The 105,156-nt window shown below is 39.9% G+C and overlaps 5 protein-coding genes and 1 long non-coding RNA gene across 12 annotated transcripts; 3 read left to right on the top strand and 3 right to left on the bottom strand.

Moving 5' to 3' along the window:
- Positions 1-3,742: 3,742 nt before the first annotated feature.
- On the bottom strand, positions 3,743-15,714 carry rnf8 (ring finger protein 8, E3 ubiquitin protein ligase). Of its 6 annotated transcripts, none has more exons than XM_022211477.2 (9): positions 14,676-15,714; positions 14,370-14,498; positions 11,831-12,279; positions 10,061-10,268; positions 8,849-8,911; positions 8,595-8,684; positions 8,386-8,493; positions 7,114-7,318; positions 3,743-4,137 (listed from the first exon to the last, which is right to left on the bottom strand). In XM_022211477.2, the coding sequence occupies exons 1-9, from the start codon at positions 14,796-14,798 to the stop codon at positions 4,025-4,027; spliced, it is 1,488 nt and encodes a 495-aa protein (XP_022067169.1). In that variant the 5' UTR covers positions 14,799-15,714; the 3' UTR covers positions 3,743-4,024. The 6 variants fall into 6 exon arrangements, with proteins under 6 accessions (XP_022067169.1, XP_022067171.1, XP_022067172.1 ...); XM_022211479.2 differs by having other exon boundaries at positions 7,107-7,318; positions 14,676-15,713; XM_022211480.2 differs by having other exon boundaries at positions 3,743-4,134; positions 7,107-7,318; positions 14,676-15,712.
- Positions 15,715-16,964: 1,250 nt separating this feature from the next.
- Positions 16,965-30,610, top strand: aida (axin interactor, dorsalization associated). The gene is given in 12 exon segments (XM_022211489.2): positions 16,965-17,285; positions 19,011-19,077; positions 19,161-19,214; positions 20,426-20,480; positions 20,567-20,630; positions 22,481-22,523; positions 22,525-22,564; positions 22,567-22,587; positions 25,051-25,173; positions 25,390-25,512; positions 27,152-27,269; positions 27,362-30,610. Coding segments are annotated over 12 exon segments (915 nt in total). The 5' UTR covers positions 16,965-17,178; the 3' UTR covers positions 27,462-30,610.
- Positions 17,072-19,001, bottom strand: LOC127530306 (uncharacterized). The gene is made up of 2 exons (XR_007936859.1): positions 17,483-19,001; positions 17,072-17,390 (listed from the first exon to the last, which is right to left on the bottom strand). It is a non-coding gene; the product is annotated as an uncharacterized LOC127530306 (long non-coding RNA).
- Positions 30,611-33,392: 2,782 nt separating the features above from the next.
- On the bottom strand, positions 33,393-54,628 carry mia3 (MIA SH3 domain ER export factor 3). Of its 2 annotated transcripts, XM_022211495.2 has the most exons (27): positions 54,434-54,628; positions 53,138-53,271; positions 52,954-53,040; positions 50,719-52,831; positions 48,612-48,935; positions 47,989-48,119; positions 43,173-43,304; positions 42,796-42,817; positions 42,619-42,707; positions 42,452-42,529; positions 42,184-42,294; positions 42,031-42,102; positions 41,851-41,955; positions 41,635-41,757; positions 41,452-41,539; positions 41,232-41,284; positions 41,054-41,144; positions 40,771-40,909; positions 38,469-38,631; positions 38,342-38,377; positions 38,161-38,228; positions 37,923-38,008; positions 36,969-37,082; positions 36,357-36,419; positions 36,213-36,259; positions 35,197-35,542; positions 33,393-34,170 (listed from the first exon to the last, which is right to left on the bottom strand). In XM_022211495.2, the coding sequence occupies exons 1-27, from the start codon at positions 54,552-54,554 to the stop codon at positions 33,911-33,913; spliced, it is 5,196 nt and encodes a 1,731-aa protein (XP_022067187.2). In that variant the 5' UTR covers positions 54,555-54,628; the 3' UTR covers positions 33,393-33,910. The 2 variants fall into 2 exon arrangements, with proteins under 2 accessions (XP_022067187.2, XP_051792699.1); XM_051936739.1 differs by lacking the exons at positions 47,989-48,119; positions 48,612-48,935; positions 50,719-52,831; ... (1 more) ...; positions 53,138-53,271; positions 54,434-54,628 and adding an exon at positions 45,304-45,842.
- taf1a (TATA box binding protein (TBP)-associated factor, RNA polymerase I, A) lies at positions 54,088-68,755 on the top strand. The gene is made up of 12 exons (XM_022211481.2): positions 54,088-54,236; positions 57,252-57,447; positions 60,200-60,393; positions 60,529-60,692; positions 61,250-61,363; positions 61,461-61,656; positions 61,907-62,025; positions 62,519-62,677; positions 62,878-62,944; positions 64,369-64,492; positions 64,607-64,761; positions 66,150-68,755. Exons 3-12 carry the CDS (start codon positions 60,264-60,266, stop codon positions 66,200-66,202), a joined length of 1,281 nt encoding a protein of 426 aa, XP_022067173.2. The 5' UTR covers positions 54,088-54,236; positions 57,252-57,447; positions 60,200-60,263; the 3' UTR covers positions 66,203-68,755.
- A 15,971-nt stretch (positions 68,756-84,726) lies between these two features.
- Positions 84,727-98,632, top strand: dusp10 (dual specificity phosphatase 10). The gene is made up of 4 exons (XM_022211491.2): positions 84,727-84,968; positions 85,959-86,788; positions 92,985-93,353; positions 94,143-98,632. Exons 2-4 carry the CDS (start codon positions 86,005-86,007, stop codon positions 94,406-94,408), a joined length of 1,419 nt encoding a protein of 472 aa, XP_022067183.1. The 5' UTR covers positions 84,727-84,968; positions 85,959-86,004; the 3' UTR covers positions 94,409-98,632.
- The last annotated feature ends 6,524 nt before the right edge of the window (positions 98,633-105,156 follow it).

Below are 105,156 nucleotides of genomic sequence, written 5' to 3'. Positions count from 1 at the left end.
TGATTGTTTGTCTCTATGTGTAGCTCTGTGATAGACTTGTTCAGGGTGTCCCCTGACGTCACCCTAAGTCAGCTGGGATAGGCTGCAGCCTCCTGTGACCCTAATGAGGATAAAGCAGAGTATAGGTAATGGATGGATGGACATTTTCCTATGTTCACACATGGATGAAGGCAGGTACATGATGCAGTAGGTCTTACCCTGTTCTGCATTTGCTCTGGCAGAGAAAGTGTGTCAGAAAGAGCGCTTTCTGTTACTAGCATCATGAGTCTGCTCTAAGAGTAGGATGGAGGGTTGGATAGAGGAATGAGAGGGTCTAACTGTAGCCCAGAGGCTGTCCATCACTGTCATCCTCATCTAATATGGCCTGACAGACACACGCTGCCCTTGTACTCTGGCTTTAATGGACTGGCATGACATCAGACGTCCACAGCATACAAGAAAAACTCACTCTGTGCTCTGCTGTCCCACTCTGGGTAAAGCCACTATGGGGTGAATCACCACGTTGGGAATGCATGCATATTGAGCTGAAAAAATTGTGGATCTGCTTAAAACAAATCCCTCTAGAAGGCTGAAATCTCCTAATTCTGGTGTTCTGAATAGAGGCTCCAGCCATGATTACACGGAGAACAAAAACAGTGTTTGATTCATATATTTCCAATTTAATAATTTCAATTAGTTGTCGATTTACACTGCATGTCCAAAAAAAGCATACAGCGTAACAACTTCTTCATTTATATAAATTGTTGTTTCTTACATGCGAAACTTTTTAGAACAAATCAGACGTAAAATATCATCAAAGAAAGCACAGCATGTTTGTAACTGCTAAAAGACCGAAGGATTTGACAAAATGAAGAGTTTCTAAGATGAAAATGTATTTTTAAAGGTACACTTACTTCAACATTAAAGATATACATATGTAATACTGTGACACGTGAGGATCTTGTACTTTTATTTTTCAAATGTCATGATGTTTTACAGATGTGTAAATGTACCAGTGACAAACAAAAGTTTAAAATCTGTTATTCACATGGTTATTCCATGAAGAAATTCTGCAAACACAGTCATTACTTTTACATGTAAAATAAAACTGGGAAAGAACCCACACAACAGCACAAACTGGCCTTGTAGCAACCAATAACGTAATAACGGCCGATAATGTCACAAATTTGGCCTTCCTTTGTTAATTGGCCTTTTATTGTAGTGGATAGTGGAGAGAGAGACAGGAATGTGGGGAGAAGAATACAGGAAACACATGCAGTAAATAGCCTTGGATCGCAGTCGAACCCATGGCCGGTGCATTGGGAGTATAGCCCATGTTTACTGGTCATCCCCTCAAACTATTGAGCTACAGGGTCACCAAAATTTGGCCATTTTAAATGAAATAACTTGCTAATCATGTAATCAGTTATTATGTTATTGGTTGGTTATTATGTTACTGGCCTAGCATTAAAGAATCTTTTTAAAAACTCCTTTGAAAATGTAATAACTGCAGCCGGAAAGGTGAAAATACATAAATAGGACTGCATTTCTTACTAGTGAAAGATTTTTTGCTGTTTATATGCAGTTTGCTCATCAAAAATAGATCTAGTGGATGGCATAGTTGTCATATTCATTCATCAAGGATACGTCCCATGTAGCTCTCACTCTCCTTAATTTTGGTAGCGAGAGCCAATTTGAGAATTATTTGTTGTGTTGTAATTGTTTGTGTGCTTAGATGTGGGAATTCATGATTCCGTGTCAGTGTAACATCTTTTAAAAACTTTTTTCAAACAATTGTCAAGGAAAAAATGATTCAGTCCTCACATAAAACTGTATCAAAATAACTGGACTGGCACTATAATGGAACTTGACTCCAAAAAACTGAAGAGTATTAAGTATATGTTGAACTAAAGGGAAAACATCAACATAAAATTGACCTTATGTCTTCCAGTAAATGTCCTTAACTTTGTTTGTTGCTGAGAAGAATCCAGGTTTTCATCCATCGTCTGTCCTCGTCAAATAACTGTTTTATGTGTAAACTTAGACACTGCTGGTCCAACAGCCTCGTAGAACTTCATAATTCTAATGGAACAGTCATCTTTTGTCTACTCTTCTCTTCTATATAAGAGAAGAAATGCAGTCCTATTTATGCATTATTACATTTTTGGCTGCAGATATTACATTTTCAAAGGACTTTTTTAATGCTAGGCCATCAACATAATAACCAACTAATAATGTATGAACTTATTACATTTAAAATAGCCAGAATTATTACGTTATTGGCAAGTATTGCATTATTGGTCCTTATTACATTATTAGTTGCTACAGGTCACTTCAGTCTGTAATCTACAGGATGCTACTTTGGTAGATGCAGGATCATTGCAAACCCTTGAGAAGTTGATAAATGCACGCTATGACCACTAGATGGCTTACACGGATGGCAAAACGTAGTTAAAGCCTAATATAGAACTAGAAAGTATACTTTATTGAATTATTTAACACTACAGCACCAGGTCACATTCATCAGGTCACATAAGTTGACAAAATTGTAGCCTTCATACTCTCTGGGTCACAAATATGTGGAAGACATTGAGATTGACCAATAAAAAAAAAAGACAAAAAATGTCCATATGTAGACCACAGCTTATCCAGGACTGATTGACAGATTGGATGTCATTCCTTTTTTGTAGTTGCAGAGATGCATGTGGCTCGATGCATTATTTTTTTTTACAGCTTAATACTGAATACTTTCTATTATTATTACAGTTGCTTGTCTACTTTTTTTGCATTCTTGAAAGCCATCTAGTGGTCTTACTGCACATCAACTGACAATTCAATGGCTTCCTCTTCAGGGCTTTGTAATCATCCTGTATCTACTGAAGTCGAATGCTGTGGATTTCAGCCTGAAGAGGTTTGTTTGTGCCATTGTGTGGGTTGTATCCTGGCTCTATTCTAACATGTATGAAGCGTGCTATTATTTAACACCCAAATATTGACCCCTTTTTGAATAAAAAAGGACTAAAAGGTTGAACGCATTCGTCTGTTGGGCAGTCAGAGTGAGAAAAAGGCAGCACATAGTGATTCAGTTCAGATGATGCTATTGCTTCGGTATTGGTCTCTTAAATCAGTTTATACCGCTTGTACTGTAGTTCATGAAATCTGATTCAGAATCAGCTAATGCCATTCACTCTCAAATATCCTGACATTGCAGCTCAAATACAGCTGCTGAGTATCGAGGGGTAAAATGGGATCAGCACTAAACGAAAAGTACACAGGAATCATCGTTAGTTTTGCAAGGGTTAGATCATAAAAGAAAACACTGGACAAATTACTTTGGCACTTCTAAAGATGGTGCCAGAAGAAAAGTTAAAGGAGATCAAAGTTATTAGGCTTTAGCTTCTGGGGAACACTAGAGTCTATACAAAATTTATAGGATGCATGAAAGTGTACCCCCTGGTGACACTATAGAAAAAGACAAACAACTTGGGGATCACCTAAGTTACATAGATTCATCCTTTAGGGGTGTAACTGTATGTAGAAAATTCCATGTTAATTGATCCAAGTCGGTCGACCAGACAGACACTGCCTTTTACAGAGCCACATTAGCAGCATGGCTACAAAGAACTGCATTAGTATAAAGAAATGTTCTATGTCTCCCTCAAAAAAGGTCCAGTTTTCACACATTAACTTTTGAAAATCGGTAGTAGATCACATTCAAGATTCAAGATTTCTTCAGATGTGCATCACAACACAGAGGCAGGAATTACTGTGAAAATGCATAGGAAGAAACTTTATTTCCCTTTGTAGAAATTAACAAAATAACTAATCATTTACAAAAAGAAACACAAACCACAGCAAAATCTTGTTACTGGACTCATGATGAGACCATACTTTGTGTACAATATCAGAAGTATTCCAGAAATATTCCATTGAAATGCTAAACTCAACACCACGAAGTCCACTGTAGTAAAGGGCTCATCTTCAAACTCTGGAAAGGTTTTAAGCAAAGTAAACACTAGTAGTAGAACTAGAGTCCAAACGGATACTAGTCTGTGTCCACAGAGATCACAGAGCTGTGGCTGCGATCTATGGACACCGTGCTGTCATCGATGTCACTTTTGTCATCGTCGATCACAATCACCTCTGCAGTGTCAGCTGCTGGAAAATACAGACAAAGCATGTTAGTTTCTCTTAGCCGACATTTAAAAAGAGTACAGCATCCCTCTGAGTCACTTTCAAGTCCTGTAAATGACTGGTATTCTATATCTTACTTTAAACAAACCTAATGAAAAGAGGTGAGGGCTGCAGTCGGAAGCGAGATTAGTGAGTTCGGCTACCTCATGGATTCTGACTCCGATTCTTCAGATTCCAACCGTGGAGCAAACACACCTGCGGACCTGGAAGCTCAAAACAACCCAGATGCTACTACAATCTGCAGTAGCATCTGGCATACCTCCTTGACATCAGGAGCATCTTTATTGTTTTCTTGAAGAAACTCTTGAATTTGTTCCCTCGAGTCAGACTGTGCAGGCTGACTTCTACTGGAACATCCTGAGGCGTTGGAGGAAAATCATTCGCTGCAAATGGCCTGAACCGTTGCACAATGATATTTGGGTGCTCCAATTACACTGTGGGCACAGTCACAGCGAGTTGGTATGTATGGGGTTTTTGGTCAAAACAACACAATCGCAGAGTGCCCAGATAGTTCAACTGGTCTAGCAGCGACCCGTATAAACACAGCTGTCCAGCCCATGACCTTTTGCTGCAGGTCCTTCCCCCACTTTTCAGGCAAACCCCCCCCCCCAAAAAAAAATAAATAAATAAAAATTAAAAAAAAAAAAATTAAAAAAAAAACAACAACAACAAAACCCAAGAGCCCTGCTTGCAAGATTTGGTTTCCTGTAACTTCTTCCTCCTTCCCAAAATGAAATTTAAGTGGCATATGTACAGAGCAAGACTTCCAGGTGTGTCAGGAGCTCTGGGACGAGAGCATGGCTGACTACTTTGCAGAAGATGGCAGCCACAGCTAAAACAGACGCCATTTAGCTTCATATAAACACAGTGACAGAACTTTTTGATCACATCTCATACAACAAGACTATTTAAAATTCTCCAGTGACCTAATCTGGTGATTTGCTGTTCCAGGCTTGCTTATCTGAAACAAGGAAAACTCACTTTAAGAGGACAGTGATTGTACTACACAATGCAGCATTAGAACACAGGAGTGATGGTTGCTGGAAATGTTCCCCTGTACCCCTATGGAGATAAAATCATCCGTTTCCAGCTAGAATAGTCATTTACCACATTAAGAATGTCGAGACTGTATTTCTGATTCATTTAATGCCATCTTCATTGAAAGAATTATTTTCTTTTAGACAAAAGGACATTTCTAAGTGACCCCTAACTTATGAACAGTAGTGTCCATGTGGAACCAGAGGTCTCACTGACTACATACAGTGCCTTGTGAAAGTATTTGGCCCCCTTGAACTTTTCAACCTTTCGACACATTTCAGGCTTCAAACAAAGATATAAAATTGTAATTTTTGTCAAGAATCAACAACAATTGGGACACAATCGTAAAGTGGAATGAAATTTATTGGATATTTTAAACTTTTTTAACAAATAAAAAACTGAAAAGTGGGGTGTGCAATATTATTCGGCCCTTTTACTTTCAGTGCAGCAAACTCACTCCAGAAGTTCAGTGAGGATCTCTGAACGATCCAATGTTGTCCTAAATGACTGATGATGATAAATAGAATCCACCTGTGTGTAATCAAGTCTCCGTATAAATGCACCTGCTCTGTGATAGTCTCAGGGTTCTGTTTAAAGTGCAGAGAGCATCATGAAGACCAAGGAACACACCAGGCAGGTCCCAGATACTGTTGTGGAGAAGTTTAAAGCCGGATTTGGATACAAAAAGATTTCCCAAGCTTTAAACATCTCAAGGAGCACTGTGCAAGCAATCATATTGAAATGGAAGGAGTATCAGACCACTGCAAATCTACCAAGACCCGGCCGTCCCTCTAAACTTTCACCTCCAACAAGGAGAAGACTGATCAGAGATGCAGCCAAGAGGCCCATGATCACTCTGGATGAACTGCAGAGATCTACAGCTGAGGTGGGAGAGTCTGTCCATAGGACAACAATCAGTCGTACACTGCATAAATCTGGCCTTTATGGAAGAGTGGCAAGAAGAAAGCCATTTCTCAAAGATATCCATAAAAAGTCTTGTTTAAAGTTTGCCACAAGCCACTTGGGAGACACACCAAACATGTGGAAGAAGGTGCTCTGGTCAGATGAAACCAAAATCCAACTTTTTGGCCACAATGCAAAACGATATGTTTGGCGTAAAAGCAACACAGCTCATCACCCTGAACACACCATCCCCACTGTCAAACATGGTGGTGGCAGCCTCATGGTTTGGGCCTGCTTTTCTTCAGCAGGGACAGGGAAGATGGTTAAAATTGATGGGAAGATGAATGGAGTCAAATACAGGAGCATTCTGGAAGAAAACCTGTTGGAGTCTGCAAAAGACCTGAGACTGGGACGGAGATTTATCTTCCAACAGGACAATGATCCAAAACATAAAGCCAAATCTACAATGGAATGGTTCACAAATAAACGTATCCAGGTGTTAGAATGGCCAAGTCAAAGTCCAGACCTGAATCCAATCGAGAATCTGTGGGCAGAGCTGAAGACTGCTGTTCACAAACGCTCTCCATCCAACCTCACTGAGCTCGAGCTGTTTTGCAAGGAAGAATGGGCAAGAATTTCAGTCTCTCGATGTGCAAAACTGACAGAGACCTACCCCAAGCGACTTGCAGCTGTAATTGCAGCGAAAGGTGGCGCTACAAAGTATTAATGCAAGGGGGCCGAATAATATTGCACGCCCCACTTTTCAGGTTTTTATTTGTTAAAAAAAGTTTAAAATATCCAATAAATTTCGTTCCACTTCACGATTGTGTCCCAATTGTTGTTGATTCTTGACAAAAAATTAAAATTTTATATCTTTATATTTGAAGCCTGAAATGTGGCGAAAAGTTGAAAAGTTCAAGGGGGCCGAATACTTTCACAAGGCACTGTACATCTCTGACTGTATTTATTGTAAGGGAAAAATAAAGACGCACCTCTCACCTTTCCTTTCGCTGATGAGGGCCTGTCTTCTCGCCTTCATGTCCAGGCTCAGGTTTTCCACCATGCTGTCAATGCAGTTGTCCAGTGCCAGACAGCGGGTCTGAGACTGAATGACCTGTCGGCAGATTGGGCACTCGTCTTTCTTTTTACGCCACAGCTTGATACAGTAACAGCAGAAACTGTGAGCACAGTTCAGGATGACTGTCTAGAATAGAATAGAATAGATCTTTATTGTCACTGTAACAGAAAACAATGAAAATCAGTTTAGTACTGTCCATACAGCAGCATTAAAAACTACATAAGGCAATATTAACACACCCTATAAAATATATACAACTGAAATACAAAAGCAAACTGAGCCTGCAGGGGATATCAATACAGATGCCAAAAGTAGACTGGTTTCAGAGATTTTCACTCTTTGTGTCTACCTCACAAAGCAGTTCAAAGACCATGGTGTAGTTGGGTCATTCCATCTAAAATCTGATTTGTAGAAGAATTTCTACTCGACCATCTCTAATTTCCTTAAAAAATGTATAGCACAGAATATTGATATTTATAAAGATATTTTGATATTTTTAGTTTGATATATGAAACACTCAAACGCCTGTTGAACCATATTTAGCACATTTTTTGCACGCTGAAATTTTAAGTGCTTTTTTTCCCAGAATCTGCAATATTGGGCATTCCAGGCAAATTGAAATATGAAAAAAGCACAGATTAACCAAAAAAAATAATAATGCAGGAGTCAGCCGCGGACATTTTCTGAACCATAAGTACTTGCATGCTACATCAATACAAAACAAAACATTTAGATCTTTTTTTAAATATGAAATACCTCGTCATGAGAAGGGGAAGAAAGTATGTTTCATTGATCTTTCATGACGGATTAAATACACTACTGTTCAAAAGTTTGGAATCACTTCGAAATGCCCTTATTTTTGAAAGAAAAGCATTTTTTTTCAATGAAAGTAACATTAAATTAATCAGAAATACAGTCTACGTATCTATGAAAAATAACTTTCTGAGAGTGGTTCTATGGGCTGCTTTTAAAAATCTAAATATCTCAGGAAGTACTTGATATGTCAATCTAAAATTTCACAGATACCACCTTAAATATCCAATAATTAGGTTTTGCACAATTCAGCTTTGTAGTTTCACAATAGTGGAATTTTTTTAAATGGCTGTGCCCTTAAATAAGTACTTCTAATTAGGGAATAAAATATAGAAGGAAGGATGATATGATTTCCATGCTAGTCAGACTTTCAACCTCACCTCAATAAAAAGCTCTGAGCAAATGATGCACTGAAGCTCGTTCTCCAGGACTTCAGTCACTTGTGTAACAACCTCCTCTTTTTGGGCCCTTGCCTTTTCTTTCTCCTCCTGCAAAAAAAAAATAAAAATAAAGGAAAGCATAAACAATCAAAATCGATCAGCTAAGTATCAGCTAAAATTCACAAACAAGGCAATAATTTTAAGTCCACCTTTGTCGCTTCGAGCTCCTTGTTTTTGTCCGAGAGGATCTGCTCAAAGGCTTTTCGAGAGAGGGCAAGTTCATCGATCACTTTCTTTTGCTGAGGATGTTGAAAAAAAAGAATCACATGAGAACCAAATCAAAGTTTTTCTGAATTCTGGACAAACATTTGCGTTCTACTCACGTCTCTATAATACTAAAGTTTAACTGTTACAGAAAGACAATTTATTTTTGCTTCCCTATCGTACGTCACAATGTTCTTACCTCTTGTAAAGCCCCTTCCAGTTGTTTCTTCAAAACCTCCTCTTGTTGCTGTGTTTTCTGTTCCTAAATACAGAAAAAGCTACATCATGATTACGAAGAGTGTTTTAGCCTAGCAGGTGTTTATCCAAAGATAGTTTTCTGACAGATTACATTTGCATCTACTTCCTACCACTCAAACAACATTTGTGGACCAACTGCTGGCCCATTCCACAAACAGCACAGAAAGTGGAAGTCTGTGTGGTATTGAGAAAAAAGGACTGTGACTGTTGAGGCATGCAGCCTTCTTTGCAAATGCAACAGAGATTTTCTGTTAGAGAAGTCGTACATCTAGAAAGAGCTACAACTTCTGGGCCTTTATGACAAAGCAAAAGCAAACTGAACCTGTGAGAGCAAAATGAATTAAAAGAAAAAGTAATTTGCACTTCAGAACTTTTAAGGCCAATTTTTACTTTCCATGTCTACTTGTTTGTAAACGTGACAAAATTTACATCATCTACTGAAGTCTGCAGGAGTCAGTGAGGAGCCCAAAATTTGAGAATGTGCGAACTGTTAGCACTGCAAGCACATCATCCATCCATCCATCGAGTATCTATACACCGCTTAACGCTCATTAGGATCATGGGGAGCTGGAGTCTATCCCAGCTGACTTAGGGTGAAGGGAGGGGAGATCCTGGACAGGTCACCAGTCTGTCAAAGGACTACATATAGAGACACACTCACATTCACACCTACAGAAAATTTAGAGTCACCAATTAACCTCAGCATGCTTTGGACTGTGGGAGGAAGTCAGAGCACCCGGAGAAACCCCATGCATGCACAGAGAGAACATGTGAACTCCATGCAGAAAGATCCCCGGAAGGCGGGGATGTGAACCAGGGATCTTCTAACTGCAAGGTGGCAGTGCTAACCACCGAGCCACTGCTGACTGCGTAAGTAAAAGGAAAATAAAAGGTGCTCAAAGGATATGTCTGTTTAGAAGAGAGACTTCATGAAGAGATTCTCAGCCATCCATACTTTAATAATTCATCGTTAAAAGTGCTGGAATTGAAATAGTTGCTGCCGCACTTTGGAGATGCTTTAATTTATACATGCTTTCCACCGACGGAGCCCAAAAACAGTGGGGACACAACAAGGACTGAGCAAAAGAAATGCACTACGTTTTCAGCTGTTGTTAAATAGGGATCTAAGATGAAACAAGAAATACCCTCTCACCTCCAGCTGCCTCCTAGTTTCACTGAAGGACTTCTCTAATGCCGCCATCCTGTCCATTTTGGCTCTGAGCATCTGTAGCTGGCCATGCAGCTCCCTGACCTGCTCCTCTTTGAACGGGTCAGCTTGTTGGGGTTCTCCCTCTAGAGAAGCTACTTGCCTCTGAGTGGCGTCCACCTGCTCCCTCAACAGCAGAATGTTCTGGCTGTACCTGCAGGCAGCAAATAAAAATCAATATTTACACTCATAACAGAAGGGAGCATCTTTAAGTCAATGGTTGGAACAAAAAGAAGATGACAGCGTGACTTCCTGACAGTTTCTGCCTCTTCCATAGTTTCATTTTACTGGAGCCACACTAAAATCAGCTTGTACACACCAGAACAACTTGTTTTATGATCTAGTCACTGGTATTTTACATACTTAGAGCACAAATAAAAATACATGTATAGGAATGTGATGAGTCACAAGCTGCTTTTGTCTTCAGTAGGATTCAGATATTGAGTCACAGAATGGGTTAAAATGTATTTTCATTGTCAGTTAGTAGAGGAGGTTTTTTTGGTCCAAAATGGACAGAATTCAGTTCGATCCAACTTTATTCACACTGCACCAATTCACAACATACGTCATCTCATAGTACTGAACATAATAAGGTGAACACTTTAGGAATTTTAAACAGAGAAGAGAGAAACCAATAATCCAGTTTCCTTTAGATTCCCTATGAGCAAGCTTTCCCTTTAAGGTGGTGGTGGTGGTGGGTGCACGACGACGACAAACAAACCGGTTGGTGGGGTAAAGGGGGTGAGAGGGAGTGGGGGACAGCAGAGGAGTCTCTAAGATTTCTGGCAATATCTTTACAGCCAAAACAAGTTTTACTATAAGGGTGCATTCAGGGTTCAAGATCTAAATCATTCTAATTTCTACATTGAAATTATTGTTCAAGTCAGTTTTTAAAACTGACAAAACGTGCTGGTTTCGGGCTCTCAAATGCAAATATTTTCTTTTTTTGGCCATTTATGCCATCTAGTTGAATGTGTTTGTTGACAAAACAAGATTTTTAAAGCTTAAAGAAATCATATTGGACTTCTATGCAATTAAATAATCACTTGACAAAGTATTTCGTTAACTAAACTACAAGAAACATTCATACTGAGACAGCTGTATTTTGAGGTTTGACTGCAAAGAGTAAGCCTAGCTGCGCCAGACCCAGCTCTGAAGACACAAGGGTCTAGGCATGCTCGACAGGGAGGGAGGCGGGCTAAAAGGTTGTCTATCAAATCACTCTGCAGCAATTGGGTAGGTATACAACCAACCAGCGCAAAGAATAGGCTCCTAGAGCGCCGGAAATCAGAGGATGTGGTAGTTCGGTGAAGCCTTATTTATGCAGTCAATGGGTGAAGCTCAAGTATATTACAGACATGTTAACAGAAAGACTATTCAGAGTCGGTGCTAATGGAGCTCAACGACTGTTGTCGTTTTTGTTGTCGACCCTGGCAGAGAATTAAATTCGTTGCCGTGGGTTGTCTAGCGTGGCTAGGCTAGTTGTTTCCGGTTGTTTCTGTCAGAATCGTCGCGCCTCTGTCGTCACTTAGTTACGCCCGCCTTCTGACTCTACACTTCATGGTGATTCGTCCGGCCAGTTTAAGGAGCATCCAACCTCGAGCCTTATGGAGGGTAACTAGACCCACCCTGGCAGAGAATTAAATTCGTTGCCGTGGGTTGTCTAGCGCGGTTAGGCTAGCAAAGAGTTGATCTTTCAGAGAAATTGGGACTTACATCTGCAAGTCGTCCAGGTCAGAAGGAAGGCTGGTGTCATCAGAGGGCCACTCTGCCTCTTGAACTCCTCTGCTGGGTCCAGTTTCCTCTGTCCTTGTGTGACTGAGCCCCTGCTGGTGTTCTGCTGGAGACAGAGGGCAGGGCTTTGCAAAAGACTTGTCTGCAGAAGAGCAGCGGTAGAGCTTGGGGTTTGAGGTAGAGGGCTCAATTTCTTCCACAGTCAATTTCCTCTTGGGCTTCTTGGATATGTGGACTCTTTTAGCACCCTCTCTCTGCACCTTTGCCAGATAGAGTTTAATGTCTTTAAGTGGCCGCTGGACAAGGATGTAGTCAAACTCCATGTTGTATCCTTTTAAAGGAACTCCAAGCTGAATGGAGTCTCCAAGCTTGAGCTGATGGGCTTCATCAGCAGTTATACGGTTTCCATTCACCCACACTCCATTGAGACTCTGAGGAAGAAAGCAGCCTGTTGATAATACTCATATACTACTAATACAGCAGTGTCAGACAAATACAACAAAATGAATTCATCGGTTTAAGACACTTTGTTAAAAACAGAATGGACAAAATTGCACCATACGAGGGGCGTTCAATAAGTAATGCCCCTGACCCACTTCCAGTTGTCTGATCCAGCTGAAATTTTGCATGTGCAATGATTTATATCTCTACGGGTTATGTAGCAAATTACAGCAGTACACTAATTGTGGTTTCTGATTTATACATCTTTGAACTGAGTCAGGTGTGAAATTGAGCCTGTCGAGTGTCACACAGTTATCCGGTTTTTGTATTTGAAAGGACGTACACCATAGAAGACTTTTGATGAAATTAAAGAAACTTATGGTGATGATGCCCCATCATATGACCTTGTAAAACACTGGCATTGTGAATTCAAACATGGTTGGATTTCTGTGGAAACAGCTCCCAGACCTGGTCGCCCTCCTTCTGTGGGCGACCAGGGGGGCGACCAGGTCTGGGAGCTGTTTCTACAGAGTTCCAGCCATGCTTGGATTCACGATGCCAGCATTTTACAAGGTCATATGATGGGGCAAGTTTCTTTCATTTCATCAAAAGTCTTCTGTGGTGTACATCCTTTCAAATACAAAAACCGGATAACTGCACGAAACTTGATAGGCTCAATTTCACACCTGACTCAGTTCAAAGATGTATAAATCAGAAATCACAATTAGTTCACAGCTGTAATTTGCCACACCACCCATAGAGATATAAATCATTGCACATGCAAAATTTCAGCTAGATCAGACAACTGGAAGTGGGTCAGGGGCATTACTTATTGAACGCCCCTCGTAAAACTATATTTTAAATATTGCAGAAAAAGAGGTGTGCTTTTCTTGCCAAGATCCTGTATATATCTGTATGTATGTATCCTGTAAATAATATTATACAGATGAAGCTTCTGCTTCAGTTCTGTTTGCACTTGTCCATATTTGACAAGTGCAAACAACACAAACTGTGATGTTTGCACTTGTCAAATATGGGAGTCTTTACTAAGATGATTCATCTGGCATACACTACTGTTCAAAAGTTTGGGGTCACTTAAAAATGTTTTTATTTTTAAAAGAGAAGCAGTTTTTTGCAATGAAGATAACATTAAAAGAATCAGAAATACAGTCTAGACATTGGTAAGTGGTAAATGACTATTCAAGCTGGAAATTACTGTTTTTTAGACTGTGATAAGAGACGATTTGAAAAGATGCAACTGAACAGGTCAATAAAAAGGTAAAAGTAATTTGAAATTCTGAGAGCACACAAGCAGTGAGTCCAAAAAACTTCATGAAGGCTAAAGTGGCCATAAAATGTGATGAATAAAGCATACTGCACTAAAAATGTTTTAAAATCTGTCAAAACAAGATCAGCTATAATTGGTTTTGTTAAATAATCGTTTTCTTTATCTTTTTTAAAGAGCATTTTTTCAGTATTCTCAGTGTGACTTTGTATTTAGTTTTATATTAGCATTTCTTTCACTTGGAGTTTGTGTGCAGTCCATCTACTACCGTGCAAAAGTTTGGGGTCATGTAGAAATGTCATTGTTAATGTGTTAAATTACTATTCTAGCTGGAAGCAGCTGATTTTTAATGGAATATCTACATAGGGGTACAGAGGAACATTTCCAGCAACCATCACTCCTGTGTTCTAATGCTACATTGCGTTAATTGATGGTGTCAAAAGGTTAACTGATGATTAGAAAACCCTTGTTGCAATTATGTTAGCACATGAATAAAGCGTGAGTTTTCATGGAAAACATGAAATTTCCTGGGTGACACCAAACTTTTGAACAGTAGTGTAAATCTAGTGCTTGTTATATTTTGATGGTAAACAGTAGGAAGTCCTCTATGTAACTCAAATAAAATGCAAAATGAGAAGGGCATTTCTTTAAGAGAACAGTACAAACACAACACTGATCCTGTCCTGTAATTTTATAGTCTATATATTGTTTTGATATTTTAACAATTTTATACAGCAAAGTCAATACAACTTGGTTAGAAATAGTCATCATTCAGCTCATCAGAGGCCTGCTCACCTTCTTGTCTGTCACTGTCCACTGTCCATCTTCCCTTTGCTTGAAAGTACAGTGCAGTCTAGAGATCATCAGAGGACAACTTGGAGACAGCAGCTGGTAAGTTACATCCACACCTCGACCAACGGCGATCTGGGGGGTCAAAAACAAACACGCCTTTTAACTTCCACTCAGCATCTCTGTAACCCAATAAAACTTATGGACACTCTTCTACGACGACATGCTCAAGTACAAGTACAAGAGTGCTTAAGTAATCGTGGTAGTTAGTTTACATTTAGCTAGTTAGCTAACATTAGCAAAAAAATGTACCTCTGTGTTCTCGAACAGTCGAAGCCAGTCAGAGTTTCTCCCGACTCGCATCAAACAGAACACCTCTACATCAGAACCTGCTTCCTCTTCAGCCGCACAACTATCCGCCTTGGCATCATCCATCTTATCTCATTCTGTCAGCTGCAAGTTAGACACGTATTGAGTAGAGTATGTCTGCACTACGCACCCAGAGCTGGAGGCTGCACAGGGAGGACTGCACTTCCAGCTTCTTCTGGGGCCGCACGTCTGGAGCATGTTTTACAGACAGCGCCCCCTACTGGAATGGATGATCACTAAAGTGCACAACTTGCGGTTTTAAAAGATGATTTCACTCTAAAATACACTAGCAGTCAAACATTTTCACACACGTTCTCATTTAATGGTTTTTCTTTGTTTTCATGACTATTTACATTGTAATTTCTCACTGAAAGCATCAAACTATGAATGAACACATATGGAATTATGTAGCAAACAAAATTCAGCAGCAGAGGTGACTTTTGGTCTTTCTTTCCTTGGTCCTCATGTGAGTCTGTTCCATCGTAGCGCTTGATGGTTTTTGCGACTGCACTTGGAGATATCTTCAACGTTTTTGCAATTTTCCGGACCGACTGACCTTCAGTTCTTAAAGTAATGATATACTGTTGTTTCTCTTTACTGAGCTCATTGGTTCTTGCCAAAATATGGATTCTAACAGTTGTCAAATAGGGCTGTCAACTGTCAACTGGGCTGTCTACCTGACTTCTGCACAACACAACTGAAGGCAACAAATCTAGGAATGAACACAGATGGAATTATGTAGTAAACAAAAAAGTGTGAAATGAGTCTTTGTATGTTTTATATTGTAGGCTCTTCAAAATAGCTACCCTTTGCTTTCATTACTGCTTTGCACACTCTTGGCATTCTCTCGATGAGCTTCATGAGGTAGTCACCTGAAATGGTTTCCCAACAGATGTGTCTTGTCAAGGATCATTTGTGGAGTTTCTTGCCTTCTTAATCGGGTTTGGGACCATCATGTTTTATTTTGGCAATTCTTGTTGAAATAACTTCAAAGTTTCACAGAATGTATAGAAACAGATCAAGATTTTATATTTCATGCTTTATTTTTGCTCTGTTTTCAGGTTTAACCATGCCGTCACTACCAAAGAGAAATAATTTTGCATCTTGGAATACGCTGATGTTGAGGATGGTCTGGGGATCCTTCAGCCCTGCATAAGCAACCTTCCTTTTTAAACTTTTGGTACCAAGTCCAAATTTCTTTGTCAGTTGGTGACGTTTTTCCAAATTTTGCGTTGAAGTCATGCTACACAGTCTTGGGTGACTGTGTTCAAGCATATTCCAAGACGCAAAATGACTTCTCTTTGGGAATGACCATCATGGCTCAACCTGAAAACCGAACAAAAATAAAACATTAAATATAAAATCTTGATCTGTTTCTATACATCCTGTGAAAATTTGAGGTCATTTCAACAAGAATTGCAAAAACTATTGGCCTGCGAAAAGATGTCAATTTTTTTTGGGACACCATGTATTTTAAATAAAAATTATTATGCGCAGAACGTGTGTCCCACAACAACCCTGTTAGCATAACCTTTATAGCTGGTAGAAGAAGAAAACAGTGAATCACATGAAATGCTGGAATTAACATCATCAAACAATTTTCCAAGAGAATGGGTAGAGCAAAGCGATGTCCTCTCTTCTATTTTCATATTTTCATAACATTATCAGTTTTGTTTGAATGTCTCACTCTACCTCATATTGTCAGGATAGGACAAATTATTTTTTACTTTTCTTTACTGTTTTTTTCCATCAGTAAGTTTGTCCTCTTGGTCAGCAGTAACAGCTAGCTAAATATCTAGCAGGAAACTTCTGAGAAAAAGCTAGCATTAGCATGGATTAGCAACCCTGTTGCTGTGACTAGAGTAGGGTTAGCAAACAACAAATAAAACATGAAATAAAAATGGTACAACTGATGCGTAAGATCAGCCAATCAAGTCTTTGATAGTTTATTACTTATTATTTATTCATATGTAGCAGAAAATTGTTAAAAAAAAAAAGAAGGCTAATTTTTCCAAAATATTGAAAATGTCCTCCAATTCTGTAATGACCCTGAACATTGTGGTACTGTGGCAAAACAAGCAAAATGCAGCTATTTTAGACTAATAGAAATGAGTGGGTTTTCTAAATGAAATATCAGCCCACTGTGTTTTCCACAGTCTGCATACAGACTGTATTTATATACAGTCTATGGTTTTCCCGCTACACACTTACCCGGGCGAACCCGTGTCCAGAAACGCGCGCACCCCAAGCTCCAGGCGGGACTTCCTCTCTTCAGCGGATACGACACTGGGATAAGCTGGCAGAAAGGGCTCGGTCGGGGTGTCACCGGTACATCCGTGCCCCTCCATACAACAGACAACCTGGTTGACGACGCCGCTGTCGCCGAAGCCCGCTTGATGCGCCTCCTCCTCGGCTATGCTGCCCTGAGAGTCACCGCCTCGCCGAAATGTCTGATGTCAACAAGACTGTCCAGAAATGGCACGCCAGTTTTAAGAAAGGCACAGACTTTGACTCGTGGGGACAATTAGTGGAGGCTATAGATGAGTACCAAATGTAAGTTGCATTCAACATGTGTGTCCTATCTCTCCACACGGCTCGGTTGTGATGACTGCAGCGGGGGCGGCCAACTTGTTTTCCTTCCGTTTAGTCTGCTGGTCCCTAAACGTGCAGGGAGATAGCATCATGTAGGGGACGGTGCCTCCCAAGAAGTTAGCCTCTTAGCTGTCGGTCTGTAAATAAAGCCTACCCACCCCATGACGTGATGTGGGACAGTAGTTGCGGAGTGTGCATCTAGCTTCAGCCCCAGCAGCAGCTTCAGGCTAAGCTGAGGAAGAGTCCATCTGTGAGGAAGGTCCTCCAGGATCTTCATGATGTCAGGCTGTGCAGAATGAACCCTCAGAGGATTGGCAAATAGACAGCCACACCCTCTCATTGTTGTGGGTGGGTTTTTAATCAGTTTAGCAAAGAAAACTTTGGGTTTTTTTTCCAGATGAGATCATTCTCTTTGCATGTTGTTTTTTTGCAGTGTGTGGCTTGCTTTGTTGGGTATCTTTTAGTTTTACTTAAAACTGCACTAATAAATCCAATGTCTCGATCCTGATAACACATTTTCTTGACCGCAAGGGGGCGCAAGGACGCAAACAGCAGGGAGTCCCGAAAGTCTGGACACAGGAAATCTAATTAACTGTAATTTTTTGCCTCCACAGATTTAATGTCTTTATTGAAAGAAGAAAGAGTTGAACTGGTATTTCACAGTGGATATGAAGGATGGACAAAGCCATATTTAATCTGTGGAGGCAAAAATATTATAGTTAATGAGATTTCCTACGTGTCCAGACTTTAGGGACAGCCTGTATATTGGATTTAATATATATTTGATAGGAGAAAAAAAAGGATTTTTCATTGAGCTTTCATGACCGACTAAGTACACTAGTGTTCAAAAGTTTGGGGTCACTTAGAAATGTCCTTATTTTTGAAAGAAAAGCATTTTTTTTAATGAAGAGAACATTAAATTAATCAGAAATACAGTCTAGACATTTTTAATGCGGTAAATGACTATTGTAGCTGGAAACGGCTGTTTTTAATGGAATATCTCCATAGTGGTACAGAGGAACATTCCCAGCAACCATCACTCCTGTGTTCTAATGCTACATTGTGTTAGCTAATGATATTGGAAGGCTAATTGATGATTAGAAAACCCTTGTTGCAATTATGCATGAATTTGAAATTGCCTGGGTGACCCCAAACTTTTGAACAGTAGTGTGTGTTAAATATGACAGCCATATTTAAACTGTGGAGGCAAAAAATATATAGTTAAGGAGATGTCCTATAGGGCTGCACAGTGGATTGGTGATTAGCACCATTGCCTTGCAGCGAGAAGATCTTGGTTCGTGTCCCCACCCTCCCAGGATCTTTCTGCATGTTCTCCCTGTGCATGCATGGGTTTTCTCCAGTTACTCCAGCTTCCTCCCACAGTCCAACAACTTGCTCAGGTTAACTGGTGATTCTAAATTGTCCTTAGGTGTGAATGTGATTGTTTGTCTCTATATGTAACCCTGTGATAGATCTGTCCAGGGTGTCCCCTGCCTTCACCCTAAGTCAGTTGGGACAGACTCCAGCCCTGCTGCCACCCTAATGAGGATTAAGTGGTGTATAGATAATGGATGGAAGGAGATTTCCTATGTGTCCAGACTTTAGTTACACCATGTACAATGAGCCTTCAGTAGTCGTCCAGTCAGTCATTAATGCATCTCACTGTGTTCCTGTGGGTTCATTCAGTCTAGCGAGACAACTGCAAAAAGAGGTCCAGTCAACAAATTCATCAGACTTCACGGAGGAGCAAAAGGTAATGATTCCATTTCTCTGCAGCTTCTGCACTGAAAACGCTGGTGTCCTGCTTAATCTGACAAGTGTTTCTTTATTTTCAAGAAAACCTTAGGCAAGATCGCAACATGTCTGGAGATGAGGAGTGCCAGTTTGCAGGTTTGTGTTATTGTTTTCAGTCTGAATGAACATAAGAATATTACATATCCACGGTCATATTAACGATTTTAGAAATACTGAGGTCACTTGGTCAGTGTTTATTTTCTTAAAACAATATGTGACTAAAGACAAATCATATGCATCCTCCCATAAACATAATGTTCACTTCTAAAGTTTATCAGTGAGCAGCGACAAAAAAAAGGAAGGTACAGTACCGTTGAAAAGTTTGGGGTCACCCAGACAATTTCATGTTTTCCATGGAAACTCACACTTTTATTCATGTGCTAACATAATTGCAACAAGGGTTTTTTTTTAATCATCAATGAGCCTTTCAACACCATTAGCTAACACAATGTAGCATTAGAACACAGGAGTGATGGTTGCTGGAAATGTTCCTCTGTACCCCTATGTAGATATTAGATTAAAAATCTGCCATTTCCAGCGAGAATAATCACTTAGCACATTAACAATGACATTTCTAAGTGACCCCAAACTTATGAATGGTAGTGTATGTAGTACACACAAACTCCAAGTGAAAGAAATGCTAATATAAAACTAAATACAAAGTCACACTAAGAATACTGAGAGAATGCTCTGTGAAAATGATTATCAAACAAAACCAATTATAATTGTTCTTGTTTTGACAGATTTTAAAACCTTTTCAGTGCAGTATGCTTCATTCATCACATTTTATGGCCACTTTTGCCTTCATTATGTTTTTTAGACTTGCTGCTTGTGTGCTGTCAGAATTTCAAATTACTTTTATCTTTTCATTTCTCTGTTCAGTTACATCTTTTCAAATTCTCCCTTTTATCACAAAAGTCTAAATTCTGATTCAAATGCTAATTCTGGCAGAGAAAAACTAATTCCATTCATTCTGTTGAAATTGCATGCATTGTTCTTATTTTCATTGGCTGGAAGAAGCCAAACTTTAGACACGTGGAATCCAAAGAATTTCAGAAGCAGCTTTAAAACCCCAAAATGTGCAGTTTGTGTTTAGACAGAGAGGTGTTGTAAACGTACTGCAGGAACTAGTCATTAAAGTGCTAGTATATATAGGACAGAGATAGTAGCAATAAAGAAGCGGCTTTTTGTCAGATTACGGCTTACTGTGAACTTTCAGAAATTTTTCATGTACTTTCATTATCAAAACTTGATTTCCCAAAGATGATGTAGGGTATTAAACTTGTCCTTTGACTGTGCTTCCTCAGTGCACTCAGTCAAAGGAGGAGTTCAAATTAGAAGACCTCAAAAAACTGGAAACCAGTAAGTGCATGATTAATAACTCTAATAAATGACAGGGTATTTTGATGTAATGTACTGTAATCAACTTCTTTCTTTCCCTCTAACAGTAATTAAGAATATACTTTCCTACAACAAAGAATTTCCCTTTGATGTGCAGCCGGTGCCCTTAAGGTAAAATCTATCGCTGAATTTGTTATTTCTATTTTGAGCTCATATTTTACTGCATCATTTGAACATTCATGTGAAGTGATTACCCGAGGATCACTGTGTGTTGAAAATAATCTTGATATGAAACTTCAGCTTACTGTCTGTTGTAATTATGAGAACAGAGTCGTAGTTATCAATCACTTAGAGGACTGAATTGATGGAGCTACCTGACCGAATACAAGGGATATGAGCTTCAGTATCTACAGAAGTGTGTGTGTGTGTGTGTGTGTGTGTGTGTGTGGGGGGGGGGGGGGGGGGGGGGGGGGGGGGGGGGGGGGGGGGGGGGGGGGGGGGGGGGGGGGGGGGGGGGGGTTCCAGCCACCATGTATTTCGGAAAGTGTGTTACCAGTGTTCACTTTTGCAGCTAGATGTAAACTTTTAAAAGAAATGAGAAGTACAGTGTTGATGTGGATACAGTTGTGAAACGATATTTGCATACACTTGTCAAAAAAAAGTATATCATGGTAAATCATTGACTTGAACATGTCAGGAAACCCACTTGCATTTCTTACAGATCCAAAATCAAGTGTACAAACAATTGTAAGGATAAAATGTAGGGTACAGTTTGTGTCACTGCTACAGTCAGAAAGAAAACACAAACTGTCACTTGCTCCTGAGGGATAGCTGATCAGGTTGGTCAAGAATTTTTATAAAGCAGATCTGCAATAAATTAGAAGCTGCTGGATCATAAGTGTCAATGTCCACAGTCACGTTTGCCGTTGGCTGAGAGGCTGCCGTGCAAAAACGAACCCATTCCTGTAGAACCTGAACTTTAAGACTCAACTGAAGTTTGCTGCTGATCACATGGACAAAAAATGCCTTCTGGAGGATAGTTTTTGTGATCAGATGAAACAAAAGTTGAGCATTTTTGGCTACAGTGAGCAGAAATACACTACTGTTCAAAAAGTTTAGGGTCACCCAGAAATTTCATGTTTTCCTTAAATGCACACTTTCATCCATGTGCTATCATAATTGCACAAGGATTTTCTAATCATCAATTAGCCTTTCACACCATTGGCTAACACAATGTAGCATTAGAACACAGGAGTGATGGTTTCTGGAAATGTTCCTCTGTACCCCTATGGAGATATTCCATTAAAAAATCAGCTGTTTCCAGCTGGAATAGTCATTTACCACATAACCATGTCCACACTGACTTCTGATTTCTGATTCATTTATTGGTATTGTCAATTCCTTTCTTTCAAAAATAAGGGCATTTCTGAGTGACCCCAAACTTTTCAGCAATAGTGTGTTTAGAAGAGAGAAGTTGAGGCCTTTAACCCCAACAACACCAAACCTCATGGTGGTAATATTATATTCTGAGGCCGTTTTGCTGCCAATGGAATTGGTCCTACACAGCGTAAATGGCATAATGAAGGAGGATTACCTTCACATTCCTGAGGAAAACCTGAAATCATCAGCCAGAAGGTTTGGCCTTGGACACAGTTTGTCCTCACCGCAACAAAATGGGCCTTTTTAAATTAGCGTAGGAGTCACCAGCTGTAGTCAATCATAATCAACAGTTAAGAAGTTAAGGGGCCGTGTCATGAAAGAAGTTTGATTAGCAAAACTGTCTACATCACTATAACTGTATGTATAACTTTTGACCCAGCAGATTCTGTCATATTTCTAGAAAACTTATGATTGAATAACCAAAATGCATGATCGTTTTTTGTCACAAAGACGCAGTTTTATTGATTCCATTACAGAAATTTAATAGTTACAGGAGTCATTGGAAAGTCAAATCTGCTATGTTATACATGGTCTTTGCAAGTTCATGTAAAAGGAAAACCTTTTTTTTTCTTCTCTGTTAGGAAAATCCTTGCTCCAGGTGAAGAGGAGAACCTTGAGGTAGAAAGAGGAGGAGGAAGATGCTGCAGCAGGAGCAGGTTCAGCAGAAACTTTCCACCACGAGCTCCTGGTATTTCACACCATTTAATCAAAGACGTGCTGTTGAGGCTGCGTAAAGTCCTGTCTCATTTTGTCACATTGTCCTGTTTTGGAGGGCCCATTGACTGTGTTCTTTTGCCCTTTTTGTCGGTGCTGTGCATGGCTTCATCGCTCATTCCTGCCTGCCTGCTTCATTTGCAGCTTTGCAAGGTATGACAGCATCAAAATTCATCATCTGCTGCCTGATAGACTTGTTTTCTTGGCCTTGCACCACAGCTTGATATTGGATTTGCAAATTAGGATTAAAAGTGTGTCATTCTGAGTTAAATTTAAATTTAGATCATTCTTCTTAGCTTGTCGGGGAAAGTTAAAGGTTTGCTCTTTTACTGACTGAGAGCCTAAGTCCTTCCACTTACCAAGTTTCCCTGGCTTTGGTCGAACAGGCTGCTTTTTAGTGAGAGGACTTCTTTTTATTGATGTTTCTGACGTACAAAATATTCTAAACAAGAAAAGCCCTCAGAGAGCACAGCACTCTGCCAAGGATGTTCATTCCCTCATATGGCATTGTCAGAAATGCAGCATATTTTGTAAAGAAATGCAGCATTTGTTTATTAGTTATTGATGATTAGAATCACGGCAACATAGAATGTGGCCATTTAATATAGATATACCCACAACAAAGTGACCTTGCGCTGAGCACAAGCGTGTGTTATGCATGTGTGTATTATATACATATACCGAAGTGCTTGACCTAAATATGTAGCGGGCCGTGGGAACTGACCGGACTCGGAAACACCCCCCTCAATTTAATCAGTTGTTCCTTAAATAATTTTAGATGGAGAAGTCCACAGCGGTGGATTTGTAGCAGGATTGCAATCATGTGATCGTCAGCAGGCAGCTGACGTAGTGTTCACTTGTTGTCACAGTTACAGTGACGCCGTGCCGCTATCTCACACAAATCCGACAAATCCGTGGATCCAGACTATAAGCTGCATCGCTGCCAAAATCTAATCAGTTGGTCCGTGTGTCATTTCTGACCTTCCCTGAAAATTTCATCCAAATCCGTCAGTCCATTTTTGAGTAATGTGAACAAACGGACAGACAGACAAACGTACACTGACCGTCACATTGCTTAAAATAACTTAAAAGCTCAATGTTTTCCCAATTCAGTCAATAATAGCTCTGGAACTTGAAGACAAAACTGAACATCCTTGGTGTCTATGGATAAGAGACTTTTGAAACACAATAAGTGTCTCCATCACCAGGCTGAAGTGAGATTTCAAAAACCTGGGTAAAAAATGGACAATTTTACAAAAACATGTTTCAAAAATCAAATGTCTCTGCAGTTTCCTTCAGATCTGTGCAGGGTTTTAGAATCTTTCAGCTTATCTTTTTGCTTATCTTTTTGCTTTACAACTTTAATTTTCAGGTTCATTTTCACTGTTTTAAATAGACTTCATTTGCAGATACAGCAGTCAGCTGGTTTTAGCTTGGCACTAAAATGCAGGAAGACAAAGTTAGCAACTATAGTGCTGTGAAAAAGTATTTGCCCCCTTCTCAAATACTTACTTTTTTAGAATATTTCCTCCACGTAAATGTTTGAGACCATCAAACATATGTAAATATTAGACAAATATTACCAAAGTAAATACAAAATGCAGTTTTTAAATGACGATTTCATGTTTTAAGGGAAAGCAGCTGTCCAAACTTACCTGGCCCTATGTGGAAAAGTAATTACCCCCCTTGTTAAATCATGAATTAACTGTGGCTAATCACATATTTTGGAAAGTGAGTGCAGTTTCACTGACCACACACAAGACTGGTTACATCCAGACCTGTTCATCCAAGAAATTGCTTAAATACAAGCTGTCTGACAAAATGAAGTCATCAAAAAGATCTCAGAAAGCGTCAGCAAAATGCTGTGATCCAAAGAAATTCAAGAACAGATGAGAAATAAAGTAACCGACATCGATCAGTCTGGAAAGGATTTCAAAGCCATTTCTAAAGCCCACTGTAGCTGGTGAATGTGGTGGAGTATTTAGCAGCTAATGAGCTGAATATTTCCGTCTGGAGTTGCTAAACAAAGCTAAAAGAAGAGTGAATATTGGACTTGAGTCCCTCAACTAGCCAGAAACAGAACTTCAAGTGATAAAAGTGCAGTTTATGTGGTAAAACTGGCAACTGTTTAGTGAGGAGCTCAACTTAACAACGTAGTCGGTTAGTTTAAGGTCAGCATCGTGTTTCACTTTCAAGAAGACCACTAAAAGAAGTTCCCTGTGAAAACTTGATGGAACAACTTAAAGCTGTAGAACAGAAGCTAACTAGGAAGTGGAGTAACACTTAACTTCTGAAAATAAATGTGTCACGTATCACTTTCAAATTGTAACTAAGTAAGGCATGACATCAAACGGTAAAAAGCATCCTGCTGAAACACTATCTACTGGTTGTTGGTTACACTTCAGTGCTCACGTCTTCCACCTTTGTCCTCTTACAGGTACCTTGTTGCCACGGTTACCTTCAGAGCCTGGGATGACGCTACTCACAATAAAGATAGCAAAAATTGGGTTGAAGGATGCCGGGCAGTGCATTGATCCATACATGACCATTAGTGTTAAAGGTACAAATCCACTGAGCCTGCGGTGTGTGATGGATGAATGTGCGTTGAGTTTGGTGAGGCAGTGAAGAGCTTCATAGCTGCAACTTTCAGATTGTGGTCACACCCTTTCCTTACCACAGTCCCACACGGTTCTGTAGAGGAAAGCTGCTCAAATGCTTCTCCTCACATTCCCAAATCCGAAACTGAGTTTGTCATTGTCTGTTTCCCTGCCTGCAGATTTAAATGGTGTCGATTTGAACCCAGTACAGGACACCCCTGTGGCCACCAGAAAGGAAGACACCTACGTTCACTTCAGTGTTGATGTAGAGATCCAAAGACATGTGGAGAAATTGCCAAAAGGTAATGCCTGACACTAACCAGGTGAAGCTACATTTGCCAGATATCATTATACAAGGTTTCTGCAGGGCATTAAAACGCATTAATAGTCATTAAATTGATTTTGCAAAAATTAAGGCCTTAAATGGCATAAAATCACTAAATTTGATTCTCAGTGGCATTAGAAATTCTTTCTGCCATTTCAAGAAAAATATTTGATAACAATTTTATATACTTATAGACTGAGATTCATTAGATATTTGCATCTGCATAAACATGCTGAAGCATTGCGATAATTGCTACGCCCAGTTGGATACAAGTGCCAAAAATTGCATGTTTGGAAAGTGTAGGAGAACTGGGAGATGGGGAAATGCAAATTCCAGCAAAAATGGCAAGAAAACGTGGATTTCAGAGATTGACTGCAGCCCGTGGGTGGTCAGGGGTGGTTTCCGGATTCAGGAAATGAGGGGACAATTTTCATATAAAAATAATCTTTACAAAAAAATAAAACGGTGTAATTTGTTGAGTTCACGGTCATGACATTAACATTTTTACAGTATAGCATTAAAATGCATTCAATTTAACGAGCTGATTTCTGGAGAAACTCTGTTATAACTTGTAGCATATTAACATTGCATTGCAAACAACTTTGTTTGTACTCACACTTTACTGAAAAATGTTGCCATACTTTGTCATAAAGTGAGCAATAAAACACTCCGATTACACTGATTACACAATTACAGATTACAATGAAACAAGAAAAGCACTCAGAGAGCACAGTACTCCGCCAAGGCTGTTCATTCCCCGTATGGCATTGTCAGAAATGCAGCTTTTTTTTTTTTTTTCCCAAATCTATTAGTCTGTTTTTGAGTATTGTTGCTAACAGACAGACAGACAAGCCAATGCCGATCGTCACATAACTCTGCTGTGTTCCTTGGCAGAGTAAAAAGCCTTTTCTCTGCATAGAAAACAGTAATTCAGTTATGGTGTGCCATCTCACCAGGACAGCTGGGCATCTATACATACATGACTGTTCAAACGTTTGGGGTTGGACAATTTTCCATGAAAACATACACTTTTATTCATGTGCTAGCATAATTGCACAAGGGTTTTCTAATCATCAATTAGCCTTTCAGCACCATTAGCTAACACAACCTCTGTACCCCTATGTAGATATTCCATTAAAAATCAGCTAGAATAGTCATTTACCACATTAACAATGTCTAGACTGTGTTTCTGATTCATTTAATGTTATCTTCATTGGAAAAAAAACTGCTTTTCTTTCAAAAATAAGGACATTTCTAAGTGACCCCGAACTTTTGAACAGGGTGTATATTTGTATTTGAGCACTGTCAATAGTGCTAATAATGATGCTAATAGTAATTATCAGTAAAATTGTGCTTGGAGATTTGTGTCAAAATCTAACTGGAAGTTTGTCCCTTCTTTCCTTCTTCTCATGTGATGCTGAATTAATCACATCAAATAATTTAACATAACATCAACAACCTGGGGCCAAATATTAAACTAAATTCCTTACCTGTGATAATGCCACTGAGATAGTCTTACATGTCATGTGATCATCTTGTCATTGTGAAGTATGTGATGTTCAAATACTCTCTATGTCAGCTCTCACATATTCATATTCTGTTTGACATTTTTCCAGGCGCAGCTATCTTTTTTGAATTCAAGCACTACAAACCCAAAAAGAGGTTCACCAGCACAAAATGTTTTGCCTTCATGGAAATGGACGAGATCAAACCCGGACCGATTGTAATTGAACTGTGAGTCGACTAATGAGCATTTTTAGCGATGAGATTCTTTCATTATCAGGGGGGGATCGTGGCATAAATGCTATTTCTTTCTTGAATTTCAGGTACAAGAAGCCCACAGACTATAAAAGGAAGAAACTGCAGCTTCTCACAAAGAAACCACTTTATCTCCATCTTCATCAGACATTACATAAGGACAGCTAAGTCACCACCTCTAAATCTCTCTAATCCGCATCCAGCAAAATGTGGTGTACCCTCTCATCACATTCAGCAATACTAAATTAAGGCTGTGGTATTTTATTTTCCCCATACCTTAGTCGCTTTAGTTCACACTTAGATTTTTATATTCTTGATTTCATTCAAAAGTGCATTTCAAAACACCCAAAAGATTTTTTTAAAACTATTTGGATGTAATGCAGCAATAGCATGTTGAAACAGTTAAACCTCCTCATCTGTAGTCTTCCTTTGCTCACTGATTTGGGGAAACGAGGACACAAGTCACCGTAGCTGCTTAACTGGAGCTGAGGTCTTTACAGTTTGGCTCGTCATGTCTGTGCCGTAGGACTTTGGACTGTCAGGCAAAAGTCAGCAGCACGTTAACCCTTCAGCATTCAGCCCCTGCTTTCACTGCAAGAGACTGGAAGCGTTCTGTGTAGGGGACTCGGTGAAAGCAACGTGGAGCACACAGTGATGATGAAGTATGTGCCTCTACAAACGCAAAATGCTACGTGCACATGCCTATCACAAAGTACTACTTCTGTGGTATTGGTATCTTAAAAATAGTTTACGCTGTTTGAGGTTTTGTGCTTTTTAACATTGTTTGATTATTGCCGGTGCCGTTTACAATGCAGTGGCAGGTCATCTCCCCTCTTATTTTACCAGGAAAAGCAAGAATCTCTTTTCCAAGAACGTCCTGTTCAAAACAGACAGCAGCACAAAATGTGTGCCTGTGAGTGTGACCACTTTTCATGGACTTGTTAAGGAAGTAATGGGAAATTCACCAAGGCTATTCCCTACATGAACTGAATGCAAATCAGCCTCTGTTTTTTGGGGCTACAAGGAGAATTATTTGGGGGTCATTCCAGAATTGGAGGACATTTGGGCTTCAAAATTTTTGAAAAATCAACCTTCTCTTTTACAATTTTCTGCTACATATTCATCAATAGGAGGTAACAAACTATCTAAGTTTTGATTGGTTCAGCTTACACATCAATGATACCATTTTTATTCCATGTTTTATTTGTTTGCTAGCCCTACTCTAATCACAGTAGCAGGGTTGCTAATCCATGCTAATGTTAGCTTTTTCTCAGGAGTAGATTCTAGATATTTCGCTAGCTGTTACTGCTGACCAAGAGGACAAATTTACTGATGGGGAAAAAAGTAAAGTAATTAATGTTATCCTGACAATATGAGGTAGAGTGAGACATTGAATCAAGACTGACAAAGTTGTGAAATCATGAAAAAGAGGAGAAAAGACATGGCTTTGTTCTACCCATTCTTTTGGAAAACTTTCAGATGTTAATTTCAGCATTTCGCACGATTCACTGTTTTCTTCTTCTAGCAGCTAAAAGGTTTTGCTGACAGGGTTGTTGTGGGACATACGTTTCATACATAATAATTATTATTTAAAACATGTTTAATAAAACAAAGTTCCCACAATTAGAAGAGACATCAATGACAAATATAATACCAGAAAAAGGAGATGCAATTTTTATTTTAACTGTTTTATTTTAGGTTCAGTTTGGTCATCATGGGGGTGGGACGGGAGAAAAATGGCATTTTAGGGGAAACTCCAGACTTATTTGGCATTTTAAAGAACATTTTCAAACATTCTTCTCTCTTTTTTTTTTTTTTTTTTTTAAGAATTGGTCTCAAGACAAGTAACTTTAAACAACAAGTGCACGTTTTAGCATTTTGTACATGGATTATTTGAAAGTTGATGGGTAGGATGTAAAATGTCCTCCAATTCCAGAATGACCCATGGATAGTTCAGGATGGTCTACAGAGTCTCATAAACAAACTGGAAGGGCATCCTCCATCAAGGCGAATATGTTGTTTGCAGGTTTAATGAATGTGATCTGGCTCTGTGCTAGAATGAGCCACTCCACCACCAAATTTCATCAAATTCAACTTGGCAATTTTTGGAAATTCTTGCAGACACAAATCAATGGCAATGATCACACAGCCCTGCCTTGACCGAGGAATGAAGATGATCCATATAACATTTAACATTGTGAATTATAAAACTATCAAGTTCATATTGTTTGGCAGTTAATTTTTTTCTTTATTTTTGTAAAAAGGGTCTAGGAATGTAAGTTTTTCTATTCTTCTTATTACGTGCCTGTCATGTATTCCATCTCACCATTTTACATTATAGTTTGTTTTGTAACAACTTTAAAGGCAAGTCTCTTATTTAAAGGAATAGTTTTTGTACTTTCTGACTGACAGTTACAGAAGTGGATCAATGCCAAGCTCACAGTTGTGTAGTAAATGTGAAACTACCACATGAAATCTGCCCAACAGCACCTGTACAGCTCAGTTATTAACACGATGCACAGTACCGGTCAAAAGTTTGGACGCGCCTTTTGAGGGTTTTTATTTATTTTGATTATTTTCTGCATTGTAGATTAATGCTGAATACATCACAACGATGAAAGAACACATATGGAATTATGTTGAAAAATGGTTAAATGAACCAGAATAGCTTTTATGTTACAGATTCTTCAAAGGAATAACCTTTTGCTTTGATTACTGCTTGATTAGTGCTGCTTTGAAGAATCTAAAATATAAAGCATATTCTGGTTTGTTTAACACTTCTATTTTCAGCATAATTCCAGATGTCTTCAGTATTAATCTGCAATTTAGAAAATAATTACAACAAATGAAAACCATTGAATGAGAAGGTGTATCTTTTGCCTGAAAAATGAAACTGTATCCCTTTAGAAGAGCATTAGTATTGTGATGTCAAAACTAAAGAATTATGTTCAGATGCCTTTTAACGGGATCAAAAAAAAAGATTATAATACAAGTCCGGTCCTTGCAGTGGTACACTACAGACTCTAAAGTGGATTATTAATTTTAAAGATGCAGTTAACTGTTCAATCTACATTTACGTTTTAACAGAGAGTTATAATACATGTAAAGTGATAATAAAAGATAACATTTATGACGATGAAGACAGATTTAAATACATTTATTTGTGTTAACCCAGAATTAATATGACTATGAACCAAGAGGAAGTTAACCATTCAGTTGCTACACATCACTGTCACTACTGCAGTGTGGATATAACCCGAGGTGTTTAAATACTGAAGGTTTTATAAATGTATAAAGAGTAAAATGGTTGAATGCTGCGGATGTGTATTCTGTGTGAGCCTGTCTTTTCATTTGTTTTTTTTAAAGCATAAAATGCAGTGTTGAATGACACAGATTACCAGTATTTATCACCTGCCAGGAATAGGTTTTGAATCCACTGTTACTTTGCAAATCAAATGATTTATGTATTCGGTTAACTGAATGAAATGTTTGCATGGGACCGTGATGAAGAGATAAATCTTTATTGCTCTTGCAGTGACTTTGTAAGACTTTAAACTGAAAGCCCACTGCTTTTATTTTGAAATGACTGGACAAATTGATTCTTCACTATATTATCTACATTGTCATATCTGTTTTTTGATTTTCGTTTTAAAACGCGACAAAAAAAATCTGGACTTTTTAACTATAACACACTAACTGATAAATGTAACGTATGAAGCTCTGTGCCTCGACAGGACTGAGAACTGTTAAGTGTTTTAGATTTGCTGATAGACGGGGGAGATTGGATCAAAGATATACATTATTTTTTATTCTAATAAGCTACAATGAGGCATTTTATGGTATTCCACCCAGAGCATGATATGGTAAACAGACTACTGCTTCAGGGTGCATAAGTTTTGCAAATATTACACCCATGAAATACACTGCCAGGCCAAAAAAAGAAGTGTCACACACTAAGATGTCATTGGACCGCCTTTAGCTTTCATTATGGCACACATTCTCTGTGGCATCGTTTCAATAAGCTTCTGCAAAGTCACAACATTTATTTCTGTCCAGAGTTGCATTAATTTTCTACCAAGATCTTATATTGATGATGGCAGAGTTGGACCGCTTCTCCAGAACATCCCAAAGATTCTGAGTGGGGCTGAGGTCCGGACTCTGAGGAAGCCAATCCATGAGCCTCATGAATCCTGGTATCGTCATCTTGGAATATGCCATGAGGGAAGAAAAACTCCATTGACGGAAAGACCGTCATTCAGTATATTCAGGTAGTCAGCTGATCTCATTCTTTAGTAACATAACGTTGCTGAATCTGACCAACCCAGATCATAACCCTAACCCCCACAGGCTGGTAGGCACTAGGTATGATGAATGCATCGCTTTATCGGCCTTTCTTCTTACTCTGATGTTCCCATCACTTTGGAACACAATCAGTCTGGAGTCATCAGACTACATGACCTTCTTTTATTGCTCCAGAGTTCAATCTTTATGCTCCATAGCAAATTGAAGCTTTTTTTTCTGATTAGCCTCACTGATCAGTGATTTTCTTAGAGTTGCACAGCTGTTTAGTCCAAATCCTTTGAGTTTCCTTTGCATTGTGAGTGTGGAGCTGGTCTTACTTTCACTATTAAACATTGCTCTTAGTTGTACTGTTGTACAGTTACTGACCCAATTTTAGTAGTTTCAGCAATGTCGTTAGTTGTTTTCGTTGTTTGAAGCAGGCCAATAATGTGATCATCCTTTCCATGACCACAGGATATGTCTTCTGACATTCCGGTTGTTTAAGAAATGAGAAGCTCCTCACTGCATCATCCATTCTGTCTATACACCACTTTATCCTCACTAGGGTCACGGGGGGTGCTGCAGCCTATCCCAGCTGACTCGGGTGAAGGCAGGGGACACCCTGGACAGGTCTCCAGTCTGTCACAGGGCTACATATACAGACACACAATCACACTCACATTCACACCTACGGGCAATTTAGAGTAACCAATTAACCTCAGCATATTTTTGGACTGTGGGAGGAAGCCGGAGTACCTGGAGAAAACCCACGCATGCACAGGGGAGAACATGCAAACTCCATGCAGAAAGATCCTAGGCCCACCCCGGGATTCAAACGGGATCTTCTCACTGCAAGGCAAAAGTGCTAACCACTACTCCGCTGTGCAGCTCCTCACTGCATCAGCTATGGTTAAAAATGTTGTTGCGGCTGAAACATATTCATCACTGCAGTAATTATCCAATGGAAGGCTCTTACTTATTTGCTTAGTTAAATTCAGGTGGTGACATTTTTATTTTTTGGACTGGCAGTGTAAATTCTCTTATTGCTCATATCTACCTAAACCTTTCCCAATTAGACACATTCCTTTCTCAAAAAACAACAGCAGGACAGTTGAAGGTAATTTAGTTCCAGTTTCAAAGCACATCTTTTCACTGACCTCCACTTCTAATCGGTCACTTATTTTTTCCTGTTTTCCAATCAGCTTCATTTGATCGGCATACTTTTGATCAATAAATTGAATCTTGGGTTTATGAGATCCATTTTATGTCAAGGTATGTAGATGTTACTGTTTAATGCCTAAAATTACATTTTTTAAAACTCAGCACTGATGAAATTCTATTTACCATTACTGCGGTTTGATGGAGACAGAAAACCTAAAGTTCTTTTAACAAATATACAAAAACAAAACTATCTGAATGGCCAATTATGAATGCAGCAGGTAAGCCAGATGTGTTATTTTTCTTAGGGTGAAATGACACTTACAGCTTTGCATGTATGTATTAATTTGGATTTTGGGTAAATTCAAAAGCCAGTGTGTCTTAATAAACTACTAGTGTGAAAATGTTGAGTGGTCTTGCCACCTGACAATGGCAAGAAGCAGAAAAGGAGAGGTGACTTATGCTAACCTTAGAAAAGCCTGGAATGGTCACCAAAACACATCACTCCTCTTTTCTGTTCCTGCCCACACCGACAGTACAGCAAGCACAAGGTATAAATATGGAATATATCAACTTTATGGCTTTTTTTCCTTTAATAAAGGCCTCATCACACATTTCAGTGTGTATAAAGCAAATCCCATGCTGATAACATAACACCAACAGCTTTTACATTCTTTATTATTAAAACTTCTACCAACATAGTAAAATAAGTTATACATTTGGCCATCAAATTACACATTTGCTTTACAGGTCATACTAAAGCAACAGCTTTGGGAAATTATGGTAATCCTGAAATGCTAGAAACTAAAACCGACTTCCTATTCCTCCTTTTTTAAAATAATTTCCACAGGAAATGACATTTAAAAAATTGCCCTTTAAAAATCATTCTATTTATTTGCTTTAAAAGATCAACACAAACAAAAATCCTCTTAAGTATAATCGTTATTGCACAGTAAGCTGTTTAGAAAAGTGGCAACCCTCTCAACTCATGGATTTCAGACACATACTTATTGATGATTCTTTACTCTAAGCGTCTTGGTTTTAATGAACAAAGCACTTTTTTTAATAACAGAAATATGAAAACAATTATAATCAATGTTTCACTTGATCTAATTTGTTATTGTAATAGATTTGAATATGGGGGTGTTCAAGTCCTCTGATGTAGCTGGTGGCTTTTTTTAAGGCTTGACCACTGCTGGCCTTGCTGAGTCCTGAAGGGCCTCCTGCTTCACATGCACATCCTGTCCGGGGACATTGTGAGTTCCTGCTGAGTTCTGGAGGGCATTTGGTGCAGCCTGACCGTACGCATCACCTGGATGTACAGGATGCGGTTGGACACCTGGAGGCAGGTTCACCGGTGGACTGGTGTGGTCACGCGACCCTGAGAAGCGCATGTCAGGAGGGAAGGGCGGACGCAGTCCGACAGGGCCACGGATACCTGAACAGACCAATGCAAAAGGAAAATATGTATGAACTACAGTGAGACAATGTCAAAAAGACATCCCAAGAACTTAGCGGTTGGACATGCAAAAGTTTGGGGTCATGTAGAAATGCCCCTATTTTACAAAGAAAAGCATTTTTTCCCCAATCAAGATAACATTTAATGAATCAGAAATCCAGTCTAGACATTGTTAATGTGGTAAAAAACTATTGAGCGAGACGAGTGGAGCGATTTTGTGTTGGATTACCGAAGTTTTTACGTCGAAGTGCATCAACTGGAGTTTCAGGGTCCATTTGTAAAACGTTTAGCCACAACTTTAGCGTTTCCTTCTCTGAGTACGGTAGTCTGTGAAAGCTGCGCGAAATGTAGCGCACTATTCTGTTGCCACAACTCGGAAATGCACTGACGACCTATTAGTTTTACCAGGTTTAGAAAAAACTAACTGTTCTGTAATCCGACACAAAATCGCTCCACTCATCTCTCTTCACCTGAGGCAAACAGCTGTTTCCCCCACCGGTGTTTTGGAGCGAGCTATTGCGCGATTTCGGAACGAGATTTGCTTTCTAGGGTCCCGAGATTTGGATACAGACCACAACAAATAGCAATCGCCAAGTAATGTGGAGGTTTTCGTTCACTTCTCATCTCTAGTACGTTGTGGGACACTCGTTGAGACTATCCGAGCAGGTCAGTGTGGGAAAAAAAGCACGTTAGGGCGGACTTTGACGCGGGGGGGCCAGTTGCCCCATACTTTTTGCTAACTGAGCTGCTAAGCTGCCTGCCTGGCTAAATACTGGAGCAATGTCGAAAACTCATTTCTCCATCACTCACATGTACAAAAAGACATATGAAACCAGACCCTAAGTTGAAAAAAACTGAAGTTCCCCTTTAAAACGTTCCTCAATACCAGCAAATCTTCTGGTCAGTACTTGACTGAAAAGGTGATACATTTAGAGGCTTGGACCAGGTTTATATGGAGGCACGAAAACATGATGTGCTGACAAGAAAACAAAAGGCTGAACCTACCGTGTGGCGGAGGCATCGGTCCAAAGTGATGAGGTGGAGGGGGACGGAAGTGTGGTGGTAGCGGACCACGAGGATCGTGTACAGGGCCTGGTCGGGGGTGGAATGTATGTTCATTGGCCGGTCGAGGTCCAAACTCTCCTCCTACCGGCCCAGCCAACGGCATACCTGGGTGTCCATTGGCTGTCAATGGAGGCCCATGCAAAGGAGGAGGTACATTTGGAAGAGGAGGGCCAGGCGGGAGGTGGTAAAGTCCTGGTCGCGGCATTCTGTAAGGTCCAGGTGGAGCTCCTTGGACAACAGGGCCAGATGAGTCCCTGATTGGTGATGCTATAAAGGATCCGGGTACCTGAAAGCAACAACATCAGACAACCAGAAAATATAATACAGTGATTGCAATCACAATATTCCTGTGAGTATAACATGGATTGAAAGTAGAGTCATGCAGTGAAGAGATCCACAAACCACACAGTTTAGTCCCCCCCAAAAAAATGCACTTAGTCAGGGCTCAATCACATAACCAGCAACCACACACCACGATCATTTGGATGAACGATCAAACCACCTTCACAGTTTGACACACATACTTTGCAGCTGCTGCAAACCCAAATATTTCCAACACACATTTTAGTTGTAGCTGACTTGAAAAGAGCTGCTTCTGTCAGTGCTGTGAGAACAGGTCACTCATTCACTTGAAGAATTGTTAGGTAAGGCCCAGGGAAGCAAAAATGCCTTCAATGGCTTCCATTCTCCAAGTCCAGCATTAGGGAAGACGGCCTGAAGCACCTGCATCCACTGCATCCACCTTCACACAAAACACCTGGACTATACTCACTGGCTCGGGACTCTCTGTGGAGCCCTCAGCCTGACTCTTTGCTTCTATCTGTGGATCTGCTACTTCTGTCTGCTTTAGAGCAAGGACATAAGACAGCGGAAAAATGTCGGTGGGAGCTCTTGGCCTACAGATGGAAGGAACGATGGTGTAAAAATGCATCTGATCAGATAAGAAAATGACTTACAGGTGCATCCAAGTTGGCTGGAGATGAGCTACGAGGCCCCATCATGTCTGAAAGAGCAGAGAGAACACAGTATTACAAGCAAGTTAAAAGCAAACTTGAGCCTTTTTTAAATGTGAAGACTAAAAAAAAGAAAGACAGACATACCCATCCCAGAAATGTGTTTGTTTTCAGGGTAACGAGCATGTGGCTCTGATGGAGATCGAGCTCCTGAAGGCAGAGGAAAATAAGACCATGAATAGCGAAAATTCAGGGAAAACAAGGCTGCGCTCCATGAAAACTCAAAGGTGCATCACATTTTGGAGTACTGTAAATCCTCTGAAAAGTTGGTTTCAAATTCAATTCTCTTTAATTAATGTCTAGCGGAAAAAAAACAAGCTAAAAATTTGGGGTGGAGCACAAACATTCTGCTAATCTGCTTTAGGTGCAGGACTCCATCACCTACAGTGAGAAACTGATTGAGAAAATGACACAAAGAATGAAGCACATTTCAACAGCAACACAAGAAAAATCATCCACATCAGAAAGGACAGTTCTAAATGATTGAACTAAAAGGAGCAGAACAAGGGCGGGTACCAGGGAGGGGCAGGATGCAGTACACAGTAGAAAGAAATAAAGGAAAAGGCTGAGGTGACAGCTGAAAAGAAAAACAAAGTCAGACGTGAAGGAGGAGAGAGGTTTGAGGACATGAGGCTGCAGCGGAGGGATGATGAACTTCGGCCTAAATGAAGGTAGGTGAAGCAATCCTCTTTGACTCACCATACGGGTCAATTCTTCGCCCAATTGGGGCAGAAGGAGGGCGCCTGGGACCCTCTATCATTAATGGTGGGGACGGTGCACCCCCGCTTACAGGCGAGGGCCCATATGAATCACCTGTCATGATCAGACTATTAAGTTATCGAAGGAAAGGAAACAGCTGACGATACAAAGTCTGTGAATTCTGAGCTTCTCATGGCAGGTTCTCAGAGACGGTCAAATACACTGAAATTAGGGCTGCAGCTAACGAAGCCTCGAGTAATCATCTGAGCACGATACGTCCTCAAAAGCGGAAGTGAGCGCGCAATGCAACAGAGATCAGCATCCGACCGGAGCGCGGAACACGGACGGACATCGGCGCTGCACTGTCCATGTATTATGTACGCACAATACAGCACGGACATCCACAATCTATGTCAGCGTTTACTATACAGCTGTATCGCTCTAAACACGGACATCGGCGCTGCATCGTGCATACATAATATATGCACCGACGTCCGTTGGTGTTCCGCGCTCCAGTCGGATGCTGATCTCTGTTGCATTGCGCGCTCACTTCCACTTTTGAGGACGTATCGTGCTCTGACGATTACTCGAGGCTTCGTTAGCTGCAGTCCTAACTGAAATGACACATAAAGACTTTTTTTTTTTTTGCCTCCACAGATTAAATATGGCTTTGTCAAAAGATTAAATCCATCTGCTATCTTTCGATATATCCATCCTTCACATCCATTGAGAAGTACCAGTTCATATTTAATCTGTGGAGGCACAAAATATAATTAATGAGACTTTCTGTGTCCAGACTTTAGGGACACCCTGTTGTGCAACCAAAATATGATAAAACTGTGTGTGTTTTTTTTGTTTGGCAGAAACAGAACATAAGAAAAAATGCAACAGGATTCGAAAAGCGCATTATCCTCCTGCTCAAAAGCAAAGAGAAGGCAGGTTGGAAGTGCTTACCTTGGCAAGGGCCTGCAGGCTGACCAGAGTTGGGCCTGAACAGAGGAGCACGGCGCTCATTGAGCTGGGAGGTAAGTACAGCCAGTCTGTTCACAGAGGAAAAATAGGTAGCACATGTCAAGCTGTAGCTACGGACTATTTGAATCCACAGAGTTTACAGTCATATGTAAAACTGAAAAATAGCACATGCTCTCCTCTGAAGAGAAAAACTATTTTTGAATGTTCTGCTCATACTCACTTTTCCCGGAGCTTTGATGACTCGAGCTTCTCTTGATTCAGAGCTCGCTCTGCATTACGAGCATTCACCTGGAGATAACATCACAATCATTATGCAACTCCAATTTTGACTCGCCTTGTTATTAAATCTTAACAAGTTTAAACATCTGTTTCAAAATATTGCCATAATCCATGCAGCTTACCCAGTTTGAGTGAGTTTTGTTTTCCTGTTCTTTTATCTAAAAAGAACCAAACAATATTTACTCCGTGTTCAAGTTTTGGTCATTTTTGTCTTTGTTTATTAAAAAATATGAATCTCAGTGAGTCTACCTGTTCTTTATAGACTTCCTCCGTCTTTTTCATCTGTTCCTCCATTTCATTAATGCGCTGTCTTAAGACTTTAACCTGCTCCTCGGCTTCAACAGCTTTTCCTCCCACCTCAGAGAGTAGATTCTCTTTGCTGCGTCGCTCCAACTCCTCTTTTGTTAGTTTCCTGTGAAGACATAAAAGCATATTCCTTCAAACAACAGCAACAAAGTCCTGGCACTTCATTTCTATTTCAAAAGACACATTCATGAGATGCTGTTTTGCTAAAACAGTACGGCTTTTTTAGAATCATCAAAGTAAGTCAATTCTACAACAATAAAAATGAAACAATTAGCATCTATGTATGTCTAAATCAGTGTTTCTCAAACTGCAGCAGAGGCATGACAGAGGTGTCCGTCTACGTGGAAATAATTAGCTGGGGCGGCATGGCTCAGTGGGTAGAGTGGCTGTCTTGTAACTGGAAGGTTGCTGGTTCAATCCTCGGCCTGTCGTGCTCATGTTGAGGTGTCCCTGAGCAAGACACCGAACCCCTAATTGCTCCTGATGGGTTGTGGTTAGCGCCTTGCATGGCAGCTTCCGCCATCAGTGTGTGAATGGGTAAATGTGACATATCATGTAAAGCGCTTTGGATAAAAGCTTATAAATTTTACCATTTTTTAATGTTGGCCTGTTTTTTGCGGCGCACAACAATACTCAAAGTGCGCTGTCACAGTAACATTCCCAATTCATTCTGCACCGCCCACAGTGGTTAGCTGTCAGTAGTTGCAAAGAATGGAGAAATATTTGACCAGGACAAAAAGGAAAATAGAGCAGGAGACAAACAAGATACAATCTCCTGAAGAAACGTCAAGAAAATATGACGAGGCTTATTACTCAGCCGAGGAATGGACTCAAAAACGGACTAATGGATTTGGATGAAATTTTCAAGGAAGGTCAGAAACAACACAAGAACCACCTCATTAGATTGTGGCAGTGATGCGGCTTATTGTCTGGATCCACGGATTTTTTAAAGATTTCTGTATCATCGCGAGATATTGGCACGACGTCACTGTAACTATGACTACAAGTGAACACTACATCAGCTGCCTGCTGATGATCACATGACTGTGATCCTACTAGAAATCAACGGCTACGTACTTATCAGGACTTATCTGTTGGAAATGATACAAGGAACTATTGATTAATTCGTGGGGGTGTTTCCGAGTTCCATCAATTCCTGTCGCCCGCTACATATTTAGGTCACACGATTCGATATCTGTACATAATGTACACGTGCATAACACACACCTGTGCTCAGCACTGGGTCATTTTGTTTGTGGGTACATCTATATTAAATGGCCACATTCTATGTTGTTGTGATTTCTGCTACAAATTTTTTCAAGATCTCAGTTGTTGGAAATGATACGACTGAGCAGCCTTGGCGGAGTACTTTTCTTGCTCTTGGCTTCGCAGCGAATGTAGCAGGAGTTGAAGAGACTCCTGTGTGTTTTATGTCAGAAAACTCTCGAAGCGGACAGTCTGAGACAAACAAATTAAGAAGAGACATAGAGACATTGCATCCCAGTCACGTCAAGAAGCCACCTGACTTCTTTCAGAGAAAACTAGATAAATACCGTGAACAGGAACATGGCACGGTAAAAGCTACATCGGTGAACAGCAAAGCAAAAACAGCGCCATACAATGTCGCATACAGAATCACCAAGTGGAAGAAACCACAAACAATTGCTCAGGATCTCATACTTCTCGCTGCTCTTCATATGGTGTCAATAATGATTGATTAGACAACTGCCGCAAAATTGTTCTTTGGCCAAATATCTGTGCACGCACAAACGTGAAGATGCTTTGAGCACATATTAGTGATACCCACCTCAGGCCCACTGGATTGCTGATGTTTTCTGCGTGACACATTTGTTAACACAAGATTATAAAAAGAAAATTCCTTTGTTGAAACTGATGTTTTTGAAGGAGAATGTTCCTAAACCTGCTCGTATTTTGTCCTTAAGCTTGAAGCAGTGAATGACGTGAGGCGGCTGAAGTCGTTAGGCATCTCGTTTCACATATAATAAAGTATGTCCCAAAGTATGTTTTGCATTTTGTAGTGACCACACAAATCATGGGAAAATGCCAATTTGTCATGTGTGGTTTTCTCTGTTTGTGAACAAAACCATTTATACATTTGTATCACAAAACTTTCCTACAATGAATATCATGAAAAAAAACGTTTTGAAACATTTTAAGACTCCCAGACATGCAGGAAAAATGTGGTGACACTTCACAAAGTGTGTAAGAACAGCGCTTCACTTACTGCTGCAGAGCGTTTTCCTTCTGCTGGTACATTTCAACCATGATTTCATTTTTCTGCTGGAGGATCTTGAACTGGTTTTCCACATGGCTTTTTTCACTTTTTAAGGTGGCAATTGCATGCTCCAGCTCTTGGTGTTGTTCTGTTCAAAATAAAATGGCATGTTTTGTTGGAATCCAGGTAAACAGATTGAACAGCTTCACTTCGGCGTGATTACACTCTCAGTATTGGAACTCAATTATGCATTTTTTTCCCCACAAAACTGATTTCTTCACGATCAACATACCTTCCAAAGCCTTCCTAGACTTTTCCTCATTCAGCAGTTTTGCCATGAAGCGATCGCGCTCATCTTCAACTACAGTGAGAGTGGTCTGAACCTGACAGGAAATAGACTTTTTAATCATTTGCATGCTTAACATTTGGTCCAATTTTACTGAGTTTTAAAGGACTTGTTGGCATCTTACCCTAGAAACATCCATCATCTGTTTAATTCTACTCTTTATGGCTGTCTTCTTATCTGTAAATGCCACAGCAAGACCATTAGACACACTGTCCTCTAAAATAGCGGTTAGCCAAACAGCTCAACACAATTTAACTCCCCACTGTGGAGTTTTTGGCAGCCCTTAAGAAACAAATACTGTGCTTTATTTATTCTTTCTAAATTATTAACAAAGTGGAACTTACCAGATACGACTTCACCATTGGCTAAAACTTTGGTGTCACCCTTTTGCAAATCGCAAGCATCTAGGTCTGCCAGAAGTTCAGACAACACCTGCCAGGAGACATTTTTATGCTGTTTAAGTAAATAATTTCATACAAGTCAACAAACCAACAAAAGGTGCAACGGTAGTTCTAGAAAAGACTGACCTCCACATTGTGATCTTTGAGCACCACAGAGTCCTCCAGCTCTTTCTGGGACTTCTGATAGACTTTAATCTTCTCATTTAGGTCCTTATGTTTGTCCTCCCAGCCTTTAATAGTGGCCTTAAGCTGCAACAATTTAACAATTTTAACATTATCCACTTTCAATGACCTCCAGCGAAAAAGTTTATTTATAGACCATAAATCTAAATATCGTCTTACTGTTTTGTTTTCATCCTTTAATGCAGCAAACTCTTTCTCAAGAGATTTGTGTTGAACGTTTCTGGCGGTTTCACAAATCTTTGCTTCATCCAGGAGAACAGTAGTCTGTGAGCAAAACCACACAGTTTATTAGATGCGCTGAAAGCCAGAGGTTACGAAATACTGTGCACGAATTTGTACCTTAGTGAGGGCTTCCTGAATCTTTTTCCTGCTCAGCTGCAGCTTTTCATTGGACTTCTCTAGTTTTTCAATCTGTTAAAAAACATTTCGCATCATACATCTGAGAAGATAGTCAAAAATAATAACAAGAAGGGGGGGAAAAAAAGCAATTACCCTAGTCTCATTTTGGAGAGAGTTTGCCCGTGCTTCTTCAAGTAGTTTTGCATATTTGTTCTTTTCCTCGCCCATGTGTTCATTCAGTGTCTCTGCCTCTAAAACCTTACTCTGCAAAACACAAGAGAAACTTCATAAGCATACATAAGCCATTTAGAGGCACAGCAAGAGTACCAACAATTGTGAAAGACAAAGCCAACAGCAAACAAAAAGATCCTTTTATACATATATGGAAAACAATCAAAAGAAACCATTTCCTAGTTCTTACCTCAAGCTCTTGCATCCTTTTCATTGTACAACTAACTGTTTCCTTTGACTGTTTTTGATTTTCTTTCAGTTGTTCAGCCTTTAAAAAAAAAAAGAGGGAAAAATTTGTTGAAATTTGTTGTTTCAAAGTTGCTTCTGATATTGGATCACATTTGTCTTTTCGCCTACCTGTTTCTGTAGTTCAGACATTTTGGCGAGAGCCTCATTCTTCTCTTTTTTAAGTGCATGTATTTGCTCTGCAAGCCCTTTTTCATCCACTTTGTCCAAAACACAAAGCACACAATTAGTGGCACTGTAGATGTCTGCATTTTGTAAAGTAATGTGCAAAACAAAGTTTAAACTTACCAAGGTATTCACTCTTCTTTACCTAGAAAAATCATTCAAAACGTCAGCATTCATTTGGTGTCCTTTCAAGACAGTTTGAAATAATTGTCACAGCATGATCACCATGTCTAATGAAGCTTTATCATCAGAGGCAGCGTATTAATATTCTCCAAAGATGATCCAAATGAGGAGAATCTTGCATTCAAACTCAGTTCAAAGATAGATGAAGCCAGGTGGACGTTTAAGTGTCAACACAAGCAATTCAATTCAGACTGCCTCTTTAAATTCAAAACTTTATAACATGTAGGCAAGTACTACCGGCATTTTTTTCTATGTTGCTGTCAAATAATAGCACACAGTTTGAGGAAAGATAAGAGCAGTAATATCTCAATACTCACTGCCAACACAGTCCTCCAGAAGAAGAGGATGAAGGTCACAACTCCAGCTAAAGCAGTGATGACAACAGCTTGCCAAGGACAGCCGTACAAAGTTTCTCCTGGTTTCCACTCTTCTGGCAATAATGAAATCATCTGAAAAAACACAACAACGGTGTTCACACTGAAAAATAAATGGTGCTGGAAAAAAAAGATGGTTAAAAGTCCTTTACAGGAGGTGACTAAACCCCTAAAAGTTCATCACTTAAAGGTTTTTCTACAAAAACAATCCCTTCCTGCCTTCATATGGCTTGGATAAAACTCTACACTTGCTTCATTTGGAGCACGCGTCAAACTCAAGGCCTGTGGGCTGTATACGGCATGTCATTTACTGTGGTTTGCGTTCGGAGGTAACCAGTTACTAGATGGTTCGATTAGTCTTTCGCCCATATACCAAGGTCGGACGACCGATTTGCCCGTCAGCTGCATTTCTTAATCTGACAAATGAACGGGATTTATGTTATTAGGAGTTGAAATTGAACGTGGTTGCATTGTGCGACTCAATGATGATTGTTAGCTGATCTGGTGGACCTTCCATCACCACAGGTTGCTTCTGCGCAAGTTATCGTGGTTGGAAGTAGTACTTCTTCTTCCATATTGACTCAGTCTATCTCTGTCTGATGTGTAAAACAGTCAATTTCACATAATCTACATCTGATTATGTTCAACAACCCAGTGAGGAGAGAGGAGGAGGTTGGAGGAGAGGGAGAGGTTTCACACACCTGCTGATGAAAGGTACAGAGAGATCTCGACTGAGTTCATTAGGAAGAAAAAGCAGCTCCCACTTTTAATCAGGATGGTTCAAATTTGAACAGCATTCACAGTTTTGACTATGTAAACATGACTGACTCGGTTTCACATACCATGAGCTTGAATAATGCTGAAATTGCTTTATGAAGCACAAATAACCTCACCAACTGAAACTAGCCTGGTTTTCATGATAAATTCACTAAATGGAACAGGCCGCTGCTCACTCAGAACTTGATTTAACAGTCAAACTACTCTATGCTACATAATGGCAAGTTGTAATATTGGAGTATTTTAGACATATATGCTTGTTGTCAGAACCAATTCTGAAGAAGAATACTATGAAACGTTAACACATAGGAACAGAGGGCAAGTCAATAGAAACAACAATGCTGCAGTTCAAAATTAGGTTGAGCCTCAAATCACCTTCCAATGTTTTCATGTGCCTCAAGACAAAAACACTGTGTACTCACAGACAGAAATTCTGATCAACAACAAAGACATTTCAGTGATGAGTGATTCTGGCAAAAAAAAAAGGGTTGTCATATGACCAAAAGCATTATCATAAAATAATAAAACCAAGTGCTACTCTATTAGGCACTGCACTTAGGCTGTAGTTGTGGAAACTGTTAATTGTTTACACACAACACGAGAGTACACCAAGATGTATAACAAGGCATTAACTTGTAAAATTAATGAAGTCTTTACAAGTTTCCTTCTGCTCTCACTGTCAACATTGACCTTCAGTGCAGTCTAACTTCCTATTTCAGACCCTTATGTTAAAATGATCGTGGACTTTATTAATGTCCAAGTACAGCAAGCATAGTTGCACATTGTGGTCCAACCACAAAGGAACCTTTGAACTAAGCATGTGGCTGTAAAAACACACTCCATGGCTCTGGTGAAACTGAGATATTATGGTTTACTCATTCCCTACAAGAATGAAAACATTCTCTTAAGCCTGTTCAGAGCTGCAATTAAAAGTCTAACAGTCAAGGTAGTCTTGAATGCAGTCTACAGACTAATCCTGGTCAGAAAACAAATCATGAAAGAGGAACATGACAGTGGAATCCCTTCTGTCAACATCTAAAAGTTTGTCGAGTAAATTTAAGTCGAGTGGTCAGCGGGTTCAAAAACGGTACACGGCAGGAGTTGACCCAAGGTGCAAACCAGCTGAGGTGCATGGATTAACGTTATGGACATACATGAACAAAAGCAATAACAAGTACTGAATTAGACGTAACAAACACCTTAGTCAGGGTCCATCAGTCATATGCTCATCAACACGTCAGTAGGCCATGATAGCATAACTAATGATTGACATGTGGGTCTGTCGTTTTTCACTTACATGTTGCAGTTCCGTCTGAAAAAACAAGTAATCGTGATCCGGTTCCTGAACAGGTCGGGATAATGTCTCGCTCTCCATGGCCGCGTTAAAAACAGAAACGGAACTTGCTAGCACGTTAGCGATTCTAAACTATAGAGTTAAGCTAACGTTTGCTAGCCGCTAACGCCAGAGTCCACGTCGTACTAAAAATAAATAACACGTCGTTACAAACACTGGCAACGTGAAACAGTCGAGGCAGGTGGAAAGCAGAAGTTAGCAGTAACAGCCAGCTAACAGTAATCATGGATGAGGCGTCAAATCCCACTCACCACCGACGTTAGCTGCACTAGGGGTTCAAATACTAAATTCAGAACAGAAACTGCTTAAAACGTTAAACTATTTTGACAACCTAGAGTCTATTGCAAGAGCGTGTCTTAATAATTATCTGCCCCTACTTGCGAAAATAAGGCCCACCGGTTGAACTAGGGGCTAACCCAGCACCGGCCGTGTTTAACTACAGCCGTAAACCGCAACAGTCAACAGACAGGGGGAGGGAGGGCCGTGCAACGTTCAGGGGAAATCGGAAAGGTGTTCTGACAGTGACTGCCCACGTCATTCGAGGTAAAACTGCGCCCCGCCTGGAAAGGGGAGGCCAGCAGCAGACAGCGTCATCAGATGAGACACTGACAGCAGAGAATGAGAGATGGGATTTAGGGCTTTTTGAAGGGAGCCGTTCTTTTCAAAGAGCCGTTCAAACGACTGGCTCGTTGTTACATTTATTTATTTTTTAGAAGTCAACCAGGATTAATTCGTTTTCATCAAGGAAACAATCACTGGTAGCAGATATAAGATACAGATATGGATAAGAATAATTCAAACTTATATATAATTCAAACACTAATATATACTCGATTTAGTTTTATTGATTTTTTTATACATTTTATTCTTATTTATTATATTGATATATTTTTTTTCTCCGCGAAGGAACGCAACATATTTATGTGACGATTGGCATACGTTTGGCCTCCTGTTTGTCTGTCTGTCTTTCTGTGTGCATCTTTCCTAATATGGGAAAACATTGACTCAGCTGACAAAGGATTTAAGCTTTTAAGCTATTTTAATCAATGTGACGATCAGCGTATCTTTGTCTGTCTGTCTGTTCGCAATATTACTCAAAAATGAACGGATTTGAATGAAATTTTCAGGGAAGGTCAGAAATGACACAAGGACGAACTGTTTCTATTTTGGCAGGAATGTAGTTTACAGTCTGGATCCACGGATTTGTTAAAGATTTCTGTATCATTGTGAGAAAGTGGCACAGCGTTATTGTACCTATGACTACAAGTGAACACTACATCAGCTGGCTGCTGACGATCACATGATTCCAATTCTACTACAAATCAACCAATACGGACTTATCGGGACTTATATATCGGAAATGATACAACAGCTGAGTAGCCTTTGGTGGAGTACAGCACTCTCTGAGTGCTTTTCTTGTTTTTATATTGTTTGATGACCCTGACTTGAAGGAAATGCTTTTCTGACAAATATTGGACTGTGCTCGTCCCCAGAAAAGTGCATCCAAATGCTGCTACATTTCCGTTGACTCTGGCTCATTTTGTATTTTTTATTTCCGTTGCTAATGTCTCCTCCTCCCTGATAAATGTGGCTTCAGTCTCCAGTCAGTTGGACTCGGGTGGTACTCATGCTCCTCTTCCTCTAAGTTTGACTTGATTTTTCTCACTGTGAGAGTGAAGTTAGTGGGAGCAGTGTTCGTACATCGATGTACGCAGGGTTATCACAACCCAAACTAAGGTTAGGTTGCCTACATTGAAGCAACATTTGTTTCTATCAACACCAGAAGATCAAGTTGGCCGTGTCAGACTAGTGTTTAGATTTAAAGTAAATGACAGGTCAACTCCAGTTAGCCCAACATCAAAGATAATGGAAGGCCTCCCTTCATGCACAGTCAAACCTCTACAGATGACCCAGAATGCAGCAGCACGTCTAGTTTTCTACCAGCCAAAAACAGCACGTCACCCCACTGTTTAGATCGCTTCGGTGGCTTCCAGTTGCTGCCTGCATAAAATTAAAACTTGACGCTTTTAGTCAAAACTACAAAGAAAACAGCTCATGCCTACCTGTACTCTCTCATTCAGGTCTACACTCAGCAACAAAGGCTCCCGATACAACCACTACAACAGGGCCGGTTCATAGCTAGACTCTACTGTGGTTCCCTGGTGGTGAAACGAGTTAATAAACTCTGCAGAGCCCCTCTGAGTCCTTGAGAAAAGACTAAAACCCAGCTCTTCACTGAACACGTTTGCACTGGACAGCAACAAAAAAAAAATCCTATTACATCTGCACTCCCTGTGGATACCACAGTCCTATTATCACACTTGAGGTGGTTTTATGGCTCTTATCCAGGTTATTTCTCCAGACTAGATCCTTTCTTGTGTTGTATCTACTCTCAGACATACTTCGCTTTTGATAAAAGCTTCTGATAAATGAAACTGTAGAATTGTAATGGTGACAGTGACCTACTTTAGCTCAAGCAAGTTCCAATTTACTGCTGCAAAATAGCTTAGAAAATTCAACAATTGTTTTTCAATATGTTGCCAAATCAAAGCGTTTACAGCAAATACTACATCACTGATTTTATCAATTTAAATGTTGCATGAATACGTGGTCAAAGCACAGACTTACCAAAATGGTCCACTCAGCAGTTTTATTCTTGATTACTGAAAGGATGCCGCCTGTGTAAACAATTCCAGTTGAGAATAATCCCACTTCTTCTTCGTGCATCTCAGACACTGGCTCCATTGAGTCCATAGATCCTTATGGAACAAAGTTTGCGGTTTAATCAGTTTGTATGTGTTGTGGATCGACAACAACAATCAAAATCTTTTATTATAGTGAACAAGCAAATATCATAATATAAAGACAGAACCAAACAAGGCTCATTTATGACTTTGATCGAAAAAAAGCTTAGAAAGCTTAACGTGTACTGGTTTGTTGACCATAAAAATGACCTTTTGAAACCAAGAGTGCTGTTTCATTTTACCCAAATTCCAAATTTCTCAATATAGTTAAGGAGGTATTAACAGAAATGCCAAAATTAAAGTAAGGGCTTGGTAAAAGACTTAATCAATCTTGTAAGCTCTTGTGATTTGAATCTGAAGCTAAGAAAAAACAATAACTGACATCCTGTTTTTCTTTGTGCTGCTATTTTGCAAATGAGGTTTCTATCTCCAAATTTAAATAAGGTCCATGAAAAAAGGAACAAATCATAAAGAAGGCGCATCAGTTAATATGTTTGGATTACCAACCTGAGGGTGAGTGCTCAACCTCAACACCAAGGCCCATGTCAAGGGGATGTTCCAGGTTGGCTTGAGAGACCTTTGGCAACTCATGTGATGCCCTGAAGCCTGGTTGATTGTCCTTATTTTTATTAAAGTGCCCGCCATCCTCCTCCACGCTGACATCTAATCCAGTGGGTACCTCGTCCAAAACTGTCTGCTCCTCAATCTCAGCTGGCCTTTCTTCATGCTCGGTTGCTGTGAGGTTGTCATCGCTCTTGGTTTCAGGAATGCTATCAAATGTTTCTTCAACAACGGGGTGGGTGTTCTCTTCAACATTTAATTCATGTTCATCTACAATGCAAACACAGAAAATTAAACAGGCTGGCAATTAAGATGTCAAGGTTATTTTTAGGTCTGTTTAAAAAAGGACTGTATTCCTGGTATGGGACTTGTTTTCTCTCTGAGGTGTGTATTTGTTAACAACTTTAATTTCCAGTTGGTCAGTTTGGTCAGATTTGACCAACAGACAACAAGTGTGATCTAATGATTTGTCAGGAAAGTGGTATTTGCCAGCTTCTGTGAGGACTGCTGTGTAGCATCAGGTACCAGAGTGAGTTATAACCGTGACAAACCCTTGTTCACAGCCAAACTCAGGCAGTTAGGATTGGACAAGGAATGGACATTAAGGAATGGAGACAGAGACAGGTTTAAGGAAGCAGCTGGATAGCTCAATAACTAGCACCACCGACTTTGGCACAGGAGACCGTTGGTTCAAATCCTGGTGAGGGTGCAGTTGCCCATTGAGGCCCCTTAGGCAAGGTCCTTAGTCCTGCCTCACCCACCTACCTCCTGTTGAATCTACTTTCAGTCTGCTAAATGAATCTAATATATAATTTGAAATTATAATTAAGAAACTAGCTTCAGCCAAACAACTGTATTGCACCAAGAGCCACCCACTCCATTAAGGACTTGAACGAGTTCTACTGTCGCTCTGAAAGACATTGGGAAAGTCCTGCATCCATCACTAGTGACTTCAGTCACCAGTCACCCCACAACATCACACCTCAGACACCCCCATTCACCACTACCACAGAGACCCTCTCACCATCCTGGAGAGAGACATCAACAGACTCTTCAAGAGACAGAACCCTCACAAAGCAGTCAGGCTGCATTTTGTGTCTCCATCCACCTTGAAGCACTGCGCTGATCAGCTGTCTTCAGTGTCCATCACTATCTTCATTTACCACTGCTGCTTCAAGACCTCCGCCATCATCCCCTTTGCCAAAAAACCCCCCCAAAAAACAAGGACCACTGGACGAAATGACTACAGACTCGTCACACTGACCTCTTTCGCAATGAAGTAATTTGAGTGCCATGTGTTATCCCATCTCAAATCTATCACTGACCCATTCCTGCACCCTCTGCAGTTCACCTACAGAGCCAACAGGTCTGTCGGCGATGCCGCCAGCATAGCCCTTAACTCCATACTTCACCATCTGGACTCTGCAGGACACTATACAGGATCTTTTTAGTCAATTTCAGCTCTGCTTTAAATATGATCATTCCAACTCTGCTGCAGGACAAGCTCTTCCAGCTGCACGTGCCTGACTGCACCTGCAGGTGAATCACTGATTTCCTGTCTGAAAGGAGGCAGCTGATGAAGCTGGACATGTTTCTGACTCCTGTCAGCACAGGATCACCACAAGGCTTTCTCCCTTGCCCTTCTCCCCGTACATCAACTGCTGTACCTTCAGTCAACAGTCTGTCAAGCTCCTGAAGTTCACACACAGGACCACCCTCAGTGGACTCATCTCTGGTGGGGATAAGTCCGCCTATAGATGGGAGATTCCCTATCTGGTGATCAGGTTCAGGCAGAAAAATTTGAAGCTCAACACTCAAAATACAGTGGAGATGACTGTCGACTTCAGGAAGGACCCATCCTCACTTGGCCCTATCACCCCGTGTGACTCCCAAGTGAGAGCACTGCTGCTTCCTGGGCACCATCATCACCCAGGATCTCAAGCTGCACCTGAACATCAGCTTCCCCTTCAAGAAGGCTCAGCAGAGGATGTACTTCATGAGTCTTTATGTACACAAGAAACTCAAATTTAAAAAAAAAAAAAACTGAACCCACCTTGCTCAATATCTGAAGATTTTTCTGTTGCTAATGGTGTACTGTCACTGGCTGTTGAATACTTTTGTCGCAAACTGAAAGCAAGCTCCTGAAAGTCATCCAGTATTTCAGTTTCCTCATCCAAAACACTTGTGCCCATCTGGTCATTATAGTTGCGTTTTGTGTCCCGGCTATCCAGCATCTTCTCAACCTCATCCAAGATGGCATTCTCTGAGGCTTCAAAGATAGTCTCAAGCACATTTTCAATGTCCTGCATAGTCCCTGTGTGTGTCAGACGAGTAGCCTGAAACTCTGTGTCCAGATCAGAGAACATGGCCTCCAATTTAAAGAGATTTTTCAAACCCAGAAGGTTTTGGAACCGCTCCATGTTCTCCTCTGTGAAGTGGTCTCTCAGCAGACTCAGTCTCATTATGCTGTCACTGTATTCTGGCTCTTGAGTTGACACAGGAGGTAGATTTGTTTCAGGTGAAGTGTCTGACTGTGAGAAGGAAAGCGCATTTTCATCTTCAAGTAATTCTTCTTTCTCTTCCATCTCAGCATCGTTTTCATCTTCTCTTTTCCCTACATGTGGTTCCTCAAAGGGCTCTGGTTCCTCAATAGGTAATTCTGCTTGACTGTTATTACTTTCTGAATAAGTTATTGAATGTTTGTGTTTATCATCTGGCAGGCTGTCATCTGCTATACTTTCACCATCTGTGACCTCTAAAGGATCTGACTGCCTCTCTTCAGTGACAAGGTCCTCTTCCGTGAGCAGGTCCTGATTTTTTGTATTTTCAATAGTGGCTAGCTCTTGATCTGTCGTTGTTTTGCTTTCATCTAATGCATTGTCTAAATCCTGCTCAACCGTACCGTACTCTGCATTTACTTTGTCCTCTTTGACCTCTGAAGGCTTTGACATCTCCTCTCCTATGTCCTCAGTGGGTTCCTGTGATGTTTCACTATCAGATTTTTCAGACTCGTGGCTGCCTAAAATGTCTTGTGGTGTTGGATCTACTGACGGTACACTCATTTCATTTTCTTCATGGTGTATCAGCTGATCGGTTAGTTCTAATGTTTCATCCCCAGCTTCCTCATGCCCCATCACTTCTCCATCATTCTCATTGTCATGGTCAAACAACAGTTTGTCAGAGAGACTGGAAGTTTTTTCAACATCTGACTGTACAGAGTCAGGATGAGAAGGATCTTCTTGCTGATCTTCTGGCTGAATGTTCTTAAACTCTTTTTGGAAGTCTTCTGGTAGTGGCTCTCTCTTTGCTTCCTCAAAACTCTGAGGAACTTCTGCAGGAGAGTCTTCTTCCTGATCCTCCTCATCATCGTCGTCATCGTCCTCCTCTACACTCAAGTCTTGTGCTGTTATCTCTCCCCCTGTGACAACTGAAAATACGGCATCTCCAAGTGACGACCACATGGTCTTCTCCTCCGGCGTTTTTGATATATCATCCTGTGTTGTTGGCAGACTTTCAACTTTTTTAAGAGAATCAGTTTCCAGACTGTTCACGGTTTCTTCAGAGAAAGACAGCAGAGGAGTTTCCTCTTCAACATCAACAAAATCTTTGGGAGTATTTTCCAAATCTTCATGGTCATCATCCTCATATGGGGTAACTTTCTTTGTGATTTCTTCTTCAGTGATGACAGCATCAAAAGTTGTTCCAAGGGTTGTTTTCAACTCAGGAATTTGCACTCCTTCAGAAACTGATTCATTTTCAGAAACAAAATCATAATCAGGCATAGATTCCACTTCAGACTTTGTGGGTGTATCTTTGGTGTCATTCATTACTGATACAGTTTCAAGAACAGACACTGGCTCGTGTTTTTGCTCAACTTCTTCTTCTGTAGCTCTTTCAGTAGCATCAGGTATAGCTCCTGTATAGGACTCATCATCAACTTCATTAAGATCGTCTGAGTTATCATGATCCTCAGTTGGTTTTTCACTCGGAGATGCTTCCTCCTCTGATGGCTGTGTTGTTTTCTGTGCGCCCTCTGCCCCTTGGATTTGGTCAGGCGTTTCAGTATTCTCACTATCATTCTTCTCCACTGACATACCTAAGAGCAAATCTATGTTGTAATTGTCAAACTTGTCATATCCAGTGTCAAAACAGACAAAATCTGTTTCCTGAGAAGAAGTCAAAAAAAAAAAGAAAATTAAAAGAAGCATGTTAGTTACATTTATATATGCTATTATGCTGTTAGGTCGCATTTCCAAATTTTTCAGGTAATCTATCATGTTTTTTATACCTCTGCTGGAACTTCAAGTTCTTTGTCAGTATAAAGGTGGTTGACAGCAAGAAGGTCCTTTGGGAAATAGCCAAAGTGACTTCCAACCTATAGACAAGAGAACACATGGAGGATTATAACTAAATAAGCAAATCTATCTAGATGAAATCCAGCCATGGACAAATGTTTATTATAGTGTACTTACACTTCCAGCCCATATGTCAGCCCTTCTTCCTGACAGTTTGTAGTATACATAGATAGTTTCAGATTTCTTGAATGACAGGAACCGACAGTCAGGTCCAGAAAAATCTGTCACGGCTTTTCCCCGACATAGAAGCACTGGAAAAACAAGACAAACACATTGTGTATTGTGTTATTAATGTCAGTTTTTAAACAGTGTCCATCTCATGCATGCAAAACAGGCAGTAGCTTTTCAGAGATGCATTCAGACAAACCCAAAACATACATTTTTTTTTCTGTCAGTCATTTTCTTGATGAAATGACTTTATTTCATATATTATCAGAGAATATTAAAATGTTCATCATAACATCCCTAAAACCAGTGGTTTTGGCCATTTTTTTCTCGCACAGTTACTTAACTGGTTGATTGTTTAATAAAATCAGACTTATTTTTGTACATGTGTCCATGAACTCTTACAGTATAACGCCCTTTGACAAGAGAACAAGATAAGATCTAAACTATACAGTATGTGTGATATGCCACTGGTAGTTCAATCTGAAATCCTACAGTGGTAGTCCCATTTTAGGTCTCAGATTTATTTGCAACTCGAATCTCTCTAACTGTGTAGCTTAGTTTTATGTGTTAATGTAATCTTTACTGTTTTATGGGGCCAAACTTGCTTTCTTGATAAGAAGTCGTCAATAAAATGACTTATCACCAACTGCCTATAATAAGCAACAGTCCTCTCAAGTTTGCCCTGGGTTTTCTTAAATCTAGACATTTCCACTAGAGTGTTAAGGTTGATAGAGTTAATTCTGTATCATTGTCTCATATTACATTTACATTTGCTAAGCTAGTAATCCTTACGCAGTGTTTGTCTCAAGCAACGTTGCCAACGGGATGAGATGAAGGTTAATAATCACGCTAATGCGGCTCAGAGTTCAGAGCACGCATGGCTTGTAGTTTAATAAACAAACGTATGTTCATCACAGGAATAACAGTCAGTCTGTCGTTGCATAGTTAGCTGCTAACATTAGCTTCCACTATCAACCCATTAAAGCAGGCCGGAGCTGACATTCAACCGGGAAACGCAGGCTGCGTCTCAACGAACAGCCCAACCAAGGTAATGACAATATTAACCTTAGCTCACGTTAACTGAGCATCGCACAGCTAAACAGCATCAGGAAAAACGAGAATAAAGGTCGCAAATATCGACTGGCAACAGGTCAAGCGATAAGGCACAGTTTATGGCTAGCTGCGGTATCGGGATGATCCCTGTAGTCCTCCCGAGAGCTGGTAGTTCCAAGTCAGCAAACTTACTGCTGCACTCCTCATCGGCGCATCTTTTAAAGTCTGAGAACCTTTTCTCAAAGGCTGCGGTGGAAATAAAGTTTAGTAAAAGTAATAAAAGGCCTTGCCGGTAGAAGTGTATTGCTGCCATGCTGGCAGTTTTGTTGACTAGCTTTACTCCGCTGCTGGAGCATGAGCACTGGGCAGCAGGAGCCGACACGTCAGCAGAACAGATCCGGCTGGGTGTAGCACGTCCAGCTCCTCACAGCAGGAACCTCACTGCCTCAGCAGGCTTCAAGCACAAGCAGGGACAAGAGAGACGGACTCTGAAAATTACCCGAGAATCAGCCCGAGGAACTTTCCTCAGAATTCACGGACTAAATCCAGATGTTTTTCCATAATGCATGTTTGAATATTCCTAGAGCAGAGCACTGGCTAAACAAAGAAACATATGTTAGAGAAAAAAATAGAAACAACGTGATTAATGCTAACATTTAATATAACTATTTCTCCATGTTGTACAAGAAATGAAACTGAATGTGCTTAACCCTGAAAGACCTACTGTTGCAAAAATCCTGTCTGTCTGTCTGTCTGTCTGTCTATCTATCTACATATTTATGTGTCTGTGTGAATACATACACTACCATTCAAAAGTCTGGATCACTTAGAAATGTCCTTATTTTTGAAAGAAATACAGTTTTTTTCAATGAAGATAACATTAAATTCATCAGAAATACAGTCTAGACATTGTTAATATGGTAAATAACAACATGAAATTGTATATGTAAAACATCATTTTTGCTTTTTTTTTCTATATTTGGGTTTTACAGAGAGAAAGTCCAAATATTAAGCAAGCAACATCTTATGCCTCACCATCATTCTATTGAAACTAAGTTTTGCATAGCTGGACTACTCCTCAGCAGCAAACGTTGAGCAGCTTGGCACAGGGAAAGCCCAAAAATGAAACACGTGTTTGTTAGATGATGAATCTTTTTGCAGCAGATACTTTGATTTGCCACAGTCGTTCAGTCCCAAGAAGCCATGACTGTACAACACCTGCACAAGCTAAGGAAATCCTCAGAATGGATTGCAGCTATCAGTATCACACAAATGCTGTCCCGTTTAAAAACAATGTTAGAACACAGTATTGCTAAATTGTTGCTCAAATCCTCATATCCTCCTTTGTTTGATATACTAGACAAATATATACATGCTTCATGCAATGTTTTCATAAATTCATTCTTTTGAACATAGGGGACTAAGTGTTTGTTATTCCAAAACACAGAATCTCTACAACAGAGTGGGGGTCATAAAACATCCAAGCACTACAATATGTGGAAATGTATTATTTCATTAGCCTAGCCGCGCTAGACCCATGTTCTGAAGGCACAAGGGTCTAAGGCCGCTCGACAGGGAGGGAGGCGGGCTAAAAGGTTGTCTTTCAAATCACTCTGCAGCAATTGGGTAGGTATACAACCAATCAGCACAACGAATAGGCTGACAGAGTTCCTAGAGCGCTGGCGGATTGTGGCTAAGTCCCATTAGCTTCCCAACCAGCGGAGCCAACTGGTATATTAAGGATTTGCCATATCCCGTCGGCATAAGTCCAAATACGTCTTTCTTCTCAATGAAACACTTCAGTGCCATCCTTTGTTTATCTTTCAAGTTGAATTTTAGCTTCAGATCTTTAAGGGCTGTGGCCAAAGCCGAGTCGAAAGATAACTGTTTATTGTGCGCCGGTTGTTTCTGTCAGAATCATCGCGCCTCTGTCGTCACTTAGTTACGCCCGCCTTCTGACTCTACACTTCATGGTGATTGGTCCGGCCAGTTTTAGGAGAATCCAGCCTCGAGCCTTATGGAGGGTAACTAGACCCACCCTGGCAGAGAATTAAATTTGTTTCCGTGGGTTGTCTAGTGCGGCTAGGCTATTATTTCATGATTTATGAAATTTTTTAGAAAACACTTAGGGATTCTTTAAATCTCCAACCAGAAATGTATGTTTAAGGAACTATTGTGAGATCAATATCCATCATTAGACATTGTTATTAAAGACATTGTATTTGCAGAGATAAAGGGGAGGGTAGTGGTCAAGGGTGTATGGTTTTAAAAGCAATAAATACCACATAGAGTTTTAGTAAAGTTACAGTCCCTGTAACAGATCTTTAATGGATGAATCCACTGTACCTTTAGAAGGGAAACTGATAGGGTGCAGTGATTTTACACCACATGTGATGTTACGGGGAAACTGTAATGACAATGGAATGGTGGTAGAACAGTAGAACAGAATAGTCGCACAAGATTTAGTATCCGAAAAGGCATAGAATTGGCTGTTGTTCTCTCATTCATGTCAAGTTGATTGGGGGAGGTTTGCTCATTGGGAGTAGTTAGGAAGACAGCTGTAGGAAATGATGACTGTCCTATAGCGACTGAAGTAGATTTAGAGAAAAATGATAAAGGAGGATGGCAAAAAAGGGGATTTTCAGTGATGCTTATTTGGAGAAATTTGGGGATATTCATGATGAAGGAATGCCGAAAATTGATATTAGTGAAGAAGTTTATCATTTAAATGTTCTGTTTGACAACCACCTCATTCAGATACCAGAGCAGACAGCTCAACAGAAATACAATAAACAATATACAGATTGCAAATAATAGGTCTTATGCTTAATGTTTAGTATTTTAATGGGTACCAGCACACATTGGCATCAAATTAAATACATTTAATTAGGTTACAATAAAACAAAAAAAACACTTATACAAAAAGAACACAAGAAATTATTTCAGTATGATCTGCCTAATTTCATGCTTTGTTTTTTTAATGTTGTAAATACTGGACCTTCGGAACCAGACTCCACACCGGTTGGGGGCGGTAATGCACCAATTGAGTGATAATGAAGAGCAGCAGCAGAAGAAGAAGAAGGAGTAGAAAAATACGAAGCAGAAGAAGAGGAAGAAGTGCCAAGAAGGGCTAGCTGCTGCTAATTTAGCATCGGCACATTGTTGGTTTTCCTTAGCAACATGTGCGTAAGCTTTACTGCTGGAAGGTAAGTTAGGACCTGAGCTAACTTTGTTTTACAGGAGCGGAACCATGTCCTATTTAATTTAGAAATATCTAACCTTCATACAGCTAATACACCAAGTGTTGCTTTGTTGGTGTATATTTACTCACCCACTAGCTAGTGAATTAGCACCAAAACTGTCTTTGTACAACTGGGTTTTGTTTACCATCGAGTTGCACTAGCGTGTGTTTATTGTTATTTTTCCTTATAAAGCACAATAAGTTTCCATACAGTAAGTAAAGCCATTGGGCTTTGCATGTGCATATTTTGGCTTTATATTAATATCACCTTAATTTGCCCTGCATGGTTTGAATTTACTTTTTGGCTTTCTGCTGTTATTTCTGCTTTTTGGGTATCCTGCTTTTGCTCTGTCTCTGAGAACACTTTGTAAACCCTTTAAGAAAAAATAAATAAAACAAGCTAAAAATGTTGCAGTATACCTAAAAGAGGAATGAAATAAAGAATAGTCTTCACTCATCAGTTTACTTCATAGGAAGTACAATACACTAAAAAACTAAATGGCTGACCACCATTTGCCTTAAAAGCCCACACACCTTGTTTACTGCGGTCACGCCAGCTGCGCTTTTAAATAGAGTGCGCGTTTACAACGCTTCATACGGTAAAGCGAGGACGCCGCTTCGTGGGGCATTCAGGCACTGATTCAATTAATAATTAAAAAGTCAAAAACAAAATGTTTTCTGAAAACTTTACCAGATTGTTGTTCTACACGTCCTCAACTACCTCTGGTGTAATTTTCAACTTGTTTCACTGTAACATTTTGGAGTAATCTGTTGCTGAAATTACAGACCGCATGCAGTATAAAACTTGCTTTCATGGGCAAATTAAAATATTAATGAAGAAAATAAATGAAATTGTTTTCTGCAACCTCTACCAGATCCCTGTTCTACATGTCCTCAATTACCTCTGTGGTAAATTTCAACTCATTTCACTGTAGCATTTTGGAGTAAACTGTGTTTGAAGTTATTCACCACATATAGTATAAAAGCTGCTTTCATGTGCAAATTAAAAAACATAAACAAATTGTTTTCTGTAACTTTCACCAGATTCTTGTTCTCCATCTCCTCCATGTGGTGATTTTCAACTTGTTTCACTGTATCATTTTGGAATAATTTGTGCCTGAATTTGTCTACCGCATGCAGTATGAAACCCGATTTGATGGGCAAATGAAATGATCAATTTAAAATAAGACGTATGTTGGAACTGACAGATATGTTGTTGTTTGCTATTATTGATTTAAAACAAAAAATCTCAGTGTTTAGGAAGTCACACTTGCAAAGCATAAAGCCATTATAAGAATATGTTCAGATCTGTCACCAATATGGTGCAATTCTTTCTCACTTCTGCTGTTGCAAAAGCTCCAACAATGTCATTTCATTCAGTAAATCAAGTGAAGAATCAGGTGAACCTTTAGTGCCCTTGCTAAACAGTTCTGTGTTTGTGTTCTTATTTTTCAGCATGCTCATCTAGTGTTCTGGTGCTAATCAGTTTGGTTCAGTCTTTTACCTGCTTGACAGTAGTATCAGTATCAGAGCATCAGATTTTCAGAAACTGTGGCAGTGAAACAAGTTGGAAATAAACACAGAGGTAATTGAGGGCATGTAGAACAAGCATCTGGTGGAGTATGGAGAAAACAATTTGAATATGTTTTTAAAAAAAAATTTGACATTGCCCTTGAAAGCAGGTTTTATACTGTATGCGGTCTGTAACTTCAGCAACAGATTAAACCAAAATGTTACAGTGAAACAAGTTGAAAATTACACCAGAGGTAGTTGAGGACGTGTAGAACAACATGATGGTAAAGTTTTCAGAAAACATTTTGTTTTTGACTTTTTAATCATTTTAATTGGTTTTTAAGACGTGTGCCTGAAGGCCCCACGAAGCGGCTTCCTCGCTTTACCGTATGAAGCGTTGTAAACGCGCACTCTGTTTTAAAGCGCAGCTGATGTGACCGCAGTCCGTGTTTAAACAGTTTGAAGGGAGGTTGTTTCAGAGATCTTGAAGAAATTGGCACAACTGTATGATTTCAGACTGAGTTGCTTTTATTTTCTCGTGGGATCCTGGACTGATTTGATTATGTTGATCTGCTTTTTGTTGTATTGACTCAAGGTAGTTATTTGTAAGTCTTCGTGGTGAGAATAAATCTGGGACTAATCAAATGCCTCCCGTTTAATCCCACTGGCAACAATCATTGCTGCTCATTTTCTTTTAATTTTTATTATTCTCTAAAAGTGTTGTTTTGGCTTTGGACAGCTAATGCAAGTTTTAAAATCAATGAATAGGTTGTGTCCTTTAAATTGCATCAATGTCATGTAACTAGTATGAATTGTCACATGACTGTGCCTCTTTACTTCCTGCCTGCACCGATTTTGCAGGGAAAAATTTTGGATTAAACAGGTTGATGCTTCTTGATAGAAAGTAATCTAAAGTGCCTCAAGTTCTTGTGTAGGACCACACTACTGGTCAAAAGTTTTAGAACAACACCCGATTTTCCCAGTTTTGTATTGGAAGTCATGCATGTTAATGTATCATAGTACTCTGAAATCAAAGCATAGAACAAATAAATGAAATTAATCCTGCCAATAAACCAAATTAGTCTTTATTAATATGAAAGGAAACCCTTTGTTAAATAGCTGCTTGAGTGTTGATTGCCAGAATATACCTATTGTTTTTTTATTAGGTGATTGCAGGCTAAACACAAACATTCTTCTTCCTTTAGGGCATGCTTTGTACAGAGATAAATAGCAGTTGATGAGCTCAGTGGATTTTGTGTGCCCTTGACTATGGATGACTTGGATAGAGAGCTTGGTCCTCATGGACCTGTCGAAGATTACAATGATTTTTCAGATGACAACGTTTCAAAAGGAGGGACGAATTTAAAGCGCCCCAATGTTAATCCTGCCATGTGTAAAGGTGAGTAATACTGCACTTGTGTGTGTGTGTGTGTGTATACAGTCATGAAAAAAAATTAGACCACCCTTGTTTTCTTCAATTTCTTATATGTACACAAATGATGGTAAAGAATGCTTGCTAACTTTTTATTTTTAGAGACGCCACGTGAAACTGGGTTTCACCGGAGTACCAGAATCTGTCTGGAGCAGATCAGAGAAGCCGTACTGCATCATAAATGGCAGGAGGCAGCAGAATATATGGCATGCTACCCCCAATTATTAGAGGACACATGTCTTCCTCCAGCACAGCAGAATAAAGAGGTTGGTTGATTTCTGTTGTATATTTTTCCATACATCCAGTGCTCAGCCAGATAGAATACACATCATCATACATGACAGTCTGAGGACTTCGCTTTCCTGGCTTTAAAAATGAAAAAGCCACCATAAGTTGTCCATCATCAGCAGGCAGCAGACGTAGTGTTCACTTGTAGTCATAGTTACAGTGACGCTGTGCCACTATCTCGCAATGATACAGAAATCTTTAAATCCGTAGACTATAAGTTGCATCACTGCCAAAATCTAACCAGCTGGTCCTTGTGTCATTTCTGACCTTTCCTGAAAATTTCATCCAAATCCATTTGTCTATTTTTAATAATGTTGTCCACAGACAAATATATGCTTATCAATCATCACATTACTCCGCTGCGTTCCTTAAAGGAGTACTGAACTTAATTTGCAAAGAATTTTTCAACAATAAAGCTACAGAGTTGTTTCAAATACAAAAAAGAGACTAATGCTAACAATTTAAGGATGCATTGTTTGCAATTTTTATGTACCGTTCTAAGGTATTAACACTCTCTTTGCAATTCCCTCCCCAGCTTCTTTGGAGAATCTCCACTAATATCCTTCATCATCATCCGAACTCAACAATGGAAGATTACAACAACATCTATGAACGAATGAAACATTCTGGAGTCAGACATCATTTAATGGTCTGTTTGCTATATTTAAAAAAAATGACTACAAGGCACAGTTTTAATGTTGATTTACTTTTTATTTATTAGGCTTATTCTTTTTGTGTGTTTCAAGATTTGTCTGGAACATTCTTTCCACCTGCTGCTACACGGTCAGAATGAAGATGCGAAGTGGCAGCTGTCTTCAGCTGAGAGCTGGAGACATGGGAAGGAGTCAGCAGCTCAGCATCAGAGGGCAGAACTGATAAGCGCATACAGGAGCTTGCTGGATTATGTCATCTGGTGTGACAAAAGGTTTTCAAACTCCGACAGTAAGGCGATACACAGTTTACCACCCCAATGCATCAATTATTTACTTCTATTAGTTGGACAGGCAGCTGCTAGTGCTTGTGTGATGTCGCACTCCCACCTACTGGTCAGATAGAGTAACTGCATGCACAACAGATCAACTTGAGAGTGGCTTTTGAAAAATGTGTGTAGTCACAGTGCTATAAAAACTATCATTCGTTTCAAATCACATGTAAACTGTACTGTATGTAATCTTTTCCTACCTCTCTTTAGATTATTTTGACTCCGACAACCAAGGCATGCATGACCACTTCAGACAGGCTTCGCTGAATCTAAAGGAGATTTTGAAAAAACCTGGTGTCTGGGATCCCTTCATACTGAGTTACGTTGATGTAAGCACTATTTTTTTTGAACACTTTACAACATTTAGATCGGTAATCAGTTAGTTGATTACCTTGCAACATATCTGGATAATGAATGACTGACTGAAGTCATTTTAAAGCAGAAATGTCTACTCTGAAAATGTAAATATATTTTGCTCAAGTAAATTTTTTTCATAGTGCACATAGTATCTTTGGCTCTTGGACTCTTAGTCTGATGAAAAGGGACATTTGAAGGAATTCCTTTGGGTTCTGGAAACTTCTAGGAAGTGGTTTTCTTATATCTTGTCAACAACTGATAAATTGAGAAAATAATCAGCAGACTACTTGAAGATAATCAATAGTTACTGCAAATAAAAAGCACACTTGTCATACATTTTGATATCACCAGTCTTTGTTTCATGCACTTGCATCAAGAGATAACCTTTTCATCTTTCGTGTCCTTTTTTATTTTTATTATTGCTGCTTATTGTGTAACAGTTTTTTTTTTTTTAAATTTTGGCAGATGCTGGAGCTCTACGATGACCATGAGGAGGCTCTTAAAGTCCTAAATGACTATGCCTATAACAACAATTTCCCACCCAATCCCAATGCACACGTCTATCTGTACCAATACTTAAAGCGGCATGATGCTTCAGAGAAGAACTTGATGAGAGTGTTAAAGGTATAACTGCATGTTAAATGAGCAATAGTCACTCAGTTGTTTGTGTTCCTTATCCTAAAGAGATTTGGCATTGCAATGAGCCATGTAAAACGCCATAGCAATTAGGAGATTACATTAATACCTACAATTTATACTTGACTGCTAATAGATTTGCTCGCTGTGAAATACCTGCACTCTTTAAACTTCGCTTTGTGCTGTAGATTCTCCATGTGTTGGTCCCAAGCCATGAGTTAATGTTGGACTACAGCACTCTCCTGCTTAACTCGGGTAAAACAGCTTTAATCCTGCATTGAATGTCTGCTATTCTGAAAAAAAAAGGAAGTTTAGCCTTGCTCCACGCATAACGATGGTAGAAGTAAAATTGATTAATAACGTTATGCTGCCTGTCCAAAAACTGAGTCGCACACTCTAATATTTTGTTGGACCACCTTTAGCTTTGAGTACGGCACATATTCACTGTGGCATTATTTCAGTAAGCTTCTGCAATGTCACAGCATTTATTTCTACCCAAAGTTGGATGAATTTTCTGCCAAGATCTTATATTGATGATGGAAGAGTCGGACCACTGCACAAAATCTTCTCCAGCACATCCAAAAGATTCTCAATGGGGCTGAGATCTGGACTCTGTCAAGGACAATCCATGTGTGAAAATGATGTCTCATGCTCCCTGAGCCACTCATTCACAATGTGAGCCCCATGAATCCTGGCATCATCATCTTGGAACATGCCCATGCCATCAGGGAAGAAAAACTCCATCGATACAGATCTGGTCATTCATTGTATTCAGGTAGTCAGCTGACCTCATTCTTTAGGAACATAATGTTGCTGAACCTGACCAACCCCAGATCATAACCCTAACCCCAACAGGCTTGTAGGCACTAGACATGATGAGTGCATCACTTCATCTGCCTCTCATCTTACCCTGATGCTCCCATCACTTTAGAACAGGCTAAATCTGGACTCATCAGATCACATGACCTTCTTTTATTGCTCCAGAGTCCAATCTTTATGCTACCTAACAAATTGAAGCCTTTTTTTCTGATTAGCCTCACGGATCAGTGGTTTTCTTAGAGCTACACAGCTGTTTAGTCCAAATCCTTTGAGCTCCTTTTGCATTGTGAGTGTGGAGCTGGTCTTATTTCACTATTAAACATAGCCGTGAGTTCTACTGTTGACTTCTTATTATATGATTTCATTAAACGTTAAAGTGGTCTAGGATCACGATCATCCAAGAGTTTGTTCCAACCAAATTTCTTCCGTGAAGGTGAGGGTTCTCCACTAACCTTCCAGCTTCTAATGATGCGTTGGATGGTTCTTAACCTGATGTTAGTAGTTTCAGAAATCTCCTTGTTTTGTTTTTTTTCCTTTCCTTGATGCAGACCAATAATTTGACCCTTCTGAGACAGATTATCATCCTTTCCACGACCACAGGATATGTCTTCCGACTTGGTTGTTTCAGAATGAGAAGCTCCTCACTGCATCAGCTGGGGTTAAATAAGCTGTTGCAGCTGAAACATATTCATCACTGCAGTAATTATCCAATGGAAAGCTCTTACCTATTTGCTTAGTTAAGTCCAGGTGGGGACTTTTTTGGACAGGCAGTGTATGTATATTGATAAGTTTAATATATATTCTCTGTTGTTGTAGCCATGTCTCCAAATAAGCCTTTCATCATTTATTTGCTTCTTTAGAGAACAAAACAGACATCCAGAAAGCTTTAGGCATCATTCTGGACATGCTGGACTTCACCTGCTGGAGGACCAATATGGACGTTTGGAAGTGTTTAAAGACTGTTATTCAGAGACTGGAAATACAGTAAGTACAGAAAATATGTTGTTTTTTTTTAATTGAACTTTATCTGACTGCCGTTTTTGCTCATCGCTGCCTTACGCTGAAGCCTGTCACTCATTATATTTATGTTTAAAACAGAGAGGACTGGGAGAATGTTGTCTGTGAAAAGATGGCTCTGAGAGAAGACTGGTGGCCTGCGCTGCACTTCACAAGCTTCCATGCCAGCAAAGATCTTGAAGAGAACCCTGAGCTTTGGAAAGTGAAGGCATCACTTGCAAAAGTTCTTTGTCCAAGTAAGTAGATGTCCATTTTTAGGCCTCCATAGCAGAAACAGCCGTTTGGACCCAAGGGTGAACTGATTTGTTGGTCGAAGTTCAAAGTCCATAATGGCCATAGTGTGAAAATTCATATGCTTATAAAACAACATTTCATCCAAATATCTAATAGGAGGAAATGGTGAAGTGACAACATTTTATATGCAAAAGTCAAAGATTAATGTCACTGAGAGATTTTTATGTATAGCAAGAACCATTTTCTGGCCACTCTGCAACATCATAACTCAGAAATATTGTGTAAATTTTGAACAAACATGACATTCTGGTTTGAGATGGAAATTGGTTGTTAAATCAAACCAGCTTGTACTTTCAAGGTTCCCAATTAACGTTTATGATCAGTATGTAAACACTCAGGTCTGTGCCTTTTTAAAACAGACTATAACACAGTATGTACTAGAAATACACTACTGTTTAAAAGTTTGGGGTCACCCAGACAATTTAATGTTTTGCATGAAAACTCACACTTTTTTTTCATGTGCTGATGTAATTAATAGTTTTCCAATTACCCTTTTAACACCAGTACCATTAGAACACAGCAGTGATGGTTGCTGGATAGACTCTATTACTGTTTAATTTAATGTTGTCACTGAAAAAATGTTTTGCTTTCAAAAATAAGGACATTTCTAAGGGACTCCAAACTTTTGAGCAGTAGTAAATATTTTTGAGTAAATAATCCGAACACAAGTGGTGGCTGCTATTCTGCTGTTATAATGTGTAATATATCATAACAGGAAACGCTATGATTGCTGACAAATACTGTACATCACATTTGTCAAATGAGTATTATAAACCATTTATAACATGTTTATTTACTGCTATTAAATGCTGAATGTCAAAATTTAAAATGAGTCTTTTGTTAACTAAACGTCTAATGATACCTAGTGGTAGTATCTGTTGTATTTTACCACATATTGTTTAACCTCAAGTCACTAATTTATGTTCTTCAGGGCAACTTAAGAAAGTAGAAATTTGTCATTATTATTATTTAGATTATTTTGAGCCTTTATTGGAATGCAGTTGAGGAGAAACAGGAAAGGCAGGGCAGAACGGGGGTTGACCTAAAGCATTTCATGCCATGATGAGTCAAATTCGATCCACGACCGCTGCAGGGACTAGTATCTTCCAGTCATGGGCTGCCTGCTCAACCAGCTGAGCTACTGGGACAGTGGTGTGTGACATGGTGAAATTCTAGTTATTAATGTTTAGTTGTAATTTGTGAAATCCACCAGTCCATATAATGTCATACTATTTCAGGGCTTAGATATTTTATTAGTCTGAAAGCTCTAAATTGAAAATGCTGCACTGTATGTCTTCTTGTAATTCTTTTTTTTTTTTCTTTTTCACAGAACAAGCACTTAAGTACACTGCTGATCGTGTAACTAATGGAAAGAGGACTTGAGAGGAAAAACCCCAAATTGTCTTTTCAAATGATGAAAAAAGAAGCTGGCATGCCATCGGGAAGCAAATGAAAACCCAGACAAGGATGTTGATGAGGAGTCTTCATAAATACACTTTTTACATCAAGTGTATGCCAGCAAGAGTTTTCTTTTTTTTTTTAATATTCTGAACCCAATGTTGATTTGCACATCATGTGTTCTCAAACTCCTAAATCTAGTCCCTTCAGCGTGTGCTATCCACAATGTGGAGCTCTTGCTTTGTGTTTCTGTAGTGGATGTCTGGAGGATATTACCACTGATGAAATGGAAACCAAGTCCAAATCATGGGCCAGAGTCTCAGACTTGACCATGTTCAAAAGTCTGAAAAGCTTCTCTGAATACCTTCAAAAATCACGAGGAGAAGTCAGCATTCAGAGGCAGCAGGATTTGTTGTTTACTGAAAATCCAGGAGTAGTTCTTAGAAGTGATAACACCACAAGAATTACTGAAGATGCTGAGCTGTGCAGCATTTTTTACGCTGAGAGTTGGTCATTTTTCCATACCGATATGTTGTGTTGTTGAGTGGCACGTTTTACCCCCGTTATTTCATGCATATTAAACCTTTATGTATTGTTACGTTTCTGATGCACCTCTGTTAAGTTTTCACCATTTTAGTTTGAGTAGTCCATATGTCATTTTCTAAATAGCACATGATTTGTCTTTACACCAAAAATTACATTTCACTTTTTTTTTGTGGTCAGTTTGTATATGTGGTAACATTCAATGTGTCTTCCAGTCGAGGCCATTGATTCATTGTCTATAAAAGAGATGTTGTTGTCCTTAAGAATGTTTCTGATAGCATGACGTGATCCTGAACTTCAAACGCTGGGCCTTTTCTCGAGTCCTTTGCACCAACCATTAAATACAATCTTACACCCAGCAGCATGCCAGTTTAATAAGTGAAAGCATTTGTAATGATTCTGTTTCAGCTTGCCACAGTGTTGGCCATGCAGCAACTCGGTCAGCTGTACTGTATATGTGTGTGTGTTGCTTTGCATCGTTACATAAACCAAAGCCCAAAGCACTTGCCCGACCACAGTAGCAGCTGCAGAAGGGATCTTGGAATATGTAATGCATGTCGTTCGAGAATTCAAAACTCGGGGAGCGATGAGGAAGACTGGGATCAGGGACTGGTCACTGCTTTGGGTTTTGGGTTTTGTCCTTGTGTTGAGCGTGTTCGTTTTTTGAGACAGAAGACAAACCACTTCTCTACAATTAAGCTGTTTATTTTCTAAATATCAGTGTCCCAAAAGAATCTTGTACAAACTTCTGTTTGGAACAGCCTCCCAGCAAAGGATAAAATCAAATATGAACACAACATTTTATTCAGTCTAGTATTGTGTGATGGGTCATAGATATAAACATCTAATTCAAATATTGAAATGTGATTGGCTAGAGGTGGAGATAAACTGTAGTTTAGACTTAGTTCTCCCATTAGTTCTTGCACAGGTATGTCCATATGTCTTGGCACATTATTCATCCAATCCCCAGGATCTGCACCCTATTAAAAAAAACCCTCCTGCAAACTTCTTCCAGCTTTCTACCAGTTGGTATTATTCCATTGTTAGCTGAGATGTGATGCAGCCATTACTGTTCTCTCATAAGGAGGATGCAGGTGTTCCTTTGGGAGGATTATTATGGTTTTCTCCCTCAAACAACCTTGAGTTACCAGTTTCAGTAAAAATTAGTTGTTACGTCATAAGAAAATAGGAATGTGCTGTGTATCAAGGCCAAAGCTCCATCTTTGTTGGTGTGCGCATGTTAAGAAGAAAAAGCATTTTTTTGTTAGCGGCTGTAACTTTCCAGCCTGACCCGTCTGTGTCCATCAGAGCTTGGAGTTTGTGCTTAGCTCCATCTCTTCCCTTTTAAAGGTCAAGCACAACTCATGGATTCATTGCACATTAAATGGTTGTTCTTGTCAATATTATAACACTCAAATGCAATATCAATTTCAGTGTTCAGTTTTTAGTACCTTCGTGAGATAAAAATCCTTACAAATTGCTTAGTTCAGTTACTAGTGCCTTTGTGCGATGAAAAATCCTAACACTTGTATTTGTACCTGCTACCTGTGACCTTTTTTGAAGGTCACCAGTACGTCACATCGCCATCACAGAGACACAAACAACCATGCAACTCTAGGAGGCCTTTAAAACCCCGTCAAGCCCAGGGAAAAACTGGATGACGTCCTTAGCCTAACCCCACTGTGAACTGATCAGCTTTATTGTTTAATTAATCATGTCCCCAGGTTGCAGGCTAAATCTATTTGCTACAAAGACAAAAGCACAGAAATTCCGTAGGGAGAGGTGTTTTATGATTGAGGTAGGAAGGTCTTGGAGGTTGCTTTGTTGCTCCATAGCAAATTGAAGCCTTTTTTTTTTCTGACGAGCCTCACTGATCAGTGGTTTTCTTAGAGCTGCACAGCTGTTTAGTCCCAATCTTTTGAGTTCCCTTTGCATTGTGAGTGTGGAACTGCTCTTACTTTCACTATTAAACATAGCTGTGAGTTCTACTGTTGATTTCCTACAGTCATCTAAGAGTTTGTTCCTCGAAAGTGATGGTTCACCACTGTCCTTCCAGGTTTTAACAATACAGTTCTTAACCTGTTTTTTGTAGTTTCAGAAATCTCCTTAGTTGTTTTCTTTGCTTGATGCAGGCCAGTATTTTGACCCTTCTGAGACAGATTATCATCTTTTTGATGACCACAGGATATGTCTTCCATCATGGTTGTTTAAGAAATGAGAAGCTCCTCACTGCATCAGCTAGGGCTAAATATGTTGTTGCAGCTGAAACGTATTCATCACTGCAGTGATTATCTAATGGAAGGCTTTTACCTATTTGCTTAGTTAAATTCAACTGGCGACTTTTTTTTTGGACAGGCAGCGTATAACAGAGTAGCTTGATGTGTAGTTGGGTCCATTTCTAAATGCATCAAAAATCAAACTAAGTACATGGGAAATAAAAATGAGCTCATGACTAAAGGTCCTAAACAAGACATCCGTCAGAGCCCTATTATAAATAAATAACTTTGGTGCAGAATAACCAGTAGAACTGGTGTATTCTAAAACTATGACTGCTTTTTTTTTTGAACAGCACGATAACAGAAGCTTCTGGACACATAGTACGAGCAGATTCTGAGACAAAAACTGCTCGAGAGGAGTGAAGTCTGGGAGAATGAAACAGAAGGAAGAAAAGATTCCCAAAATATCCGTGCTGTCCTGTCTGTGAAGTTGAAAATGACAGCTGCAGTGCCTTTGTTCTTGGGGTGTTGCTGCAAAAATAGCTTTCAATAATGTATTAACAGAATAAAGACTGAGCTGATTTTTCTTGGGAGACAGCATTCAACTCTATGTATGTGCCACAGCCTGGAGCTCTTTCTGCAGTGTACCAGCTGAGAAAAGATTAGACTTATGAATGCAAACTGACTTCGAACATCGCTGTGGTTCTCCAGCATGAAGTAAAATCCTGACTGTGAAATAAACTGTTGATTTATCTACATATATTAACATCTGTTTTCACATCCTCATAGGATGTTTACTAAAATAGTATTCATGATTTATTTCTTAAATTTTGTCCATGCTGTCCACATTTGTCTATAGTAATGACTGAAATACGAAGGTCACTGACCCCTACAGCATTCACCTGAGGCTTTGGAGGTTTAAGACTTATGTGTCTCACTATGATAAGTGGCAATCCAAATGGTGTGGCTTTGCTTCAGATTCTGGGGGCAAGCCAAATGCAGCACAAGGGAGAAAAAAACCTAAGCGATCAGAAATGTGTGGAGAGAAGCACAAGTGAATTCCAGGCAAGCATCAACTAAGACATGGCAAACAGTCGTAACAGTGCCTCTCTACATCTACAAGTATATTGCATCTAAAAGGGTAGGGATATTTTAACAAAGGCAAATGACACGGCACTGTGAATCTAAATGCAAACAGCTGTCCTGTTGCTGTCAGAGGTTGTGATCAAACCCTGTTGAGTGGTTTAGAGGGACACTTTGATGAAGCTGGTGCTTCCACTGGTGACCTCGTCCAAACCTCTACTTTTTGTTTGTCTGGACCAGTTTCTACGTTTTGGGTCCGTGTTGGCAGATCAGTGCAGACTTTTGTAAGCAAAGAGCAGACAAGCACACAGCTCTTTTCATACTACAATAGTTACACATTGGTCTGCCTTACCCCTTATGTCATCCATACATTATTGATACACCACTTAATCCTCATTAGGGTCACTGGGGGCTGGAGTCTGTCCCAGCTGACTAAGGGTGAAGGCAGGGACATGCTGGACAGGTCACCAGTCTATCACAGGACTACGTATAGAGACAATCACACTCGCAGACAATTTAGAATCGCCAATTAACCTGAGCATGTTTTTTGGACTGTGAGAGGAAGAATCTGGAGAGAACCCACACATGCACAAGGAGAACATGCAAACTCCATGCAGAAAGATATCGATATTTTTTGCTTAAGTTTAGTAGACCGCAACCCAGTTTAAATTTACAGTATTTTTATGGCTTTATTTACTAGGCACAACAGAAGAATGGGGGGAAGACATGCAGTAAAGGGCTGTGAGCTGGAATCAAACCCAGGCTGCTCCGTACACAGGACACTCGCTCAACCAGTTGAGCTATCTGGACCCCTAAGTTTACAGTTTTTTTAAATTGAGAAGACAAATTCCAGTGAGCTGGCTTAAATATGGGTAGAAAAAGGTGAATTCAGTTTCAAATTCCTCACTCCTGTTCAAAACACTGTGGAAAAATACATAAAAACAATGGCAGCAAGAATGCAAGTTGTTATCAGGGCCAAAGGAGGTCATAGAAAATATTAAGATCTTTGGTTAATATCATTATCTTGCTGTAGGATGAAGACCTTCCAGTCTTCAGTAATCCACTGGCAGTGTTTCATGGCTCAGGCAAGAAACTTTTTCTTCTTCTGACATCTTAGCAATGGCTTTCTTGCTGCAACTCCACCTGTCAAACCCACAACTCCAAGTCTTCTCTGCACAGTTGAAACTGAGACTTGCTCAATACGACCACTATGAGGCTGTGCTTGAAGCTGTTGTTCTGAGAGTCGCCTATCACCAAGCTGTTGACTCTCAGAAACTTGTCTTCTCATTTTGTTATGGATTTGGGTCTTCCAGACCTCTTCCTGTCAGAGTTCACCTCCGTTTCTGAGTGCCCTTTCAAGGTGAAGAAAACTGTACTCACTGACACCTTGACCTTCTTTCTCAATTTCTCTGTAGCAAAGACCTACATTTTTACGTGTTATGATGGTCTGTATATCTTCTATTGTAAATTGCCTTTTCCTTGCCATTCTTCTAGCAACACACTACTTTCTGCAGTACAATAGTGTTTAAACAATGCTCTTGAGGGTATGGGGCCACAGTGTGTTCCAGCACTACTTTTATGCAGACAGATGGGGTTGTAAGGAATCAAGAAAAGTTGGGACACCTGTAGGATTTGATAGCACCAACTTTCAAGGCTTGATCAACCTCCATTAGTGCAGAACAGCTTTAAGTTGTTAACCCATTTCTTGTTCCCTGAAAAAGGCCTTTTTGCATAATTCCAAAATATACTGTACATTATTTTTCAGTTTTGATTAACGTCACTTTATTTTAACCTCTGGCAGTTCACCACTTACCTTTGTACTATTTCAAGCTATTCGTTAGACTTGAGCTACTTGAATTTCAATTAAAAAAATGGAAAAACTGGGGCGTTCTAAAACTTTTGATGGGTAGTGTATGTCATTTCACCTACTGACTTGTACATGAGTTAAATGTTTGTGTGCTTTGTACAATGACAGCTACTAGGAACTGGAGTCAGTTTCCTTGTAAGTGTAAACATATCTGATTAATAAAACTGACAGTTTCCTGCTAATTAGGGCTTTTTAAAACTTTTGACTGGTAGTGTATATGTACTATATTTAAAGGTTTTTCTAACTTGAGTCCATACAGCCTGTTCATGCAGGGAGCACTCCAGCTATCTTCTAAACACTGCATGCAATGCATCAGCACGAAACACTTTTCACCTTTGTTTGAAAAGGGTTATTTAGAAGAGCCTGTTTTTCAGATGTTTTTCCCCACATATGGGTATCTTTAGTAAGGACTCACATGATGTAATCTTTTAATTTATTCCTCTTTGCTTGTTGGGCTGGTGAGTGTTGGAGAACGATAATGACTCCAGTTTTCAGTAGAACATGTAATTGTAGATTTTCTCTTCTGATTATTTCCCCCCGCTGTCAAATGTGAAGAAAACAACATCAATATTAATTATGCCACTTGGGAGGTGATATCATCAATGTGAATCCACCAACACACCCACGCACTCCTGCATCAAATGAGGCATGATTCACATTAAGCGCAATCCTGTTGATTTCAACAGGTGCAATAAAAGGTAGATGGAACAGTTCTTTGAAATAATTTTCCCCAAACCGAAGCTGTCAGATGCACACACCACACTCACTTATGGAAATAGATCCAGTCAGCACCCCTGACTCATGGTGTCCCTGCTCGGCTCTAAGAAGTAAAATGAACAATATGTCACAAGGTCAACCTGACCCAAAGACATCTTGTTATTCAGTGCGCTCTGTCCACATTAAGGGGAATTACATGTTCGGAAAATACAACTAGGCCTCGTGCATTTTTAATGAATGTGGGAACTGGAGAGCAACTGCCTGTTTTTACATTTGTGCCATTACACATCCTTCTCTCTGTCAGCACTTCCTCTCACCCCTGTACGACTGAACAGCTGTTCAGGAGATAATGTGGTTGAAATTCACCATGTTATGTAACTTTGACACACGTTAAAATTTGTCATTTAGATATTTAATGTATTAAGGGTGGCAGGTTCATAAATGCATTAGTAAATAAAAGATTTTAACCCTTGATGAGCAAACGGTGGAAATAAATACGTCAGATCTTAGTCATGCAAATATATAAACTATAGAATGTGTTTCCACTTTCTCCAACTGTACAAAAATGAACCTCAAATATAATGGAAATGTATGCTTGATCTTGCGCTGGTAACAGAATTTGCAGCTAGCATTTGTGTGGAGACCAAATTTAAGCATACACTACTATCAGCTACTTTCCCATAGATTAGTTGCACTCTCAGTCACTGCATTTTTCACACCAAAGTTAACACTAGGTCCTAACCCCAGTACTGAAACTTGTTAGGTTTTAGAAGCTAAACTCAGAGAGAAACAGTACAAGCTTTTTAACCTCCACTGAATCAGTCTGCTTGTCAAATTTCACACTCAAAGCTGTATGCTCTTTCCACTGTATTCAACAAGCTGTGATGTTGAATTACAGGATGACATTTTACCGCCAGCGTTTTCTATGCTGGCCTTTAAATTTGCTGTTTGTGTGTCTTTGTTCTGTGTTTAACTGTGTGTTAGGTCAGATTACCAAATGGTAAGGCCGGTGGCAGGCTGAATACCGGCATTTACCAGGGGACAATAGGAGCGTGGGACTAAGCCCTTTCACAACCTGTCTGACAGCTTGTAGTGCTGATGTCATCCTCTGACTCAGGCTCTGACCACCACTACTGTCACTCTGGGTGCATGACATCACCACATGACACATATCATTCTCTACTACTGCCTCCCTGCTTTAATTCCGCTCCTTTTGTCTTTCTCATCAATTTTCCTGCAGAGTGTACTTGGACTTTGTCAGACTGAGAGTGAGGAGGAGAAGAACTTCTGTACATTCATCATCTATACACCTCTTAATCCTCATTACGGTCTATCCCAGCTGACTTGGGGTGAAGGCAGGGGACACCTTGGACTGGTCACCAATCTATCAGAGGGTTAGAAACAGAGCCAAACCAGGAGCTGATGTGACAGCTTTTGTAGAATAATTTAGAGAAACTGAGGAATTGTCATGAGCAATAATAATAAGTGCAGCCGGAAAAACTTACATCTAAATCAAAAACTTCAGGAGAAACACTTATAGTCTTACAGCTTCAAGTTTCTACAAAGATAACTGTGAGATACAATTTCAGCAAGAGGCTTTACAATTTCTAGCTTGCGATATATAATTTTTAATTTTAATCTACAGTATGATTTCTGCAGCAATAGTCAAATTTCCAAAGCAGAAAGACAGCTGCCAACTGACGCTAAAGCTTTGCTCTAGCAGGACAGCCATTCAGTGCTAAAAAGACCTGGCTTGCAGCAGGTGATCTCCTGTCCTAGAAACAGTTGCTATTTAGATGTGATTAGCAACGGGTGCAGAGAGAGTCATCGTTATTTATATTGTGCTATCCTTTTGTTTGTTCTAGCAGTACATCTGCACTCAAGGGTCAAAGCTGAGAGATTGTGTTTATAACCTCTGAGAAGACACAAATGTTTAACAAGCAGACACTCACCTTGGATGGTGGCGCTTGTATCAGGGTATGTAACTACTGAATTTAAATAGGATCAAGCTGCACACTTAACGACAACATTTTCTCTTGTTGAGCTTACATGCATAAGGTTCAGTGACGATTTTACCCGCTGTAAGTGGAAGTGTACGCATGAGCAAGTGTGAGGGAATGTTTACATTTTTTTTAGCGTTAACTAAACAATATTTGGTAGTTGCTAAGTGACCGTGAGAATGACTCTCTCCTCCTCGGGCGAAGGGACATGCCAACTTGAATGAATAATACTGAGTAGACTAGCTCAACTCAGAAGAGAGGGTTGTTATGAGTTCAGTGCTTCAGCTGTTATTGTTAGGTATAAACTATACCTCTCCCACTAATCACAGCAGCTGGCCTCCTCACACAGGCAACAAATATTGTTCATTTAACAGACTGTTTCGTTTTCTTTTTTTACTGCCAAGAGCTATCACCATTTTCAGCAGCTCTCAGCTCTCGGTAGGAACTGAATGGCGCTGAGGCTGTTTTGAAGAAGGCAGGTATCACTGGATGATTTATGAAATTTGCTATAAATGTGTTTCTAATAATAAATCCTTCGCAACATAACGTCATGTTGATTTTCATGCTTTTAGACAGCTCCTATGTGCTTAAGATGCTATTTAGGTTATCTTTTTCATTATATTTACAGTTCTACAGTTTCATTTAGCGGATGATTTTATCCAAAGCGGCATACATGTGAGAGTAGATACAAAACAAGAAAGGATCTAGTCAGGAGAAAACAACCTGGATAAGTGTCATAAAACAAGTGTGATAATAGGACTGTGGTGTCTACAGGCAGCGCAGACGTAATAGGATTTAAAAATTATGTATTTTTTGCATCCTGTTAGTAGATTTTGATCGACACTGAGGTCAGTGGGCTTTCTGGGTTTACACCATTTTCTGTCCACTGCTCTGAGTCCCACCCTTTGCTTTCTCATTGACTTCACTGTTCTGAGCAGGCTTTGATGTTAGAGTGCAGAGATTGTTCAAAGAGGAGGCTAACAAGGAGCAGAGAGTGTCTGTGGCCTCGTCAACCGGGAGTGAGGAGAGTATGTTGTGAGGAGGCATGGAGGCCAAGACCTCATCAGAAAGCTGGGTCGGTGTGAAGGACCGAAGATTGTGGAGGAAGGAGACCATTTACGGAGGAACAGGAAAGTCTTCTGGTGAGGAAACGGTGAACCGAATCAAATAGTGGTCTGGCAGATGAAGCAGAGTGACACTCAAATTTGCTGTGGAGTAGTTTTAGCAGAAAATCAGGCCAAGTGTGTTTCCTGCTTCGCTTGTGGGAGGGGCGGAGACCTGCTTGAGGTCAAATGATGCCATAACTGACAGAAAGTCATTTACTTTGGCTTTGTCTGTGTGGATATTCATATCCCTAATGACAACAGTGATGTGTCAGTGCCTGAATAACGGACAGCAACATGTCCAGTTCGACTACAAAGTTGCCTAGTTGACACCCTGGAGGGCGGTATATGACAACAACAAATAGCTTAGCCGGTGCAGTTCAAACGAGGAGTTATCGTTTGGCAGAGAGAGCTTAGTGAACCTACATTTTTTGGAAGTGAGGACTCCTGTACCACCTCCCCATGGGAGAACACGGAGTCAGCAGAGAGAGCAGCAGGTGTAGCAATGCTTTCTGGACGGATCCAGGTTCCAGTCAGAGCTAGAACCGGAATATCTGAAGAACTGGTTGGAACATGTGGGCAATAAATCTCAGATTACATTCATCATGGGTATCATTATTCTTTACGCTATCTGTGTCTGTTTTCGTCGCAGTACTGTTTTATTGTTATGGACATTTTATTTTCTTGCCTAATAGATTTGAAATTGCCAAATAAAGTGCATGAAAAAGGTGTGTTGTGATTTTCTGACACAAACTGTCTTCACTAAATCACGTCACACTACTCATAGTACAGCCACTGGTGCGTATCTATCCAGTCACATGTACGCTCCGTTCACACTTGTGCTGTGTCGAAAGTTGTACAGAAAGGCTACTTTGTCCGACATAGTAACATTTTACACAGTAACTTTTACGAAAAGGGACGAGGGTGAATGTTAACACATGCAGCTGTCAAGTAGCTGTCAGACTAAAGGAACAAGGTGCATATCTGAAGGAATATAAGACTACTACTCATGCAAAAGCACGATTTCACTGTTAGTCATTTTGAAATTGTTTGTATTCAAGTAATGGAACTAATGCAGCTAACATGCTGATTATTTTCTAAAAAAAGAAAAGAAAAGAAAACCCAGATTGTTTGGGTTGTGTAAATTCGGAAAATAGTGACAATATAATACAACTTTTCTGTCTAAGATGAACTTAAGTAAGTACAAAATGCAATGAAAATAACATACTAAAGAGAAAGTACCTCAATTTTTTTTTACTTAGGTGCAGTACAAACGTGGTTAGTGATTACTTGGTCACTGCCCTTATCAAACCTTCTGTTATTTCAGAATCTAGTAAACATGCGATGTTTAATATCTAAAATACATGCCAGCTCATGTTTGTCACATGTTGTCGGTTTGCACTAAAGTTTAGATAGGAAATCAAATTTCCATCCACTAAGTCAAATAAATAAACAAAGGCAGTCATGCTATGACAGCAGGCACCATAATGCATCAACAGACTGAGCTGGCAGTTCTTGGACAAACTGCACTCGGATTAGCATTTCTTTTCTGCCAACAAGTTAGTAAGGGCGAGTTTTTTTTACCTTCCTGACATGTTTCAGCTACATCTTCAGTCTTTCTCAGCGCATCCTTGACACAATCATTTCCAAATTTTCCTTGCAGCACATTGATTATTTTTTTTGATGACCAGTTAGTAAGGGCAAGTTTTTCCTCAGGACTCACCCTTACTAACTTGTTGGCAAAAAAGAAACGCTAATCTAATATCAGAAAAGAATAAAATGAGCATTATCAATCGCCAACAACACTCAGTTTGTAAAATGATGGTCACACAACTTTACTGATGAACAGAGTGTTATTTTAGAAAGATACATTCGGTCAAGATCTTGCCCATTCAGTAAAATTTACCAGTGAAGCCAGTAAAACCGATTTTAAATGAGTGAAAAAGATAATCAGGCCACCAAGCTTCAAGAGGTTAGAAAATATTCAAAACTGTGTACTGTTAGTGAGACAGACTAACCAAGAAGACGCTGCTAAATATGCAGAAAGTAAAGAGGCATATGTCAATAGGCCGTTAGATGTTTGCCAGATTCCCTCCTTGTCTTTGCTGGACATGCTGCTTTTCAAGCTGTTGAGTCTGCAGTCAGCCCATTTGTGCCATTCTGTTCTGGAAAACCATCAGAAGCAACATTTTTTCATCTATATCTTCAGTATTGAAAGAGGAATAATGTTATTGGGCAGGTGGGATAAAATACTGGAGGGAGAGGGCAGCCTTTTGCATATTCAATGCCTAAAACAGCATTTAGTAAATGAGCTCATTTGTGATTCAAACACTGTCTTCTGTGTCTTCACCTACTGAGTATACATATGACAACTCATTTCCAAAGTCACTGAAGGTTGAGTTCTTCCTGTGCTGCTGCAGAGATGACAGAGTCTGCACCTTGCTGAAGACAGGAAGTGGTTTAGGTCTTTCATCTGCGCCAGCGAATACCACACCGCAGCCAGTCACATTTTCCATGCTGAGCAACAAAAAAAAAAGACAAACCACTTGACTGTATTTTACAGCAGAGTTTGACACTACCTTATAACAAATATAGAAAGCCACACTCTGTCATGTTTTCCATGCCCTGACATTTACAAAAGGAAAAACAACTTCTCAATCCTGCGCAAGATCTTCGAGTTTGCAAAAGGATTTCTCTTATCTGGTTCAGAACTCAGACCAAAATAATAAAAAGCTTACAACATCTGTAAACCTTTCATGAGCAGCAACAACTTTAATTTTCACCTGCCCCAAGTTTCCTACGACTACTTGAGAGATGAATATTCATTTCACTTCATTTCGGTATCTTTTGTGTAAATGTAAAGGCACAGATGATACAAGCGGCACAAACTAAAAACAAGCATTAAGTAATGAAACCAACTGTCTTGTACTGCTACAAAGCATACATAGTTGTTTTGTTCTATGCTCCTTCAACACCTGAAAGTGAATTATGTGATAGATAAATGGCTTATCATGTGATATTTGAGGATTTACATACACTATCATTCATAAGTTTGGGGTCACTTATTTTTGAATGAAAAGCATTTTTTCAATGAAGATAACATGAAACTAATCAGAAATACAGTCTAGACATTGTTAATGTGGTAATATTATAATATATGGAATATGTACATAGGGGTACAGAGGCCCCACAATTGTCGAAAGTACAGCCCAGCTATGTGGGATTCTACAGCATCTCTTCAACCTCAGCCAAAACCAGGAGAATGCTCCAGTGCCGTGAAATACATCCTTTATTGTTCCAGATACCAAAGATGTCTTCTCCATCTGTCTTCAATGATTACAGACTGGTTGTCGGACATCTTACATCATGGAAGGCCTGGAAAGACTGAGAGTGAAAATGAACTGAAGTTCAAAACACTTCCTTCTTCCGCCTACAAAACCACTGTGGCTATTGATGCTAATTCCTCAGTAACAATATAAAAAAACCCACAAATTTCCCCTAGGAGATTAATAACGTATTTCTATTCTATTCTAAATAGGAAATGTTTTAATACACGTGTTTCTTTTGTCCTTCCTACAACATAATTCCTAGTCATTAACTAATGACTGCATAAATGAAGAGTTCATTTGCACAAACAGACAACTCCGTCTTGATAAATTTTCAGAAAACTTCTTTTTTTAATGTTTACTTGAGATAATATCAATCAAACTGAAGTTGAGTGGATTTGACTCAGTTGAAAAATACATGACAAAATAGAGAAAAAATAAATTATTAGTGTTATTATTATTATTATCTCAAGAAAACAATAAAAAAAATGAGTTTTCTGAAAACGGAGTTACCTGTTTTTGCAAATGAACTCTTCAAATACTGAGTGCTTCCAGCCTGCTTTCCACATATCATAATGGCATCTGACATCAGCTTCATCCTCATCCTAACATGTCATCATAAAAAATGTCGCATCATAACACTCAATTTCTCATCAAATAGTTTTTACTGTCTTGATAGTGTGGCCTTGGTTCACTTATTTATCTTGTATGGAAAAAGAACCCAACAACACAGTCGTTGCAAAAACCATTATAGTATCAGCTGAACTTAGTCATATTAGCAGAACTTGTCAGATTTACACAACTCACCAGGTCATGTTGCATCCTGTGTTTCCCAGCAGTTCTCTTGAACCAGCTGAAAACCTCTTACCCTGCCGAGCATAGGGGGCCACTTCATATGTAAAAACCCCTCTCTATAGTACGTGTCTATTTCTGGGTCTCTTTAGAAACATGGTGGTGCTACACGGTGGATTCTGTGTAAGTAATGGTCTTCCTTATAAATATTATAAAATGATTTTCTACCATAGTATCACTCAAAGAGCTTTACGATGTTTTCCGTTCATCAATTCACACACACACACAAACACACACACACACACACACACACACACACACACACACACACACACACACACACACACACACACACACACACACACACTAATACTCACATTCACAATCACACTCACACACAAATGGCAACAGAGCTGTCATGTGAGGTGCTTACTTGCCTTCAGGAACAACTTGGGGTTTGGTGTCTTGCCCATGGACATTTTCATACGTGGAGGCCTGATCGAACCGCGAAACTACCACCTGAGCCACAGCTGCCCCACCTTCTCTGTACATATCAAGGGCTCATTCTTGAGCTGTTCATGATAAAAGAACAATAACTATTTTTGGGTTATTACACAGTAATGAAACCATAACTACAAATGTTGTAGTCCATTTTCTGGTTCTGGCTTCCAGTTGGTTTGGGTTGTCCTAAATTGTACACAATGGGCCTTAGATTGGATGTTGGAATTGATTTCCAGAGTGAAATTCAAATCAAAATTTGACATGTTCATCCATTTTACCATTACATGTGCTACCAACTTTACCACTAACTATTAGAGCAGCCAAACAAAGCTTTCTAGTGAATGTTAGCTAGTATGATTAACAAACACCATCAACATTATACTCTTATATAGCCCCTGTGCTGTCCTTCAGGCTAGCTTATTCTACCAACTGGTAGGATTTCTTGATATCAGCCACCTCCCTTATCTGCCGATCGTACTACCCATGGAGGAGTTGAGTCTTCTACGTTGCTGCCTGAACCGGTCTCTAAGCAGATTGTAGGAGGCGGCAGTGGAATCTAACTCTTCCTGATGACTGGTAGAACTGGTTCACACTCCCAACACTTAGTGATATAAAGGTGAAATAGGGAACTTAAAACGAGATAATTTAAATAAAAATGAATTTCTACTGATGATTGGCAACACAAAGAAATAGGAGTCACTAGGAATCCAATCAGCTTTGATCAGCTGGTCCATGCATATACAACTGCACAGAGGGCTAGAAGCAATAATAAATGTGTCACATTGTTCCAGGTTGCCTGTGAGGATAAATAGAGTACTCAGATTATATTTGTGATTTTGATGCCAGTGAGACCCTGTAACCACAAAAGGGGTCCTGCCGTATGGGGCTGTGCAGTCAGCCAACTTGGCACTTGCTTATCACTACCCCTGCCAAAGACACCGACTTATTACCACCAATTATCTTGTCTCCGGATCCTGCATACAGATCACTTGTGTTGACCAGAGAAAAGGCACTCTGTCTTGTTCCTCTATTTTTAATTCTAGAGTTAAGTTATAGCTAGAGTTTGTCACTTTACTTTTTAAAAGAGCAGTTTTGCCCATCCATCCATCCATTCATTATCTATACACTGTTTAATGCTCATTAGGGTCGTTGGGGGCTGGAGTCTATCCCAGCTGACTTAGAGTGAAGGCAGGGCTCTTCCTGGACAGATCACCAGTCTATCACAGGGCTGCATCACACTCACATTCACACCTACGGACAATTTAGAGTGACCAATTAACCTCAGAATGTTGTTGGACTGTGGGAGGAAGCAGGAGAAAACCCACGCATGCACAGCTGGTGCATCAAATGACCGAGGTTTGCTGGGAGAAATGTATGGATAAACCTGGTCCAAAGCTTGACTCGAGGACAGAAATCTGCTTCGTTAAATACGTGGAGCGATTTATCGACACCAGCCAGTTCATCCTAAACAGACTGGAACAGACTCAGAAGACCAAGGGGTCATTCTCCGAGACCATGTTAGACTAAAAACTGATACTGAAAGGACTGACAAGGCACACATACAGGATGGCAAAGAACTGTCTAATCAACCTGGAAAAGGAACAATATCCAGTGTTACTTTTGATACAAGTGCCTGAAATTAACACCATGTATGGAACATGTGACTTCCATGCAGAAAGACCCTGGGAAGGTCAGTACTGTTTTGTATTTATTTTGTTAAAAAAAGGTCATTTGATATTTTTGCACTCATAAAATTATAATTTTATGAGTTTATATATAAAGTGAGAAAATAATGCTGTCATGGTGTCACTATCTCTGTGTTCCTCGTCCCTTCCCAGAGGAAAATTTTACTGCTCAAAGCTTGCTCTTCTACAGCTTTAGAGACAAAGTTGTGATTTTTTTTAGCATCGATTTAATTTAGATTTTCTCTAAAACGTTTCTCATATTATTGATTTGTCATAGAATTCATTAGGAGAAATAAGTCAGACGGGGGAGGACAGTTAGCAACAGGAGTCATACTTGAGACTTAAACTAGATACTTTTCTTACCTCAACTAATGACTTTTTCTTAATTGAGCTACATGTGAGCTATATAATTCTATACACTCACTTGCCATTTTATCAAAATTAATACAGTGGAGCTTGTTTGAAGTATAATCAGTCAACATTTTCAAACTTTCCTGGACCTTCATAGTCTTGCACGAACAATGGTACAACTCTTTCTTGTTATTCACTTTTATATGTTGAAAATAATGGTTTTTGGAAAGTTACGGAAAACATTGGAAACAATTATTCCATACCAGTGATGGAAAGGTGTTTCTGAAGCTATTTTAAATCATACCAGCAGCAAACACAGTGTGACAGAGGACCAATCCACTGAACTAGTAATGACTAACCTGAATTCAGCAATGTGTCATTAATTTTTTTACACATACACTACCATTCAAAAGTTTGGGATCCCCCAGGCAATTTTGTGGTTTCCATGAAAACGGACACTTTTATCCATGTGCTAATATAACTGCACAAGCTTTTTCTAATCATCAATTAGCCTTTCAACACCATTAGCTAACACAATGTAGCATTAGAACACAGGAGTGATGGTTGCTGGAAATGTTCCTCTGTACCCCTATGGAGATGTTCCATGAAAAATCGGCCGTTTCCAGCTAGAATAGTCATTTACCACATTAGCAATGTCTAGACTGTATTTCTGATTCATTTAAAGTTATTTTCATTGACAAAAAAATGTTTTTCTTTCAAAAATATGGTAGTATATAAAAATCAGATGCAAATGTGAGATGTAAATTGAAAAATGGCTGCAGCAATTTACTAAAATAGTTTTACGGGAAAAGTTACATAATCAGATCTTGTAGGGAAAACTGAATTTGGGTATCAAGAATGGCAGAAATCCTTCTCATCTTCCAATATATCATAGGCATATATAGTGTTTTGCTTCAAAAAGTATTTCATCCCTGCAGTAGTGTTGGTTAGTCGATGTACACTTCCAGTCAAAAGTTTGGACACACCATCTCATTCAGTGGTTTTTCTTTATTTTAATGACTATTTGCATTGTAGATTCTCATTAAAGGCATCAAAACTATGAATGAACACATATGGAATTATGTAGTAAACAGACAACAGTAATCAAACAGGGCTGTCAGTTGTGTACCAACCTGACTTCTGCACAGCACAGCTGATGGTCCCAGCCCCATTGTTTAATTGAAAGAAAATCACATTTGACACAGTGCATGTTCATGTTAATCCCATTACAAAATATTGTTTCTGTGCATATTTGTAAATAAAATCTGAATAAAGTAAAAAATATTAATGTAAAAGTGGCCTACATCACCAGTCAAAAGTTTGCACACACCTTCTCATTTAATGTTTTTCCTTTATTTTCACGACTATTTACATTGTAGATTCTCACTGAAGGCATCAAAAATATAAACGTATACATATACAATTATGTGGGAAACAAAAGGCAGCAGGAGAGGTGACTCTTGGTCTTCCTTTCCTAGGGCGGTCTTTGTGTGAGCCAGTTTTGTTGTAGCGCTTGATGTTTTTTCCGACTGCGCTTGGGGATACATTCAAAGTTATTGCAATTTTCTGGACTGACTGACCTTCAGTCATATCTCTTTATTTTGCTGATTGGTTCTTGCCATAATATGGATTCTAACAGTTGTCAAATAGGGCTGTCAGCTGTGTACCAACTTGACTTCTGCACAGCATGGTCCTAAACCCATAAAGAAGGCAAGAAAATCCACAAATTAACCTCGACAAAGCACACCATTTCAGGTGACTACCTTATGAAGCTCATGGAGAGAATGCCAAGGATTTGCAAAGCAGTAATGAAAGCAAAGGGTGGCTATTTTTAAGAATCTAAAATATACAACATATTTAGAGTTATTTCCATATGTGTTCATTCATAGTTTTGATGCCTTCAGTGAGAATCTACAATGTAGATAGTCATGAAAACAAAGAAAAAAACATTAAATGAGAAGGTGTGTCCAAACTTTTGATTGATAGTGTATGTATAATTGGTGAACAAGAAATGGACATACTATTTCAGATATGAGCTAAATGTCTTAACTGCATTTAGTTTCTTATAGCAGCTACTTTGAGGCGCAGGATGTATTGTGCACCATTCAGGTTCCATTTTACTGTTAACAGCTTACGTAGAGCGGCGAAAGGCGCCGTGTTTTCTTCTTCGAGCCTCCCGGAGAGACTTTTGATTGGCTGCCAGTGACATCATCCCTATACGTAAGTACGACTGAAGGCCGTTCAAGCGACAAGCCCCCCTCCAATCACAGAGCGAGGCAACCCGGCCAAGCCCCTCCCCCCGCAGGGCCGGACCTCACTGTACCAAGGCCGTCACTTTGAATATTTATGAAGTCGCGCATTGGCTCAGACCCGCGTCAATCCCGCTCCGCGACTTCTGTAGGCTGGCAGACTTCCTTCAATATTATTACCGAGGAGCAGGGTAAAAGTAGCAAAAATGTTGCCGATACACAACAGCGGGACGGACTGAATGGAGCCAGCGTTGTCAGCGGAGATAACACATCTGTCCACAGCCAGCCGCGACACTTAACGCTGAGAAGAAATACAAGGCAAGTTTGGAATTAGTAGCACAAGTTGTTGAAATGCGCCGTCATAGCGATTTTACGAGATTCTCAAATTATTGAATAAGCACACCAAATTGCTGAAACCACTTTGTAATCTTTCTGTTATCATTTTAATGACGTGTTTTATTGCTGCATGTGTGTTTATTTGGCTTTATCCAACCGTTGCGACAAAGTAATCCCTACCTCTAAAATCAACCATCGCGATTATATATTTATTATTTTTCTTCCAATTTTAATAAGGCATGGTGGTGTGAAATTAGATTCTCTTCAGTCTGCAGCTCATCTAATCAGTTCCTCTCCTCCTGAAAGCCATATTAAATTCTCGGCACGTTCTCATGCCGGTTTCTTCAATGAATTTGGCCATGAATGATTTGTGATTTTGCTGAACCTGCACAGTGCTCAAAGGACGGCAGCGGTCGGGACAGGCAGAGCTCGGCGATTGTCTGTACTCAACAGGCCAAGATGGCATGATTTTAAAATGTCCAGGCTTCTAATCTGAAGGATCTGCCAGCCCTCTGTTTTCTGCCCCGACTTTCTATTGGGATGAAAGACAAAACTGCGGTGTAGCGCTGATGCAGTATTTTATCTTCCTCTTTCCCCCCTTGTGTTGTAGAAGCTTTGGATCACACAGAGCAGAGTTGGGATGAAAAATTCACAGGCATGTACAGTATCGGGAGGATGATTCATACTAATTACTTTTAAAGTGATTCAGTTACAGGAGCCTCTTGGATGACTTCACTGTTTATTATTAGTGGACAGCATGTCACACCTAAATGTTCCCATTGCTCCGGGTGTTTCCCTGCAGGTGTTGACACTACTAATATTTGACTTCAACATGCGTTTACTAGTTTGCATGTTGATCAAACAGAGAAGAGGTCAGAATGTGTGCTCTCAGCTTGTTCACTCAGAATTAATCAGAAATAATCTATTTGCAGGCCGATATTTTGATGTTGTGGCTTACCCCTGTCTCCACAGATCGGCTTGTTGAGTTCTCCGTAAACGTCCAGCCCTCGGCCTCCCCATGCCTCCATCTCCTCTTGACGACAGAATTGTGGTGGCGCTGCCAAGGCCAATCCGACCTCAGGAACTCCAACTGCGCCTGGACACTAGCTACCTGGACTCCATCACTACCAGCAGCAGCAGCAAGACGGTCATCAGCACCACCGTGGTGAAGATTCGGGCAACGGCCAATCTTGTAACGTATATGCCCTCATCCAAGGGCTCCACGCGCTCGTTGTCGTGTGGATGCAGCAGTGCCAGCTGCTGCTCTGTGACTACCTATGAGAAGGACAGCCAGAGCCTCAGCCACAGCCAGGTGAGTGCCAGCAGCCCCAACCTCAGCTATGCTGGGCCGCCCACCTCTATGGTCAGCAATCATGAAGCATTAAGTGCCCCCACTCCCACCCCGGGCACGCCAAAGGCCCTGTCCACCGTGAGGCTCATCCACCCCAATGAGCTGGCCAAACGGATGACCTGCTGCTCCATGGGTCACCCTGTAGGGCCTGTGCCGATCATCATTGACTGCCGGCCCTTCATGGAGTACAACAAGAGCCACATCCGGGGGGCTGTGCATATCAACTGCTCTGACAAGATCAGCCGGCGGCGGCTGCAGCAGGGCAAGATCACTGTGCTGGACCTCATCTCCTGCCGGGAGGCCCAGGATTCTTTTAAGGGCATCTTCTCCAAAGAGATTGTGGTTTACGATGAGAGCACCACAGACGCCAACCGGCTGACTTCCTCCCAGCCCCTACATGTGGTTCTGGATTCACTGAGGAGAGAGGGCAAGGACCCCGTCATCCTCAAAGGTAACACTATTATTGTAGGCATATCAAAGTGTGGGGAAGCAAGCACCATGAAAAGTAAAAAAAAAAAAAGAGAGAAAGAATGGTTTATTTTATAACAAAGGAAAGCCTCTTTTCTCTTTTTACTTATCACATTGCTTGATTCCCCCTAACTATGCCTACAAGATGCATTTCATGGATGTCAGATTGACTCTGGAGTGACATAATCACTTTACACATCAGAAAGTAATGCCCGATTTACTAGCAGTAAAAGCTTAGTGGTGTTATAAGCTGATATGAAACCAGTGTGGGAGAATAATACTGTGTGGAACGTGTGTAAAGCCCGTTAAACTTTAACCTTTATGGTTCTGGTCAACTGATATTGTCTGTCAATGCAGTGGTTGTAACTCTCTCATCCTGTGAGCTCTGTCCTGAAGCATCACAGCAGTTATAGAACCACATAAAGCAGCTTTTGCACCTAGAATACAGCCCATGTATATAAACATATGCGCACTCTCTTTAGCAGCGCTGTGCATGACACTCACTGTGCTTTGGGTAGTGCTTGTGAAGCAGCTGTTTGTAAATAAAACAGCCTGTCGAGATAGCTGTCCCTGGGTCACTGCCATGTTTTCTATCTTTGGTTTGTCTGTTTAAAGCTGGAGCACTATGTCATGGTTGGTGGCTGGGCTGCGTTTGTATTCTGAATGCCTCCAATCCGCCGTCCAGCCGTGAGATCACAGCACCTTGATGTCTTCTCATCTGTTCTTCTCTTCTTATTCTTGTTCTTCTATGTACTTTGATGGACGAAGTTCCTCTGCAGACTCTCATCCTGCATTGATTTCTATCTAAAGCTCGCCTCAGTGGGAGGAACAGGCAAACGGTCTTTCTCTTTCTTTCCCCGCTTTAATTTCTGCAATATGCAAGCCATCCTCTCTGCTGAGGGGATCAAATGGCCCAAGCTTCATCATTTTTTTTGTCAACACAGATAACAAATTTCTCTCTTTTCTTTACATTTATGTCTTTGATTGCTGCCTATATGGATATATATAATCCAGTGGCTGTTACTTCATTAAAAACTCCACCTGTTTAGTACATGTTTAATACTTGTAATCCTGCTTTCTCGCTTTCCAAATGTAGTGGTGCTTAAGTCTTCACATCTATAAAATACTCTACCAGTCAAAAGTTTGGACACACCTTCTCTTTCAGTGGTTTTTATTTAGTTACTTTCCACATAGTAGATTAATACTGAAGACATCAAACTACGAAAGAATACAAATGGAGTTATGCTGTAAACAAAAAAAATGTTAATCTTCAGTATTAATCTACAATGTAGAAAATAATACAAATGAATAAAAAACATTGAATGAGAAGGCGTGTCCAAACTTCTGACTAGTAGTGTGTATTGTGAACTTTTTTAACTAGATGAGCAAGGTACACATTTGCTCCAGCAGTAACTTTAGTGATATATCTGGAGCATGCATGTTTGTACTCTTCCGCCATTCGTTGCTCGGTTACCAGCATGTCTTAGTCATGAGTTATAATAATACGTGGAAATACAACATCTTCCTTCTCAGCCCTGCTTCAGCTAAGACCAGTAATGGGTTACATTTAGTCTGTCAGAATTGCCTTAAACAACATGACAGTTGTGCTGGAAGGTTAAAAGTAAGCGCTGAAAACAACACGTCTGCGATGTAGGAGGCCTTGCGAGGCGGAAGCGACACTTTCTAAACAGGAACTGTGCCAGTGGCTTATGAAAGTAAAGCAGTGAAGTAGAAATTCACATATTTTCGGTCACACCTAACATATTTCAACAACATGCAGCTTCCGGAGCTATCTGCTGATATTCTGAGTTAACTATGAGAAGTGCTGTTTATCAGTTGGGTTTGGGGTCACACTGAAACAGTGCTGGGTCAGTGTGAGCCAGAATAGGCTCATTGGTTCACTGTGTGGCTAGCTTATCCACTACACGATTTGCGTCTGCTAACCAAATGATGTTAATTTCCAAATATGTAGTGGCAGATAAATGCCGCAATATTGGTATTAGTATATGTTTTGAGTTGTGAGGTAACAAACTGCAATAGAGTTGTGCTAAAGATTATGTTTGATGTGTTATTTTTTTAAACAAATGTCTGTATTACCGAAGATCAGGGTTTATTTGTTATTTATTTATGTATTCATTCATTTTTTAAGATTTTTTAAAATTATTTTTTATCTGGCCTGCTCAGGACATATGTAATATTAGTGATGGGTTTGTAGAAACATAACATATTGGCCAAAAAATAATAATAATAATAATAAGAAGAAGAATATATACAGTGCTTAACAAATTTATTAGAACACCTGTCATAAAATCGAGAAAGCACAAATATTATAGAAATCCGTCATTAACTTGTTTCAAACTAAAAAAAATATGTTTTTATTTATTAGGCAAATGACAAACTTGAACAACTAAATAGTCATTATTCACATATATTCACCAAAAATCTTCATATTTTGCATGTCTTCCTTTGGATCTGATAATAACTTGTATTCTTGCTTCCATTGTTTTTATGTTCTTTTCCACAATCTCTTTGTTATTGAGTTCCAAATAGTTTCTAACTGTTCCCAGAGACCTGCTTTGGGTAAATCCTTTGTGTGATCTATTTTTGAATTCAGTACATCCCAGATCTGTTCAATAGGATTCAAGCCTGGACTTTGACTTGGCCAATCCATCAGTTACTGTCTTCCAGATTAATTTTTCTTGGTCCAGTAGTCTCTTCACAGCTTTGAAGTATGCTTGGAGTCATTGTCTTCTTGGTATATAAACCCATGACCAATCAGGGTCAATGCATAAGGGATTTCATGATGCACCAATATGTTGTGGTAGACCTTCTTGTTCATGGTACCATTGATTTGAAGTCCATGACATTTCCACAAATGGAACCCCATACCATAATGGATTCTTCACCGTGTTTCACTGTAGGTGCAATGCAACTAGCATCAAAAAGCTCTCCAGTTTTTCTGTGGACATGAACACGACAGCGCTGACTGAAGAGTTCAAACTTGGACTCGTCCGTCCATAGTGCCTTCTTTTAGTCGTCTACAGTCCAGTGTCTGTGCTCCCTGGCAAACTGTAGCAGTTTCTGAATGTTTGCAGGCCTCAATAATGTCTTCTTAGCAGCTATTGTTTCCTTTAAGCCTCGTTTCTTCAGTCGTCTGCTTATGGTCATTCTGGAGACGTTCTCAGATTCTGATTTAGAAACAGGGGCTGGTGACTAGCACTTTCACCTTGCAGCTAGAAGATCCCTGGTTTGTGTCCCGGCCTTCCTGGGATGTTTCTGCGTGGAGGTTACATGTTCTCTTCCTTGGCACATTTTGTAAGTACAGTCTCTGCATTCAAGTCCAAGGCATAGTAGACCACACAGTGAGAACACTTTATGTCTTGCCCTGTTTGTCTCAAAGAGCATCCAGCGTCATGAAATGCTTTAATTCGAACTCTGTCTGTCTCAGCGAGTTCCTGATGCTTCACCATTTTGAACAGGAATCAGGAATTTAAACTGAATTCACATCTTTATACCCTATTCTGAGCCACTGCATTTCTCTGAGAAGTCAGAAATTAATCAAGAATAGCATACAACCACTAAAACACATTTTTCTCTTCAGGAATGCCAGTAAATCACTGCAATTTGACACCTCAATCAAAATATAATAATGTGATTTACTAGGTTTTTTTTTTTATTTTTCTTTTTTTTTGCAAAACTGTAAATTTGAAAATTCATAGATATTGACAATTATTATATTTTAGCAATAAAGATATAATTTTGATATAATTTTGATTACAGCACGTACTGGCAGATTAACCGTTACAGAAACGGCAAAAAATATTTTGGTAATCACCAGTACTCTTAATTTAGGGCAGCATCTGACACTAGATGGTGGTCTAACAAATTTGTTAAGCGCTGTACTGCAACTGAGATTTTATACAAATGTTGTATCCATAAGTCTGAAATACTGTCATCTTTTGAAGTTGTTGTGGCCTAATTTTTCAGCACACATTTACCGAATTATATATCCAGCTCACGAATTGTGGTGGTTTTAGCTTTACCGCTACTGTACCATACTATACTCTGGTTTATTTGAGCTTTTTATGGAAAGAAGCTTCCTGCTGCAGCTGATAACAAGGTTGATAAGATCAGCAAAATTGAACCACAACAATAAAACCATCATAACAGCAAAACAAGGAGCTAAAAGAAGCTAAAATGGTTTCTAGAGCTGAGAACAGATGGAGAGTACACATTGTAATTTAACATGTAACATTGTAAATCCATTTTGATTTTGAAATATATAATGTATGCATATTGGCCTCAAAAATCCAACATTGTTCAGACTACAATTCTAAATACAGCACATCATGAATATGGAAATACATCACAAATAGCCTGGGAGTGACTGTGATGTCGTAGCTTATGACTTTTTAAACAATTTTGCAAGCACAGAAAATGTTGGCATCTGGTTGGAGCATTGAGCAGCTAAAGGGTCAGATATTTCCCTCAGGAGCAAAAACAGCTAAAGAACATTGACTAATTGGACATTTGTCAAGTTAGCAGAAATGAAACGAATATCTGTAAAAAAAAAACAAAAAAAAAACACTATTTGCTAGCACAACAATCTGCATGGAAGTGACATGTTAGTGTTGGTGTTTCCAGCTTGTTTTTGCTTCCCGTAAGTGATAAAGAATTCAATTATTGCATATTTAAATGTATGTTAATGGATTAATTGTAAGATTTTTTTCATCAGTTGTTGCTTTTGTTTTCCTTGATCTTTGGAACTGTCTGAAATTCACGTGTGATAACTAAAGACAATTGATATATAATTTTATGTCATTTGTAAGTGTTTGATTAGGGAAAAATCTGAGTGGTGGAGCAACGGTTAAGTTCTGGACTACTGATCCGAAGGTCAGAGGTTCAAACCCCGATGCGGCCACTGTCGGGCCCTTGAGCAAGGCCCTTAACACTTCCTGCTCCAGGGGCTCTGTACCGTGGCTGACCCTGTGCTCTGATCTCTGACCACTCTGATATGCAGAGTCCCCTCTGGGGATTAATAATGGTAGGGGGAAAAAAGGAGAGACTGTTTGTGGAGATTCTTGGTCAACCACACCTTTATATTTTTTCACCTCAAGAGTTTAAAATAAAGTAGTCGCTGCTGGACTTTGGAGGAGCTTTGTTTGTAGTGACGGAGCCCAAACACAGGAGGTAGTACTCATTTCTCACAAAATCGTCTGCCATGTTCACATACTGTGCACGGCACATCAGGAATATCATCAGACACAGTCCTACCTTCCTTGTGTGTTTTTCTGTGTTCAATATTAGAGGAAATGCAATGGACTGTGTTGCACACTGGTGTGGCTCTATTGGATTATGAACAGAGCAATATCCACAGTCTGTACTGGTCCAAACAGGTGCAGGACAGTTTTTTGGATAAGTACACATATGCAGTGAATAGTCCATTCAACATTCAGTACATCTGTGTACCTACAGATAACAAGTCAACAGAGGACTGTCTGGAAACAGTATTTTATGTGCTCTTTTGGATATTTCTCAAGTTCTCAAAACAGTTTTTTAGGGAGCTGGTCCATCCATCCATCCATCCTCTATACACCGCTTTATCCTCACTAGGGTCGCGAGGGGTGCTGGAGTCTATCCCAGCTGACTTGGGCGAAGGCAGGGGACACCCTGGACAGGTCGCCAATCTGTCGCAGGGCTACATATACAGACAAACAATCACTCTTGCATTCACACCTACGGGAAATTTAGAGTAACCAATTAATCTCAGCATATTTTTGGACTGTGGGAGGAAGCCGGAGTGGGGAGCTGATCCCTCCATACTAATCCAATACTCAAATTGAGCCATATAAGCAAAGCTTCGTTGTCCTGCTCAGTGGTAACATGTGTCCTGTGGAGGTCAGAGACATGACCACATGTAGTTTTTGGAATGCACGGCTCCAGTGGGAACTGAACCTTTGACCTGTGCTGTGTTTGCTCAGTGCTCTGTCCACTGAAACCAAAAGAAGTCCAGTTTGTCTTCAAAAGGGAGATGGTATAGAAAAACTGAAAATTAGATAAACAAGGAAACATTTATTCATTTTGAACTCTTCAGCCTGTCAATGAAACACAAAGTGTACCAAATTGTAGAGATGGTCCGCATTGCGTTTATACCACGTTCTTTCTCTTTGTTTCCACAGGAGGCCTTAGCTGCTTTAGGCAGAGCCACGAAAACCTGTGTGAGCACTCACTGCACCTTCATGAGGGCTTGGACACAGGTGCAGCTGCTGGCATGACCGGGGTTCTACCTCACTCCCTGCCCACCACCCCAGATATAGAGAATGCCGAGCTGACACCAATCCTGCCTTTTCTCTATCTGGGGAATGAGCAAGATGCTCATGACATTAACCTGCTGCAGCGCTTGAACATCGGCTACATCCTCAATGTGACCACCCACCTGCCACTGTATCACTATGAGACGGGGCTCTTCATCTACAAGCGCCTGCCTGCCACTGACAGCAACAAGCAGAACCTGCGCCAGTATTTTGAGGAGGCTTTTGAGTTTATTGGTATGAAACCTGCCACTTAGCTGTGCATTAGACGTTGGTACTGTAGATGTGTACGCTAAGACTACTCTCTGCCTTGCAACATTTTAAGCTGTCCTACTGCAAGTTGCATGGAGCTGAAGGCAGTTAAATGTCAAATGTTTAATGTGAATATTTGTTCTCAGAAGTAGAAATAAAAACATATCTAATGCTGCATAGAAAAATAAGCAACATTATCCACCCTCTAATTAGAACAATTATTTTTTTCTGAATTCTAATTCAGGACGGAAGAATTATGACGCATATAAATTATGAGTTTATAACAGCTCACTCTTACTCGCTCTGAGTACAGTTGCCCGACGTTTTTGAAATTAATCTGAAATTCTAGAGTTGTGGAGCAAAATTAATAGTTAAATATTAGTCTTAAACATGACTTATGCATGTGGTTAAGGATATATTTTCTTTCTTCTTTTCCCTGATCCTGATTGCTCATGTCGGGGTATCTATATACCGCCAAGAGCTTACAGTCTGTTTTTTTTCAAGATTAAAATCTTACTGCAGAACTCTTGTGCATAGTGCAGATGAAAATGCCTTAAGTTACCAGTCTGCTCTAACACCTGACAAAACTAAGTAGGACATGGATAGAGAATATAGAAAAAGGGTCATTTATTGTTTTTATTGTGATAATACCATACTTGAAGGAATGCAAGCATATTTTTCTCATTTATGAAAAAGCTCTGAATTTTTGATTGTTGTCTAAACACAAGCAGCCAATCTAATTTATCCAAACTGTTTCATTGCTCCTTTCTGCAGAGGAAGCACACCAAGCAGGTATGGGCCTTCTGATCCACTGCCAGGCAGGCGTATCTCGTTCAGCCACCATTGTGATTGCCTACCTGATGAAGCACACCTGGATGACCATGACAGATGCTTACAAGTTTGTCAAAACCAGGAGGCCCATCATCTCCCCAAACCTCAACTTCATGGGCCAGCTGTTGGAATTTGAGGAGGATCTCAACAACGGAATAACGCCACGAATTCTCACGCCAAAGCTGATTGGTGTGGAAACCATTGTCTAAATGAACCCCTTGTTGCGATGCTCGCACTTGTACTCACTGTCACTGTTTTTCAACAGGAACTGGCTGCTTTATGAGCCAGTGTGGAGTATTTGAGGGAGGGACAGTATTCTGAAATCTCCTCACGCTCATCTTGGACTCTGTAGAGTGCCAAAGCTCTGGGTCAGTGGTGAGGAGAAATGCCAAAAAAAAATCCCTACTGTTTAAACCTTGCTGAAGTCCTGGAGGAGAAGACAAGTTTAACAGATATATAGAGAGGAAGTGGTCAGTGGGAAGATTTCCATTTGTGATCGCAAAGGAGCACATACAAGAAAGAAGAAAATCTGGAAAACATTTTTCTCTCTGCTTAGAAGCAGTTACTGTCATGAGCCACTCCTAAAGCTCACACTGTGGCCCAAAGTTTCTGTCTGCAGACTCAGGCGGGGTTGGCAACAGTAGTGCCTGTCAAATTATTTGAAAAATGAAGACTTGTTTGGTGTGTTATTGTTCTATTTTTATACGAGACTGTGTGGAGATGACCATAATGAGCCAACAGCGGCTTACTGTGCAATAATTTCAAATTGGAATGCAACTGAGACCTTAATCTTATGTGTATATATTGAAAATGATTATAAAACAGTTCCAGCTCTTTGCTGAAATACCATTTTGATGTTCATGTAATTCTCGTTCAGTTCTATACATTTTTGTTCATGGTGCACACTGTAATATTTGGCGCAGATGTCTACAAGAGATAGGAAAAAATGGGGTTGTATTTTGTAGCTGAACTACAAATGTGTGTATGTCTGTGTGTGTATTAATATATTATATATATATTTATACACTACCATTAAAAAGTTTGGGGTCACTTAGAAATGTCCTTATTTTTGAAAGAAAAGCATTTTTTTTCAATGAAGATGACAATAAATGAATCAGAAATGCAGTCTAGACATTGTTAATGTGGTAGATTACTATTCTAGCTGGAAACGACTGATTTTTAATGGAATGTCTACATAGGGGTACAGAGGAACATTTCCAGCAACCATCACTCCTGTGTTCTAATGCTACATTGTGTTAGCTAATGGTGTTGAAAGGCTAACTGATGATTAGAAAACCCTTGTTGCAATTATGTTAGCACATGAATAAAAGTGTGAGTTTTGAAATGAAACATGAAATTGTCTGGGTGACCCCAAGCTTTTGCGCGGTGGTGTGTAAACACATATATACTTGGCATATGAGCTTTTCTATGCATGGCTGCTGGCAAATGAAAGAATGCTTCGAAATAATTAGCGATTATTGTAAAACAGGGCTACTGGAGATGATTTATGTTACACAACACAAAAATTTCACTGCCTGCTTCTCCTCGTTTCGTCCGTTCTTATATGAGCCAGCTATGTTGTGATGGACTTTGCTGTGTTACCGTCCCTGTGTTGCTCGATCCTATGTTCCTATCAACCGCCGACATTTTGAGCTATGATGCAGCCCATTCAAAGGTAGCAGAGTTGAGGTACAGACTTGAAACAAGCATACACTTCGTCTTGTGGGCCACAGTTTAGTGTGACAGTGGTGGTACAGTCGAGCGCCATTACCCTCATCTAGTCTTTTGCAACTCCCCGTCCCTGTAGGCAAGCGCTATCACGTGCTGCTCCAGTGCCTCTGTAGTTGCCTTAATTCATGTGTCACCACTGGGCCTGCGCATAGCTTTCCCAAATGCCATCATGTGCAGATGAATACACAGCACACTGAGGTGGAATTTTAGCCCCCAGACAAAACTACTGAGCACCTCCTTGTCTCTGTGTAGCGTACAAGTTTAACTGTAATTAAACATCTAATTGTATTATTTCTGCTGTTATTGGTCAGTATGTGGAATGTAAAACATTTGCAATCACATATGGTAAAAATTGTTGGAAAAAAAATTTCCTAAACTGCATCTCTGACCTAGTGGTGGCATTTGAAAGAGAAACTGAGCATCAGCGTGAATTTTAAATCAACTTGGCACTAAAAAGCACTGTGGTATAAAGTACATGCGCACAGAAAGTTTATCCTCATCCTGATATATCTGTACTCACCTCTGACTCATTTTTATGATAAATGTATGTAGATAGAAGTGAACAGGTTAAAAAGTATTCTGCTTCTTCATGCATTAATCTCGTTGTTGGTGCACAGATTCGTTTGTATTTCACCCTAGTTAGCTTTCACACATTTGATTATCTCATCTGTTGACAGGTTTAATGATAAAAAGGGAACTTTATAACTACCTTGGTGGAATGCATGTGTTTTAGGCTTTTTTCAACCATCTGCGCCCAGCCAAGCACAGTATAAAGACCTCTTCTCAAAAAGAGTGTAAGGCCATAAAAACTTCGCATTTAAAAAATTTTGTGTATCAACTTTGTTGTCTAAAAGCTCTAAAAATGTGTAAAATTTTAACTGTGCTTTTTGAACAATAGTCTGGATTTTGCCTCAAAGCCTTGTCTCTTTGATCTAATTGTTTTAATCTGGTACACAGAAGGGCTGTAAAAGTTTTTCCAAGATACAAGAGTGTCTAATTTTTCACCTGGAGTACAAAAAATCCAAAGATTAGATCTAAAAAATAACTCCTTTTTTTAGCTAGAAAGAAACATAAAACAAAAGTGTTTTAGCTCTTGACTTGAACCATTAGACCATTACAAGTGAATCCGAAAGTTTAAAAAAAAGGGTCTCTGTTGGTAAGTTTAGTTAGAATGCAAGTTTTTATATCATCTTGACTACATAGACACTGTGCTCTCAGTATGACTTTACAACACCAACATTCACAACAATAAGCTTGAAATATCCCTCATAAGAAAATCCATGCTATGCAAAAGTTGTTCCAGGTTGTATCCAACTATTCTAAAATTATTTTGTGAGGTCTTCGCGAACATATCGAGCATGAATATCGAGTTTGCAGCCTCAAAATGAAGTGAGATGTAAGTGTGACTTAATGACAAATTTAAAAATGTCTGTGCTCTTACCTGTGTGTTTTTTTTTGTTTGTTTTTTTTGCTGGCGTCTACTGGTGCTTTACAGTATATCTGAGTATGATAAAAAGAAAAGGGTTCATAATAACCATTTAGCACATTTGTAGCTTGTGCTTTTAAGTTCAGTGAATACAATTTGCTTTGTTTGTCATCTGATCCGATGTTATATACAGACAAATGAACCTTTTCATCCCACTTGCTGGTTCCTAAATCACAGTGGCACATGGCTTCTGTATGTAATGATCTATTTGACTGAATAGTTAGCTGTGGTACTGAATGCTACTCTTTGGTTGGAAAGAAAGCATGCTGTGTGCTCCTGTCTGCGAGACATACTCGCAGTCATTATGGTGCTGTCTGTCTTTCCCACACTCCTCTTTCTGTAGAGGTCGGAGCCTGATTTGACAGCTTCAAAAAGCATTGGATTCTGTTACCTTTCGTTTGGAAATATGGTTCTGTATTAGAACAATATCGAGCTGTCTGGTTTGATGTGCGGTCTTTACGACTAGACTTGTTCAAGAGTCTCTGCTTTGGGTTCAGAGGCTCCGGTGGAAATGAGCTTTACTCTTCAAATCTCTGTATCTTTCTTTGTGTCTATAGTCTATAGTCAAGTATATACAGTAAATGCACTACCGCTCAGAAGTTTGGGGTCACTAAGAAATGACCTTATTTTTGAAGGAAAAGCAGTTTGTTTTTCTAGTGAAGACAACATTAAATGAATCAGAAATACAGTCTAGACATGGTTAATGTGGTAAATGATTATTCTTGCTGGAAACGACTGATTTTTAATGGAATATCTCCATAGGGGTACAGAGGAACATTTCCAGCAACCATCACTCCTGTGTTCTAATGCTACATTGTGTTAGCTAATGGTGTTGAAAGGCTAACTGATGATTAGAAAACCCTTGTGCAGTTATGTTAGCACATGGAATAAAGTGTGAGTTTTCATGGAAAACATGAAATTGCCTGGGTGACCCCAAACTTTTGCACGGTAAAATAGATATTCTTTGTATGCATATATTCATTACTATTTTTGCACTGATTTACAGACAGATGGATTTATTTTTTTCCACAAAGGGTGCTATTATAACGGAGGCCTTCTCCCATACCTTTTTGCATGACTTGTTTAAAATTCCTCAACTAGTCTGTCATCTCTCCTACTCTTCTCCTACTACTCCTCAAACTGTTGCAGTTGAAGCACTGTAATTTTGTAATCCCAACTTGTGAGCTTTGAAATAAACAGGGAGGGTTCAAGTTTGTGTGGATGTCCCGAGAGTTTATTCTCTTGCTGTTTCTCCTCAGTTCGCAGCTTTTTAGCTCCTAAAAGAAAAATGCAGAATTAGGTGAAAAATATGCACCTATTTAGTTTGTGCCAGATGTTTCACTGCATTATTAGCATTTAAAGCTGCTGCAAATAATATATTTACATGAACAGAAGATCTAATTATTATATGTTATGTATAAGGGTTTGAGTAAGCCTTAAGATACTTAAAAGCAGAGGAAGTATCAGAATGAAGGACACCTCAAAGCCAATTCAGTTTGTACAAGGTATCTGCTGTAAGTGTAAATAAGCAAGTGTTTGCTAACAAATTTGCCATAGCTTTTGAAGTTGTGGTGTCAGTTCTGTCCATTACGTTTTAAATGAATCTCTAATTTAGATGATCGTGTCAGAAAAATACAGACGAATTTTCTACAAATCATCAGTTATTGATTAATCATTCCAGCTTCACAAGAAACAGTTAAATCTTTTCAACATTCCTGTTAAAACATGCTGATATGAAAAGAGCAACTGCTGACTGAAGAAGAAAAGGAAGAAATCATGTAATGTTGATCTCAAAATAAATTTCTGCTTGTAAACAGCACGGCCACCAGCAGAAGCTCAGAAATGACTGGACTTCATAGAATTAAAACAGGCCTTACAGTTTGTATTGTAAGAGAAAGTGACTGCCTCTGTCAGTCTCTTGATATTTGAGCATGGAGGGGTGTACACAGCCAGAGTTGTGAATTATCTGTGCCCCCGTCCATTGAGCCATGTGTCACATAGCTTCAGGAGTTATGAGCCTATATTTACTCCAACATCACAGGCGTTCACTGCCTCATGGCTACGGGGTCAAGATCTCTCCATAGGAACAGGCACAAAAATAGTTTTTACCGTTGTTTCTAATTATGAGCGATGAGTGCCCCGCCTCATTAATCCTCTCCTATCAGCACTGGGCAGGCTGGCGGCACCAGAATAGCCCTTATGTTAGTGCTGCTGCACGCCGCTCTACTGTGAACTCTGAATGGACGTATTAGGCAAAGTAGGCCTGAGAGGAGGATCTACCTTAGCCACACACACACACACACACACATGTTTGTTTTTCTATACCGGTGGGGACTTACCATTGACTCCCATTCATATCTAACTCCTAACCCTTACCCTAACCCTAACCTTAACCATCACCAAATCAATGCCTAACCCTAAAGAAACGTTTTTGCACTTTTACATTTTTTATTAACAACAATATGGCCAAGAAAACGGTGTTGCCACCCGTGGGGACCTCATTTTAGGTCTCCACCGTAAGACAAGTCCTCACCTTTATAGCAAATAGTCAGGTTTTCGTCCCCACCGGTATTGATAAACAAGTACACACACTCTCTCTCTCTCTCTCGCTCTCTCTCTCTCTCTCTCTCACTCTTGAGTGTGTTCATACTTCCCAGTCAGAGGAGGCAGTGAAATAAAGCAGAGAGGATTTGTGAGCCTGAGGACGGCATTACTGGTGCTATCAACGCTGTTCACTTTGTCACTGGAAGATCCGGTCACACAACTTCCCACCAAGACTTTACAAAATGTCCCTGCCTGATGCTTTCACCTAATAAATGATGCTGCTCATGTTTCTTTAAATGTTAAAACACACCATGCTAAAGGTAGGACTTGTTTGGATTTAGACCGATGAGGTAATAAAGTGAATACTTTATGCTTCAGCAAAACATATAGAGTGCATGAATATTTTGACGTTTAGAGGTGCTGTTGGGTAGATTCTATTACCTTTGAAAAGTATCATAAAGTTTTGAGTCTTCAAACTAACTTTAGCTAGCATCAGCTTCATGAAAGTGGTATCAGGATTCTCGGATAACTAGTCATGACAAAAGTAAATAACCAAAAACAAAGAAATAAAAAACAAATATTCCTTTAAGGACTTTTCATTTTCTCCTGCAGTCCCAACAAGTAAGGATATTTTTTTTTCTCATACAAATAAAAATGTATTCCTGTGATTTACAGATGAGTCAGGGTGAGCTGTAGACCATCTAGACGCCGCGTCCACATACTTTTCAGTACTTTTGAACTGGGCGATTTCTTATTAATTTGGATTAAAACCCTTACGTAGTGTCCATAAAGGGAACTCTTATTCAAACAGACAGTATGTTGCTATTATATTTTAGAAAATGACATGCTTTCAGCGTTGTGACAAAAAGGCCTTTTCCTCTGTCAACACGACTACATCCCTTGCTTAAACCCAGTTTCATAAAGAAATGATTTTTTTGGTGTTGAGCACTGACTGGCAGGTCACAACATTAGTGTCTGATCTCACTAATTTTCTTGTGTTTGAATGAGAGTTGTCACAAATGTGGCATAAAAATGCTATTTCTGTGAGGCTGCATGCATTTGGTCATACAGTATATATGCACCTCTGATGCATTTTGATCCAGATAAACTGTCCCACTCACTGTAATGTATCCTTCCCCCATAAACAGACAGACAGACAGACAGACAGACAGATAGGGAGCAGGGAAGAAGAAGAAGTTTTGAGATAGAACATAAATTAAGGCAAAGTGCTATAAATTGAAATGCTGCTGAGTCCACACATTTGTAGAGTGAGTCTAGCGGTGGACTGTGGCACATTAGACTTTTGAAGTATTATGTGTTGGTTCATATTAGCCAAACACTACAAAAATGGGACATTACTCAGTGTGGTGACACCAAGTGACGTGCCATACTATCTCTGTGGCCATGTTTGGGTTTCGTATTTGGTGCCATGATGCTCCAGCTGCACCAGTGATGCTGTAATCAGAAAATAGCACATCACGTTTATTCATATTTTCATTAATGGTATTAGCTCAGATTTGTCCCGTGATTCATTTACAGTGTTATTATAATGCATTCATGGACACTTTATCAGGATCATAGATAAAGACACATACAGTAACCTTTGATTTAAATAACATTTTTTCTATGTGTATACCGGTATCATAAAGCTAGCATGACAGCAATGAAATTGTCACGCTTCGGATGCCAGGTAGTGGCAGAATCCCTCCCTTCCAACTTACTTCCTCTCGCTCTAGGTAAGTGTGATCATGGTGTGTGAAATGTGGACAGGTGCTGCCAATCCTCAATCACCTGAGTTGGTGTGTGAGCAAGTGGGAGTGCTCAACACTACTGCACTCATCCTCCGTAAGAGTCAGACGCAGACCACAACCTGATGCCGGACCATCAAACAGCCTCAGTTAGCCCTGGTCCTCGTTCCGTCTAGCGCCCTCGTGTTGACAGTCGTCTCTTGTGTTTCAGTCCTGGACCTCCCGCCTGCTCGTAACCTCCGCCTGGACTCCCCTTCTGTCTCCCTCGTCAGTCTGGATCAAGCCGACTCCTGCCTCATCAGCACCTGTCCGTTTGCTGCCATCAACCGAGCCACCTCGAACCTGCCACGTCTCCCCTATCTGGTCTCCACCATCGGCCTAGCCATCTCCACCTCTGCCTGCCACAAACCTCCCATTCCACTCACTGTCTGTATACAGCTAAGGTCCCAGCTCAATCCAGTCTGACTTACGTTTGTGTCTACCCAGTCTGTATTAGTTTCTTGTAAAACCAATATTTTCTGACTAGACACTGGTGTGCAGTTGTCTCGCCAGCACCTTTTGGGGTCACTGTGAATCTCCTCCGGGAGTTTCCGTTCTTAGCGGAAGTCTGTTCACTTCCGATTGTAGTTCTTTGTATTCTTGTGTAAATAAAACTATCCCTTACACCTAAGCTTGTCTGCTCTGTCTTGGTTGCCTGCTTGTGAATTTCCGACCCGGCTACATAACAGAAATTAAGCAACACACATTCAGACAGGCTAATGCCAAGGAGAGTTACTAAAGAGATACAAGCATCACGAAATATTACTGTCAGCTTAATGACCTAATTCATTTCTGTCCATCCATCCATTATGTATACACTGCCTAATCCTCTGTAGGCTGAGGGGGGGGGGGGGGGCTGGAGCCCGTTCCAGCTATCTTAGAGCGAAGGCAGAGTTGAACTTCTGTCATGTCCATTTCATTCTTTCTCATGGAATGCACATATCATTCATGCTTTTCAAGCCGTTTCAAAATGTCTACTGGGGAACAGTCTATTGTAGCAAGAAAGAAGAAAGACGCCGGGACCAAATGAAAGGAAAATGTACAATAAGTCATAAAAGTTCATGGAAATGGTAGCTTAACAGAACAATGGCACTGAAGTAAAAAAAGTATCAGGTTTTCTGTCTCATCACATAGCCTTTCAGGTGCATGTAACAGTACAGAGCTCTGCAGCTGCTAAGGGAAACCTAATCTGGGATTACTTCATCACAATTCTACTTGTAGCAATTAATTTCTTGAAGGACTGTAGTAAGGTTCATGCAAGTAAACCGACACAATATTTATCACATCCTTGACCTTGTTCTGACATATGGCATAGAAGCCGAAATACTGTTAGTATTTCTGTTCTATCAGACCATTTTTTGATAATGTTCAAATTTAGAATAATTTAGAATAATGGATTGTACAGCAGCTGGGAACAAATCCTACAGCAGATGTCTGTCTGACAAGACTGTAATCAAATTTGAGGAAGTGAGTCCATCGCTTTTTACCTCAGCACCATAAACTGATAAAAGGGAGAGCAATTATCATAACTTTACCCCCACAGTAGTGGGTTATCTTGTTGATAATGCTGCAGCCTCACTACCTACAACACTTGGGAATGTGCACTTTTGAAACAGAAAGCTATGTCTTAGAGAGGACCTGCTCCTTGGTATAATTCTCAGCTGCAGACTTTAAGGCAGGAATTGCCAAAGCTGGAAAAGAAATGGCATTCCACTAGTTTAGAGGAAGTTTAAATAGCTTGGAAAAACAATCTAGTAACTTATGAAAAAGTTCTCTTTAATGCCAGGACAGCATATTATTCATCATTAACACAGAACAAGGACAACCCCAGGTTTCTCTTTGACACTGTAGCCAGCTGGACAGAGTCAGAACTCTGTTGAACCTTGTATTCCTTTAGCTCTGAGCACTAATGACTTTATGAGATTCTTTACAGACAAAATTGTTACGATCACAGAAAAAAATAATCTCTCCCTTCCTACAACTGTCACAGATGTATTACTGAGTACAGTTGCTTTAGAATTGGCCGTAAGACCTGATGGATATTTAGACTTCTTCACTCCTACACATCTCTTTGAGCTAATTTCAACAGTTTCTTCACCTAAACCAATCAACATGTCTTTTAGACCTTATCACAACAAGACTGTTCAAGGAGGTTTTCCCTTTAATAATCTTTCAATGTTAGATTTCATCAATCTCTCTCTGGTAACAGGCCATGTACCACAGGCTTTTGATGAAATATTTAACAAATGCATGGGGTGTCTGAAAACTTTTTTCCACCTATGTATACAGCACAATTACGCCACTTCAATTACAAATTATATACTTCAAATAGTTTATTATTAAGTAATTCATTTTGTAATTCCTTCAAACATGATCTCTGATTCAAGCAATTTTTATTTAGTCAAAAATATGAACTTATACCCAGAAAGACTAGTTGTTAATATACTTTTAAAATATAGTAAATTGACGCTTTTAATTTCACTGAAGATTTTCCTCCTTCTTCTATAATGCCATCTGAGCTAACTCAGAGGAAGTTTGGACTTTCATTACCTGTGCTGTAGATATCATGAAAGCTGTCTGATATTGCTCACTCCTCTGCCTCATCAGAGAGAGAAAGCCCCCCCCTCCTACTCATCTTTCCATCTGCTTTTAACCCTGGGAAGCCCCCTGCCACACTCTTCATGACATATTCTACCCATCCATTATATTGCGCTGTCGGGGCTGGCAAGCCCCAACACTTATTTAGACCCCATTCTACTGGAAAACAATTCTACTAAGTGCTTCCACAAGAAGTCAAAGCCACACATTGTCATAATGTTGGCAAATTTTGATACAGTCAGGTCCATAAATATTTAGACATTCACACAAATTTTAACATTTCAGCTCTATGCACCATCACAATGAATCTGGATCACGCATACATAATGTGTTGTAATTCCTACACTGCTCACCTGATTTAGATGTAAATACCCTCAAATTAAAGCTGAAAGTCTGCATTTAAAGCACACGTTGTTTCATTTCAGTCCGTTAGCGCACTACCCAGAGCCCATGACCATAGGTGAGGGTTGGAACGTAGATGAACTGGTAAACTGTGCTTTGCCTTGTGGCTCAACAGTGTTTCAGCCACCGCACCAAGTCGCCTGTTCATCTCTTGCTCCATTTTCCTATCACTAGTGAACAAGATCCCAAGATACTTGAACTCCTTTGCTTGGGGAAGCAGTTCCCCACAACCCAGATGGAGTAATCCACGGGTTTCTGGCAGAGAACCATGGCCTTGGATTGGAGGTGCTGATCTGCATCCCTGCTGCTTCACACTCAGCTGCACACCGGTCCAGTGTATGCTGAAGATCACAGTCTGATAAAACCAACCTAACCACATCATCCGCAAAAAGCGGAGACTCAGTCCTGA

Source organism: Acanthochromis polyacanthus, chromosome 16, assembly GCF_021347895.1.
Source record: "Acanthochromis polyacanthus isolate Apoly-LR-REF ecotype Palm Island chromosome 16, KAUST_Apoly_ChrSc, whole genome shotgun sequence".
In the NCBI taxonomy this organism is placed as follows: domain Eukaryota; kingdom Metazoa; phylum Chordata; class Actinopteri; family Pomacentridae; genus Acanthochromis; species Acanthochromis polyacanthus.
The sequence above is the reverse complement of the archived record's forward strand: the minus strand, read 5'-3'. Positions and strand labels throughout refer to the sequence as shown.

What these genes read in the sequence shown, in the direction of transcription:
- rnf8 (XM_022211477.2), bottom strand. Translation starts at nt 14,798, where the DNA reads ATGGATGATGCCAAGGCGGATAGTTGTGCGGCTGAAGAGGAAGCAGGT. An exon ending in GGACAGTGACAGACAAGAAG is followed by an intron (nt 12,280 to 14,369) that starts GTGAGCAGGCCT and finishes TTTCTTCCTCAG; the next exon opens with AGTCTCAATGGAGTGTGGGT. An exon ending in AAACTAGGAGGCAGCTGGAG is followed by an intron (nt 8,912 to 10,060) that starts GTGAGAGGGTAT and finishes TTCTGTATTTAG; the next exon opens with GAACAGAAAACACAGCAACA.
- mia3 (XM_022211495.2), bottom strand. Translation starts at nt 54,554, where the DNA reads ATGGCAGCAATACACTTCTACCGGCAAGGCCTTTTATTACTTTTACTA. An exon ending in AGGAAGTCTATAAAGAACAG is followed by an intron (nt 38,378 to 38,468) that starts GTAGACTCACTG and finishes GGTTCTTTTTAG; the next exon opens with ATAAAAGAACAGGAAAACAA. An exon ending in CAAACACATTTCTGGGATGG is followed by an intron (nt 36,260 to 36,356) that starts GTATGTCTGTCT and finishes CTGCTCTTTCAG; the next exon opens with ACATGATGGGGCCTCGTAGC.
- taf1a (XM_022211481.2), top strand. Translation starts at nt 60,264, where the DNA reads ATGGATGACTTGGATAGAGAGCTTGGTCCTCATGGACCTGTCGAAGAT. An exon ending in CACTCTCCTGCTTAACTCGG is followed by an intron (nt 62,945 to 64,368) that starts GTAAAACAGCTT and finishes TTGCTTCTTTAG; the next exon opens with AGAACAAAACAGACATCCAG. An exon ending in ATTCAGAGACTGGAAATACA is followed by an intron (nt 64,493 to 64,606) that starts GTAAGTACAGAA and finishes TGTTTAAAACAG; the next exon opens with AGAGGACTGGGAGAATGTTG.
- dusp10 (XM_022211491.2), top strand. Translation starts at nt 86,005, where the DNA reads ATGCCTCCATCTCCTCTTGACGACAGAATTGTGGTGGCGCTGCCAAGG. An exon ending in GGACCCCGTCATCCTCAAAG is followed by an intron (nt 86,789 to 92,984) that starts GTAACACTATTA and finishes TTGTTTCCACAG; the next exon opens with GAGGCCTTAGCTGCTTTAGG. An exon ending in GGAGGCTTTTGAGTTTATTG is followed by an intron (nt 93,354 to 94,142) that starts GTATGAAACCTG and finishes TCCTTTCTGCAG; the next exon opens with AGGAAGCACACCAAGCAGGT.